Source organism: Hylobates moloch, unplaced genomic scaffold, assembly GCF_009828535.3.
Source record: "Hylobates moloch isolate HMO894 unplaced genomic scaffold, HMol_V3 SCAFFOLD_19, whole genome shotgun sequence".
In the NCBI taxonomy this organism is placed as follows: domain Eukaryota; kingdom Metazoa; phylum Chordata; class Mammalia; order Primates; family Hylobatidae; genus Hylobates; species Hylobates moloch.
In genome coordinates, this window is record NW_026652294.1 from 46,708,922 (window position 1) to 46,842,718 (window position 133,797).

Consider the following 133,797-nt stretch of genomic DNA (forward strand, 5'->3'; position numbering starts at 1 on the left):
GAGTGACATCTTTATTATATCTTTTCAAATCACAAATAATGTTGTCAAATATCAAGTGAATGCATTTCCCTACTTGATGGAAATTTGGGGGTTTTCAGTTCATTTAAATAAGGATCCAAATAAGTTCTACGGTTTAAAGTTAATTGATATGTCACTTAAGTCACTTTCTTCAATCTCCTGGCATTTCTCTTTTATTTCTTTCGATATATTTCTTGGAGAAACTGGATTTTGTCCTGTAGAGTTTCCCAGAATCTGGACTTCACTGATTAATCAGGGTGCTATTTTACATGCTCCTCTGCCCCGTGTGTTTTCTATAAACTGATAGCACAATAAAAATAAATAAATAAAAATAAACTGATAATAGGCTTGATCTGATTCAAGTTTAATTTTTTGGCCAAAATATTTCACAGGAGGTTTGTGTTTTATCAGAAAATACATAATGTCTGGGTTTCTCTTTCTGAGATTAAACAACCATTAAAGATTATTACCTAGGTCCATTAGTTCATTAGGGATTGCAAAATAGCAATATTCTAAACCTATCATTCTTTATTCACTTATAAATTGGATTATTCCTACAAAGAGAAACTTCCTCTCATCAGCTAGTTGTCTACCATGGGTAACAGTTTATATAGGAAAGTAATAAATGCTTGCTTTATTCCTTTATTTAACATCTCTCAAAATAATAATTTGTTCCCTAGGATACGCAAACTGACCAATGAGGTTTTGTTTATTTAGTTGTTTATTGGCTTGCTTCTTAAGTGTTGTTATATAACAAATTCATGTGACATGTGTTTCAAATCCTTGTAGTTATTATTCCTATTGATACTCAAATTGTTCCATCTTTGACCTGTGGAAGCCTTTTTAGGTTGATTCCTGAGGCCTTTAACATAACCCTAGTTGTCAATACTTCTTTGTTTTCTGAAATGATAAGGTATACCAGGTTCAACTGGCACACTTCTTGCCCCATACCTAGATTTAATGATTTCTTCAGGAGGCCCTGGTTCCTTTTGGTGGGAGCTGGTATTTATAAACCACAATCTAGGTGCAAGGGCTACTTATCACTATTGAATAGTGATGTGTGTAGACCTCTCCCAAATAGAGCTACAGTTCAAACCGATACTCCCAATTCAAATTCAAACAACAGGATTTTTACTTAACCTCATCAGTCTTACATCTGTATCTCTATTCTCCAATGTTGGAAACCCAAATTATCAGTTATGCCAATATAATTACTCATTTCCTTTATCAAACAATACACACATTTAAAAAAATTTCAGAACAATTATAATAGTACCACCACCATTATTATGGAAAAGTTTAAGATTTTTAAAAAATTATTTCTGTCCTTAGAGTATACCCTACTAGAGATGTACAGTCAAGTCAATGAATCTTAAAGTAACTTGGAATAATTTTTCTCTGGGTGTTATAACACCAGCTCCACAGTGTAGTAGACCATATGATGGCCCCCAAAGATATCCAGGTCCTAATGCTTAGAACTTGTGAATGTTACTTTATAATGTCAGAATGGATTTTAGGTGTGAATAATTAGGGATCTTGAGATGGGGAGGTTATCCTGTTTTTCCTGGGGAGCTCTGTATGAAATTACAAATGCCTTATAAGAGACAGGTAGAAGAAAATTTAACAGGGGAGAAGATGATGATAATGTGACCACAGAGGCACATATTGGAGTGACGCAGTCATTAACCAAGAAATGCCAGTAATCAGAAACCGGAAGAGGCAAGGAATGGATTTTACCCTAGAGCTTTTGGAGGGAGCTTGGCCCTGACAACGTTTTGATTTTGGCCCAGTGAAACTGATTGCAGATTTCTTACCTCCCAAACTGAGAAAGTGTTCCAAGACACCAAGTTTGTGGTGCTTTGTACAGTGGCCACAAGAAACGAATACACACAAGATCCTTCGTTTCATTGTACTTTCAAGGTTTATGGATTGCTTTTTCTTTAATATATTTTGGTTTTAAAACTAGGTAAAGTTTTTTATGCTATCAAAGTAGAATCCACAAAACAAAGTACATTAGAGAAACCCAACTTCTATTTCTATGCCCTCTATCCAGTTCACTCCCTCTCCTGTAGCTAACCACTTTTAAATTTTATAGTTTATTCTTCCATTTTTTAGCATAAACAAATGTGTACATATACATTTCTATCCCTTCCATTCTCTCTTAAACTGTAGCATACTATTCACGCATCCATCCATCTTGTTTTTCCCACATAAAAATAAATCCTAAGGATCACAGAGATATTTCTCATTCCTTTTTACAGTTGCATATTACTATATTGTTTGGTTGTTCTACAGTGTATCCAAGCAGTCCTTTAATGAAAAACATCTGGAGAATTTCCAAAAGGTGGAAAATAAGGAGAGAGAAAGAAACATAGATAAGGTGAGACAAATAGAAAACAAATAGCAAGAAGGTAGACTTGAACACAAACACATTTGTAATTACATTAAACATAAATGGATAAATAAGTGAAGATCAAAGACTGTCAGACTGAATTTTTTAAAACTTACTTTGTTTATAAAAGTGCACTTTAAATTTCAGGGTACAAAAAGTAGAAAGTGAAAGGATGGAGAAAAGATATACCACACAAACCCTAATCAAAAGAAAGTTAATGTTGCTATATTAATATCATGCAAAAGACATTTTAAGGCAAGAAGCATTACTAGAAATGAAGAATAGTATAATGATACAAGCATTAATCCACTAGATAACCATAACTGTGCATTTAAAATGTACCTAATAACTTAATCTCAAAATATATAAAGCAGAAACTGTCAGAATTGAAAGGAAAAGTAAATCCTGAATCAAATATGATAACATACCTCTGTCAGTAACTGGTAAAATAAGCAGATTTTAAAAATCAGTAAAAGTATACACAGTTTAAAGAATGTGATTAGGGCAGGCATGGTGGCCCACATCTGTAATCCCAGCATTTTAGGAGGCCAAGGTGGGAGGATCCCTTGAGGCCAGGAGTTCATGACCAGCCTGGGTAACATAGCAAGACCCCATATCTACAAAAATAAAAATAAAAATAAAAATTAGCTGAAAATGCAGGCCTACACTTGTAGTCCTAGCTACTTGAAAGGCTGAGGCAGGAGAATCCCTTGAGCCAGGAGTTTGAGGCTACAGTGAGCCATGATCACACCACTGCACTCCAGCCTGGGTCTTGCACAGGGTCTTGCTCTGTTGTCCAGGCTGGAGGGCAGTGGCACGATCTCGGCTCACTGCAACCTCCACCTCCTGGGTTTGAGCAATTCTTCTGCCTCAGCCTCCAGAGTAACTGAGACTACAGGTGCCCACCACCACACACAGCTAATTTTTGTACTTTTAGTAGAGACAGGTTTCACCATATTGGCCAGGCTGGTCTCAATCTCTTGACCTCATGATCTGCCCGCCTTGGCCTCCCAAAGTGCTGGGATTATAGGCATGAGCCACCACTCCTGGCCCAGTCATGGGTTCTTAGTTTCTGTTTCTGGTTGGGCCAGTAAAGCCCCTTCCTCATTCTTTTCCGCTTATCACTAGAGACAGAAACTAAAAACCATGGCTTCAGGCTGCTAAAAGCCTAAAACAAAACAAAACAAAACAGAACAACACAACAACAAAATCAAATGGGTTGGACAAGTTTGCCAGATGTCCTCAGAATGCGGCACTCTTTTTTTTGTTTGTTTTTTGAGATGGAGTCTTGCTCTGTCGCCCAGGCTGGAGTGCAGTGGCGCAATCTCACCTCACTGCAACCTCCACCTCCTGGATTCAAGCGATTCTCCTGCCTCAGCCTCCCCAGTAGCTGGGACTACAGGTGCATGCCACCACGCCCAGCTAATTTTTTGTACTTTTAGTAGAGACGGGGTTTCACCATGTTTCGATCTCCTGACCTCGTGATCTGCCCGCCTCGGCCTCCCAAAGTGCTGTGATTACAGGCGTGAGCCACCGCGCCCGGCTGGAATGCAGCATTCTTTACTTGGAGATAATGCCAATGAATAGGCTTGGGTTGAAGGATTATAACGGTCCTGTAAAATCGATCATGCCTATAGCCCCTACCTTTAGTGAGTACATAGGCATATCCCAAGTTTAGTCATAGCTCCTTGTAGTTTCTTTTTATTTTTGAGACAGAGTCTTGCTCTGGTGCCCAGGCTGGAGTGCAGTGGCACGATCTCAGCTCCACCTCCCAGGTTCAAGCGATTCAACTGCCTCAACCTCCGGAGTAGCTGGGACTACAGGCTCGCGCCACCACACCCGGCTAAATTGTTGTATTTTTAGTAGAGACAGAGTTTTACCATGTTGCCCAGCCTGGTCTCGAACTCCTGACCTCAGTTGATCCACCCGCCTTGGTCTCCCAAAGTGCTGGGATTACAGGCGTGAGCCACTGCGCCTGGCTTCCTTGAAGTTTCTTACAAGTAGAAGCACTAACAAAGGACAATGCATTCCTCCCCCTGCTTTCTGAGGATGCCCTACTCTGTAAAAGAGTAGTTTCCAATAAACTTGCTTCTTTCACCGTGCTCTGTGACTCACTCTGAATTCTTTCCTACGTGAAATCCAAGAACCTGCTCTTGGAGTCTGGATTGGGACCCTCTCTTCTGGCAATAGGAACATGTGCACTCAGGACAGAGCTCTCCCAGGGGTAAAAGGATTCGAACGTTCTGAGTTCTCCAGCAAGTAGCTGACATACTGGTGGTGGTGAGTGGAGATGTCTAGGGTGAATGTTCCAAAGGGAGAGGTGCTGGTGCTGGTGAGGCATGGGGATGCCAGTGTGGGTGTGTGGCTGGCGGGTGGGGGGTGGAGATGAAAGGTTCAAAGAACAGCAGGGCAAGTGGAACTGATCATCCTGTGGACATTGACTTCACGGAGCATGAAGCTAAGGCTTGGGGTTTGTGAACAAAAGTCTCTAGAAAATGGGCGGGAAGCAGAGTGACCGGGTGGGTTTGTGAGGAACAATAACAAGGTGAGCATGAAGCTGTATCCTGGGTGCCATGAGGTTTAAAGGAAAATAAGCCAATCATTTTCATGTTGAACTTGGCTTAAACTTTCTAATAATTTTCTATCCTCTGGGAATTCCTCTTATGAACATCATAGAAATGGCAGCTCAAAGGAGTAATAAAATATTTATGATGTACAATGAATGTAGATATTTGCAGCTTTTCATGTTTCAGATATTTAAACTTGTAAGAGAATTAAGGGAATGTTTAAAATGAAATTTTCGGCCGGGCGCGGTGGCTCACGCCTGTAATCCCAGCATTTTGGGAAGCCAAGGCTGGCGGATCACGAGGTCAGGAGATCAAGACCATCCTGGCTAACACAGTGAAATCCCATCTCTACTAAAAATACAAAAAATTAGCTGAGCGTGGTGGCGGGCGCCTGTAGTCCCAGCTACTCGGGAGGCTGAGGCAGGAGAATGGTGTGAACCCGGGAGGCAGAGCTTGCAGTGAGCCGAGATCATGCCACTCCACTCCAGCCTGGGCAACAGAGCGAGATTCTGTCTCAAAAAAAAAAAAAAATGCAATTTTCATATTTTTGAATGGCTTCATGCTGGAGAATTGAAATAAAATGGAATAGTTCACTGTTTATCCAATCACACTACATCTAAGAGAAAAGCACATCTGTAAGTCTGTAAAAATCTTTTTACCAAGTATAAGGCGTTCTGAGAAAATGTCTTGTTATGTCTAGAAAAAGTAAAAGCAAATAAAAATCAGCAATGTTCAAAAAGAGCAGCTTTGTTGGTCTTTTCCATCAAGTGGGTAAAGATTTGACAGCTCTAATGCTTGCTGCTGATAAATTGTAAAAGAGAATAGGGAGTACAATTAACTTGATTTGGATTTGGAAATTTGAGTCAGTCTCATTTCCAGAGTTTGTGAATATTAACTCCAGTAGAAAAGTCCAGCCCCAGGAACAAAGCACCTTCTAGTTTCTCTAACTTCCCTGGTGGTGATTCCAGCCAGCCCTCAGGGCTGCGGAAATTGCAATGAGACAGTAACGCAGTCACAATGGGCCTGTGTGAGCAAGAATGTTGTAGCTTTGGCCAGGCTGTCAGCCAGATGTAATGAGACAAATTTATACACGGTGTCCCTCTGCGCAGCCCCCCACCTTCCCAGACGCATCTAAACCTGGACCTCTCACATTTGGTTAATTCCAGAAGTCCGCTCTTCTCTCTTCTGTTACAGCTGAAGGTGCCCACGACGAGAAAAAATACAATTTTCACTTTTTTTTTTTTTTTAGAGAGGGTCTCGCTCTTTCGCCCAGGCTGCAGTTCAGTGGCACAATCACAGCTCACTGCAGCCTCAAACTCCCCAGGCTCAAGCGACCCTCCCACCTCAGCCTCCCAAGTAGCTGAGACTACAAGCACACACCACCATGCCTGGCTAAATTTGGTATTTTTTGTAGATACCAGGTCTTGCCATGTTGCCCAAGCTGGTCTCGAACTCCTGGGTTCAAGCGATTCTCCTGCCTTGGTCTCCCAAAGTGCTAGGATTACAGGTGCGAGCCACTGCGCCTGGTCTAATTTTCACTTTTAAACTCAAAATCTTGGCTTTGTTAACAAAATGAAAACATTTTTTGCTAATTTCACTGTATATGGCACGGGGTGAGGTGGTGAAGCACATGTGATGACCTTGGGCTGACTCTAATAAACACCGAAAAAATGGGATTGCAAGTATTTGGATTTCCTGATGGGGCTGGCAGGTAGCCTCCCACCAGCCCTGCTTTACCAGTTTTATGCCTCTAAGAAAGGGAATTTTTTTTTTTTTTTGAGATGGAGTCTCGCTCTGCTGCCCAGGCTGAAGTGCAGTGGTGCACTATCAGCTCACTGCAACCTCCACCTCCCAGGTTCAAGCAATTCTTGTCCCACAGCCTTCCAAGTAGCTGGGATTTACAGGCATGCACCATCATGCCCGGCTGCCCAGCTAATTTTTGCATTTTTAGTAGAGACGGAGTTTTGCCATGTTGGCCAGGCTAGTCTCAAACTCCTGGCCTCAAGTGATCCGCCCGCCTCAGCCTCCCAAAGTGCTGGGATTATAGGCGTGAGTCACAATGCCTGGCCAAGAAAGAGATTTTCATTAGATACCAAAAATAGCAGGCTGGCTTATTTTATGATGTCTAATATCCTTAATAAAATGTAAAATGTTTTTAAAACATGATAGATACAATTAAAATCCCCTGTGAACCTCTCCTGCCTGAATCTCATTCCCTTGTCTTTTTCTGTATGTGTAATCACTTTTTAAATGTCTTTACACTTTTACTACATGTGTATGTATATACAAATAATATGTGAAATTTCACCTGCTAAGTAAAAATGAAAATTAAAAAACTTTAAGTACCAGATTGTGCATTTCTTTCTGCAATTTGTGTTATCTCGTCTTTTTCAGAGTTATCCATGTGGATTCCTATAGCTCTTGTTTATTCACTGTAACTTCTGTAAAGAAGTCTATTGTAGGTGTCGTTTTATATACTTTGCCCATCTTTCTATTGAGTCGTCTTTTTCATATTGAATTTGTTAAGGAAAAAATAATTCAGCCACACTTGTTAAAGCACAGTAAGGAAGACTTTATTCAGGACCATCTGGATGGGCATAGGGACCACCCAACGGGGTCTTGGAGTGGGTGAGAGAGAGAGATTGGGCTCAACTCCGAATACTGCCTGGGCAAGTGGGAGTTTATAACCAAGGAGCAGGGTGGCAGTCAGTGGGTGGAAAATTAATAAAAGGAAACATTACAGGTAAGAAGTATTCAGGCTAAACGCACCTAACGGGACTCTGGCTGAAGATAGGCCAGGGTGACCCAACATTACCTGGGAGATGGTGGAGAGTGAGGAATCTAATCAGATATCCAGGTGATCAGAGCGTAGAGGCTGGTGGCACTGGCTAAACTGACTTGGCCGGGTTCTTTGCTAAAACTAGGTTTACAAGGAAGCGCACAGATGAACCCAGGACGAGGTTCAGTAGCCTGACTAAAGTTTGGTCAAGCAGAGAGTCTTTATCAAATTATAGGAGTTCTTTCTAGTTGTCAACACTAATTCCCTCAGTCCACCAAAATACTGTCTTCCAATCAACACCAACTTCCCAGATGAACCCAGTGACATTGTAGGGTCTTTGCCTCCTCACCTCTTCTCTGACTTTGTTGACATCGCGTGTGTAGGATGTGGTGTGGATTTCCCTTCCCCTGACACTCCTGCCTCCACTCACTTTGGAGACCTGCCCAGCTCAGGTCCCCACCCCCTGTCTGGCATCTTCACATCAGTTCTTCCCTGTTCCCCTTTCCAAGGTTCTCCCGAGGATTTCGTGGTCCACCCTCTGCTCTTTTCTCTCTGTGGTCGCTCCCTTGCAGAGCTTGACGTTTATGGCCACTTCAGTCCTCAATTCTCTGCGGGCAGCTCCCAGTGTTGGTCCCGTGGCCTCTTCTAGGCTCTACTCCTGTCTTTCCCACCTGCCTATGGGATGATGTCACCTGATAGTCCACCTAATGTAGAAAGAACTGTCTCACCTTTGATATATTTTCTCCTCCCCTTTCTCATTTCCCATAGCCCCTCTCCTCCCAGTGTTTTAAGTACAAGAGACTTTCGAGCAAGGAAGGACTAGTTTGAGAAACTTTAAACGGCACATATCAGTTTAACAAAAAAAAAAATTTGCGGGAAGATCTACCTTGTAATCATGGCATTCCTGGATAATCAAGGAGCTGGATTCAGGAAGAATGGTACCTACTGGAACAGGATTTTAGTGTCCAGAATGTGCCTTGGTTTTTAAAATTTTTTTAATTTTAAAATATTTAATTGTCAAATGAAGATTGCATATATTCAAGGTGACAACGTGATGATTGGTATACGTTGTGTCATGATTACCAGAATTCAATTAATGAACACACCCTTCACTGCCCTTGCTGCACCTGAGATCCAGAGCTGGTTCCTTTTGTAACTCAGTTTGCACCCTTTGACCGACATCTCCCCATTTCATCTCCTCTCCATTTTTATTTCTTCCTTTGAATTGGCTTTGCTTACGTTCTCTTTTCTCTCTATTTTCTAATAATTTTTTTACCATTTAATCAGCGGAAGTATCTTTATTGTTTCTGTTTGTACCTGATTGTTGTGGGTTGAATTGTGTCCTCCCAAAAAGATACATGATGTTGGAGTCCTGATCCCTGTACCTGTGAATCAGATCTTACTTGGAAATCAGGTCTTTGAGATGTAATCTAGTTAAGATGAGGTCTTGCTGAATTAGGGTGGGCTCTAATCCAATGGCTAGTGTCCTTGTAAGATGAGGGGAACTTGGACAGAGACACACAGAGATGAGAACACCTTATGAAGACATGCAGGAAGAAGGCCAGGCAAGGATGGAAGCAGAGATCAAAGACCGGGGAGCAAGCCCGGGGCACACCAAGGGTTGCTGGCAGCCCCAGAAGCTGGAAGGGAGGCATGGAGCAGCCTCTCAGAGCCTCCAGAAGAACCAACCCTGCTGATGCCTTAATTTCAGACTTCTAGCTTCTAAACGGTGAGAGAAGAATTTCTATTGTTTTAAGTCACCCAGTTTATGGTACTTTGTTGCTGCGGCCCTAGAAAACCAATGCAAGTGGGAGTTTATAGTCAAGGATGATCATTGAAATTTTTAAAGCAAAACAGTGATAGGCCGGGCGCGGTGGCTCACGCCTGTAATCCCAGCACTTTGGGAAGCTGAGGCAGGCAGATTACCTTAGGTCAGGAGTTCGAGACCAGCCTGGACAGCATGGAGAAACCCCGTCTCTACCAAAAATACAAAAAATTAGCCAGGAGTGGTGGCAGGCACCTGTAATCCCAGCTACTCGGGAGGCTGAGGCAGGAGAATCGCTTGAAACCTGGAGGTGGAGGTTGCAGTGAGCCAAGATCGCACCACTGCACTCTAGCCTGGGTGACAGAGTGAGACTCCATCTCAAAAAAAGAAAAAGAAAGAAAGAAAAAGAAAAAAAAGACAGAGAAAAATCCCTCGGTGATTTCACCATCACAGCTTCTTGTCACCCCCACTTAAGGAAACCTATTTAACAACTTGGAACACAGACTCCCGTCTCCTACCTGTGGATGCTTAGCTTGTCCCCAACTGTTTAGTTTACTATGATAAATAATCCTGCTGTTAGCATCTATTATATGTGTGTGTTTCTGTGTCAGATTAAACTTGTACTTGTAATGTTCGATTTTTTAAATCAAAAACGAATCTGACAAAATGTTAACCTCTGCTACATCTATGTGACAGATATGTGGGTGTCTTATTTTCTATAGGTTTCAGTATGTTTGAAATGTTTTGTAATCAAAACTGCTCAGAAATCAATCAACCAGAATAGGAAAATGTCCCAGTTTCCATCATACTGTGATGTTAATTTCTTCTGATATCATCTATCAGGTGACAACTGCCAAAAAAAAACCTATTATGACTGTTTCTTTGTGTGTGTGTGGGTGTGGGTGTGTGTTTACATACATATAGCATAAAACGCACCACTTTAACTATTTTAATGGTATACCATAAAGTGGTTTTTGGTGTATTCACAATATTGAGTAACCACTGCCACTACTTAGTTCCACAGCATTTTCATTACCCCATAAAGAAGCCTTGTACACACTACAGAGTCACTCCCTACTCTCCCCTCCCCCAGACCTTGGCAACCATTAATCTGCTTTCTGTCGCTATGGATTTACGCATTCTGGGAATCTCATATAAATGGAATCATATAATACGTGGCTTTTTGTGACCAGCTTAATTGTCTTAGCACATTTTTTAGCTTCATCTATGTTGTGACATGTATCAGCACTTCATTCCTTTTTATTGCTGAATAATATTCCATTGTATGAATGCACCATGTTTTACTTATCTGTTCATCAGTTCATGAGCATTTGGGTTTTTCCACCTTTTGGCTATCACAAATAATGTTGCTATGAAAATTCACATTCAAATTTTTGTTCAGGCCGGGCATGGTGGCTCATGTCTGTAATCTCAGTACTCTGGGAGGCTGAGACAGGAGGATTGCTTGAGCCCAGAAGTTTGAGACCAGTCCTAGCAATATAGCAAGATCTTGTATCTACAAAAAGAAAAAAAATTAATTATCCAGGCATGGTACCACCTGCCTGTAGTCCCAAGTACTTGGGGGACTGAGATGGAAGGATAGTCTAAGACTTGGAGATTGCGCCTGTAATCCCAGCACTTTGGGAGGCCAAGGTGGGTGGATCGCCTGAGGTTGGGAGTTGGAGACCAGCCTGACCAACATGGATAAACCTCGTCTCTACTAAAAATACAAAATTAGCCGGGCGTGGTGTTGGTGCACGCCTGTAATCCCAAGATACTTGGGGAGCTGAGGCAGAAGAATCACTTGAACCCGGGAGGCAGAGGCTGTAGCGAGCCGAGATCGCACCATTGCACTCCAGCCTGGGCAACAAGAACGAAACTCTGTCTCAAAAAAAAAAGAAGAAGAAGAAGACTAGGAGGTCGAGGCTGCAGTGAACAGTGATCATGCCACTGTACTCCAGCCTGGTGGACAGAATGAGATTCTATCTCAAAAAAAAAAAAAAAATGAGTTTGGATACCTGTTTTCAATTCTCTTGGGTACATACCTACAAGTAGAATTGCTAGGACATATAACTATGCTTAACTTACTGGGGAAATGCCAAACTAATTTCCACAGTGGCTGCACCATTTTACATTCTCACCAGCAATGCATGAGAGTTCCAATTTCTAACAACCTTGCCAACACTTGTTATTTTGCACTGTTTTAAAATAAATATTATAGCCATCCTCGTGGGCGTGAAGTGGTTTCTCATTGTGGTTTTGATTTGCATTTTCTCTAATGACTAATAACGTTGGGCATCTTTTCATGTGTTTCTTGGCCATTTGTATGCCTTGGAGAGATGTCTATTCAAGTAGTATGACTATTTCTTTCTTTTTCTTTCTTTCTGTTTTTTTGAGACAGAGTCTCGCTCTGTCACCCAGGCTGGAATGCAGTGGCATAATCTCGGCTCACTGCAACCCCACCTCTCGGGTTCAAGCGATTCTCCTGCCTCAGCCTCCCAAGTAGCTGGGACTAGGCACGTGCCACCACACCTGGCTAATTTTTGTATTTTTTAGTAGAGACAGGGTTTCACCATGTTGGCCAGGACGTTCTCAAATTCCCAACCTCAGGTGATCCACTTGCCTTGGCCTCCCAAAATGCTGGGATTACAGGCGTGAGCCACCGTGCCCAGCCATGACTGTTTCTTTATGCAACATATAGTACTCTTTATCCTAAAAATCTTTAAGTTTTAGCTAAAGACATGGCAACCTTTTTTTTCACTTTTTTTTTTTTTAAGACACAGAGTCTCACAAAGTTACCAACACTGGTCTCTAACCCCGGCCTCAAATGATCCTCCTGCCTTGGCCTCCCAAGTAGCTGGGATTACAAGCATGATCCCCTGTGCCTGGGAATGAAATTAGTACTCTAGAAAGAATGGTTTTATAGCAGTGTGCAATGCACAAAAGAATCGGGAAAGCAGCTGAAAGGCAAGATGCTCATTAGGGTTTTGACCCATTAATCAAAGCTTAGAGTGATGAGAGCTTGTTCTCTGGCCTAATTCCATACCTTTTCCTTCTCTGTTATTCTACGTAGTCTGTATTTCCTTATAACACTGTCCCTGTGATCATTACCTTGTTGGTCATTTTTATCATCTAATCTTCCCGTGTAGGTTCCCTGCATTCTTGAGATCGGCTCTCTACAACCAGCCACTTTGGTGCCCTATCATCCCAACATGGTCAAATCTGAAACTGTCATATCTCCTTGCAGTGGCACAATCTCAGCTCATCACAACCTCCACCTCCCGGGTTCAAGCAATTCTTCTGCCTCAGTCTCCCGAGTAGCTGGGACTACAGGCACCCGCCGCCACACCTGGCTAATTTTTGTATTTTTAATGGAGTTGGGGTTTCACCATGTTGGCCAGGCTGGTCTCAAACTCCTGACCACAGGCAATTAATTTGCTCATCTCAGCCTCCCAAAGTGCTGGGATTACAGGTATGAGCCCAGCCCATATAGTGAAATCTTAGCCTACTGAAGAAAGTGCTACAAGAATGAAACTTGAGGACATAATGCTGAGTTCAATAAACCAGCTGCAAAAGGACAAATATTGTATAATTCCACTTACACAAGGTAGATAGAGGAATCAAATTTATAAAAACAGAAATTAAAATATTGTTTACCAGGGGCTGGCAGGAGAGAGGAATGGGGAGTTATTATTTGAGGGGTAGAGCTTCAGATGGAGAATATGAAAATATTCTGAAGGTGGAGGGTGGTGTTGGTTGCCCAACAATGTGAATGCACTTAATGCCACTGAACTGTACGTTTAAAAATGGTTAAAATGATAGATTTTATGATATGTATGTTTTCAACAATTTTTTAAAGTTTTCTCAGAAACAAACAAAAACTGCAGAACTCCCAGCATATAATGGCTCCATCCTAGCTTCTGCGCTAATAGACAACCGAACTCTAGCATGGCATCTAGAAGCATAAGGCCCTGTCTCTAGGATGACCCTAACCCCAGCTAAAGGCCTGCGTATGGCCAGGCATGGTGACTCACACCTCTAATCCGAACACTTTGTGAGGCTGAAGTGGGAGGAGCCATTGAGCCCGGGAGTTCAAGACCAGCCTGGGCAACACAGGGAGAGCCTAGCTCTACCAAAAAAAAAAAAAAAAAAAATTAATTAGATGGATGTGGTGATGCACAGCACAACTCTAGTCTCGGCTACTTGGGAGACTGAGGTGAGAGGATCACTTGAACCCAGGATGTCGAGGCTTCAGTGGGCTATGATCATGCCACTGCACTTCAGGCTGGGTAACAGAGTGAGACCCTGTCTCAAAAAAATTTTTTTTAATTAAAATAAAGGCCTTCCTCAGAAAGCTCAAGGCTGCCAGGAGAATTGACTGTTTGTTCCAGCCAATACCAAGAGATAGGCAGATAGAGCTCTGCACCACCACCCCTCAACTGCCTGCAGAGCCGTCACTTTAGAAAGCTTGCAATTATAAAGCCTTTCTCTGCTCTTTGGGACCCAAAACTGTTTCCTCCAGTACCTGAGATTCTTCTCTTTAAAATGCAAGCCTTCAGGGAGATAATTCTGTCTCTCTTAGTCTCTAGGGGAGGCTGAGGGCCTAACTGTGGGCACCTTGCTCCAACCTGCACCACTGCCCCAGTCACAAAGACATGAGAAGTGTGGGTGTCCTTCAGACAGACAGCAGTCAACAAACCCAGGTGGCCTGACATGGCCTAATCCCATTCACACCTTTAGTGCCTTTCCCTGAGCACACCCCACCCTTAAAAGTCTCCAGCCTTTTGTTTTGGAGAAGTTGAGTTCAATCCACACTGGTTTCTCTTCCTTGCTGCCATAGTATTGCTGAATAAAACCCGTGTTCACCATCTTGACCAGTGTCGGTCGGCATCGTTTATCTTGGATAGTGTCATAACAAAACCTAACCTCTCCTGACTGATAGTTAGCTGTCATTCTTACTGTTTTTATTATTATTGCCGAAGGTGATGATTTCTGGAGGAGCCTGAGCTCTTTCTCTTTCCCCCTCTCCCAGCTTCCCTTCTCCACTACACCTCTGTTATTGCATCAATTTCAGGAATACAGCTCCCAATAAATGGAAACAGTAGGACAATTTCAGTAACCATTTTCAGAATTTCTAGAGTCCTCACTGTAACTATTTTTTAGTTTCAGAGCTACTTGTTTCCCAAAATAAATCAAATCAGAGAGATCACATCTCTAGAATTAATTTTTTTTAAAGACAGGGTCTCTCACTGTCACCCCAGCTGGAGTGCAGTGGCACAATCACTGCTCACTGAAACCTTGAACTCCTGGGCTCAAGCACCCAGGCTTCTAAGTAGCTGGGACTACAGGAACATGCCACCACATCAAGCTAATTTTATTTAATCGTACAGAGGAGGTCTCACTATGTTGCTCAGGCTGGTCTCAAACTCCCGGGCTCACGTTATCCTCCCACTTTGGCTTCCCAGACTGCTAGGATTACAGGTATGAACTATCGTGCCTGGCGTAGAGTGAATCTTTAGAATCCACCTCTACTGTGATGTGTCAACATAAGTTAGCAAGAACCAGTGACTTATGAGTATATGAGTTCCAAACTTCAACATTTCCAAAGTCCCACCTCTGATGGCATTCGTAGGTGACCCCTTAGAGAAAACTTATAGTGTTCTCGCAGGTGCCAAAATTTATGCTACTTTTTGCCCAACAGTTGGTTAGATATCTCAAGCAACTAAGAGCGTACTGCTGTGGATTATGCCTTAAAGTAATGATGGTGCATTTACCAAACCACTCTTCCCTCTCTTATCCTCCAAAAAAATTGCTGTTCTCTCCAGGGCAGCCGCAGCTGGAGGGGACGCTAGCTAATCCTCTTATCCCACCACTAGATGGCAGGACAGTCAAGTCTGGCAAATCTCTCTGCCCTCCTTGAACTTCGATGTCCACATCTTCAGTGAAGTGAGGAGTCTTCCTAACTGAAATGTACTTCCTGGTTAAACATTAGTTTGGACTCAGAGAGCAGACAGGCTCAGATTCAGGCTGAGCCTCCTCCAAAGCAGACAGGTGTTCTCCTGAGGTGCCATTAGGGTTGTACTCACGTGGAGTGAGACGGGGCAAAGTGGAGAGGCAACCAGGGAAGGGAAAGAATTGGTGCTAATCAGATGTCCTGGAGTTTAACTTGCCTGCAGTCTCATGGGTTACCATGGCAAAGTGGGGCCTGGAAGCCTCAACTCCCTATACCCGCATAACCCCTCCACCCCATCCCTCTGCCTCCTGAAGACCCCCGAACAGCAGAGGCCAGTCCCAACAAGGAGGCCAGCACCAGGCTCCCCATCCCATCCTCTCTGCTCCAGCTCTGTGGGTGTTTGACACACCAGAAAGCAAGACTTCTGGCCGGGCGCGGTGGCTCACGCCTGTAATCCCAGCACTTTGGGAGGCTGAGGCGGGCGGATCACGAGGTCAGGAGATCGAGACCATGGTGAAACCCCGTCTCTACTAAAAATACAAAAAATTAGCCGGGCGCGGTGGCAGGCGCCTGTAGTCCCAGCTACTCGGAGAGGCTGAGGCAGGAGAATGGCATGAACCCGGGAGGCGGAGCTTGCAGTGAGCTGAGACTGTGCCACTGCACTCCAGCCTGGGCGACAGAGTGAGACTCCGTCTCAAAAAAAAAAAAAAAAAAAAAAGAAAGCAAGACTTCTACCAGCCAGGACCCTCTGTGAGCCCCCAGCCAGGAGACAAGCTCTGGGTTCTGAGATGGGGGAAGATGCCGGCATGATGTATGCACCAGCCTTGGGACTCCTAGCAGTACTTCCTTTCTGACACACCACTTTTTCAAAACATCTTCCCATCCCTTGACTCAATGCTGTCACTAAGGCCAAGTGCCATGAGGTGACTGTGCCAGAGGCTCCCCAGCTAGTTGGAGCAGCACTGAGATCAGCAGATCCCAGGATCCCAGGATCCTACCTCCCAACCTGTTGTCTTTCCAGCACACTGGTCTGTAGAGAAGACACCTTTGTGATTTGCCACAGGACCCTGCCCCAGCCTCCCTATCAACCTGCACAGTGGTGAGATGCAGTGAGGGCTTCTAGATTATGATCCGGACCAGGATCACATAGGTCTGGTCTGATGACCCCCTCGGACACTTACTAGCTACGTGACATGTAGTTTAACCTGTCTGTGCTTTGATGCCTCATCTGTAAAATGTGAATTCTTATTGTATCTATGTTTCAAGGCTGTTGTAAGGATAAAATGAGATTGTGTGTGTTAAGGGCTTAGTCACACAAGGACAAATACTGCATGATTTCATTTATATGCGGTATCTAAAGCAAAAAAAAAAAAAAAAACCTCCTAGAAGCTGAAAGCTGAATGGTGGTTACCAGGGCTTGGGGAGGAGAGATGGGGAGCTGCTGCTCAATGCATGTGGAGTTTCAGTCACACAAGATGAGAAAGTTCTAAAGTTAACAAGCCTGTACTCTATACTTACAAATTTGTTAAGAGGGTAGATTTCATCTTACATGTTTTTCACCACAATAAAAAAAGGCCGAGGCCAGGTGCGGTGGCTCATGCCTGTAATCCTAGCACTTTGGGAGGCCGAGACGGGCAGATCACCTGAGGTCAGGAGTTTGAGACCAGCCTGACCAACATGGAGAAACCCCATTTCTACTAAAAATACAAAATTAGCCGGGTGTGGTGGTGCATGCCTGTAATCCCAGCTACCCAGGAGGCTGAGGCAGGAGAATCGCTTGAACCCGGGAGGAGGAGGTTGTGGTGAGCTGAAATCATGCCATTTTACTCCAGCCTGGGTGACAGAGCAAGACTCCGTCTCCAAAAAAAAAAAAAAAAAAAAAAAAAAACCAAGACAGAGCTGTCCCCTTGCAAGTCTTAAGGAAGCCACACTCTTCCCATCTAACCCTAACTTCCCTGCCCTGCCATCTGTGGCAACTGCAGCTTCCATTAGGCATCCCTGATAAACAAGAAACTGTTAATTTTTCTTCCTGTCCCCTTCCCCAAAGGAGAGCCAGCCTAGACTGGCCATTCTTACAGGATTCAAGAATGGAGGAAAGTGCTTTTTCCTTCTTTCTAGTTGCCTCTAGTTCATGGTTTACTTTTTCAGTAAGTGTTTGTTGAATGTCTACTATATGCCAAGCACTGTGGTAAACTTTGGAAACACAATATTGGATAGGACCAGAAGGACCCAGCTCTCAGGGAATTTATTTTCTAATAAACAAACAAGGTGGCCGGGTGCAGTGGCTCATGCCTGTAATCCTAGCACTTTGGGAGGAGAGTGGATTTCCTGAGCTCAGGAGTTTGAGACCAGCCCGGGCAACACGGTGAAACCCCGTCTCTACTAAAATACAAGAAAAAAAAAAATTAGCCAGGTGTAGTGGCGTGTGCCTGTAGTCTCAGCTACTTGGGAGGATGAGGAAGGAGAATTGCTTGAACCCGGGAGGCAGAGGTTGCAGTGAGCCGAGATCATGCCATTGCACTCCAACCTGGGCAACAGAGTGAGAATCTGTCTCCAAAAATAAAATAATAAAATAAAATAAAATAAAATAAAATAAACAAACAAGTTAACTTCAGGAGGTGTCGAGTGCTGTGATGTGACTAAACAGAACGATCTGTGAGCATCATGGGCATGTCCTAAAGTTCTCTCTGAAAAGAGGATGACTGCCTTGAGACTTAAAGTGAGAAGAATCAAGCTAGCAGGGATGGCATTCTGGGCAGAGGAAACAGTATATGCAAAGGTCCTGGAGCAGAAAAGGGCATGCTGTGTCTAAAGAACAGAGAGAAGGCCAGTGTGGCCCCAGCACAGTGAGTGGGAGGGAAGCTGGAGATGCAGCCAGAACTGGACTGTGCCGGGCTTCATAAACTGAAGTAGAAGCAAAAGCAAAATGTAAATTAATGTCGCAAGAGATTGTTCTGAGAGATATTGTCAGCTACTAACATGCAAGTCACTCACTGAAGTATAGTATCCAAGGACGTCCTTGGGTTCTCACCCAGGATCTGTAACTTGTTACCTGTGTGACTCTAAGCCAGGGGTTCTCAAACTCAGCTATGCATTTGAATCACCTGGAGGTCCTGTACAATGGGCTCCCGGGCCCCACCCCAGAGTTTCCGATCTGGAAAGGGCCCAGGGTTTGCGTGTCTACCAAGTTCACAGGTGTGGTGACACTGCTGGTCCTCGGACCACACGTTGAGGACCATGCTCTAACGGTCCTCTCCAGCAAGTCAGTGATTCTCTCTGAGCCTTTTTCTTCTGTGAACTGCCCTTCTGACCTGATTGATGTGATCATCAGATGAGATAAAGTACAAAGCATAAAGCCCTTTTTAAAGAACAAAAAAGACAGACACACAGAATGATCACCTTAACGGTGCTCACTAAGCTCCCTTCCTGTGTGTTTCCTTCACAGCTGATACAGAATTTCACATATGACAAGAGCAGCTGACTGCTTGGGAGCAGTGCCTGTTTTATTCCATTCACTCTACGTTTGTCTAATTCTCTAAACACATAGGAGAACCTCCGGTGCTGAAGAATAGAGAGCTGCCCACCCCGCCTGGGAGAAACCTTCAGATGCGCCCCCGTTGTTCCCCCGCCGACAGAGGCTTGATGCTGCTTCAAGTGCCCGCAGTTATTTTTGTCAGCCATCCTCTCCTCCCACTCCTCCCAAAGAAAGCACTCAGTGAGTCATCGGGAGACCCGGAGACATCTGACGGTTGCTCAGCTGGTATCCGGCCATTGAGGGGAAGGAGGAGTGTGTTGATGTCCCCTTGGACTCTCCTTGAAGAAACTGCATAGATTCACAGACTCCTGGAAAATCAGAATCCAGAATGTGAACACGATACACATTTGGTGTATGTGTTTATTTGTATTCACTCATGGATTCAACAAATATTTGTTGAATACCTGCCATCTACCAGACTTGTTTTAGACTCTGAGGACACAGCATGTACAAAACAACAAAGCCCCTGTCATGGGGTTTATGTGCGTAATAGTCACTCGTGGAGCGTGTACTGAAAGTCGTGAGGTGTGTAGTCTGGCAGGGAAGAGAGTCAGCCATCAAATGGATGCGGTGAGTGTTATGGCACTGAGATGGAGAGATATATTGGGTGGCGTACGGAGGAGCACAGAGGAGGAAGAGGCTTCCAAATGGGCACCCTGATAAGTGGACATTAAATGGCGAGTGGCATCTTCCAGGTTCACTCAAGGGAGGCTACTCTTCATTGAGTTAACCCCAAAAATGCATACATGGAAGTACCCTAACACGTGACCCCTTTCTCCTTTCCAGTTTCTTTCTATGCTGGCCCCACCCCTAGGTCTTGGAGGTACATAGCTTGTTGTCCGGTTTCAGTTTCACAGCTGGAGAGAAACTTTGCCTCAGGAAGAAGTATACTTGGAGCCTCACCCATACTGGGTTTAGATGAGATTTAGATGAGATTTTGAACTTAAAAGTTGGTGCTGCAAAGAGTTAAGATTTGGAAACTGTTGGGATGGGGTGAATGTATTTTTCATGTTAGAATGACATTCATTTTTAGCTGGAGGGAGAAGCGTTATGGGCTGAATTATGGTCCCCCCAAAATTATTCATGAAGTCTAATACCTACAACCTCAGAATAGGACCTTATTTGGAGATAGGGCTCTAAAGAAGTAATTAAGTCAAAATGAGGTCATTAGGGTGGACCCTAGTCCAGTAGGATTGGTGTCCTTATGAGGCTATTAGGACACAGACACCCACAGAGACACCCACAAAGGGATGACCATGCGAAGAGGTAGGGAGAAGATGCCATCCACAAGCAAGGAGAGAGGCCTCTGAGGGAACCAACCCTACCAACACCTTGATCTTGAACTTCTAGCCTCTGGAATTGGGAAGAAACAACTTTCTGTTGTTTAAACCGCCTGGGCTGTGGTACTTTGTTATGACAGTTCTAGCCAATGAATACAGAGGTGTTTGTGAAAAGGAAGCAACACAGTGTGGTAGGGTAGGGTAGTGCACACTGGGCACCTCCAAACAGTTCTGCAGACTTGGAGTATAGGGTGCAAGTGATGGAGGGGAGGCTGGTGAGATGGACAGGGGCCCAGCCATGAAGGGCCTCTGGTGACGAGGATTTGGGATTTAATCCAGTGTTCAAGGTATTGAGGTATTGAAGATGAAGTCAGGCTGGGCGTGGTGGCTCGCGCCTGTAATCCCAGCACTTTGGGAGGCCAAGGCAGGCAGATCATGAGGTCAGGAGTTCAAGACCAGCCTGGCCAACATGGCGAAACCTCGTCTCTACTAAAAATACAAAAATCAAAAATTAGCCTGGAGTGGTGACAGGCACCTGTAATCCCAGCCATTTGGGAGGCTGAGAGAGGAGAATCACTTGAACCCAAGAGGCAGAGTTTGCAGTGAGCCGAGATTGTGCCATTGCACTCCAGCCTGGGCAACAAAAGCAAGACTCCATCTCAAAAAAAATAAATAAATAAAAGGAGGAAGTCTGATACAATGCTCTATTGCAGATATAGTACAATGCTGTATTATAGGGAGATCATTTAAAGGAGGCATGGAGTTGCTAAAAGGAGAGAAGAACTGGAGGCAAGAAGATAGGGGTCACACTAACAGGCATAAAACATGGGTCAGACACCGTGGCTCACGCCTGTAATCCCAACACTTTGGGAGGCCGAGGTGGGTGGATCACGAGGTCAGGAGTTCGAGACCAGCCTGGCCAACATGGTGAAACCCTGTCTCTACTAAAAATACAAAAATTAGTCAGGCATGGTGGCACGCGCCTGTAATCCCAGCTACTCAGGAGGCTGGGGCAGGAGAATCACTTGAACCCAGGAGGTGGAAGTTGCAGTGAGCCGAGATCACTCCACTGCACTCCAGCCTGGGTGACAGAGCAAGACTTTGTCTTGGGAAAACAAAACAAAATCAAAAAAAAAAACAACAACATGATTCTGGCTGGGACTAAGGCAAGGGTAGCCATGATAGAGAGGTAGGGTCCCACAGAGATGCTGGGAATGTAGAATCCACAAGAGTTGGCTGCAAGTTGGATGAGGAGCAGTGAAATGGTGAGGGAAATAGAAGCGAGAGGAGCAAAGATGTGGGGAGGAAGCGACCTTCACTCTGCATGTGTTGAGTTTGAGATGTGATTGCTAAAGCACAGGGGTGTGCTCGGACTCCACACGCGCAGTTGAGAACCAGCCCCTGCAGAAGGGAACTGAACCAAAGGCCTTGGAGGAGACTGCCTGGGACGAGAAGCTGGACAAGGGCAGATCAGTGGGCCAATGTGCCATGTGGTATACTGAAGGAAGGGGGGGATTCCCTGAGGAAGAGGAGAGGTGATGTCAAAGAGGAGGAAGGCAGACTAGGAAGGAACAGGGCCTTGACCCTTACTGCATCGAGAAACAAGAGGGTGGAGAAAGCCCCAGACAGGAAAGAGCAGTCGCAATGGCAAATGCGGCAGACAGGTCAACATGAGGACTTGGAACTTGCCCAAGAGAGTGGCTCAAGAGAGTGAACCGAGCCCCTGCCAATAAATAAATATTTGTAGAATGAATGAAAAACCTCTGGAAGGTGAGACTATGAGCACTATCTCCAAAGAGCGATCACTGCCGTATCATTTTATGCCTTTCCAATCTTGTACCAGGAATCCCCATCTTCCAAGTTGTCAATGAAATGACTAAAAGAGTATGAAAGTAGAGGGCGATTACACTAGACATAGAAGAAAACAGCTGCTCAGGCCTCAGAGACCTCAAGGAATTCTGCAAGGCATGGCGGAAATAAGAGTAGATTCAAAGAAGTGCCTGCAGACCTTTAAGTCACCATGTGCAGAGAAAAGTGGAAAACCTCAGCAAAACCCCAGCAACACCCTGAGCATTGGCAAAAGGCATATTCTGTTGCACACATCACAAGCAGGGGTATGCCAACCACTGTGCCAGGTATGGAGACACTGCAAGAACCAAGACAGATGGAACCTGGCCCTCAGGGAGCCTAATTCTGGTAGGAGAGGTGGACGGTAAACAAGTAAACAAATCAAGCAAGGAATCACAGAATATGACAAGTATGATGAATGAAATAAATGGCCGGGCGCAGTGGCTCACACCTGTAATCCCAGCACTTTGGGAGGCCAAGGCGGGCGGATCACCTGAGGTCCGGAGTTTGAGACCAGCCTGACCAACATGGAGAAACCCCTTCTCTACTAAAAATACAAAATTAGCCAGGCGTGGTGGCGCATGCCTGTAATCCCAGCTACTCCGGAGGCAAAGGCAGGAGAATGGCTTGAACCCGGGAGGCGGAGGTTGCTATGAGCCAAGATCATGCCATTGCACTCCAGCCTGGGCAACAAGAGCGAAACTCCATCTCAAAAAAAAAAAAAAAAAAGAAAGAAATAAACTAGGATGGGCCGGGCACAGTGGCTCACGCCTGTAATCCCAACACTTTGGGAGGCTGAGGCGGGTGGATCACCTGAGGTCAGGAGTTCAAGACCAGCCTGGCCAACATGGTGAAATCCTGTCTCTACTAAGAATATACAAAAATTAGCTGGACATGGTGGCACGCACCTGTAATCCCAGCTACTTGGGAGGCTGAGGGAGAAGGACCCCTTGAATCCATGAGGCGGGAGTTGCAGTGAGCTGAGATTGCACCACTGCACTCCAGCCTGGGTGACAGACCGAGACTCCGTCTCAAAAAAATAAAAGAAATAAACTAGCATTAGCCAATAGGAACTGGACAGGGACTAGTTAAGATGTATGGCAGTCAGTTTATCTTGCTGAAATTTTTCCAGCTTGAGTTATGTGACAGATCTCGTGCATCATCATGTTGTAGTATCTATCACATTTTGCACAGTTAGAATTTTCTCCTGTCACGTTTTGGACAGCCACCACTGCCAATGTAGGAGTGGTGGGGGAGGGGTTGTTGGAAAAAAATTCTGTGATTTGCTCCCTGAGGCTACACTTTGATTCCCCGGGTCAAAGTAGCAGGGATGGGAGGCAAAGATGAGCCAGCTAAAGTGGAAGGGGACAGTGACCATATCCCAATGTCAGAGAGTACATGCAAGAAACAATGTGCAGCCATTGTTCATGCCCATTCCTTATTTCTCCTGATAATACAGCCTGCTCCAGGCACCGCAGGGATGCTCAACCCAAGTCCCTCCCAGGATTTTCAAATGGGAGACAGGGAGGACGCTTCCTCTTTGGCCCAGCAGCTGTGAGGATATGAGCTCAGAGATGATGATGCTTTTTCCCTGCTGTGTGAAGAGGCTTAACTGCAGAGAGAATGAAGCCAACACACCCAGAGCAGTGGGGATAAGAGGTGGAGAAAGTGCGCCCTGCTGGTTCGGCTGTCCCTGCGGCCAGCTGCACCCCATCGCTTCCTATGCTTTGGTTCTCTGAGCCTCTTCCCTTTTCTGCCTAAACTGCTTTCAGGTGAGTTTCTGCAATTTGCAACTGTATTAGGGTTCTCCAGAGGAAAAGAACCAACAGGGTGTGTGTGTGTGTGTGTGTGTGTGTGCGCGTGTGTGTAGAGAAAGAGAGAGACAGAGAGAGATTTATTATAAGGAATTGGCCTGCGCAATTATGGAAGCTGAAACTTCCCAAGATCTGCAGTCAGCAAGTTGAAGACCCAGGAGTGTTCATTCCAGTCTGAAAGCCACAGGCTCAAGACCCAAGAAGAGCAGATGTTTCTTTTTGAGACCAAAGACAGAAAAAGACCAATGTCCTGGTCCCCACAGTCAGGCAGGAAGGGATTTCCTATTACTCAGCCTTTGTGTTGTACCCAGGCCTTCAACTGATGGGATGCAGCTCACCCACATTAGAGAGAACAATCGGCCTCACTCAGTCTACAGATTCAAATTCTAACCTCATCCAGAAACACCTTCACAGACACAGCAGAATAATGTTTGACCAGATATCTGGGCATCTAGTGGCCCAGTTGAGCTGACACATAAAATGGACCATCAGAGTAGCCTAAGTGTCTAATCATGATGACGTAGCTGAAATCACACAGAGTGGGGATCATATCTCCACCTACTCCTGAAGTCAAGGCTGTACTAAACAAAGCAAGGGCCCCTCGATGGCAGGCTTGAACTTGCGCTGCTCCTACCATTTAGCAGAGGGGACCCAAGCTAATCTCAGGGGCAAAGATCCCTGCCATGTTTGCCTCATTCAGAGCTCTCTCTGTTTCCTAAGGCTCCTAGCATCAAAATAGGCTTTTGGGGATTGGCTGTTTACTGGCTAGGGTGAGCTAAGCTGCTGTGACAAGTAGACCTAAAGATGTAAATTGGCTCAAACACAGGAGTTTATTTCTCACTCACATAAGAGACTGCAGCATGTGTTTTCAGCTGATGGGCAGCTCTCTGCCATAGGGTGATGCAGGGATCCAGGCTCCCATCATGGCTCTCCCATACAGCCTAGTTGTCATCTACATCTTGCCAGCAGAAGGGGATAGGGAACTCTCAGAAGCCTTGGCCAGAGTGGCACACATCACTTTAGGTCTCGTTCCATTGGTGGGAGCTAGTGAAACAGCCACACTAAGCTACAAAGAAGGCTGGCAAATGTAATCTGGTCTTGCATCTTGTTATAACTTCCACCACTACAAAAGGAGAATATGATTGGGGTGGGCAGAAAAGTCTGCTTTCTGAGAGAACTAAATGGCCGGCACTGGGGCATTTGGATTCTAGCTCTAGACCAGGATTTCCTAATCTTGACACCATTGGTATTTTAGTCTGGAAAATTCTTTGTTGCAGAGAGGAGGCCATCCAGGCATTGTAGGATGTTTAGCAACATCCCTGGCCTCTACCCACCTGATGCCAGTAGCTCCCTCAACCCCAGTCATGACAATGGAAAATGTCTCTAAACATTGCCACATGTCCTTTGGACACAAAATCACCCTCCGTTGTTCTAGACAACAAGAGGAATGGTCAGAATCTTCTGTTAACCGGAGAAGAAATGTAATGAAGTGGCATACTCACACTTCCTCTCTGTCGCTTGGAAAGTGTGGCTCCTAGTTTTTGCTCACAACATTGACGGAATAGCTGAGATGCTGACTTGAGGTTTCAGAGGGAACTGAGCGACAATGACTTCGAGCCCTCAGGCTCTTTAGTGAGAGAGTAATGCCAGAGAATAATGCCCAGGGATTCTGCAAGTGCTCATCACAGCCAGGACAGCACGAAAGGAAATGCCCTATTAAGTTTTTTCACTTCACGCCACACAAAAGTCAGAACAGGCCAGGTGCAATGGCTTATACCTGTAATCCCAACACTTGGGGAAGCCAAGACAGGAGGATGGCTTGAGCACAGGAGTTCGAGACCAGCCTGGGCAACGTGGTGAGACCCTGTTTCTACAAAAAATTTTAAAAATTAGCTGGGTATTCGCTGGATGTGGTGGCTCACACCTGTAATCCCAGCACTTTGGGAGGCTGAGGCGAGTGGACCACCTGAGGTCAGGAGTTCGAGACCAGCCTGGCCAACATGATGAAACCCCATTTCACTAAAAATACAAAAATTAGCTGGGCATGGTGGCGCGTGCCTGTAGTCCCAGCTGCTCAGGAGGCTGAGGCAGGAGAATTGCTTGAAACCAGGAGGCGGAGGTTGCAGTGAGCTGAGATCGCACCACTGCACTCCAGCCTGGGTGACAGAGTGAGACTCTGTCTCAAAAAAAAAAAAAAAAAAAAAATCTGGGTCTCACTACTCAGAGGCTGAGGAGGAAGAATTGACCCAGATTTGATGACCATGATCATCCACTGCACTCACTTTGTCTCAAAAAAAAAAAAAAAAAAAAAAAAAAGGCAAACTCATACTGGCTTTTCTGCAATGAACAGACTTTCTGAGTTATTTGTGTGGATTCTCTGAAACTTCTGTGAGAGACAAGATTTTTTGATACTTGCCTAACACAAGACGATGTTTGTAAACACTTGTAAAGTTCTTGTTATTTCTGAACATTGTGAGCTAGAGACAGACCCCTAGGAAAGACATTTCTTTGCAGGAAATGGACTGCCCTATTATAACAAGTGAAAATTCTTTGTAGCCTGGTGAAAACCAGAAATAATACCATCCAGCAAAGCTTCAGGATGCTTTACCTCCTGGAAACCCAGCTGTATTGTTCTAACTTCATAGGAAACTGATTTTCTGGCTGTAGCTGATGGGGATTTCTTCGTGTTCCATGGGGATCTTTGGGACAAGCTGTAGTCTCAGACAATGAACTCTAGGTTTCTGTGTCACTGCCAGCATAAAATATCAGTCTCCTGATTCACGGAGAATATGCTAGACTCTTGAACATTAAGTAAAGACAGTTACATAAGTATTTTTTATTAGAAAGCTACTTGTGAGGGATAAACTACAAGGTCATAATCAAGAAGGCTCAATTTGAAACACTGCTAAGAAAAGAGAATAGAGACTTTTTTTTTTTGCTGCTGGAGTTGCAGACTTATGTCAGACTGAGATTTGTGTGCAAATATCTAAGTATTCATACTCCTCTGGCTGAGTGCAGTGGCTCATGCCTATAATCCTAACACATTGGGAGGCCAAGGTGGGAGGATCCTTTGGGGACAGGAGTTCAAGACCAGCCTGGGCAAAATAGCGAGACTCTCTCTCTACTAAAAAATACAAAATTAGCCAAGTGTGGTGGCATACACTGTAGTCCCAGCTGCTCAGTAGGCCGAGTTGGGAGGATCCCTTGACTCCAGGAGTTCAAGGCTGCAGTGAGCTATGATCATGCCACTGCACTCCAGCCTAGGCAACAGAGTAAGACCCTATCTCTAAAAACAAAAACAAAAACAAAACAAAAAAGAAAGTACTCCTTCTGATTACGAGCAATTTGGGTCAGAACAAGCTTTTAGTACTTCACAAACCCATGCCCATCATTCTCTCCAAACAGGCCTGAAAACACTAGACTTTTAGGCTTTTTGCCAGTTTCTACATAGTCTGGAAGCAAGAATGAATAAATCGGATAAGTAATCTTGCATTGCCGAGTGATGTTTCTAACTTCAAGGTGATCCCGTCACCCTCCTGCTCAGCATCTGTCCTACAGGCCATTCCCATGGCCTACAGGGAGTGTCCAGCACCTCACCCAGTCAGAGACTCTCTGTAGTCTGGCCTCTGCTTCCTTCTCTACCCTATCCACTGCTGGCCCAGGCTTCCTCTGTCACCTCGAGCCCCAAAGAACCAAGTGCAGAGCCATGAACACACCACGACATGTCAGGCCCCTGCATTGCTCAAATTTCTCCCTCCCCAACCCCCAAAGCTTGGTGACTACTTGTTCAGGCTTCAGAAATCAGGTCACATGTTACATTTTCCAGAAAGCCTTCCTGACTCGCACTGTAGCCTGCCAGAAAAACCAGCCACTCCGTCCCCTATATTCCTCAGGTCACCTGTAGGCTTTTATCACCCAGAATATTCTAGAGCACTCTGTTGCATACATTGCTTAACTGTGTGTCTTGTCCCTCTGAAACCATGAGCTCTGAGGACAGGGACAGTGTCTTATTCTTCTTGGGAGCCCCAGTGCCTGACACAGGGTCTGGAGAATGTTTATTCACTAATAAGAGTTTATTGAGGCCAGGCATGGTAGCTCATGCCTGTAATCCCAGCACTTTGGGAGACTGAGGTGGGAGGATTGCTTCAGCCCCAGAGTTTGAGACCACCCTGGGCAACATAGTGAGTCTCTGTCTCTGTGAAAAATTTGCTGGGCATGGTGGCATGCCTGTAGTCCTAGCTACTTGAGAGGTTGAGGCGGGAGAATCACTTGAGTCCAGGAGTTTGAGACTACCGTGAGCTATGATCGTGCCACTGCACTGCAGCCTGGGCAACAAAGCAAGACCCCATCTCTTAAAAAATAATAATAAATAAATAATTGTTTTTAAAAAAGAGTTTATTGAACCAAAAAATGAATAATACTGCACATGCAAATGCTGATATGTCACTCTTCATCTTTTAATTGTGGTAAAAAATATACATAACATAAAATTTACTATCTCAACCACTTTTGAGTGTACAATTCAGTAGTGTTAAGTACATTCACTTTTTTTTTTTTTTTTTTTGAGACAGAGTCTCACTCAGTCGCCCAGGCTGGAGTGCAGTGGTGCGATCGCAGCTCACTGCAACCTCCATCTCCTGGGTTCAAGCAATTCTCTGCCTCAGCCTCCCGAGTAGCTGAGATTACAGATGTGTGACACCATGCCTGGCTAATTTTTGTATTTTTAGTAGAGATGAGGTTTCACCACGTTGATCTCAAACTCCTAACTTCAGGCGATCCACCTGCCTCAGCCTCCCAAAGTGCTGGGATTACAGGCGTGAGCCACCATGCCCGGCCACATTCACATTATTATGCAACCATCACTGCCATCTGCCTACAGAACTTTCCCCATTTTAGAAAACCCAGACTCTCCATCTATCTACAGAACTCCACCTCCTTCTTAGGAAACAAAAACTCTACCCATTAAACAGTAACTCCCTATTCTCTTATCCTAGCCTCTGGCAACCACCATTCTACTTCTTTTTTTCAATTTAATTTAATTTTTTATAGAGAGAGGTTCTCACTATGCTGCCCAGGCTGGCCTCAAACTCTCAGCCTCAAGCAATCCTCCTGCCTTGGCCTCTCAAAGTGCTGAGATTATAGGCATGAGCCTCTGCACTAGGCCCGCCGTTCTACTTTCTGTCTCTATGAAATTAACTACTCTAGGTATCTCATATAAGTAGAATCTTACAATAGCCCTTCTTTTGTGTCTGGCTTATTTCATTTAGCATAATGTCCTCAAGGTTAGCCATGTTGTAGCATCTGTCCAGATTTCCTTCTTTTCAAGGCTGGATAACATTCCACTGTCTGTATATTCCACATTTGTTTATCCATCATCTATTGATAGACACTTGGGTTGCTTCCTCCTTTTGGCTTTTGTGAAGAATGCTGCTGTGAACATGGGGTTACAAGTATCTGACTGAGTCCCTGCTTTCATCTCTTTTGGGTATATACCCAGAGGTGGAATTGCTGGATCATATGGAAATTCTATCTTTAATTTTTTGAGGCACCACCATATTGTTTTCCATAGCTGCCGCGCCATTTCACATTCCCACCAGCAGGGCACAAGGGTTCTAATTTCTCCACATCCTGGCTAACACTTTTTCTTTTCTGTTAGGAGGCTCCTCTTATACTGAGCCATGAAAAAAGGCAAGAGCACAACTGTGGTAGGCAGAAAAATGCCCCTCTCCCCAAGGAGACTCACAACCATATCCCCCAAACCGCTGAATATGTTACCCTACATGGCAAGACGGACATTGCAGATATGATTGTATTAAGGATCTTGAGATGGGAACATTATATGAGAATACCTGTGAGGGCCTACTGTAATCACAAAGGTCCTTATAAGATGGGGGCAGGAGGATCAGGGAGAGAAAGATAAAAACAGGCCAGACTGATGTGATTGCTGGAAGGGGTCATGAGCCATGGAATTCAGGCAACTCCTAGAAGCTGGGACAGGTGAGGAAATGAATTCTCCTGAGAGCCTCTGGAAGGCGGGCAGTTCTGCACACCTTGACTTTAGCCTTGCGAGACCCACTTCAGACTTCTGACCTCCAGAACTGTGAGATAATAGAACTGTGTTGTTTTAAGCTGCCAAGTTTGTGGTAATTGGTTACAGCAGCTCTTGGTACCTAATAGAACCACCTAATCGAAAAACAGACAAAAGATGTGATCAGGCATTTAACTGAAAAGGAAAGAGATGGGCTAGTAAACAAATGAAGAGATGGTCAACAGCACAAGCTGTCTTAGTCAGCTCTGGCTGCCATAACAAAATACCATAGGCTGTGGGGCTTATACTGCAGTCATTTATTTTCTCACAGTCCTGGAGGCTGGAAGTTGCAGGGAACCAAGTCAGGTTCCTGCAAGGGCACTGTTCTCGGCTTGTACCAGCCGTCTTCACGCTGTGTTCTCACATGGCCTTTTTGGTGGATTGGGTGGCACAAACTCTCCATGGTCTTCTTACAAGGGCATTAATCACATACTCAGGACTTCAACTAAATCTAATTACCTCCCAAAGTTCCCATCTCCAAATATCTTCACCCTGGGGATTAAGACTTCAATATACAAATTTTGGGGATAATTCAGTCCATAGCATTTCACCCCAGTGCCTCCCCCAGAATTCGTGTCTTTAAAGCATACAAAATACATTTATTCCATCCCAACATAACCAAAAGTCTTAACTCATTCCAGCATCAACCCTAAAGTCTGAAGTCCAAAGTCTGATCTGAATGTTATCTAAATCAGATATGGGTGAGACTCAAGATACGATTTATCCCGAGAAAACATTCCTCTCCAGCTATGAACCTGTGAAGCCAGACAAGTAAGCACTGTATTATGTGCTTACAAAATACATTGGTGGGACAGGCATAGGATAAACATTCCCATTTCAAAAAGGAGAAATAAAAAAGAAGGAAGGAGTGACAAGTTCCAAGTAAGCAAAAACTCAGCCTATGGTATTTACGTAAATGAAGGCCCAAATTGGATTCCATTTTAGTGGGCCAGGTAATCAGAAAAAATTAATAAGCTTATCAGTAAAAGCATTGGAGAGGAGCAGAGGATATGGGTGAGGGGAATCCAGTGCTAAAGGTGAGGGGCAGTAATTTGCTGTAGCCACTTTGGAAAACAATCCAGCATTAATCTTAAAGTTAAATAATTCTACTCCTAGTACTATACCAGGTGTAGGAGGAGAATGTGTAAGAATATGTATAGGCCAGGCGTGGTGGCTCACGCCTGTAATCCTAGCACTTTGGGAGGCCAAGGCAAGCAGAGCACGAGGTCAAGAGATTGAGACCATCCTGGCCAACATGGTGAAACCCCGTCTCTACTAAAAATACAAAAATTAGCCAAGTGTGGTGGCGCGTGCCTGTAGTCCCAGCTACTCCAGAGGCTGAGGCAGGAGAATCGCTTGAACCCAGGAGGTGAAGGTTGCCGTTAGCCAAGATTGCTCCACTGCACTCCAGCCTGGGTGACAGAGCGAGACTCCATCTCAAAAAAAAGAATATTTATAGCAGCGCCCTTCACAATCCCAAAACCTACAACTTGAATGGCCATCTAGAGGAGAGTGGAGAAATAAATCAAGATACAAAGGACACAGAATGAATGAACTTCAGTGACAGGCAGCAATGAGGATGATTCTTACCAATACAATAGTACATGGGGAAAAAAGTCTCTTCAAAAAAAAATAAATACTGCAGGATGTATTTTTATCAAGTTAGAAACAACCAAAATAGAAATAGACACCCTTTAGGGACACATATAAATAAAATACAACGGCTTAAAAATGTGGAAACAGAGGAAATGTGGGGTGGGGGTAGGATACAGCAAGGCTGGGTATGATTTGAAGTTAAAATGTGGACAACAGGGCCGGGCGCGGTGGCTCACGCTTGTAATCACACTTTGGGAGGCCGAGGCGGGCGGATCACGAGGTCAGGAGATCGAGACCACGGTGAAACCCCGTCTCTACTAAAAATACAAAAAATTAGCCGGGCGTGGTGGCGGGCGCCTGTAGTCCCAGCTACTCGGAGAGGCTGAGGCAGGAGAATGGCGTGAACCCGGGAGGCGGAGCTTGCAGTGAGCCAAGATTGCGCCACTGCACTCCAGCCTGGGTGACAGAGAGAGACTCCGTCTCAAAAAAAAAAAAAAAAAGAAAAAAAAAAAAAGAAAAAAATGTGGACAACAGGTACATGTAGGTTCAATAGACTGGTCTCTAATTTTGTGTATTTTTGAAATTTTCCCTTATAAAAAAGAAAGTTTAAAATAATATGAAGAGAAAAGGAAGGAATGATGAACATCGGATTCAGGATGCAGGAATTGACATTGGGGGAGGCAGAGCAATGGGATGGCAGAGAACCCTATGAGTCAGTCACTTCTTGTCAAGGATCTGGCTTGGTTCTGTTTTGTTTTGCATGGTGAGTTCATGGACACCTCTTATGTAACAGATTAAATAACCAAATTAAAGCAAGCCATGCATGGAGCAATGAAGAAATAATTAGAGAATAGAGGGGAAAAGTACGAAGGCAGCTCGCCCACAGTTCTCAATGGCACTCAGTGGATGGGTCCCAAGATGCGTCCTTCTGGTGTTCAGTTTGCAAGGAGAGAGCTTACACCTCATGGAGACCTGGATGCCAGTTCTCCTGCCCTCCACTGGCTCTCTCTCCTGCAAAGGACATTTCTCTCGTCAGAGTTTCTGAACATCTGACAGTATGCTGTCTGCCAAAGGACTGGGCCAGGTATCCTAGAGCTTCTAGTTTCCTGATTAAAAGTTGGGCTGGATGTTTGGAATGTCACACAGGCATTTTCTTGTACTGTCCAGTTTTTGGACGAAAATGCAGGGGTTTGCCTTCATCCCTGGCATACATCATTATTTAGGAACCCTGAAACATTCTACCTGGTGACCAAAAGAAGTCACCAGGGTTGGGGCCAGGCGCAATGGCTCATACCTGTAATCCCAGCACTTGGAGAGGCCAAGGCAGGTGGATCACCTAAGGTCATGAGTTCGAGACCAGCCATGGCCAACATGGCAAAACCCCATCTCTACTAAAAATACAAAAATTAGCCAGGTGTGGTGGCAAACGCCTGTAATCCCAGCTAATCAGGAGGTTAAGGCATGAGAATCAGTTGAACCTGGGAAACGGAGGTTGCAGGGAGCTGAGATCACGCCACTGTACTCCAGCCTGGGTGACAGAGGGAGACTCTGTTTCAAAAAAAAGAAAGAAAGAAAGAAAAAGAAATAAAAGAAGTCACCAGGTTTGGAAGAGCTGCCAAAAGAGAAGTGGGCTAACCCAGGCACCCTAGAAAAGGGGTGGGGTGTGTCTTCTTTGAGAAGAAAATAAACTTATAAAAAAAAAGTTATGGCCGGGTGCAGTGGCTCACGCCTATAATCCCAGCACTTTGGGAGGCCAAGGCAGGCAGATCACGAGGTCAGGAGATCGAGACCATCCTGGCTAACACCGTGACACCCCGTCTCTACTAAAAAAAAAATACAAAAAATTAGCTGGGCGTGGTGGCGGGCGCCTGTAGTCCCAGCTACTCGGGAGGCTGAGGCAGGAGAATGGCATGAACCCGGGAGGCGGAGCTTGCAGTGAGCTGAGATCTCACCACTGCACTCCAGCCTGGGCGACAGAGTGAGACTCCGTCTCAAAAAAAAAAAAAAAGTTATTCAATTATACATAGTGCTATAGTTTAGATGTTTGTTCCCAAAAACCTCATGCCAAAATGTATCCCCAATTTGGGGGGTGGGGCCTAAGGGGAGGTGTTTGGGTCATGGGGATGGACAGATGCCTCATGAATAGAATAATTCTCTGGGGTGGTTGGGGGTGAATGAGCTCTCGCTCCATTAGTCGCTGCCAGAACTGGTTGTTGAAAAGAGCCCCCCTCTCTCTATTACCTCCTCTCTTGCCATGTGATCTGCACACACCAGGTCCCTCTCACCATCTGCCATGAGTGGAAGCACCCTGAGGCCCTCACCAGACGCCTAGTCTTGAACTTTTCCAGACATCAGACTCATGAGCCAAATAAACCTTTTTTCTTTATAAGTTACCCAGTCTCAGCTGTTCCTTAAAGCAACACAAAACAGACTAAGACACTTGGTAAATCATGGTAAGGAATACTTTATTCAGGACCATTGCAATAGGCGTAGGGACCACTGCAACAGGGTCTTGCAGTAGGGTGAGAGATTGGGCTCAACTCTGAATACAGCTGGTGCAAGTGGGAGTTTATAGCCAAGGAGCAGGGTGGGGGTCAGTGGATGGGAAATTACTAAGAGGAAACATCAGAGGTAAGGGGGATTCTGGCTAAACTCACCTAACAGGATTCTTGCTGAAGACAGGCCAGGGTAAACCAGATGTCACCTGCGGGATGGTGGAGGCTGAGGAACCTGATCCGATATTAAGGGTGAGGGGATTCTTGCTAAACTGGCTTAGCAGGGTTCTTTGCTAAACTGGATTTTACATGGAAGTGCACAGATGGGCCTAGGAAAAGGCTCAGGAGCCTGACTAAAGTTTGGTCAAGCAGAGAACCTTTGTCAACTAACGGACAGGGATCTCTTTGTTGTGTGAGTGTGTGTGAGTGTGTATGTGTGTGAGAGAGAGTGACTGTGTGTGTGAGAGTGTGTGTGTGTGTATTTGGTGTCCCCTCACAGTCAGTACTTGCACTGACACCCTAAATTCCTCTGAGTCTAAAAATGGTTCTGTCCTCTTGGAAATCTTAATGAGACCTCAGGAGAGAAAAACTCTCATTTACCTCCTCCCCACATCCCAGCTTTTCTGGCTCTTCTCAAAGCCTGGTCCCCAACCTGACCAGCAGCATCCGCATCCCTGGAAACTCCTTGGAAATGCACATGCCCTGCCCTGCTGAATCAGACACTCTGGGAGTGGTGCTCAGCAGTCTGTGCCTTAACAAGCCCTCCAGGGGATTCCGATGCATACTCAAGTTTGAGCACCACCTAAACCACTGGTGCATTGTATCCCGTCCCTGGATTCCTTCTTGCTTCATCACCTTTCCGGACAATATTTCACAGGTCATGCTGTCCAGGACCTACTATCACCCATCTTGCCCCATCCCTCCATCACAAATGAATGCCCTAGGAAACCTCAGCAGGGGATCAACCTCATCCCCCATTTCTTGAGATGTCAGGAGCAGCCAGAGCAAACCTCATAGCCACAGGATGCCACTCTGAGCTCCTGTCTCCTGCCCTGCAGAAGCTTCCCAGCTGTGGTCCCTTGGCCAGCTCTCTCCACACGCCCATGCCCTGCTTTTCTCCCCTGCATTTTAGCAGGTAGCTTTGGATGTCATTGAAAAAAAGAAAGTAAGACCGTAAGGCCAAAACTCCTCCAATTTCTCTTCCATCTGCAAACTTGTTTGCATCTCTCCTCTCCTTTTCTTTCTTTCTTTTTTTTTTTTTTTGAGACGGAGTCTCACTCTGTCGCCCAGGCTGGAGTGCAGTGGCATGATCTCAGCTCACTGCAAGCTCCACCTCCCAGGTTCACGCCGTTCTCCTGCCTCAGCCTCTTCAGTAGCTGGGACTACAGGCGCCCGTCACCATGCCCGGCTAATTTTGTGTGTGTGTGTGTGTGTGTGTGTGTGTGTGTGTGTGTGTTTTTAGTAGAGACGGGGTTTTACCGTGTTAGCCAGGATGGTCTCGATCTCCTGACCTCGTGATCTGCCCGCCTCTGCCTCCCAAAGTGCTGGGATTAAAGGCGTTAGCCACCACGCCCAGCCTCTTCCTCCTTTTCTGAATCAGTGCGAGTCTACCTGGCGCACATCAGTGGCTCATCCCTCCAGCTGTACCAGGTCATCTCCCCACAGGGGCCCACGGGACTCAGGCCTCACCTGTGCTTCCTCCCTTCCCAGGTTCTCTTCTTATGTTTAAAAACAAACAGCAACTATGTGACAACGTTTTCAAACACACTATTTTTAGAGACAGGGTCTCACTCTGTCACCCAGGCTGGAGTGAAATGGCGGGATCATAGTTCACTGCAACCTTGAATTCCTAGGCTCATGAAATCCTCCAGCTTTAGCCTCCCAAGTAGGTGAGACTACAAGTGCATGCCACCACACCTAGGAAATTTGTCTTTTTATTTTCTGTAAAGACAGGATCTTGCTATGTTGCCCAGGCTGGTCTTGAACTCCTGGGCTCAAGTGATCCTCCTGCCTTGGCCTCCCAAAGTGCTGGGATTACAGGCATGAGCCACTATGCCTGGTCCAAATTTTTTAAAAATATAAACTGAGAATCTATATTCTCTAACATAGTGCAGACATAGTTTTGAATTCCGGCTCTCCAATGACTATCAAGGAGGCATTGGTCAAATTATTTACTTTTTCTATATTCCAGCTTCTTCTGCTATAAAAAGAGGTATCATAACACCTTTTGTATGATTATTAAGAAGAGGGTTAAATATTACAAGTGTAAATTTTGTGTGTGTGTGCTTTTTGTTTGTTGGTTTTTGAGACAGACTCTCACTCTGTTGCCCAGGCTGGAGTGTAGTGGCGCCATTTCAGCTCACTGCAACCTCCACCTCTCGGGATCAAGCGATTCTCCTGCCTCAGCCTCCTGAGTAGCCGGGACTACAGGTGCGCGCTACCACGCCCAGCTAATTTTTGTATTTTTAGTAGAGATGAGGTTTCACCATGTTAGCCAGGATGGTCTCAATCTCTGACCTTGTGATCCACCCACCTTGGCCTCCCAAAGTGCTGGGATTACAGACGTGAGCCACCACGCCTGGCCCAAATACAAATTTTGGGGGGGGGCAGGGGACGGAATTTCGCTCTCGTTGCCCAGGCTAGAATGCAATGGGGCAATCTCAGCTCACTGCAACCTCCACCTTCCGGTTTCAAGCGATTCTCCTGCCTCAGCCTCCCGAGTAGCTGGGATTACAGGCACGCGCTACCATGCCCAGCTAATTTTTGTAATTTTAGAAAAGACGGGGTTTCACCATGTTGGCCATGCAGGTCTCGGTCTCTTGACCTCGTGATCAGCCTGCCTGGGCCTCCCAAAGTGCTGGGATTACAGGCGTGAGCCACCGCACCTGGCCCTAATACGAAATTTTTTATCAAAGTGATAAGAGCTTGACATGTCGAATAAAAATATTTACAACTTGATCCATATGTTAGATTTTTTTATTTAAACATTTATATAATATGAATGATCTTTAAATTTCATTAGGCATCTTATGGTTCAAATCCTTACAACACGATCAGAAACTGAAGTGGATGTTCCAAGTAGAGTCATGATGAGAATTTTTTATTTATTTATTTATTTATTTTTTATTTTTTTTTTTTTGAGACGGAGTCTTGCTCTCTCGCCCAGGCTGGAGTGCAGTGGCGCAGTCTCGGCTCACTGCAAGCTCCGCCTCCCGGGTTCACGCCATTCTCCTGCCTCAGCCTCTCCGAGTAGCTGGGACTACAGGCGCCCGCCACCACGCCCGGCTAATTTTTTTTGTATTTTTAGTAGAGACGGGGTTTCACCGTGGTCTCGATCTGCTGACCTCGTGATCCGCCCGCCTCGGCCTCCCAAAGTGCTGGGATTACAAGCGTGAGCCACCGCGCCCGGCCTGAGAATTTTTTAATTCCAGATTTGATGGTGAGAAAAGTCCAATGTTTCTATATTACAGAAATTACTTGCTTATAAGAGAATGATTCTTGAGAGGATAAATTCCATGATTATCTCTTGAATAAGGTGATGTCCCTTGTTAAAAACCTAAAAACAACAGCAACATCAACAGCCTTCTCTGCCCTGTGCCCCTCTGGTTATCGTCCTATTCCCAATTGAGTTTCTTCACAGAACAAGCTACAGTCACGCTCTCAACTTCTTTACCTGCCTTCTGGTTGCTCTCTCATTCCCTGGAAACTGATTTCCTGAAGATCATCAATCAGTAGCTTCCATGTCAACAAATCCAATGGACATTTTAGCTCTCTGTTTCATTCCATCCCTTTCATTGAGCACCTGCCCTATACTGAGTTCCTGGCATGAAGCTAAGCCATTGGAGGTGGCCATGGAGTTGCTTCATTCAGCAAGTATTTATGGGGCTCTTCCAGCGTGCCTGGTGCTGTGCTGTGTCAGCACTGATGGACAACGGCTCCCATTAACAACAATCTGGCCTTGAGAAACTTATAGCCATTACTGTAGAGTCTGGTGCAGACAATGAGACTCAAAGAACACAGGAAAGGGACTCCTGACTTTAGCCGGTGAGAGCCAAGGGAATCCTGGAAGCCATCCCTGAGGAGGAAACACGAATTTAGTCTAAAGGTCAAGGAGGGATTAACCAATGAGGGGATGAAGAAGGATGCCCCAGGCAGAAGCACAGCAAACAAACAGGAGAAGTACAGTACAGGATGTGCTTTCCTATTCACAGAGCCTTATAGTCACATAAGGGGACGTGGGGGCATTGGGGGAGGCTTCCTAAGGGAGGTGATATCTACACCGAGCCTTAAGGGATGGCTCTATTAAGGAGGTGAAGGACGCCCCAGGAAGATAATGCCGCATGTACAAAGGCACAAAATGTGGTGTCTTGGGAGAGTGGTAGGGAATGTGGAATGATGACTGACGTGAAGGACAGGGTAGCACCTCGGGATATCAATGCCATGGTATGCAGTTTGGACTGAAAGGGACAGAAATCACTGAAGGGGAGAGAGAGAGAGAGATTCCCTTCTACAATGATCACCCCAACTGTTTTGTGGAAGGTGCATCAGAGGAGGCAAGGCTGGAGGTGGGGAGACAAGTTAGAAAGAAGGTTAGGGTGAAAATGACAGATCCTCAACCAAGGCAGTGGCTGTAGGAAGGGGAAGTATTTTAAACATAGGACCAGCAGGGCATGGTGGCTCACGCCTGTAAGCCCAGCACTTTGGGAGGCCGAGGGGGGTGGATCATGAGGTCAAGAGACCAAGACCATCCTGGCCAACATGGTGAAACCCCGTCTCTACCTAAAAACACAAAAATTAGCTGGGCGTGGTAGCATGTGCCTGTAGTCCCAGCTGCTCGGGAGGCTGAGGCAGGAGAGTCGCTTGATCTCGGGAGGTGGAGGTTGCAGTGAGCCAAAATGGCACCACTGCACTCCAGCCTGGGTAACAGAGCAAGATTCCATCTCAAAAATAAATAAATAAATAAATAAATAAATAAATAAATAAATAAATAAATAATAAATAAATAAATAAATAAATAAATAAATAAATAAATAAATAAATGGGAGGATCAAGGCTAGGGACGGTGGCTTATGCCTATAATTCCAACACTTTGGGAGGCTGAGGCTGGTGAACCTCGTGAGCTTAGGAGCTCGAGACCAGCCTGGGCAACATAGTGGAACCCCATCTATACAAAAAATGCAAAAATTAGCCGGTAATGGTGGTGCATGCCTACAGTCCCAGCAGCTACGGAGGCTGAGGTCGGAAGATCACCTGAGCCTGGGAGGTCAAAGCTATAGTGAGCCATGATCACGTCACTGCATTCCAGCCTGAGTGATGGGAGTGAGACCTTGTCTAAAAGAAAAAAATGTAGGATCTTAACAATGCTAGCAGACATAAGCGTGAATCTCAACACTGCCCATTACTACCTGTGTGACCTTGGGCAAGTCATTTAACTTCTCTAAGATTCCATTTCCTCACCTGGGAAATCAGGACAATAACAAAGCCTACCTCGCAGCTGCAGAAAGGATGAATTGCCTGATATATGCAAAGAACACAGCCCAAGACCGAGCACACAGGAAATGCGCAGCAAATGAGAGCTCCCATCCTTGGCATCATTAACTATCCTTGGTTAACCAGATGCAGGTTAAACAAAGAGTGCACAATGACTCCCGGGTTTCTGGCCTGCTGTCACTGAAAGCGGAGACAGGAGTGGGTAGATTGGGAGAGAGGCCTGGAAGAGGATGCGCTCATTTGTGGAGCATGAAGTGCTCACTATTGGAAGAGATGATCTTCCATGGGTCCCTTGCACTCTTACACATCTTGCTGTGTATGCCAAGATTGCAAGACCCTGACCATTTTTAACCTGGGCCACTTCTCAGTGCTGTGTTTATAGCGAGCCGCCTTGAGGGATGAGGTACCGTCTCCCTAGAGGAGGAAGAGCAGGCTTGCTTACTCCTCCCTGCATAAGCAGTTCCAGGCTCGGTGTTCCTCAGCTATGACGCTAACCAGCTGCCTGTGGAACATCCATCTGGACCCCCCATGTTGCCCCTGTGAGACTTGGAGGCAAATATGCTGATGCACATGCTTCTTGCTGTGCTCTGAGTAACAAAGTCCTATGTTTCTGACCCCAGAGTGTCATGTCTTCTGTCAGCATCCATGAATCAATGACAGGTTAATTTATTAACTTAAAGTTGGAAAGAGTCATCAGTGTGTACATGGCAAGTAAAGCCATGATTACAAATAATATTTCCCAGCAGAGCACGTTGGTAATGTGCCTGTAGTGCCAGAAACACAGGTGGCTGAAACAGGAGTGTCCTTGAGCCCAGGAGTTCAAGGCTGCAGTGAGCTATGATTGCACCACTGCACTCCAGCCTGGGTAACCTTGTCTCAAATAAATAAATAAATAAATAAATAAATAAATAGCATTGCCTAAGAAGAGATATGGGGTAGTACCCTGAGTAATGGCAACAATTAAAGAATGAGGGTAAGAAAAGGAGCTCCCAGGAGAACTCAAAAAGGAAACCTAGAGGAGAGTAGTTCCTTGCAAGCCATGGGAGTAGAGTTTCAATCAAAAGAGTAGGCAACAGGATCAGATGCTGCTTAAAAGTCAAGTAAGATGAAGACTGAATGTGGCCACTGAGTTTAGCAACTAGGTCACTTCTTTAGCCGTTGCTAAAGGCTAAAGGCAAGAGGCATTTTAGTGACACGCTGTGGCCAGAAGCCAAACTGAAGTGGGTGAGGAACGAATGGAGGTAAAGAAAGAATGGCAATAGGCTGGGCGTGGTGACTCATACCTGTAATTCCAGCACTTTGGGGGGCCAAGGCCTGAGGATCACTTGAGGCCAGGAGTTCAAGACCAGCCTGGGAAACATGGCAAAACCCTCTCTACAAAAAAAATTACAAAAATTAGCTAGGCATGGTGGCGTGCACCTGTGATCCTGGCTACTTGGGAGGCTGAAGTGGGAGGCTAGCTTGAGTCCAGGAGGTCAAGGTTGCAGTGAACCATGATGGTGCCACTGCACTCCAGCCTGCGCGTCAGGGTGAGACTCTGTCTCAAAAAAAAGAAAGAAGGGAGGGAGGAAGACAGAGAGAGAAAAGGAAAGAAGGGAGGAAGGAAAGAAGGAGGGAAGGAAGGGAGGGAGGGAGGGACAGAGGGAGGAAGGGAGGGAAACTAAAAATCTTAGCTGAAAAGAAAGGATAAAGTTGGGGCACTGGTGACTGAAGCAGACAGATGCAAACCAAATTTTTCAAATAGATGGAAGAGACCTGAGTGAGCATATCTTGAGGAGAACAAGCCAGAAAACAGGAAAAGTCAGGGTAAAAAAAATTAAGAGCAAGGGGAGGAGGATAGAATCAGGTCTCTGAAAAAGAGGAGAGGGCTAACATTCAGATCCCAAGTGAGGGGCTGGTCTGGCCCCTCTCCCACTGAAATGGCATTTGCCCCAACCACACACCCTCAAGCAGGCCAACAGGCTATCTGGGTTGTGTGGTCTGTCTCCAGGTGGGTACAGCTCACTGTCTGTAGGGAGGGGCCTGGTCAATAGGTTTTCTTGGTGGCCACTTTGTCTGGTGATCCTGCAGCCCAGAGACGAGAGACACATCAGTATTTTTCAAGCTGGGTTCTCTGGAGATGCCAGCAGGTGTGTTCTCCTATGCAAAGGGTTCAGGTAAGTTTAGAAAGTGCTGTCCAAGCCCTGCAAAGCCAGCTTGTAGGAAGGCTGAGTGTTCTCTGCTGGCAGAGATGGACATTTGGGAGTGGGGTGGCCAAAGGGAAGAGGAGTGGGGTGGCCAAAGGGAAGAGAATGCCTGCAGGAGAGATGCCAGGACTCATACTCAAGGTACTCAAGGATAATGGAGAAGACACCTATGGAAAACCCTGTGATCACAGAGCAGGAAGAGGAACTCTCATTTGCAGAACACCTCTACTCTGCTTGAAGTTTATATATTGACAAAGATTCTTTGCTTGGCCAAACTTTAGTTAGGCTCCCAAACCTTCTCCTAGACCCTCTGTGCACTTCCACGTAAAATCCAGTTTTAGCAAAGAACCCTGTTAAGCCAATTTAGCAAGAACCCTCCATCTTGTATATCTGATCATCTTTAATATCTGATTAGGTTCATCATCCCCCACCCTCCCCCAGGTGACGTCTGATCACCTGGCCTGTCTAAAGCAAGAATTCTGTTAGGTTGGGGTTGTGAGTGCCACAAGGTCAGAAATAATCAGGTTCATGCACATGTGTGTCTTCCTACAACGTCAGGCTTTTATTGATGCTATTTCAGTCATAAAAGCCACAAGCTACATGGAGTTCTCAAGGAGGCAAATTCTCCTTAGTTTTCCCCATTCACTTGGTAATAAGAGCTGCGGGCACACAGGCTCAAGTCACTCCACAAGTCAATCAATACTGCAAACCATACGTGGTAGTATACTTAATCAATATATAAATGTTATAGATTACACATTCCACGTCAAACAAAGTAACATTTAACGTCAAGAGAAAAGGGGATAGGGAAGGAGGGATTAATAATATAGTCCAAGGAGAGTGACTTGGACAAGGAGAGTCTCCTGGCCTGATCCAAACAGTCCTCAGTGTCTTGCAAGGAAGAGTCTTTGATGTGGGCAGAGTGTGGGCAAGATGGGGTCTATCCAGAGGGTCGTCTCCAGTTGCTGAAGTCCTGCTCTTTTTATGGCTACAGAGTCCTCTGGTGAGGACTGATAGTAAAAGAGTGTGCCTGTTTATGTCCTTATCTGGTGGGGTGTAGTCTTTATTGATTAGGCGAACATCTGGTTCCTGTTGGCATGAGGCTTTTTCAAATGTAAAACGGACCCTTTTTCTAAGATGGAGTTACTTATGTCAAGGGTGCTCTATACAACCTGTTTAGCCAGAATCCCCCTCAGCCCTGATGTTTCCCTTAGTAAGTTTCCATCCACTGACCCCCACCCTGCTCCTTGGCAATGAATTCCCACTTGCCCATGCTGTAATTGGAGTTGAGCTCGATCTGTCTCTCCCTGCAACTGCAAAATCTCATTGCAGAGGTCCCTGCTCCTATGGTAATGGTCCTGAATAAAGTCTTCCTTACGATGCTTTAACTCACGTCATTAAATAATTTTTTCCTTTAGCAGTGTCCACCGAGTTTACTCTCCCAATTCTTGGCAGTGTTATTATCCCAGCCTGACAGGAAGAATCAGGACTCAAGAAGCTGAAGACTCGCCTGATACTCAGTGCTCACTAAGTAGTGGGGCTCAGCTCCCTGTGATTTGGGATCCAGCCTCCTGCCCCTACAGCCCACCTGCCTCAAGCAACACCCAGAGCTGGGGTCAGAGGCGAGCTTGCACAATTGCTTCTGCCCTGCGCTGGGACCAGGGCGGCTTGTGGTCTGCAACAGAGAAGCTCCCCCACGTGCCTTTGCCTTCACTCTGGCAGGCCCTGGCAACACCATGAGATCCCAGGGCTCTAGTCCCTTACAGACTGCGCCTGGCAGAGGCACGGGGAGGAAGGTGGGCCAGCAGGGTGTCCCGCTGGGCCTACTCGCAGACGTGCGTTTGCTTTGTTGTACCAGGACTACCCCAGGGACCCTTCTCCAGGGCTGTGAGAGTGAGAACAAGAGAACACAGGAGTTCACACCTCTCCGGTCCAGATGCTTTGAGAGCATGATGGAAGCAACAGGCCCTCTCCATAAAAGGGCACGCACACAAGACATAAGCTTGCAGTTTCCAGGTTCACGCACCAGCCACACCACTACAGCGCCCTGCAAGCAGGCCGGGTCTCAAAGGAGCGTGCATGGGAATCATCCAACATGCTGGCTAAAAAGGCGGATCCCAGGCCCCACCGAGGAAATTATCATTCAGTAGGTCTCGGTGGAGGCCTTGGAGACTGCATTTTTAACCAGCGCCTCCGACGATTTGGGCGCTGAGGCTCAGCGGAACCCACCTTGAGAAACCCGACTCTGGGCCTAAGAGAGCCCCCCAACACACACACACCCATGCTCCAAACTTTCCCCATCTCGCCCGACGCACCGGGCGCGCGGTGGGACGCGTCGGGGAGCCCGCTGGGGACCGAGAGCGACGGCCCATGGGGCCTGCCCGTTCCCCTCGGCCCCGCGCCACGGCCCCGAGAAGCGCAGCGCTGCAGCCGGCAGGAGGCGCGACTGCCGAGAGGACGCAGGCAGGGGGCGCCTGGTGGTGGTCCCCAGCCCGGAGCCGCGGGGCGGGAAAGAGCGGGAGCGCCGGAGGAGGGAGGCGCGCAACGCCGCGGAGCTCCAGCGCGGAGGTGGGGGGCGGGGCGGGGGCGGGGCGGGGGCGGGGCGGGCCGAGCTGGGCCGGGGCGGGGCCGGCGGGCGGGCCGGCGGCGAGCGCCCGGGGAGCGCGCCCGGGTAGCCAAGAGGGAGGAGGGCGGGGAGCGCCGACAGCCGCCCGCCCGCCCCCGCGCCGCCCGCGCGCAACAGTTCCCCCAAAGTTGCAGCCCGGGAGGCGAGCGCGCACGGGCGGCCGAGGGGCGGGCGGTTGGCGGGGACGCGGCCTCGCGGCCCAGCGCGGAGAGTCCCGGCGGGCGGCGGCGGCGGCATGGGCACCCGGCAGACCAAGGGCAGCCTGGCGGAGAGAGCCAGCCCCGGCGCCGCGCCGGGCCCCCGACGCGAACGGCCGGACTTCTGGGCGTCGCTGCTGCTGCGCGCCGGGGACAAGGCGGGGCGCGCGGGCGCGGGGATGCCCCCCTACCACCGGCGAGTCGGCATGGTCCAGGAGCTGCTGCGGATGGTGCGCCAGGGCCGGCGGGAGGAGGCGGGGACGCTGCTGCAGTACCTGCGCCAGGTGAGCGCGGGGAGGGGGCGCGGGGGGCGCGCCGGGCCAGAAGGCGTGCTGGGCCGGGGGGCGCCCCACCCCTAACCGAGGAAGCCGGGGGCACCGAGGGGCACCGCCCTGGGCCCCCTTCCGCGGGGATGGAGCCCTGTCTGGCAGCAGGTGCCTCGGCGCTCCCGCTGAATTTGGGGCCTCAGGGCAGGGTGGAGGAAGGCTGGCCGGGTGAGGCCCGCCGAAGGGGACCTGTTGGCATATTGTCCCCACTGCTCTCCTCCGCAGGCAGAGAAGGAGGCTGGTCTCCGGGGACGGTCGGTGGGCGGGGAAGCAGGGATGCCTGCCTGATCTGGGCCAGGGCTCTTTTCTTCCTGTCTGCCCACTGGCATTCACTCCCGGCCGAGGGTCCTCAAGGAATGCGGTTATCAGTTGGACCTGGCTTGGCTTCCCGAGAGCGAGTCCAGGGGCACAGCCCTGGGGCCAATGAGATTCCAGTCCCTAGGTCCTTCACTCGCCTGGGAGGCATCCTGGATTGTAGTTCAAGGAGGAGACTGTTTCCTCTCCCCTCACTAACTTTGGCAAATCCTCAACCATGAGCCCCCGCGGAAGGCGGTAGAGACAGGGGAGCTGGATTTGGTGCCCTTTGTGACCAGCTGGCCAGCAGGAACTTCAGGAGGTTGCCAGGACTCTGTCCTTAGCCTGTGCCTGTCCCACTGGCTAGGGACAGATGTTGCGGAATTGGCCAGTTCCCTCTGCTTTGGGGCTGCCCTGGGGCTAATGCTGTCACTCACCTCTCTGTGGCTTGTTTTCCTTCCTCAGTTTCTTTGGTGGGGAGAGGAGCATGGCCCATGCCATGGATTTTGTTGAGTATCAGACAGGCAGGGGAGTGCAAAGCTGCTCTCCTGCATCACCAAGCAGGTTGTCTTGGCCTGGCTTTGGTGGGTAGACAATCCAGGCCCCATATTCTTGCTAGACTGACCCCATTAGAGGTGGAGTCTACCGTGGATGGCAGAGGGAAAATCTCAGGTGACCTTTCTGGGGTTTTCCAGTCGCTGCTGAAAGAGGCTGTAGGAGCACCTTCCTGGGAGGAGCTTCCAAAATCTAATCAGACCCACATCCCTCTTGGGTTCTGCAGCACTCTTCCCCACCTTTGTATCTGCTGCGCTCTTACCCTAAAGTGTGTGTCCCCAAGCTGTGCACTGCACAGGGAGAGGCAAGCAGAGACGAGGGGACTTGGGAAGATGTGGGACTTCTGCTCCTGCCTCTGTTTTTCCCAACAACCTCCAGAATGATGCCCGCGACGCTGCTGGATCCCCATGTTTCTTCTCTGAGTTCAGTCATCAAAGAAAGATGACATTATGCACCACTTAACTTTAGCAGTGTGTATTTCTTTGTCTTTTGAAAATTGGAAGCTGACATATGGCCTTTATAGTAACTCTTTCGCTTTTAAACAGAATAATGGGTTTTCCAGACCATGGTATCCCATTTACACACCATACTGTAAGGTTTTCCTGATCACATGCTGTTTCCCCCACCCTGCAGTGGGTGCTTTCGGGGATACAGAAGAGCAGAGGGAGCTGGCAAGCACTTCTTGGAGGGTGCAAGACCAGAGCGAAGCTTGCATGATGGAGGGCCGCTTGGAGGCCCACGGGAGGAGACTGGACGCAAAGTGGGCAGATACTTCAGGCTCCCCAGTCCCTGTAGGGCTGAGTATGATTCCACATTCTGGGGACACTGCGCTTCTCCCTGCCTTGCAGGAGAGTAGATAAGCCCCTGCAGCCCCACTGTGGGATCCTTGAAACAAGAAGCATTTCCTCAGACATCTGCACATGGGTCTTATTGGTGTCTTGGTACCCACCTCAGCTGCAGGACTAGGAGGGCTGATGAGGGGGTGTGAGTGGGCTTATCAGACTTCCTCCTTTTCTGTGAAAGCAGCAGGTCCTTAGGCTCTGGGCTCCTGTTGGGCTCCCTTAACCCCTGGCTGGGGATGCAAGGGCCGTGGGCCTGGAGCTGCCCTGTGTGGCCTGGAACGGATGGAGCAGGACCCTTCCAGGAAGTAGTCATGGGCCTTGAGCAGTGTAGGAGTGAAGCACAGGAGTGTTCACTTGCCAGTGACAGAGAGGTGGCTTTCTAGGACCCTGAGGCTATTTGGAGGAATGTCCAGCTGGATTTGTGCTGTGCACTGAAGTGGCTTTCTCCAAAATTGCATTTTCCTTTCCATTCCAGTTTCCTTCTCTAGTCTGGAGGTGGTGATGTTCAGAAAGGGAATGAGCAGCTAGTGAGAGCCATGAGAACACACAGGCCTCACTGGGGTCAGACCAACAAGAACCTCTTCCTCAGCAAGACAGCCAGTAAAGACAGGGTTCTGCAAAGCATGGGGCACCCTGTTCTGCAGGAATGTCATGCAGGCCCCTGGGGTGGGTGTCAAGGAGCAGGCACAGAACCAGGGAGGGGCAGTAGCGAGGATAGTAGCCCTCACCTCCATTCACACAACATGTTCTCCTGCATTTGATAACGTGGGTTTGGCTGCTGGATTTGTGTATGCCCAGAGCCATATGGCTGGTGGGGACTCGGGAGCCTTTGTTCCTGTGCTTCTTAGCCTCTTTGAGTCCTTGATCTTTTTGAGGCTCTGAAAGAGCTACACACAATCTTCCCAGACAAATGCACTGACTCACGCAATCTCTTTTTTTTTTTTTTTTTTTTTTTGAGACAGAGTCTCACTCTGTCGCCCAGGCTGGAGTGCAGTGGCGCAGTCTCGGCTCACTGCAAGCTCTGCCTCCCGGGGTCACGCCATTCTCCTGCCTCAGCCTCTCCGAGTAGCTGGGACTACAGGCGCCCGCCACCATGCCCGGCTAATTTTTTGTATTTTTAGTAGAGATGGGGTTTCACCGTGGTCTCGATCTCCTGACCTCGTGATCCGCCCGCCTCGGCCTCCCAAAGTGCTGGGATTACAAGCGTGAGCCACCGCGCCCGGCCTGACTCACGCAATCTCACAGGCAATTTCGGAGGGTTCACAAAGCCCCTGAAACCCAGCTACAGACTCCAAGTTCAGAATCTCTGCTCCAGTCCAATACCACCCTTCTCCCTGCTGTGACTTGCTCCAGGCCGGGGATCTGGAAACAGGGACCTGGCCCAGGTGCATGTGTGGCAGTTCACGGTGGGCTGAAGGATTGTGGCTGCTGGTGCCACTTCTTCTGAATGCCCCTCTTCAGCATCTAAGATTTGGAGGGCGTTTCTCCAGCTTGTCACTTGCTGGAGAGGTATCAGGAGGCCTCATTCAGCACAAATGACCCTGAGCTGTGGCCAGGGGTGCAGGCAGGATGCCAGACAGCTCCCTTGAAGGAACAAAAAATAATCCCCTTCCCTTTAAGATAAGTGTAATCTGAGAAGAGTCCAGGGCCAAGGATCAAGTAGGCAGCTCGCCTTCCGGTCCTCAGTCAGCTGTGACCTTGGGCCCAGCACATAACCTCTCTGAGTTGTGTTTCTTTGTTTCCCAAAGAGGGATCTGGGGTACTGAGCAGAGCAAATGCTACAAAGTGTATGAAATGGTGTTGGTGCTGCCATTCAAGACCCATTCTCTTGGTGACTGTGAAACAGGAGAATCTGCCTTACTTACTTTGGGTCTGGCCCCACTAGGGGCAGGGTTGTGGCATCCTTTCTCAGGCGTGGCCCAAGAATTTTTTGGATTCTATCTACCTGGCCAGGGTTCAGTCTGGATCAAAAACTCACTGCACATTTAGAAGCATCTGGAGTGAGTGCTTGTGGAGATAAAGCAAGCCAGCTTTGGATGGGAGAGGCCGTTCCTCTGCCCTTTCCTGGCCGCCATCCTTCCAGGCCTTCCCCTTCCCCAGATGTCCTTCCCCTTGGGCTCAGGCCTGCTGTCTTTAAGGAGCCCTGGAGAAGAAATAACCTTCCGTCATTGGGAGAGGACAAGTGCTAGGCCACCTTGAAGGTGAGCCGTCATCTCTTCAGCCCGGCAGTTTCCCTGAGTCCTCAAAATTTTAGACTGAGCTGTCGGCCTGCGTCATGGAGCAGCAGAAAAAGTGTCTGTTTCCCTGGGATACACCCAGCTGATTGGTAGCCCCTGTCTTCATGTTCACCAGCACCCCAGCTTTCCCATGAGAAGAGGCTGATGGAGTTGGTTTACTCGAAGTATGGCGCACACCCCTTAAGCAGGGCTGTTCCTATGTTAACTTGTTTGGGCCTCCCAGTGGTATGGCTAGGGCCTGGAATCCTGGTTCCCTCTGCTCCCTCTCTTGTCTGGGGTGGTGAGGTTGGCTTCATTCTGCACCTGGGAACAGGAGCTACATCAGCTAATGCCGACAAGAACCACTGAGGCCAGGCGCAATGGCTCACACCTATAATCCCAGCACTTTAGGAGGCTGAGGCAGGCAGATGACTTGAGCTCACGAGTTCAAGACCAGCCTGAGCAACATGGCTGTCTCTACAAATGCAGATACAAAAATTAGCCAAGTGTCGTGGTGTGCACCTGTAGTCCCAGCTACTTGGGAGACTGAGGCAGGAGGATGGCTTGAGCTTGGGAAGCAGAGGTTGTAGTGAGTCGAGATCAAGCCACTGCACTCCAGCCTGGGCCACAGAGGCAGGGCCTAAGAGTTTAACTCATCCCTCAAGAGGAGCTGAATAATGGACAGACACCTGGAGACTCCCTGGAGATGTGGAGACTGGACAGGTCATTACTACTTAGAAGCAGAAAGATGAGCATAATGACCTCTGAAGGTCACCTTTTTCCTTCCACCCCCACCTAAGAACACTTCTTTAGGCGAGCAGGTTGGAAGGCTACCAGACACCAGGCAGGGGGGCCCTACGCTGGGCCTGCTTTTCTTCCTCCACCTGGAATGCTTTTCTTATTTCCACTGAATGCACCTTACCTTTCCAGGGCCACCTTCCTGGGCATGTCAGCCGAAGCTTAGAGATCCATGTGCCTCTTAGTTCCTACCACACTGGGAGGCATTCAATCCATGCAGTTTTTCCCTGATGTTCCTTTTGTTTGTCAGATAAGGTCCAGTGCTTCCTGAGGGCGGAGACCCACCACCACCACTGTTATCCACTGTATGGTATTGAAAACCTGTAGGCTCGTGGCATACCTCAGTGAGTCTGTGTGCCGTGAAGATGTGCGTACGCTTGTGTGTCTGCTGCTGTCGTCAGTGTGTCCTCAGAAAGCACTTGGATTCCCCAGCTACGGCTGTGCAACTGTGGGCTGATTTACCAGGCTTGTTAGTACTGTCATGAGACACAGCACGTTTGCTTTCCGTGTGGTTGGATTTCTGGGAGTGATGTCCACAGGGCTTGGCTGTTCCTGGCAGCCTGCCAGGCGGTGGTGTTCTTGGAGAGAGGAGTGGCATGGTGCCCAGGCTCCGTGGCACCACGGGATCCCATCCGGCAGGTGCAGTCTGGGGCCTCTGCCGAGGTGGCGGGAGGGGAGCGGAGCCTGATGGGAGAGTCTGGCCTCCACATTCCTGATCGGCTCTTGTGCTGAATCATGTTCATTTCCTCCACAAAGAGAAACCTTCCTTTTTAAAATCCGCCGCTCTCAGCCTAGGCTGGATCGAGGCTTTTCCAGTGATAAAGATGCAGAGGGATTCCTGTGTCAGAGCCTGCTTCATTGGTTTCCAAGGCTGCCAGGGACACTGGCTGGGGAAATAGCAGCCTCTGTAGTGGCTAAGCACGACTGCAGGGGCTGTAGCTGGGCTGGTTATTCTGACTTTAGGGTCTGGTGAGGCTATGGGATGGGGTTGGGGTGTCCTTTTTTCTGGAACAAATGCCACCTCCTCAGAGATTACCAGAAACTGCTTTGCTGTCTTCAGAGGTCCTAAAGTACCCTGGCCTCCATCCATGGACCATAAGGGTGGGTGCACCATCCCCTCCCCCAGTGTCATTTCATTGCCATGCATGCTTTTCTGGGGCAGAGGCCATAAAAACTGGCACACAGTCTGTTTTCAGGAAATTCTTATAGAATGGATTGAAACTTCCCATCAGGCACACACTTCCTCCAGCCTCTGTCCCTGGCGTTCTCTCTCAGGAGACAGCAGGGTTTGGCTTAGACTTCTGAAGTGTTTCTACTGTGACCATGGGCCAGGGTATTCCCCCACCCCCCTGTAAACTGTAGGGTGGAAGCCATGACTCCTCCCTGCATCCCCACTCCTTGTCTGCAGGGGAGAGGCTCCTTGAAGAAGGGTTATCCAGTGACCGGGATCTTCTCCAACTCCTCCATCAGGATGCAGAGGGGGTGAGGTCAGCATTGGAGATGGAGATTCTCCCCGCAGCATGGGGATCCTCAGCCAGCCATCTGGCTCCCCTTCCCCACCAAGAGCAGTGCTGCCGGTGCCCTGCGAGAAAACCACGCGCGCGAGCACACACACACACACACACACACACACACACACACACACACACACTGCTTGTCCTGGCTCCTCCTGGCTGTTCTTGCCGACTGCCTTAGTCCTTTCCAGCTGCTATAACAAAATATAAACTAGGTGGCTTATAAACAGCAGATATTTATTTCTTACAGTCTGGAGTCTGGAAAGTCCAAGATGAAGGTGCTGGCAGATTCACTGTCTGGTGAGGCTGCTTTCTGGTGATGGTACCCTCTCGCTGCATTCTTGCATGGTGGAAGGAATGAAGGGTCTCTCTGGGGTCTCTTTTATATGGGCACTAATCCCATTCATGAGGGCTTCAGCCTTATGACCGAATCACCTCCCGTAGGCCCCACCTCCTGATACCATCACCTTGGGGGTTAGGATTTCAACATCTACATTTGGGAGTGGAGAGGAGGGGACGCAAACTTTGAGCACTGACTATCATATCCTCTCCCATTAAGAGAAACTGGAATGAAGATAGGAGAGGGCCCAGGCATCTAAAACAGCAGATTCGGTTCCTGCATCTTGGACTCACCATTACTAGAAGGGCTGGGTGTTCTAAATGAGAACAGAGACCTTGGCGCGCCAAGCAGGGGCGGGGACCCCCCTCCTATGGTGCCTGCTCTCCTCCCTACCCCCACCCAGGCCTGAGCAGTGCCCACGTGGCTCTCCAGGAGCATTTCCCAGCTTTTTTTTTATTTTGATTTTTTTTAACTTTTATTAGCTCAGACTCCTGACTGCTGCAGCCATATGGAGCTCTGCCGACGGCTGCTGCTCAAAGAGATGTGGCATTTTGATGTTTCTAACTTTATCTTAACCAGGAGAGACACGGGAGCGCAGCTGAGAGTGGGGAGTGCCCTTGTTTGTGAGTGTGTGCTGGGGCCACCTTCAGAGCTGCCCCTCGCTCCTGCTTGGCTCTCAGTGTCCGCGTGTCTTTCTGCCTCTCTGCCTCCCACTCCCTGCGGCTTTTCTTTGTGTCTCTGTTTCTTTCATTGTGTCTTCCCTGCTGTGTGTTTTTCCCTTCCCTGGGTGAGAAGCAGACTCTTGTTCCTCTGCCGGATCTTGGTCAGCTCTCCTCTCTGTCTCCCATCCTCTGCCAGCGGGAAGGTGGGGGAGTGGGGCCATGAGAACTAGAAGTGGTTGGTGGCGGTCAAGAAGGGCACCCGGCTCGATTTGATTGTCTGAGTGTCAGCCGTGCCTTGGGCAGGAGAGCAGGCATTAGGGACACCTCCCCAATCTGCATATGGCTTTCTAGTCCATAAAGCCTTTTCTCATGTTTATTTTGCTGCTTAGGGCATGGGGTTTTTTTTTTGTTTTTTGTTTGTTTGTTTTTGAGATGGAGTCTCGTCCTGTTGCCAGGCTGGAGTGCAGTGGTGCCATCTCAGCTTACTACAACCTCCGCCTCCCAGGTTCAAGCGATTCTCCTGCCTCAGCCTCCTGAGTAGCTGGGATTACATGCACACACCCCCATGCCTGGCTAATTTTTGTATTTTTAGTAGAGACAGAGTTTCACCATGTTGGCCAGGATGGTCTCGATCTCTTGACCTCATGATCCACCCGCCTCAGCCTCCCAAAGTGCTGGGATTACAAGCGTGAGCCACTGCGCCCAGCCTTATTAGGTGGTTTTGTGAAGTTGACAGAATGTTGCTTAAAGTAAAAATGGTGGTTTTTAAAATATTATAAAAACAATATACAATTATAGAAAAATGAGAAAATTAGATGAGCAGAAAATAAAAAAAGTAGTATGCATTAAATAATTTATTCAACAATCGAGTTCCTGTTCCTCCAGGTACCAGTCTAGGCACTGGGGATGCAACAGGCAACCCACCAGGAGAAAACCATGGCAGCAGCTGTTTCCCTTCCTCCGGGAGGGATGGCAAGGACCCCAGAAGCCAACACCAGTACAGGTGCACAGCCTGGCACAGAAGGGAGGCTAGCTTCACTGGGAGCCAGGAGCCCTCAGTTCTGGCCCCAGTGGAAACCCTAACTTGCCCAGCCCTTTCCCTTCTCTGGCCTCAGTTTCCCCAGCTCCAGAGTGAAGGAGTGGTGGGCGAAATGACCCCCGAGTTTCCCTACCGCCGCTGAGATTCCACCAGGTACCTGTGGTTTTGGAAAGACCCATTCATTCTCGTGTGTGGTCAGTTATTTCTTCCAGGCCCTGAGCCACATTCACATTCGAGCCCTAAGGTCACCCACCTTGGCCTCAGCTGATGCAAGAGCTGGGATGCAGCGGTCCCAGGACAGAGAGGGGACAGATACCTCCCCACCAGGTACTGGGGTTGACCCCCATGTGGCCGAGGCCAACCTGTCTGTGCTGACTGCAGTCCTAGCTGATGCAGGGTGAAAGGCCACATCACATGGTGCCAGGGGCAGAGGCCAGAACCGGGGAACCTGCAGACTTTCACACATGAGCAAAGCCCAGCCCTCACAGAGACCCGAGCTGCCCTGTGCGCCACAAACCATCCATCTCAGAGCACTGGGGAGGGTAATGAGGCTGGGGCAGGCCCTGCTGGGACCCGCTGTCCACATGACTCAGTGCCTGGCTCCCTTGCCACCTTTCTGCCTACTGTGGGGGCTTCTCTGGCCCCTCGCACATCTGGTCTCTCTCCCCTCCCTCTACTTCCCACTCTGCCTTCCTTCTCTGAGGGGCTGCTCTCCATGCTCATCTGGATGGAGCCTGTCCCCACTCCACCTCTGTCCTGTCCACAGAGAGCCAGACCTGCCAGCCCCAGCCGAGCTTCAGGGCCTTTGCCTTCAGAGGGCAAGAACCCTGCCTGCATTAGTACTTGGTTCTTTCACTCAGCAGACATCCCTGGGCACCTAAGTGGAGCTGGCACCAACTGGGACAAGTAGGGAAAGCAGGGCCGGCCAAGGTGCTCATTTCTAGAAGGGCTCAGGGCAGCCGCTGATGCCGTAGAGGACTGGCAAGTGACTGCAGGGCTGGCCGTGGTCAGATTCCAGCTCTGCCCTTGTCTCTGGACATGGGGGCCTACACAGGTGCAGGGCGCGGCACACACTGGCTGCTGGGCAAACCCCTTTCCTCAGTGGGGCTCACGAGTAGACACAGGCGCTAGGCCCAGGAGCTGTGGGAAGCCCCGTCTCCCCCACTTCCTAGGTGGGCTTGCCTGACCTGCTCTGCTGGTGCCTCCCAGCGTTCCTGGTCCTCAAGCCTGTCCCTCTCCTGCCCACTTGGCCTTCCCACGGCCCTCAGCCCAGGTCTCTCCCAGAGCATGCCAGAGACCTGTGGGAAGTGCCCCCAGCTATCTCGGAACCCCCTGCAGTGCCCCCTCCAGGCACATTCCCGCCCCACAGCCACTGTCCCCATGGAGCCTCCACCCACAGATACAGGTGCCAAGGAGGCTTGCAGGACACCGTTGTCCACTGAGGGACACCCAGCACCACAGGGAGCCAGCACTTGTGGCCTGGGAAGTCGGCAGCCTGTGATGCCCCCCATCCCACCCCACTGCCCTTAGTTTCTGTCTATGCAGTCATGGCCTCCTGGGGAGGTTCAGGCCCTGCTCGAGAGAAAGGGGCAGGAGTGGGGCCGGTTTCTCTCCTTTGGCACCGGGGGCAGGTAAGGGCCCAGGAGAGCCTGCCCCACACCAAGCGTAACAGTCAGAATTCCTGCCCTGGACCTGGACCACCCAGCACACACCGCGCACCTGGCAGCCCCCCCAACACCCCTTTCCCCATGGGGACCTGGGGAGTCCTCTGTGGATGCAGACTATGGAAAGGGCTGTGTTGTAGATGGTGGGGGAGTCAGGGGAACAGGAGCTGCAGGTGCTCCTGGGGAGGCAGGGCTCTGTGGTGGGCTGGGCAGCTGGAAACAAAACCTCTGTTTCTGATTTCCTCATGGTAAATGGTCAGCCTGGAGCTGCCTGCCCCACTCTCTGGAGGGCCTGTAGCTCAGATGCAGGATGAGGACAAGCACAGACAGGGCTCGGGGAGGAGACATGTATCCCCTCCTGTGCTGAATGCCAGGGCCATCTCGCCCACCCACAGACACCTGCTCCTGCCAGGCCATCATGAGGGAGGCAGGGGGTAGCCAGCGAATCCTCCTGCAGTGCACCTGCCGAGGCCCAGGTGTGGAAGATTGAAGCTCTGCATTCCTATGGAAGGGCCTACAGTGGACTCAGCATGACAGAGAGATGCTCCTGAAATTGGTTCATAATTTCCTACTTAAGGTTCTTAATGTCTTCCCGTGGGGATGTTACTTCCTGTATTAGGGTTCTCCAGAGAAACAGACTCAAAAGGAGATTTACATGTATAAACACATACAATTGACTATCACACTTCCTGTGAGTGGGCAGGAGAGAGCAAGGGCCACAGAGAGGGAAGCATGGAGGGGCTCTCATCTCACCTAGCACCAGGTAGGTGCTGGTACCTGGTATAGTCCTGTGGCCTTGTAATAGGCTACCTCGCCACCTTGCACATTGTAGTCTCACCGGCTCTCTCCTGGCAATGGTCCTGGCTCGCTGCCATCAGAGGACAGGCAATGCTGAGGCTCTAATGTCCTTAGAGGGCCAAGGGGTCTGGATCTGCCTCTGCCCCTCTCCCTCACTGGAGAAAATGGCAGCAGGAGGGGTTCCACGGCTCCTTTGGTGTGAAGGCCTGCTGCAGTCAGAGCTGAGATGTTTGACAGAGGCGCACACAGCCCAGAGACAAGGAGTGGCCTGTGCAGGGTCATACAGGACTGGGACCAGGTCCCTGATTCCCAAGACCCTGCCCTGCCCAATGGTCCCTGGAGAAGTACTGGAAGTGACGCCTGGGTCTGTCCCAGTAAAAAACTTGGTGTTTTCTGAGCTTCCTCAGGTTCGGACAGGTGGCCTGAGTTCCCTCGTCACAGGCAGGGTGGAAGAGGGGCTCTGGGGCACAGAGGACCTGTGCTGCCCCTTCCCTGTGGCAGGAGAAGGAGATGGGGAGCATAGTTACCTTGAGTGTATTCCCTGTCAGCGGTCTCCAATCTTTTTTTTTTTTTTTTTTTTTGAGACGAAGTCTCGCTCTTGTTGCCGAGGCTAGAGTGCAGTGGTGCGATCTCGGTTCACTGCAACCTCCACCTCCCGGGTTCAAGTGATTCTCCTGTCTCAGCCTCCTGAGTAGCTGGGATTACAGGCGCATGCCACCATGCCCGGCTAATTTTTGTATTTTAGTAGAGACGGGGTTTCACTGTGTTGCTCAGGCTAGTCTCGAACTCCTGAGCTCAGGCAATCCGCCCACCTCGGCCTCCCAAAGTGCTAGGATTACAGGCGTGAGCCACCGCGCCCGGCCAGCGGTCTCCAATCTTTTTGGCACCAGGCACCAGTTTCCTGGAAGACAGTTTTTCCATGGCCAGGGGTGGGGGATGGTTTTGAGATGATTTAAACACATTACACTTATTGTGTACTTTATTTCTATTATTACCACATTGTAATATAATGAAATAATTATACAACTCACCATAATGTGGAATCAGTGAGGGCACTGAGCTTCTTTTCCTGCAACTAGATGGTCCCATCTGGGGTGATGGGAGACAGTGAGAAATCATCAGGCATTAGATTCTCGTAAGTGTGCAACCTAGATCCCTCACGTGTGCAGTTTACAATAGGGTTTGTGCTCCTATGAGAGCCTAATGCTGCCACTGATCTGACAGGAGGCGGAGCTCAGGCGGGAACACTGGCCCACTGTTCACCTCCTGCTGTGCAGCCTGCTTCCTAACAGGTCACAGACTGGTACTGGTCTGTGGCTTGGGGGTTTGGGACCCCTGCTCCAAATGACACTTTTTCAACAGTTTATTTCTTAAAGTAAGATGTTGAGATGGTGGTGGCCATGACAATGATGACCTAGTGTTGGGGGAAGCAGAGAGCAGGACCATGACCTGAAGAGGTGTTCCCAGCGAGGGGCAAGCTTCATGAGCTCGCTGCCTCCATGTTAGATTTTCGCTACAGCTCTGCTGCTGGCAGCCCAGGAAAACCAAGAACTTGGGGGTGTAGAAGCCATTCAATGACTGAGTCAGGTCACTCAAGGATGCCTATCCCCTTGGTTTCCTTCACTGAGGTGGAATGTGGCTTCCAGCCCATAGAGTGCCTTTATGAGAAGTGCAAGAAGGTGCCTGTCTGGTTGGGCACAGCCAGAGTCAAGGCTTGGTGAGTTCAGCCCCGCTCAGACACCCTTGTGCAGTACATGCCCTGCACAGCTGTACTTGGCAGCCTTGGTGAGACCACACAGAAGTTTAGAGTATCAGCTGAGGCCTTTAAGGAGCCTTAGCCCTTCTCCCATGCATCTCCTCGGGCACAGCCTTCTCAAATCACCTGAGGCAATGAACTGTGGAACACTGCCTGTCAGCCGGGTACTTGCCCTCTTTCTCTTGAATCGAGGAGCTGAAGCAATTGGGAATCTTCTAGAAAGTTCCAGCTACCAGTCCTGTGTGACCCTGCACAGGCCACTCCTTGTCTCTGGCTCTCAAAGAGGATCAGACAGAATCTAAGACAACCTGAGTGGATCTGGACTCACCCAGCCAGGGGCACCGAGGGCACCAGCAGAGGCATCAGGGTTTCCTTGTTGGGCTTCCATGAGCCCCGGACCCTGCAGTATTGCAGGGGTCCAGGGATTCTGCTCAAGCTTCTCAGACTGTTCATATCCTCGCCTCTAGCAGTTCTGGGGGAATGAGGTCTGAGTGCTCCCACCTCGGTAAGTAACTTCTACTTCTTCAGGCTTAGTCACTCCAGTCGATCTAGTTTTTCCTAGGACGTGCCAGTCCTCTGAACTTTTTATGATTCTCAGCTGCAGACTTAAGTTTTCCACAGCCTTCTGGAATTGTGGCTTCTCGGAGTAAAAACAGTCTTGGGCAGGATTCTCACTGGTGGGGTTTCCAGACAGCTGTCGGCCCAAGACAGACCAGCAGGAACTCAGAGGGGTTGGTTTGGGACATGGAAACTCAGACACGAAAGAGAATAAGTTACCTGTTCCAAGAATTCCCATCTCTCCAGAAAAGGTCCAGCAGGACGAGGCGAATAGAAATGGCTTTGGTGTCACATGTCTTAGGGAGACGCCGGTCCATGAGCCAGGACCAGAAGAGGGCTCTCTGAGGGTAATGGGCACACGGAGCGAGGAGGGACTTTGGGCTGGAATTAGACTCTTTCAGAAAATGGGAGGCCAGGCGCGGCGGCTCACTCCTGTAGTCCCAGCACTTTGGGAGGCTGAGGCAGGCAAATCACCTGCAGTCAGGAGTTCAAGATCAGCCTGGCCAACATGGTGAAATCCCATCTCTACTAAAAACAGAAAAATTAGCTGAGCGTGGTAGTGTGTGTCTAATCCCAACTACTTGGGAGGCTGAGGCAGGAGAATTGCTTAAACTTGGGAGGCAGAGGTTGCAGTGAGCTGAGATGATGCCACTGCACTCCAACCTGGGTGACAAAGCGAGACTCCATCTCAAAAAAAAAAAAAAAAAGAAAATGGGCAAGAGGTGGAGTGTGGGCAGCTGGTTGGGGACCTGAGAGCAGGTATGCAGCAAAATGCTCCAAGTCTCTACCTGGGCCATGCTCTGAGGGAGGGAGTCCACCGAGAGAGACCCTCAGGGCGAGATCAGGGACGCTGGATGGAGAGAGAGGCCTGAGATGCTGCGGGAAGCTCAGGGCCTTTGCCTGGCTTATAGCATTGGCTGTCTTGCCTCACCCACCTCCACTCCTACCCACAGCTCCTACCTCCTCCCTCCCAGTGTCTCGAAGCTGTAGACAAACTCAGTGACCACTGAGAAACCAGGCATAGGCCCCTCCCAGCCCTGAGGACGCCACCCCCACCCCGTGCCCTCTTCTGCAGCCCGGAAGCCTTGCTGATTTTCCACCTTGCAGGGAGAATCAGGCCCTGAGAAGCAGGGCCCTAAGATGGGAACTATTCTGCCTGGCTGTGGGGTCTGGCAGCCCCTTGGTGTTCCTCCTGGCTCCTGCTGGGAAGGCCCCTGGAAGGGCATCTGTGGCTCCCTTCCTGGGCCGGCTTCTGCCCTCCCCACTGCCCAGAGCGCATTTTTGAAAGGTCTTGGGGAAAGTGGCCAAGCGTGGAGAGGTGGAAGAGCACAGGCAGGGCCTCACCCCTGGCCACAGTTGTGGATCCTGCGGCCCTCCTCCTCTATCCCGCCCAGTCTCCCCTTCCTGCCTGAAGTTGAAAGCTAGCTGGATTGGAGCTGGATTCCTCATCCAGCATGACTCATCTCTGCTCACCCAGAGGGAGGGCAGCAAGAGGTCTGAATCCAGATTCTTGGAGGTCTGTCCTTGGCCTTGGCCTTGCCTCTGACCTAGAGATTTAAAGTGGTAAAGACCCTTAGCTTGTGATGGTTAACTTTATGTGTCAGCCTAGCTAGGTTGTGGTGCCCAATTTTGGGTCAAATACTAGTCTAGATGCTGCTGTGAAGGTATTTTTCAGATGTGATTAACATCTGAGGCTAGGCATGGTGGCTCACGCCTGTAATCCCAGCACTTCGGGAAGCCCAGGCGGGTAGATCACTTGAGCTCAGGAGTTTGAGACCAGCCTGGCCAACATGGTGAAACCCCGTCTGTACTAAAACTACAAAAATCAGCCAGGCATGGCCGGGCACAGTGGCTCACACCTGTAATCCCAGCACTTTGGGAGGCCGAGGCGGGCGGATCACAAGGTCAGGAGAACGAGACCATCCTGGCTAACACGGTGAAACCCCGTCTCTACTAAAAATACAAAAAATTAGCCGGGCGTGGTGGTGGGCACCTGTGGTCCCAGCTACTCGGGAGGCTGAGGCAGGAGAATGGCGTGAACCTGGGAGGCAGAGCTTGCAGTGAGCCAAGATTGTGCTACTGCACTCCAGCCTGGGCGATAGAGCAAGACTCTGTCTCAAAAAAAAAAAAAAAATCAGCCAGGCATGGTGACGGGCACCTGTAATCTCAGCTACTCGAAAGACTGAGGTAGGAGAATCGCTTGAACTTGGGGAGGCAGAGGTTGCAGTGAGCCGAGGTCACGCCACTGCACTCCAGCCTGGGTGACAGAGTGAAATTCAGCCTCAAAAAAAAAAAAAAAAAAAAAGAAATCTGAAGTACCTACATGTGAAATCAGTAGACTTTGAGTAAAAACAAAAGCCAAATAAAGCCAGGTGCAGTGGCTCACTCCTGTAATCTCAGCTCTTTGGGAGGCCACACTGGGAGGATCGCTTGATGCCAGGAGTTCAAGACCAGCCTAGGCAAACAAAGCAAGACTCCATTTCTACAAAAAAAAAAAAAAAAAATTTCGAGACAGAGTCTCACTCCATCACCCAGGCTGGAGTGCAGTGGTGCAATCTCAGCTCACTGCAACCTCCACCTCTGGGGTTCAAGTGATTCTTCTGCCTCAGCCTCCCAAGTAGCTGGGATTACAGGCATGTGCCACCGCACCCAGCTAATTATTATTATTATTATTATTATTATTATTTTGAGACGGAGTCTTGCTCTGTTGCCCAGGCTAGAGTGCAGTGGCGCAGTCTCAGCTCACTGCAATCTCCACCCCCCGGATTCATGCCATTCTCTTGCCTCAGCCTCCCGAGTAGCTGGGACTATAGGCGCCTGCCACCACACCCAGCTAATTTTTATTTTATTTTATTTTTTAGTAGAGACAGGGTTTCACCGTGTTAGCCAGGATGGTCTCAATCTCCTGACCTCATGATCAGCCACCTCGGCCTCCCAAAGTGATGGGATTACAGGCGTGAGCCACCACAGCCGGCCAACACCCAGCTAATATTTATATTGTTTAGTAGAGAGAGAGTTTCACCATGTTGACCAGGCCAGTCTCAAACTCTGGACCTCAGGTGATCTGCCCACCTCATCCTCCCAAAGTGCTGGGATTACAGTCGTGAACCACCGTGCTCAGCCTGTTTCTACAAAAATTTTTTTAAAATTAGCTGGGTGTGGTGGCAGGTACCTGTAGCCTCAGCTATTCACGGGGCTGAGACAGGAGGATCAGCCTCCCAAATAGCGGGACTACAGCAGTACAGAAGTTCCAGGCTGCAGTGAGCTAGGATCACACCACCACACTCCAGCCTGGGTGACAGAGAGACTCTATCTCAAAAGCATAAATGGATAAAAGTTGATTACTTTCCATAATATGGGTGAGCCTCATTGAATCAGTTGAAGGCTCCAAGAGAAAAGAGAGGTCCCTGAGGAAGAAGGAATTCTGCCTCCAGACTCCAGACAGCACTGCCAACTCCTTCCTGGGTCCCCAGCTTCCCAGCCTGCCCTGCAGATTTCAGACTCGCCAGCCCCCACAATCACGTGAGCCAATTCCTTAAAATAAATCAATTCCTTCCTCTCTCTCCACACACACACACATCTTATCGGTTCTGTTTCTCGGGAGAACCCTGGCTAATACTTAACTTCCAAGGGCTCATAGAGGCAGAGTCAGAAATTTCTAGGGGCTCTGGAGCCCCCGGTCCCTGCCACTGGCTCACTGTATGAGACAACCTTCCAGCCCCCAGCTTTTCACTCTGAGAAATGGGCTGTTCCCAGGAAGACGCTCCTGCTTGGAACTCAGGTTGTTAGGGAGCCAGAAGGATCCTCTAAGTCATTCCTCTACCTCTTTGCCATTTTACCTGCAAATCCTTTGAGGATGAACCAGATGTTTCTTTCTTTTTTTTTTTTTTTTTTTGAGATGGAGTCTTGCACCATCGCCCAGGCTGGAGTGCAGTGGCACAATCTTGGTTCACTGCAAGCTCCGCCTCCCGGGTTCACGCCACTCTCCTGCCTCAGCCTCCCAAGTAGCTGAGACTACAGGCGCCCGCCACGACGCCCGGCTAATTTTTTGTATTTTTAGTAGAGACGGGGTTTCACCATGTTAGCCAGGATGTCTCGATCTTCTGACCTCGTGATCCGCCCACCTCAGCCTCCCAAAGTGCCAGGATTACAGGTGTGAGCCACCGCGCCCGGCCTCAGGATGAACCAAATGTTTCATTTCACTTGGGCAGAATGTACTGCAGAGAGGGACAAATGGACTTAAATGCATTTGCCGGAAGGTATAAACAACCGATTCAGATAATTTCCCAAGCAGAGAGATTAGGAGGGCACTGGGATGGATGACAAAGTGCTGAGAATTTGTGGAATGTAGGGGCCTGCGGACCTCAGAGACCATCTGGCCCCAGGCATACTGCAGAATCCGAGTCCCACAAGAGGTCCCGGGGAAGCAGGGGAGGGGCTTGGGAAATAAATCTGGGAAATACTGCAAATGCCACCACCCTTTCGGAGTCATAAAACAGTAGCTGAAACATCCAGCAGGAAAAGGAAAATGGTTATTTGTTGAATTCTTTGTGTTCCAAACTTATTTGGTCTAAGTCCCTCTTCTGCTGCCCTCTCCAACTCTTTGGAAGAATGAGCTGATGCAACCTTCTCATTTGTAGGTGTGGAAGCTGTGGTGTAAGAGGGTGGCTTGCCCAGGGCCACACAGTGACTTAGGGTCTAACCCAGGTCTTTGTTCCCCACCCTCAGCCACGTGTGGGCAGAGCCATGACCGTGGAGGAGCAGACAAAACCCTCCATATGGCTTGATGTGCCTCCCAACTTCCTTTAGATTTTTCTGAAGAGAAAGCATCCTTTTGATGTTTATTTGTTGCTAAAGCCATTTCTTGGATTTTAATTAAGTTACACTTGGCAACGGCTGGGCATCTGTTTCCAGAGGCCTGTTTCACACAGAGGGTGTCATTTTTTCAGACTTCAAAGTTAAAACACAAACAACACACAGTCATGAAGCCCCTCACTGAGCAAAGCTGCCAAACATTGCTGCCCAGCCCGCTGACTCCTGCTGGGCAAGAAGAACCTGGTGGCAACACTCGTCACCGTTAAGGAGGGCCAGCCTGCCGGGGTGCCTGGCTTCAAAAACCTGCAGGGGCCACGTGGCCCTGGACGGGTGGGAGAGTCATGAGCTGCCCCTGGGTCCTCAGGTGGGACCAGAGAACCCCAGTCTTTAGCTCTCATCCCTCAGACAGGCTAGGCAAGTCTGGTGGAGCGTGGAGTGGGTGCCAGTGACCCCCCACCAGCAGTTTCTTGGCTCAGACCTCTGCAGAGCAGCCCTCCCTGGCAGCATCTGGCTGACTTCAGTCAGCTGGGTGCTAATGGACACCTCCTTGGGTACCAAACTCACAGGCCTGTGGGGGTGGCGGGCACCAAGCCAGGGTGCCCTCGAGAGGCAACCCCCAAGACTGGGACCAGGAGCCGGGCAATGCCCACCTTAGACATCAGCAGGAGTGTGAGGAGGGCTCATCTTCAAACAGGGTTCCCACGCTGTCCAGTGGTTTTGTTAGGGGGAGGGGATGTAGCAGTTGCTTTTATTACTTTTGCTAGTCTGCTTTGCTTTGGTGTCTTCCAAGCCTGAGCAGTGTGTCTCGGGCTCTTAACTGCATAGTCCTCTCTGTCTAGCTGTGCTTTTGCTCCCTGCCCCATACTCTGCAGGGTGCCCACCTCATCTGCATTATCTGTCATTAGTTATTCTTGGGGTGCGCGCACACACAGACACACACACACACACACACAGACTACTTACAACGACTTGAGTTTTCTCAATTAATATTCAATATATATTGAAGTGGAAATTTTTAAACCTAGTGTTTCCTGAAGCATTTAACATACCAATTTCATTATTCCCCTCACGAATCTAGTTCATTTAAATGAACTAGATTAAATCGATGTTCAAGGGTAGGGGGTTTATAACTTAAGTAATTAAATTTCTTTAAATATCTTGATGTGACTTTATAAATTTAACATAACCAGTGTTCTTAAGTTTATAAATACTCATCCTAAAAAGCAGGACTTTCCCGGGTTCCTAAACAGTTGTTAAAATTTAATAAGCTGATAAATATGATGACTATTAGTTCTCTGAAACATTTCAAAACTTACAAACTTGGCTGAATCCACTTCCGGTGTTCTGCTTAAAATCATAAGCTTAAAATCAGCTACTCAATTACCCATTTTAAATGGGGATTGGAAGGCCAATCTGTTAGATACTCTGATACGCCTAATTCTCTTGAACATGACAAATGTGTGAAATAACCAGATTTCCATATGCCCCAGCGCATTAGCACTCACTTTGCTCCAGGGCCACCCTGTGTAACTGTGGCACTTTTGGGGCTAAAGATGCCTTGTTGCTGCACTGAGGAGCGATGCCACTCTCTGGAGCAGTCAAGCCCACTGGTGCCACTTCTGCTTTTGCACCCCACGTACCCCTCCAGCGGGGGGGTCTCAGTCCCGGTCTTCAGACTCCATCACCAAACTCCTGCTCGCCTTCCGCCATCCATGCAGCTTCGCCACTGGCTTTTTGTTGCTTTTTTTTCTGAGTTCTTTCATGGTTCCTCTTACCAGGCCCCACGTCTTGTAGCTACTTAGTGGCACCTCCTTGGATGCCAGGATCCTGCATCCTGGGCCATGCTGATGAGAAGAGTCACAGGGGGCCAGAGGGCAACGCTTAGTGGCCACCTTCCTTGTGGTCCAGAAATCCTGCCTCAGCAGTGCCGGCTGATGAGTGTCTCTCCTCTGCTTGCATCCTTCCAGTGATAGTGAGCTCACCACTATTTTTTTATTATGATAAAATATACAAATATAAAATACTGTTTTAACCATTTTAGGTGCACAGTTCAGTGGCATTAAGCACATTCATATTGCTGTGCAACCATCACCACCTTCCATCTCCAGAACTCTTTCATCTCCCCAAACTGAAACCCTGTCCCCACCTAACACGAATTCCCCCTTCCCCAGTCCCAGCAACCACCATTCTACTCTCTGTCTCTGTGAATTTGAGTACTTTGAATGATTAGATACTCTTGGTCCCTCACGTAAGTGGCCTCGTGCAGTATTTATCCTTTCGTGCCTAGCTTATTTCTTTTAGTGGAGTCTTCAAGCCTCATCCTTGTCTTGGGCGGTGTCAGCATTTCCTTCATCACCTGTTTTTAAAGGTTCTTTCCCATGTTGAGCTGAGAACCACCTTGGGGGTCCTATAGGAAGCATTTCTGACTAGTACAGCCCTGCCCCTGGGAGCAGACAGCAAAGGAGAGTGTACCCACAGAGGCTCCAGGGCTGGTGGAGACAGCAAGTTGATTTCTGGCAATAACGTCCTTGGTTGCCCACAGCTGTGCTCTTGGCTGAGGTCTGCAGCAGTGGAAGAAGGGAGGTGTCCTGGCCACTTCCCTTGATCTCTTCTCCCTTTTGCCTGGTGTGCCCCTGGGAAAAATGCCACCTCTGTCCTGATCCAATCTGGTGCATTCATTTCCTGGGGCTGCCGTAACCAATGACCACTGGCTGAGTGACTTGGAACAACTGAAACATATTATCTCACGATTTGGAGGCCAGAAGTCTGAGATGAGAGTGTCAGCAGGGCCGTGTCCATCCAGAGATTCCAGGGGAGATTTCACTCTTTCCCCCTTCCAGCTTCTGGTGGTTGTGGCCACATCACTCCCTTCTCTGCCTCCACCTTCACGTTGCTGCCTTCTCTGTGTCTCTTGTAAGAACACTTGTTTTGGATTCAGGGCCCACCTGGATAAACCAGGACCATCTCATCTCAGGGTCCTGAAGGTAATCTGTGCGTGAAGACCCTTTTTCCAAATGAGGTCACATTCACAGTTTCTGGGCACAAGCGCATGGGCATGTCTTTTGGGGGCCACCATTAATCCCACTGCATCCTGTATCTGTTTCTCTCATTCGGTGCATAGGTCTGTGCCTGGCGTCCCTCCCTTCCCTGTCGCACATGGGGAAAGAATGAAGTCTCCCCCTAGAATCTCTAGAGGGAGTGCAGCTCTGCTGACACCCTGATTTCAGATTTCTGGTCTCCAAAACTAAGAGAATACATTTCTGTTGTTTATGACTCCGTCCTTCTTCTTATGAGATCATTGTCTTCCTAGAGAAGCAAGTCTTCTCTGTGCCCAGCTCCTTAACTCTGCGATGTCCCAGCTTCTCTCCCTGGGGGCTTCCACAGGCTGTGTTTCCCTAACAGCACTTGACATTTCCCTTCCCTCCCCTGGGTGTCCCCCAAAGGCAAGCAGGAAAGTCACAGGGAAAAGGACAGGAGCCCTGGCACCCAGCTGAGGCCTGGCATCCCCCAGGCTTGTCCCTCCCTTAGCAGTGGCTGCCAGTGATGTTCTAGAGCCAGGAGGGGGAGCAGCCTGGTTCTGCTTCCTGCTTGCCCTCTGGACTCTAATTAATTTCCTTCTGGTAGACTGTGTTTGATTCCACCCTCATTAAGTAGGTTTGCACATGCGGGTCCTGGTGGTTTCGATATTGAAGCATCTACCTTTGCTGGTTAATATTCAGCGCTTGCTGCGTCCTCCTTTCCCCGGCTCTGTTGTTGCAGAAACTGTGGAGTCATGCCTGGAGGAGAGAGACAAATGAAAGCTAATTCCCCGTGGGACCTTCCTTCTGCGAGTGGGGTTAAAAATGAGTTTAAGAGGGAAGGGGGGAGTTGAGGTTTAAAATAGAGTATGGCTGGCGGCCTCCTCTGTGGCTTCCCCTAGCTTTCTCCTAAGACACCTAAGACGACGCACCAAAAAAAGACAAACACTCAGCACACTGGAAACAAAGACAGGTGGGCAGTCTGAGAGGAGCCTCCTCACTGCTAGACACATGGAGCAGGGCCAAGAAAGACACCATCCAGCCTTCCTCCCAGGAATCTGAGACCTCCGGAAGGAAGGGAGGAAGCCACTTTCTCCCTTAGTCTGTGGACTGTGCCAGTCAGAAAGCCAGGCAACTGGTCCTGTACCATGCAGGTGACAATTTGGAGGTAAAAGGAGGGCTCTTCCACTCCCTTCTCTCTTCATCCTCTCCCATGCCTCTGTCTGCATCCGTTCAGAGACAGCAACTCCCAAGGCGGGAAGAGAGGGCATCTGAGAAGTCCAGTGCAGCCAGTGGGCTTACCCAAGGACAGGAAGTGTCCTGAACATACGGACATTGTTACAGATTTCCGTGGACTTCACTGTTGTGAGTGTTGGAGATTCAGGCCATGAAGTGGGTGGAGATGTCCCTTCTCAAGGTCAGAGTCACATAAGCACAGTGCCTGAGACTCATCCTGGGGCTGGACTCTTCTGTAAGCCAGAGCCCTGAGAGGTGGACTCAGTCCTAACCCAAGGAGGCCATCATGGGGACAAGGATGCACTGATAGACGTGGGTGTCACTAGATCTCGGCCTCTTCGAGAGTGCACAAGCTGGGGGGGGAAGCCTGAGCACAGGATAGATACCCTGGAACCTGAACCCGACCTCTGAAAATTATCTACAGCAGGATCCAGAAGAAATGAACTTTGTGGGAAAAGAACAAAAGGCCACCCAAAGAGGCCAACCAACAGGATGAGATGAAAGAGAAGATTAACAAGCAAAATAAGAATGGCAAGGAAATGAAATGCTAGCCAACTTGCAATCCTTCTTGGGGGCAGTGAGAGCAGTGACGCTGGATGTGAAATCAGTGACATGGAAGGCAAACTGGAAACCCTGGATGAAAGTGTATCATGCACAGAATACCAAAAAAGATAAATCCAGAAGACACAGAGCCAGCGTTGATTTTCCTGAGGAGACAGCTTGAAAAAAGGTCTATGTTTGCAGACCAACACCTGAAAGTAAATCCAAAGAAAACAGATCCACCACTAGACGCATAGTGGCAAAAATGTTTAATAACCAAGTGTCAGGGGCAGAAAAAGAATGGCCAGATAGAATGTGCACCCTCCCCTGCTCCCTCCTATCCCAAGAAAGTGTCTATGTTTGCCTGCCTGGGGGTCTGGCTCTGTCACTCAGGTTGGAGTACAATGGCACCGTCATAGCTCACTTCAGCCTCAACCTCCCTGGCTCAAGCTGTCCTCCTGCTTCAGCCTCCCAAAGTGTCAGGATTACAGGCATGAGCCACCGGGCCTGGCCCTTTTTAAAATGTGTGGTAAAATACACATAACATAAAGTTTACTATCTCAACCATTTTTAAGCATACAGCTCAGTGGTGTTAAGTACTGTTTGTTGTGCAGCTGATCTCCAGAACTCTCATCTTGCAAAACAGACACTGTGTCCTCATTAAACAGTAACTCCTCCTTCCCCTCCCCCCAGCCCCTGGTACCCACCATTCTACTTTCTGTCTGTATGAATTAACTAGTCTATATACCTCATATAAGTGAAACCAGACAGTATTTGTCCTTTTGTGTCTGGCTTATTTCACTTCTTTGTCCCTGCGTCCTCGAGGCTCACTATGCTGTAGCATGTGTTGGAATCCCCTTCCTTTTTAAGGCTGAATGATATTTCATTGCACGGCTAGACCACGCTCCATGTACCCATTCATCTGTTGACGGCCACCTGGATTGTTTTCACCTTTTGGCTACTGTGAATGATGCTGCTGGAAGCATAGCTGCTGTTTGAGTGCCTGCTTTCAGTTCTTTGGGGTATATATTCCCAAGAGTGGAATTGCTGGATCATATGGCAATTCTGTGTTTCATTTGTTTAAGGAACTGCCACACCATTTTCCACGGTGGCTGCACCATTTTGTATTCCTGTCAGCAGCACACAAAGGTTCCAGTTTCTTCACATTCTTGCCAACCCTTGTTATTTTCTGGGATTTTACGGGGCTTTTTGGATCTGAGAACTGGATTGGCCAGAGAAGTTAAGTTTATTTGTATTAGAAAGATTTGGGCTGGGTTTTCAGGGTGGAAATGAGAAAGTGAGGGATGGTTAGAGTAGCAAGAAAGATACAGGGAAGGGATTTTAGGAGTTTGGGCGATGTCATGAATGAGATGTCCCTTTGGTGACTTGGAGAAGTTGCTGTAGAGATATCAGTTGCTTCAGAGGCCTCCTGTATGCTGAACTAATATTCCCAGGAAGAGGACAGTGTGCTAGGGCTGCCCAGTAGGCACAGTGGGGTTTTGTGGCAAGGACAGCCCTACAGGTGCCAGGGCCGAACAAGCAGCTAAAGAAACAAAAATCAGATAGCCTCATTCTCATCTGCAGGACTGAAAGTCAGAGGGTAGCCAAGTCTGTCTGCGATATTTTGCAGAGAGTTTCTGTTGAGCCAGGTTGTCTTCAGGTGTGTCATCAACATGAAGGAATTCTCAGGGAGGCCAGAGCTCAGAAGAGAAAGCATCTGTGTATTCCTCCTGGGGGGAAACATGTACTAGGTGACTTCCCTACTGCACAGGAATAGAGCGAAGGTGCGAGTCCAACTGTGGGGAGGCATCAACGAGTGAGTGGCAGTGATCATGTACACTCCATGCCATTGCCTTGCACACATGTGTGCAAACGTGAATGCAAAATGCCAGCTGTTACATTCATAGGGTTGTTTTCACATCTAAAAAAAATAACAGCAGCTCCTTACAGTGCCTCATGCTTGTAGTCCCAGCTACTCTGGAGGCTGAGGCAGGAGGATCGCTTGAGCCCAGGAGTTCAAGGTTGCAGCAAGTTATGATTGCACCGCTGCAATCCAGCGGGTGACAGAGCAAGACCATGTCTCAAAATAAAAAATAATAAGTTCACAAGTGAAGAAATAAATTTTTTGAAAATAACTATATTTTCCAAAGGAAAAGAAAAACCAAGTGAGAGTGGTGTTGCTCCCCATTTTTGTGACTCGCTTTAGTCTCACTTCCTAGAAGACAGCTACCAGACTTGCGCTTTTGCACTGGGTCTTGCGACAGGTTGTTTTAATTGACATCTATGAAGAAAATCTGGCATCACATAGATATGTCATTGGAAAAGAGGTCCCCACAGCACCCCTAAAATGGTCTTAAGTGTGCTTCCCCAAAGTCTACAGACCACACTTTGAGAAATGCCATTCTGACTGCCCTCTGTAAATCTCTACTCACTTTTTGGAAACATGCACCCCTATTCCCAAGCCCATCATCTCTTCCCATTGCAATGAGTCCCCAGACCTGTTTATCCAAGCTCCAGTTATGTAGGGCCCCCTTCTTTGAGATGCCATGTGCTGCTGTGTGCTGGGTCTGGCAGCTCGGAAAGGGAGCCGAGAGTGACTCGGTGTCAGGCCAGCCACACTCTCCGAGTGTCACTCCCCACCAGCAGTGACTCAGGCACACCTGCTGGTGTTCCCAGACATCCTGATGAGGAACTGTCCACAGGCACAGTTCCTAGAGGTGGTACTGTTTAGACCTGTCATGAGGAAAGGGGATTGTCCTCAATGCCTCGTGCTTGTTAAGACAAACCAGCCCCTCCAACAGTGCACAGGAGGGGCTGCAGGGACCACACCTGGACCTGATTCTTCCACTTCCCTTGCACATGCAGCAGGCCTTGTGTGCCTACCCCCATTCTGTGTCTTCCTGAGAAAGAGGGCAGGCCATGGGTGCAGAGTCGGAAAGGAGCCCGTTCCCAGGGCTGTGGCCCAGGCTGCAGCCTCCTGAGACACCTGAGAATCTGGTGACCTCTCCTCCCTCACACCCAGCCCCGTGGGTAGTCCCAGCAGCTGGTGACACCATCATCTCCAATAGCCTGGCTTAGGGGAGGGGGGATGGAGAGGACATCAAGGAGGCAGGAAGTAGCCCAAGGTCCTCAGGACTATGAAGTGCCCTCAATTAGCACAAGCATCCTGTGGACCTAGGTGGGGTTGAAATAAAGCAATAAAGCAATAATGTGTGCCATGGCCTTTGGCCAGCCTCTATCTGGCTTTGCCTGTTGTAGCCCTGGGACCTTGGGGAGCCCCACCCCAGCTGGAATTCACAGGGCGGGCCGGGGTTGGCCGTGACTCACAGTGACCCTGAGCTGCCTTTCTAGGAGACCCTCCTCCTTCCCTCCCATCCTGCCTCTACACTCCTTTTCCCCTCCCAAGCAACAACCACGGGAACCCAGACAGTGCTCTAGAGAGGCGGAGCCACAGTCAGCAGCTGGGCAACCGGGGGAATGGTGCGGGGAGATGGCAGGGGAGTGGGCTCCGGAAAGGACATTTGGCATCTTCACAGACCTGCCCAGCCTCCTGGGTTGGCAACTGGGATTTTCTTGGTCCTTCCAGTGATGGCCTAGACTAGCTTGGAGATGTAGGGGGTCCAGCAAGATGGGACAAAGCTGGTAGGAACACAAGAAACCCAGGCAGTCATCTGGTCCAGGGCTTTCAAGCTTTTCTTTGGAACAGAACTGCATTCATTTGTTTGTAACCAGGAGCTGCTTTGTAAGAGCCGCAGCCCACAGCCCTGCTGGTTCCTCTCACCTCCCTCTTGTCTACCGTCAGCCTCAATATCTTGGAACACAGTTTAATAACCACTAGTGCGGTTCATCTGCCCATTTCACAGATGGGGAAATGGATCCCAAGAGGGAAGTCTCTTGCCACAGACTTACAGGGAGTTGGGCCTGGCCAGGGCCTAAAACCCAGTGCTATTTCCCAGGGTCATTCAGGGACAGACTGCAGGGACAGTTGTAAGGGGGAGACCACTAGGTGCCAGGGGTGCTCACAGAGGAGAGGGGTGCCCAGGGGCGAAGCAGAAGAGGGATAGAGGCTGGCATTAAGTCACCAACCACAGAGGAGCAGCCCAGCCTGCTCGACAGACTGTAAAAGAAAAATAGCTCCATGCCCCTGGCCTCCTCCCCGTGGCCACCAGTGCAGCCTCTGACCATGGGAATAACCACCCCTCTGTTTCCACCTCATCTGCCCTCCTTCCCCAGCTCCCTGTCCCCAGGAAGGGGAGCCTCAAGCTGTAGGCAGGGTCTGGCTGGCAAGCCGGGCACTGGGCCACAGCCCGTTTGACCACGCAGGTCCTCTGAGACTGTAGAACACAAGTCCTTTGACTTTCGGCCTTCCTGTGTCCCCAGCCTCCTCCCGCCCCAGGGAGGGCAGAGCTGTGATTTTGCACATTAATGGGTGATAGTTTGTGTCCTGGGGTCCCTCGTGTCCACACAGCTCCGACACACCCTCCTGACCATGAGGCCAGTGTGGACTCTGTGTGCCCAGGTCCCCGCCCAGCCCTGACTCCTGCATTTTTCTAGGGAGAGAGCTCATGGCTTTTGACACATTCTCAAATAGGTCTGTGGTCCAGGAGATCAAGAACCCCTGCAGAAGGGGAAGACGGGTCTTCCAGGGAGGAGGGGGCAGAAATGTAGTAGAAAGGGCACTGTTGCTTTCTCTGTTCCCTGCCAGAGGCTTTACATGTAGCACTTGGTCTTGTTCCCCTTACCTCCTTGCGATGCTGGGATCACTGTCCCCATTTTACAAATGAGGAAACTGAGGCTCAGCAGTGTCAGGTTGCTTGCTTCAGGACGCAGCCCTGGCTGAGGGATTGAAAAAGCCGGGGCAGGGCCAGAGGTCAAAGGTGGGTATTGCACCTGCTTCTACAAGGGGGTGCAGCTCTAGAACCTGTACCAGCCAGTGCTTCAGAAGCCTCCCCTGACTGCATCCATGCCAGACCTTGAGCCCCCAGGTCCTGGTTCCCAGCAAATTTTTTCAGCAGCCAGAGAGCCTGGCATAGGGCCTGGCAGTTCGCCTCCAAGGTTCATTCCTGCCATGTGGAAAACAGCCCTCACAACTGGCCTCTTGTGTCCTCACTGAGGCTTGAATGAAGCTTTAATGAGGGTGGGGGCAGAGTGCACCCTAACCACGGCAGGTAGGACCTGGCTGGCAGGTGGGCTCCAAGGGGCTCTCCCCATAAGGCTCCTCCCACCCCCAGGCATGACACCCAGGCCCTCCAGAGCCCCCAGCAAAGACTGTTTATTTGCTTGTAGCAATGTCAGCTGCCAGACCACAGAGCCCGTCCCTGCCCTCCATCTGTCCAGCTCAGCCACCCTCTCACCACCCCCTGGCAGATAAGAGCAATGCGATCTGCAGAACAGGCCCAGGGCTGAGGCTGTGCCCCGCCCCCATCCTTCCTGAAATTCCAACAGCACAGAAGGCGTGGGCCTTGGTGTCTCCATCTGTAGAGAGTATATGATGATGTCCAGCCTGCTTGCCTTCCAGGGATTTCTAAGAATCATGTGGGGAAGGTATTTTAAAAGTACGGAATACAAACAAAATGACAAGGAGCAAACTCAGCTGGTCACCCACACATTCCCTGCCCAGACGTCCCGTCCCCAGGGTACTGGACCCCAGCCACCCAGGCTGGGAGCCTTTCTCCTCCGGGCTGTGCTGGGGCAGCTGTGGGAGCCCCCAGAACGAGGACAGCCCACAGTGGGTGAACCTGCTTTGCCTCCCTACCCAGGGATGCCTCATGTTCCCCAGGATGGTGTGAGGACAGTTTCCAGATGGGAATGTCAGCATTGCCTGGTCTGTGCAGGGCACCAAGCTAGGGTCAGGGACTGCAGTGTAGCTCATACCCAAGGATGGCAGAAATAGGGAGTGGGGGGGGCTTGAGGAAAGGGAGCAGATGTACCTCCCCCTTTCACATGGAGGGGCACGAAGTTTAGTCCCCACCCCAGGGCAGGAACGTCATGTTTCCTTACTTCTCCAAAGCCCATCACTCCGTTTTAAGCTCAGGGGTCTCATGACCTACTTTAGAGGAAGGTCACAGGATTCTTCCGGGCCTGCTTCGGGGGAGAACAGCAGTCAGAGAGACCTTCCTGCGTCGGCTGCCTCCTCAGATGCCAGGGTGCCATATTCTGGGGTGGTGTGTCCTGAACCCCCAAACCCAACTCCTCCCTCAGACCCAGGGAAGCTCTGCTCCAGCGGTTTCTGCCGCAGCCCCCCACACTTAGTAGCACTCGCCTCCAAGCTGCTCCCCTCCCATCGGGAAGATTCCACTCAGTACCTTTCTGAGGGAGTCCTGATGAGGTTTCATTCTGGGTGCCTGGCAGGCTCTCCTTACAACCCCACCACTCAGAAACCCCCAAGGCAAAGGAACACTGAGGCTGCATCAGCTACAGAAGGAGCAGTAAAAACAACAGGAAGAAAACACAAATAAATATCAATAAACCATCCTGTCACAAGGCAGTTAATTCCAAATTTTGCCACGATGGAGAAGCAGCTGCTTGCACCGAGGTGGGCCACCCTTGGCTTCCTCCTCTGGAAAACCAGAGAGACAAAGGTCAGGGGCTGTCCTACGAGAGGGCCACAAGCCAGGACCTGCACAAACTGCAGAGCCTGCAGAGGCCAGTCCCTGCTCTTCCTCAACTTGGAGGTAAAGACAAACAGGAGGGGCCTGCCCCAGCCCCTGAGGGAAGTTCTGCAGATGCTCCCCACCTGGGCTCTGGGAGGCAGAGTCGCCTCCAGGAGCCTGTGCCTACTTCTCCTGGGGATGGTGGGCGAGCTGGGTGGGCAGCCAGCCCTGACCTCTGGGCATCCTTTGCTCTTGCAGGACCTGGGCATGGAGTCGACCTCGCTGGACGACGTTCTGTATCGCTACGCCAGCTTCCGGAACCTGGTGGACCCCATCACACACGACCTCATCATCAGCCTGGCACGCTACATCCACTGTCCCAAGCCGGTAGGGTGGCTGTGGTCCCAGCCAGCCAGGTCCCGGGGTGTGCGGTGGGTGCCTTTCTGGGCAGAGCAGCTCTATGCCCAAGGAGGACTGGCAGACACTGCCCAGGCCCAAGGAGGACAAGCCCGTCCTCCAGGCACCAAGAGCTTGAGGTGCTCTCCCTTAGTGCCACTAGCACAGATTGGTTTTGTTTGGCCCAGGGGGTGAATTCATTGCCAACATTTAAAAACCAGAATTTTTCACATGATCCCTATATTCAGCTGCCCTTGAAAAACTGGAAGCTCCAGCAACATGAAGCCCTCATTTGTGCAGGGCTGGAGCTAAGTAGCCATCCCTGTTATATGGGGCCAAGGCCACCACATACAGTTGTACAGGTTGTACCTTGCACAAAAGCATGCGTACAGAAGGGTGGCGGGGTAGGGGGAGGCAGGGGAAAGTTCAAATCCAGCCCTCTCTCTACCCACCAAGCCATGAGCCCTGGTGCAAGCCTGTGCCCCCTGGAGGTGAACTTTTTCTTATTTGCACAAAGGTGTCATAGAAGGCTGTCCGGGGCCCTGCATGGGGCTGTCTACTTTGCCTCAGTCCCCACCACTCCCAGATTTCTTCACCTCTGAGGCTGAATGTCCTTTGACACCCACCCCTTCACTCATGTCTTCTTCCTACTGGCCCTGGGAGCTCGGAAGGGAAAGCTCCACGGCTCCCCAGGCTCCAGATCTGCAGCTCAGCCCTGCCTGGATGGGAGGTTCTGCCCTGTTCCTGCAGCTCCAGGTCTAGGCTTCCCCAGGGCTATGCAGCCCGACCTGGTGGGAAGGGGAGGGCTGGCTGGGGACATTTCCACACTTGAGCGCTTCTCTGTTGCTTTGGTTTTTTTCTGTCTCATCCCTTAATTTCCAGTGGCTTCCAAAAGAAGTGCTTCCCCACTGGCAGTCAGGAAACCAGAGCAGGACGAAGGGGTGTGGGAGGGAAGTTTTTCCTTTTGGTGTAGGATCTAGGCCAGGAGTGAGATGGTTCCCAAGCCCACCCTTCGCTCGGCCTGGATACAGACTTGACTGTGGTCCTGCAGTGAGCTGGAGCCTTGCTCTGGAATGGTGTTTCCTGGGGCTGAGCTCCATCTGCGGCTTTGTCGGGGACCTTCTCTCTGACTCTGGGGCTACCTGATGCAAAGGCTCTGAGGTGGGGGCCCAGCTGTGGAGGGCTGGGAGCCCGGCCAGGGTCAGGAGCACAGTGTTGCAGAAGGCAGGGATGCAGGGCCCAGTGGGAGGGGAAGGAAAGCTGGTGTTGAGGAAGCCTCGAGGCCTGATTGGCGCCAGGAGCCACAGGGAGCTGGCTGGGGCTGGTGCCTCTGTCGCTTCTCATGCAGTTCCACCTGGTTCTGCCTGGGGAGGTGGGAAGGGACAGGAGTCAGGCCTGTGAGGAGGCCTTGCCGGGTGCCAGACCCTGCCTTTCCTAGAGCAGGAATGGAGCTGCTCACAGATGAGAGGGTGAAAGGCGATGGGGCTCTCAAAAAAGCAAAAAAGAAATAGGAGGGCTAAGTATATGCCCATCTTTGAGTTAAGGAAAACAAAATTCAGGTAATCCAGTGATCTGAGCAAAGTTACACCTCCGAGGAGAACCACAGGTGTGATTTGGGCCTATGCAGTGACCCAGAGCTGGGTGGGACACAGGCCGGTGGTCCCTGGGTGGTCGGTGCCCATGGGGGCAGGAGGAGGGGCCTGGTAGGAGCAGCCGAGCTCCCCGAGCTCCCCAGCCTGTCCCTCACAGGTTGCCTCACGGACGGCCTGTGTGGGGAGAAGGACCCACCCTCTCAGAGAGAGAGGCAGGCCAGGGAGTGGGTCAGGGCCACTGTGAGACCCTGTGAGACAGGGCCAGGCAAGACCAGGAGGAGGGGCGGGAACTCCTGCCTTCTGATCTTCCCTTTCCATCTGGATAGGGGCGGGGCCGGGGGGTGCATACCTGGGTTGTTGTGGTCCATTCAGGTGGCTGTAACAAATTATCGTGGACTGGGTGGCTTACAAACAGTAGAAATTTATCTCTCACACTTCTGAAGGCTGGAAGTCTGAGATCTGGGTGCCAGCCTGGTTGGTGACTGGCAAGGACCTTTTTCTGGGTTACAGACAGTCACTTTCTTGTGTCCTTACATGGCAGGAAATGGGCAAAGGAGCACGAATCCCATTGTGAGAGCTCCACCCCCCTGGCCTAATCACCTCCCAAAGGCCCCACCTCTAACTACCATCACCCTGGGGATTAGGTTTCAACACGTGAATTCTGGGGAGATACCAACATTCAGTCCATTGCGTGATGTAACCTTCCTCAAACCACTTCAACACCTGGACTTTGTTTTCCTCAAAACAAAATGAGTCAGCCAGAGTGAGTGAGCCCTGCTGAAACCCAGAGACCTGGAGGGCCCCTTTTGTGCCCATGTGGCAAGCGAGGCTCTCTGGATGAGGCAGGGGTGGGAGGTCCCCAGGCTGGTGGTAGGAGCAGCCCCTCCATCCACCCCAGACCAGGATGTCCTGGTCAGAGCAATTTGCATCTGAGAAGTTCATGTCAGCCCACGTTATGGGTCTAGAGATTGTGGACAGAGGTGTCAAGACCAGAGAGCTCATTCCAAAGGTAAATTGGATACTACCCGGACCTCGCTGAAAATCCTTCAGTGAGGGGCTGTGCTGTAGTTTAAACAAAACCCAAACTCCTCATCTGGCTTTGCCTTAGTCTCTGAGCTTCCTTCTCCCACTTGCCGCCCTGCGAGCTCTGCTCTAGCACGTGGGCCTCCCTCCTCTGCTCCTGACACCTTCACACCCTCTCCTACCTTAGGGACGTCGCTGCTGGACGTCGCTGCTTCCTCTGACTGTTCCAGCCTCCTCTGTCTGAGCTTCCTTCTCCTGAGTTCAGACTGAGCCTACAGCCTCTGAGAGGCCTTCGTTGACAAGCCTGCCTAGCGTAGGCTCCTTATCAGCCTGTCTCGAGCCCCATTTATTTTTCCTTTCGTTTCTCCGTTTTACTTACTGGCCTCTGAAATTACCTTGCTTATTTATTTGTTGGCTAATTTATTGTCTGTTTTCCCCACTAGAATATAAACTCTGAAGGGAAGGGTGTCTGTCTTGTTCACAATTCCCACCTGCACCAGGCAGGAAGCAGGCAACATATTCCATTGTGAAGTTTGAAGAGAGTTTAGCAAAGGGTTGAGGACAGATAAAGGAAGTCAACGGGGGATATTGAGACATCCAAAGACAGCAGTGGTAGGAGGTTGTCTCACAGCAGGACAAGCTGTATTGCCAGAGGCAGGGTGAGAACACCTGGTCCAGAGCCATGCTGCATTATCCATTGCCATATAGCAAACTACCCCAAAACTTAGTGGCTTAAAACAACAGACATTTATTGTTATAGTCTCTGTGGGTCAGGATTGCAGGGGCAGCTTAAGTAGGTAGTTTAGCTTTGGGTCTCTCAAGACATTGGTCAGGGCTGCAGGTGTCAGAAGGCTTAACAGAAGTTGGCAGGTCTGCCAGGCTCGGTGGCTCACGCCTGTAATCCCAGCACTTTGGGAAGCCGAGGCGGGTGGATCACCTGAGGTCGGAAGTTCAAGACCAGCCTGACCAATGTGGAGAAACCCCGTCTCTACTAAAAATACAAAATTAGCCAGGCATGGTGGCGCATGCCTGTAATCCCAGCTACTCGGGAGGCTGAGGCAGGTGGAGGTTGCCGTGAGCCGAAATCGCACCATTGCACTCCGGCCTGGGCAACAAGAGCGAAACTCCGTCTCAAACAAAAAAGAAGTTGGCAGGTCCACTTCCAAGGCGGCACACTCGCCCTGTAGCCTCTCCATGGGACTGCTTGAGTGTCCTCACATCATGGCAGCTGGCTTATCCCACAACAGGCGATAATATAGAAGCCATAATGCCTTCCTTTCCTTCCTTTCTTTCTTTCTTTCGACAGAGTCTCTCTGTATCACCTAGGCTGGAGTGTAATGGCGCAATCTCGATTCACTGCAACCTCTGCCTCCCGGGTTTAAGCAGTTCTCCTGCCTTAGCCTCCCAAGTAGCTTGGGATTACAGGCACCTGCCACCACACCTGGCTAATGTTTAGTATTTTTAGTAGAGACGGGGTTTCACCACGTTGGCCAGCCTGGTCTCAAACTCCTGACCTCAGGTGATCCACCCGCCTCGGCCTTCCAAAGTGCTAGGATTACAGGAGTGAGCCACTATGCCTGGCCTTGCTTTTGTTGTTGTTGTTGTTGTTGTTTGTATTTTTTTGTTTGTTTGTTTTGAGACAGGGTCCCACTCTGATGCCCAGGCTGGAGTGCAGAGGTGTGATCATAACTTACTGCAGCCTGGAGCTACTAGGCTCAAGTGATCCTCCCACCTCCCCCTCCCGAGTAGCTGGGACTACAGGCAGGCACCACCATGCCTAGCTAATTTTTTGTTTTTTTTTCTTGTAGAGACGGGGCACTCACTATGTTGCCAAGGCTGGTCTCAAACTTCTGGCCTCAAGCAATCCCTCTGCCTTGGCCTCCCAAAGCACTAGGATTGCAGGTGTGAGCCCAACCCCCACAATACCTTTTAAGACCCAGTCTCAGAAGTCACAAACCATCATTTCCACCATTCTATTGATTCTAATGATTCTGCTGCTCACCTAGACCAGCCCTGCTACAATGTGAAAGGACACTACACAGGGGCACAGATGCCAGGAGCTGAGAGCAGCAAGGCTGTCTTGGAGGCCAGCCGCTGCACATGCCAAAGTGGGGGAATCAGAATAAACTCCCCCATCTGTCTCTCCTCCTGCCCTCTGGTCTTGCTACCATTGCTCCCATTAGCTGAACCCAAGTGGAAGCCAGGGGGAAGAGAGCCCAGTGATGCAGTCTCTAGAGCCCAGCCTTCTGAGCAGAGAAGGGCAGAGTGGACTGTGGGGCGAGAGGAAACGGAAAAGCTGGCACACAGTCTGCATCTGGAATGGTGTCCAGCATAATGGGCGGGACAGTCAACATTTGATGAATGTATGAATGAATTTATGAATGAGGGAGGAATACCCTTGAATGGAGGGCAGTGGAGGGCCATGCATGTCGGGGTCCTGGAACAGTTACAGAGGTGCCTGGGGAGTGAAGATGGCAGATGGTATTACTGCCTGATGGCTCAGAGCCAGAGCAGTGTCGGGTGCTGGTACCCCTCCCAGGTCAGCCTGCAGGTCGGCACGTCATCTTTCCTGACAGATTAATGAGAGGCCCCTCAAACACGTTCTGCCCCAGGACCTGGGCAGCCTCACTGGGAAGGTCTGGAGAGGCTGCTGCCCTGACCTGCACTCATAGTCACCTTGACTGTGCCACATCCCACTCCTGCCATCTTCAGGGATCGGGGGAGGGCTGCAAAGCGTTGATTCTGCACACAGCCATTGAGCCTCCTGGGCGGGTTAGGATTCTGCTGCACATAACAGAAGCCCAGGCGGGCTGGCTCCAGCAAGGAAGAAAATGTGTTCTACAGATACCGAGGTGTCTTGTGGCGCCCACAGGCAGCCAAGTTAGACCAGGGTGCTAGAACTATAGATAAGCGCGGTGCAGAGGTCCCTGCTTCTCTCCTCGCTGCTCTACCCTGCCTCCCTCTGCATTCCCTCTGCACAGACTGCTCTTCCCCCTGCCGTATGGTAGGGAATGTGGCTGGCTATGGCTCCTAGGTTACTTCTCAGGGTTCCAGCCACTGGAGGAGTTAGGGTATATGTGTGTCAGTGTCAAGTCCAGCTTCCTCCTCCTCTTCCTCTTCCTCCTCCTCTTCCTCTTCTTTCTCCTTCTTCTCTTCCTCCTCCTCTTCCTTCTCCTCCTTTTCCTCTTCCTCTTCCTCCTCTTCCTCCTTGTCTTCCTCCTCCTCCTCTTCCTCCTCCTCTCCCTCCTCTCTCTCCTCCTCTTTCCTCCTCCTCTTCTCCTTCCTCCTCCTCCTCCTCTTCCTCCTTCTCCTCTTCTCCCTCCCCCCGTTCCCCACCTTCTTACTGCTCCACTTCTGGGCCAGTGCTGCCTAGTCCTGTTCTCTGCAGGAGGGAGCCCTGGAGGGGTTCTTGAAAAGTGGAAGAGTTGGGGAAAAAATGAGACAGTCTCGCTGAAGGCTTTTCTGGTTGTAAATGATAGAAACACTTTGAACTGACCTACGCCAAAGACAGGATTTCTCACAAGGAGGGCAGCAGATGGCGGTTAGGAGCATCAGCCTCAGAGCTGGCTGACTTTAGATCCTGACTCTGTCTTACAAGCTGGGCGGCCTTGCCCATCTATTTAAGTTCTTTTTGCCTCAGTTCCCTCATTTGTAAAGCAGGGATATTAGTAATACCTGTCTCATAGGGTTGTAATGAGGTATGGGACTATAAAGAGTTTGTAGGGCACTTTGGGAGGTCGAGGCAGGTGGACCACTTGAGGTCAGGAGTTCGAGACCAGCCTGACCAACATGGTGAAACCTCGTCTCTAATAGAAATACAATAAAAATTAGCGGGGCATGGATGGCGGGTGCCTGTAGTCCCAGCTACTCAGGAGGCTGAAGCAAGAGAACCGCTTGAATCCGGGAGGTGGAGGTTGCATTGAGCTGAGATTGCGCCACTGCACTCCAGCCGGGCGACAGAGCAAGACTGTCTAAAAAAAAACTTTCTAGGACAGAACTGTGTGGTACTTTTCCTCACTCATTATAAGGGTCATGGCTGACACTCCTATAACCAGACACAGGGTAACAAAAAAGCAGAACAAATTTGTTTAATCAAAGTTTTACACAACATGGGAGCTTTCAGAAATTAAGACACTCAGGTGAGGCACAGTGGCTCACGCCTGTAATCCCAGCACTTTGGGAGGCCGAGGCAGGCCGATCATCTGAGGTCAGGAGTTCAAGACCAACCTGGCCAACATGGTGAAACCCTGTCTCTACTAAAAATACAAAAATTAGCTGGGCGTGGTGGCACGCACCTGTAATCCCAACTACTCAGGAGGCTAAGCCAGGAGAATCACTTGAACCTGGGAGGTGGAGGTTGCAGTGAGCTGAGATGGTGCCACTGTACTCCAGCCTTGGGGGGACAGAGCAAGACTCCGTCACTAAAAAAAAAAAAAAGAAAGAAAAGAAAAGAAATGAAGACCCTTAGCCCCAGCTACCTGGGAGGCTGATGCAGGAGGATTACATGAGGCCAGGAATTCAATACCAGCAAGGGCAATATAGTGAAACCCCCATCTCTTTAAAAAAGAGAAAGAAATGAAGACCCCAAACCCCAGGGAAAGAGGTTTTTTATTTTTTTGTTTTTTTTTGTTTGTTAGAATTTATTTTATTTTATTTATTTATTTATTTAGAGACGGAATTTTGCTCTCGTTGCCCAGGCTGGAGTGCAATGGCGTGATCTCGGCCCACCTCAACCTCTGCCTCCTGGGTTCACGGCGATTCTCCTGCCTCAGCCTCTCGAGCAGCTGGGATTACAGACATGCACCATCATGCCCGGCTAATTTTGTATTTTCAGTAAAGATTGGGTTTCTCCATGTTGGTCAGGCTGGTCTCGAACTCCCAACCTCAGGTGATCCACCCCCCCGCCCCCCGCCTCCCAAAGTGCTGGGATTACAGGCATGAGCCACCATGCCTGGCCTGTTTGTTTGTTTTTTGACAGAGTCTCACTCTGTCGCCCAGGCTGGAGTGCAATGGCGTGATCTCGGCTCACTGGACCCTCCACCTCCTGGGTTCAAGCAATTCTCCTGCCTCAGCCTACCAAGTAGCTGGGATTACAGGCACCCGCCACCACGCCTAGCTAATTTTTTGCATTTTTAGTAGAGATGGGGTTTCGCCATGTTGGCCAGGCTAGTCTCGAGCTCCTGACCTCAGGTGATCCACCCACCTCGGCGTCCCAAAGTGCTGGGATTACAGGCGTGAGCCACCACACTCAGCCAGCTATCTGTTTTTATACTCAGGTTTGGTAAAGAGTGCACCAGCTTGTAGAAATGCGATCGGACAAAGGGTGTGATCTAATGGTGATAGGCTGAGGGGAGCCAGGAAGGCTGTCTGCTCAGATTCTTCTTGGCCTCTCTGTGCAGTGTTCCTTCCTACCCCTCTGGAATGGTCTTCAAGACAGAAGGGAGAGAGTGACCTGCCTAGTTTTATGGCTTGCTTTGAGGGAGAGGGGGTTCTAGTTTCTGTGACCTGCCTTGGGGAAGAAGAATTCTGGTTTCTCTGACTCACTCTGCGGGAGAAGAAGGGCCAGAGACAGGAGGGGAGAAGAAGGGCCAGAGACAGGAGGGCAGCAGAAGGGCAGAAAAACTTTGCTTCTGAGGCCTTCCAATTTCCGTTAGTTCAAAGCTCTCTGCTGGCCCTGGCGCCATGCTTTGGAATTGTGTTCTGAGCCCCAAAATGTTCAGGCAGACAGTGCTCAGAGGAGATGCCCAATGCATCGCAGCTGCTCAATACATGTTAGCTGTTGTCAGTTTAGTTCAGACAAGCAGAAGGGAACTCTCACTCCTGAGAGAACATCAGCTCACTTGTGCTCTCAAGGCAACTCTATGAGGTGTCCATACCTATTGTTCCTGTCTAGCCAATGAGGAGACCCAGGCTCCTCAGTTCTCCCTGGTAGCGGCAGATCCACGTCCCTCCTGAGCCTGGCCCTGTGCGTGGCTGCCCCCTTGTGGCAATGGCAGTGCAGTGATGCCCCCTTGTCCTCTGTTCTCTCTCTCTCTGTGTGTGTGTGTGTGTGTGTGTGTGTGTGTGTGTGTGTGTGTGTGTGTGTGTGTGTGTGTGTGTGTGTGTGTGTGACGGAGTCCCACACCAGTCCCACTCTGGCGCCCACGCCAGGGTCCAATGGCGTGATCTCGGCTCACTGCAACCACCTCCCGGGTTCAAGCAATTCTCCTGCCGCAGCTTCCCGAGTAGCTGGGACTACAGGCACCTGTGACTACGCCTGGCTAATTTTTGTTATTTTTAGTAGAGACGGGGTTTCACCATATTGGCCAGACTGGTGTCGAACTCCTGACCTTGTGATCCACCCGCCTCGGCCTCCCAAAGTGCTGGGATTACAGGCGTGAACTACCGCGCCCGGCCTCTGTTCTCTTCTTTTAAGGCTCAGCTGCCCAGGCTGAGAGGGTGGACAGGGATTTTGGCCCCAGATTTTGGAAACCCTGGGAAGTGATTGAAGGAGGAGCTGCAGCTGAGGGGCTCAGTTCTAAGCCTTGGAGACTGGCTACATTCTGTCCTGGGGTGGTTCCAGGAGCGATGCTGGGCAGACCACCTGATCCCACCCATGGTCTTTGAACTAGTGCTTCTCCACCTCGGCTGCACTAGGGAATCACCTGGGGACCTTTTAAAAATCCCTGTGTGGCCAGGCGGGGTGGCTCACACCTGTAATCCCAGCACTTTAGGAGGCCGAGGCGGGCAGATCACGAGGTCAGAAGTTCGAGACCAGCCTGGCCAACATGGTGAAACCCCGTCTCTATTAAAATACAAAAAATTAGCGGGGTGTGGTGGCAGGCATCTGTAATCCCAGCTACTTGGGAGGCTGAGGCAGGAGAATCGTTTGAACCTGGGAGATGGAGGTTGCAGTGAGCTGAGACCATGCCGCTGCACTCCAGCCTGGGCAACAGAGTGAGACTCCATTTCAAAAAAAAAAAAAGAAAAAAAAATCCCCGTGCCTGAGCCACCCTCCCATCATTGGGGTGGCCCAGGCATCAGTGTTATTTTGTTGTTGTTTGGTTTGGTTTTTTGAGACTAGGTCTCACCCTGTCTGGAGTGCAGAGGTGTGATCACGGCTCACTGCAGCCTTCACTTTCGGGGCTCAAGAGCCTCTTACCTCAGCCTCCTGGGTAGCTGGGACCGCAGACACATGCCACCATGCTGGGCTTTTTTTTTTTTTTTTTTTCAGAGAGCAGGTCTCACTATATTGCCCAGGGTAGTCTTGAACTCCTGGGCTCAAGTGATCCTCCTACCTCAGCCTCCCAAAGTGTTGGGATTACAAGAGTCACAGCACCTGGCCCATCAGTGGACTTTAAAGCTCCCCTGAGATTCCAGGCCAGGCGTGGTGGCTAACGCCTGTAATCTCAGCACTTTGGGGGGCCGAGGCGGGCGGATCACGAGGTCAGGAGATCGAGACCATCCTGGCTAACACAGCGAGACCCCGTCTCTACTAAAAATACAAAAAAATTAGCCGGGTGTGTTGGCGGGCGCCTGTAGTCCCAGCTACTGGGGAGGCTGAGGCAGGAGAATGGCATGAACCCAGGAGGCAGAGCTTGCAGTGAGCCGAGATCACACCACTACACTTCATCCTGGGTGACAGAGCGAGACTCCGTCTCAAAAAAAAAAAGCTCCCCTGAGATTCCAGTATGAAAGATTCCAAGGCAAAGAAGCACAGCTCTAGATGGGCCATCTCCAATGTCACCTCCTATTCTCCCTTTGTTTTATTTATTATTATTATTTTGCTTTTTGAGATGGAGTCTCACTCTGTCACCCAGGCTAGAGTGCAGTGGTGTGATCCCGGCTCACTGCAAACTCCGCCTCCTGGGTTCAAACAATTCTTCTGCCTCAGCCTCCGGAGTAGCTGGGATCACAGGCGCCCACTGCCACGCCCAGCTAATTTTTGTATTTTTAGTAGAGACGGGGTTTTGCCATGTTGGCCAGGCTGATCTCGAACTCCTGACTTCAGGTGATGCATCCACCTTGGCCTCCCAATGTGCTGGGATTACAGGCATGAGCCACCGTTCCTGGCCCCTATTCTCCCTTTGAGCTCCAAGGTCGGCTTCCACCATGGCCCCTCTCCCTGAACCTGTGCTGGCCAGGGCCTCCTTGTTGAAGATCCAGTGCACTGCCTCTGGGTGGGGGTCTAACCCCATTAGTCACTCTTCTCCTTGGTGTCCAGACTCCGCTCCTCCTGCTGCTCTGACAGAGTCTTCTCTGACTGCTGTGTGTCTGGTGTTCTCTCTCCCTCCTGCTCAGCTCATTCTCTGGCCAGGCGTTTAATCTTACTGATGAATGTGTCCAGCCTGGACCTGTCTTGAGCCCCAGCCCCGTAAGTCCAGTGGCATCCGCAGCTGGAGGTCTTGTGAGCCCCTCAACTTACCATGGCCCCACGTGAGCAGGTCACCCCCCTCCTGCCTTCTCACCCACTTCTTGTCTTGAGCCCCTTGCCTTCTACTCATGTCCCAAGCCCAGAGCCCAAAGCCTAGACCCTCCTCACCCTCCCTGCCCACACCTTCTCCATCCAGCATATCGGTCAGCTGCGTGGCCTCTGTCCCCTCAGCACCTTCCAATAGCCTGGCCCTGAGTCACCCTCTCCACCTCCTGTCCACCCCTCTCTCCATCTCCCAGTCCGAGGAACAGCCCCCTTCAGGGACTCCCCTGCAGCCCCCATGACCAGCTCCTCCTGCTTCACCCTCCTTGCTTCCCTCCACACAGTCGTGTGGCCAGGCTCAGCAAAAAGCTAAGTCTAGGAACCAAAAGGTGTCAGCTCCAGGGGTGGGGAATGAAGCTGTAAAGGCAGATGCTCACCTGCCCCCACATCTGCAACACACAAGAGTGACACACAGGAGTGACAGGTGTAACACACAGGGATGATACAGGCGCAAGTGGCAGGTGATACAAGCTTATTCATCAGACAGCCAGGCACCAGGAAGCTGGGGGCAGGGGTGAGGATGGGCTGTGAACTGGAGCCCAGGGGGCTTCTCCAAATCCGCTGTTCAGTCTTGGGCCCTCCTTTGCCTCCTGGGTCCCTCCACAGATGCCTCTCTCCTTTGGACATTCAACTCCCATCTTCCCAACTCCTCTCTCTTGTGCCCCTTCCTCAGAGTCCCCTTCTCTTGCCTTCCCATCAGCCCCAGGCCCATCCCCAGCCCTCTGGGCCTCAGTTTCCCCCACTGCATAATGGGAATAACAAAAGTATCTACTGCCCTAGGGTGCTGTGGGAATTCCATAAACTTCTTGCGTGATGTCTGGTGTGCAGGGCTGACAGTGGCTTGTACCATGGAGGGACCAGATGTGATCAGGCCCCAGGCCTTCACCTGCCCTCATGTCAGTAACACACCCCACGGCCGCCACATCACCAAGCCCTGCCACAGACTGTTTCCTTCTCACTCAAGGATGCCTCACGTTTTCTTTCTCCATCCGAAGTCACTAACCCATCTGTTCTTAAAAGCTGAGCTCAGCCTGTGCGCAGTGGCTCACGCCTGTAATTCCAGCCCTTTGGGAGGCCGACGCGGGTGGATCACTTGAGGTCAGGAGTTCAAGACAGCCTGACCAACATGGTGAAACCCCATCTCTACTAAAAATACAAAAATTAGCTGGGTGTGTTGGCGGGTGCCTGTAATCCCAACTACTCAGGAGGCTGAGGCAGGAGAATCACTCAAACCCAGGAGGTGGAGGTTGCAGTGAGCCGAGATTGCGCCATTGCACTCCAGCCTGGGCGACAGAGCAAGACTCTCTCAAAAAATAAATTAAATTAAATTAATTAAATTAAAATAAAGCTGAGCTCAAATCTGAGCCTGGGCAGAAGTAATCTTCCCTCCTTGCCCTGCCAGAATTCTCTGTGCTGGTGCTGCTGTCACAGTATTCACTTAGAGAGCGTGCCTGGAGAGCTCACTGTGGGTTGGGCTCTATTCAAAGCACTGCACTAGTAGTGACTCATTTAATCCTCACAGAAACTCTTGTGAGGTCTATACTGTAATCCTTTCACAGATGTGATTTGGAGGCACAGAGAAGTCAAGCAATTGTCCAAGGCCACACAGAACGGGACAAAGCCAGGACTTGAATCCCCAGTTTGGCCCCAGGTCTTTGCTCTTCACTACTTGTTCAATACGCTGCTTGTCCACTAGCAGAGGGGTGTGGGAATCGTAATGACAAAGCAGCCTATTGAGCACCCACTCCAGGCGCCATGCTGAGCACTGCGCGTGGTTAACGTGCCGGACCTCCCCACACCGAGTCGTTGGCCGCATGCGGGTTTGCATCTGAGTCCAGCGCTTGCATCCAAGCCTCAGCACTGGCCCACTGGCAGGAGCACGCTTTTGGCCCTCACTCCCCGGAGGGACTCATGCCCTCACCCTATCCAGCACGAGTTTGGCTCCGGGGACTGTTGGATTGACTTTCCTGGGGATGTAGTTGCAGTCTGTAGCATCTTTCAGCCGCATCATTTAACCCAGTGTCTGCCATAACAAAAAATCACAGACCGGTGGTCTGAACAGCAGACAGTTCGTTTCTCACAGCTCTGAAGGCCAGAAGTCCAAGGCTGGCTGGTGGGTTTCCTTCTGAGGCTCTCTCTTAGGTCTGTCGGTCCCTCCTCCTCCTGTGTCCTCAAGTGGTCATTCCTCTGCATGTCTGTGTCCTCATTTCTTCTTCTTAGGACACCAGTCATACAGGATTAGGGCCTACTCCTCTGACCTCATTTTACCTTAGTCACCTCTTTAAAGGCCTTGTCTCCAAATACAGCTGCATTCCAAGGTACTAGGGGTTAGGACATCAACATGTGATTGTCAGCAGGATACAATTCAGCCCATGACACCCAGGGTTTCAAACTCAAATGCCAACGGACCCGACAGGAACGCATGTGAATGAACTGGGCTGGGAAAGACTTGGCCTCCTCATTCATTTGTTCTCACTTTTGAGGGAGACACAGGTAAAAATATCTCACTTTCCTCTTTACTGTGTGAAATACAAGGACACGAACATTTGTTCGTGGCCATATTCTAGCTTCCTAGAACAAGTGCCTGGCTCCAAGTAAGTGCTTAATAAATCTGCTGAGCAAGAGAATGCACAGAGCGGCCTTGGACATTGGGGTGTGGCGGGGATCATGGTGAGTCTTGGCCAGGGGGTCAGCAGGCACTTGGCTCCAGCCAACTGTTGTCCAATCTCCTGGAATCCAGACTCATATAAATCTGTTTTTCAATGCTAGCAACTAATTCACAAAAACTAAAACCATCCTGCAGACCTGTTTGCAGCCACTGCAACTGCCTAGGGCGCCCACCCTAGGCCAGCAGAGCAGGGCCTCCCCCAGCTCAGCCTGGGGGAGCTGGGCTCTTACCCGGGAGACAGGAAGCCTGGGGGCTGAGACTGGTGCACCCAGCCACTCAGGGCCCTACCACCCATGGTTGCCTCTGCAGGAAGGTGATGCTCTGGGTGCCATGGAGAAGCTGTGCCGGCAGCTGACATACCACCTCAGCCCCCACTCCCAGTGGAGGCGGCACCGGGGGCTGGTGAAAAGGAAGCCACAGGCCTGGTGAGTTACAGTCCCCCGGGCAGGTCTATGCTAGGCTGAGTATGTGATACAGGGCGCCCCTCCCAGGGATGTAGGGAAGGGAAGGGCGGGAGTCATGGGGGGTGGTCATAGAAGCTGCGTGAAGGAGGTAAGATGGAAGGAGGATTCCAGAGTGGGGAAACAGCTAGAGGGGGACCCTGGTCTGGTGGGTGGGAGCTGGGGGGTATGGGCCCACTGAGATGGCATGGGTGGAAGATGTGAGAAATTTCTAATTCCTGGTGTGATAAAGTGGGCACTCCCAGACAAGCACAGTGTTTGGCTCGTGCCTGTAATCCCAGCACTTTGGGAGGCTGAGGCAGGTGGATCACTTGAGGTCAGGAGTTCGAGACCAGCCTGACCAACATGGCGGAACTCTGTAAAAATACAAAAATTAGCCAGGCGTGGTGGCGCACACCTGTAATCCTAGTTTCTTAGGAGGCTGAGGCAGGAGAATCACTTGAACCAGGGAGGTGGAGGTTGCAGTGAGCAGAGACGGCACCACTGCACTCCAGCCTGGGCAACAGAGCACTCCCTACTAAACTCCTCAGTTATCTCAGATGTCCCCAAGGGGACCCAGACCCCAGCCCTGTCCCTGGTCCATACAGCAACAAGGAGGTTCAGAGTCATTGGTAGGGGTTGAGGGGCATGTAGGACACAGAATCTGTGGGCTGTGATAACACCGTAGGAAGCAAGTAGAGGGGAGCCTGGAAGGAAGGCTTCCTGGAGAAGGAAGCACACCTGTCTTTTTGCAAATGCTAGCTGAGTGGTGTGCCCTCACAAAGACGCTGGCGAGGCCTTGGTGCTGCTGCTAGCTCATCCCTGCAGGTCCCTGCAGGCTGGGGAAGGAAGGGCTGTCCCCCTCCCTCTTAGAGAAGATCTCTGGTACCTCCTTCTATTCTGGACCCGCCCCCCACCCCCACCCACAACCAGGAGATGGATCCTGGAGAGGCGCATTCCCAGGTGGATGAACAGTGTAAGGCTGTCATGGTGCTGGCTACGGGAGGGGCTCCACCTGGGTAAAGGGGACATATATGGGCATACAGCAAGACAGGGGGCCCTTCGAACCTGGAATGCCATGAGACTGAGCTGGTTCTTTAGCAATGGAAAGCTGGTAGTTTGAGCTCTGCTGGAACCTAAGGGCCTCTCCTGGTTCCCCACACACACGCATGCTCAGTCCATTCTTCATTCGGAAGCCATGTCATGAGGTCTCATTCCCCTCGGGTGGAATCTCATGGCACCTGAATGAAATCCAAGCATGGGCCTCTGATTTGCTCTCCTCACACCCTGGTCTCACCTCTCCTGCTCTCCTGCCCCAGCCACACTGGCCTTCCTGCTGGTTCACAGACACACCAGGCCCTTTCCAGCCTCGGGACCTTTGTGCCCTCTGCTGGAACTTTCACCAAACTTTTTTGATGGCCCATGCTTGCTTTTTCATGTGTCAGTTCACACACTACCTTCTCCTGAGTAGCCAGAGCCCCACGCTACTGTACCGCCCCACACTCACAGGGTTTTGTGTGTGGTCTGTCTGCCCCTAGTAGAGGAAGAACAGGGATTTTGTCCATCCTCTTCACCACTGTGACCCTAGTGTCTAGCATACTGCCTGGCACACAGGTGAGTTTAACAAATGTTTGTTAAAAGAACAAATGGGCCGGGCACGGTGGCTCACGCCTGTAATCCCAGCACTTTGGGAGGCCGAGATGGGCGGATCACCTGAAGTAGGAAGTTCAAGACCAGCCTGGCCAACATAGTGAAACCCTTTCTCTACTAAAAATAAAAAAATTAGCTGGGCATAATGTTGCACGCCTATAATCCCAGCTACTCAGGAGGCTGAGGCAGGAGAATCACTTGAACCTGGGAGGCAGAAGTTGCAGTGAGCCAAGATCACGCCACTGCACTCCAGCCTGGGCAACAGAGTGAGACTCCGTCTCCAAGAAACAAAAAGGAACAAATTAGGGAGGAGATATCACTGTTGTCAATTGACTGGTTAGGATCGCCCAACTGGTAAGTGGTGGGGCTGAATTCAAATCCAGCTTAGGCTGTTCACCACCACACTGCTTCCCTAGTGGAATGGATCTTTATTAATGACATTGACAATAGCACCAAAAGTTAAATCAAGCTGCACAGATGGCTGGCAGCATTCCAAGCATTTAAATGTCGCACCTTGAGAGTTTTACTTTCCAACTCCCTGGGGCTGGACCCCAGTCAGAGTCAAAATGAACAAACTGGACAGCCTCCCAGCTTAGATCTGAAGGACAAATGTACCCTGTGTTGCCAGGAAGTACAAGCCATGACCCTTGAGCTGCTGACAGTAGCATATGCTCTTGGAGCAGGCTGGGAGCCCCCTCCACCTCCCTGCCCTTCCCAGCACACTTAGAAATGCAGAAAATGGGGCCAGGCGCGGTGGCTCACGCCTGTAATCCCAGCACTTTGGGAGGCCGAGGTGGGCTGATCATGAAGTCAGGAGATCGAGACCATCCTGGCTAACACAGTGAAACCCTGTCTCTACTAAAAATACAAAAAATTAGCTGGGCGTGGGGGCACGCGCCTGTAGTCCCAGCTACTCGGGAGGCTGAGGCAAGAGAATCACTTGAACCTGGGAGGCGGAGATTGCAGTGAGCCGAAATGGCACCACTGCACTCCAGCCTGGGTGACAGAGCAAGACTCTGTCTCAAAAAAAAAAAAAAAAAAAGGCAGAAAATGGCCAGGCGTGTTGGCTCACGCCTGTAATCCCAACACTTTGGGAGGCCGAGATGGGTGGATTACCTGAGGTCAGGAGTTCCAGACCAGTCTGGCCAACATGGTGAAACCCCGTCTCTACTAAAAATACAAAAATTAGCCAGGCGTAGTGGCAGACACCTATAATCCCAGCTACTCAGGAAGCTGAGGCAGGAGAATCGCTTGAGCCCGGGAGGCAGAGGGTGCAGTGAACCAAGATTGTGCCATAGCCGGGCGTGGTGGCTCAGGCCTGTAATCCCAGCACTTTGGGAGGCCGAGGCGGGCGGATCACGAGGTCAGGAGATCGAGACCATCCTGGCTAACACAGTGAAACCCCATCTCTACTAAAAATACAAAAAAATTAGCTAGGCCGGGTGGCAGGCACCTGTAGTCTCGGCTACTCGGGAGGCTGCGGCAGGAGAATGTCATGAACCCGGGAGGCGGAGCTTGCAGTGAGCCGAGATCACGCCACTGCACTCCAGCCTGGGTGACAGAGCGAGACTCCGTCTCAAAAAAAAAAAAAAAAGATCGTGCCATTGTACTCCAGCCTGGGAGACAGAGCGAGACTGTCTCCAAAAAAGAAAAAAATGCGGAAAATGAACATCTCACGACTGCACCTGGGCTTTGGAGCCAGCAAACAGACGGCGGGGGTGGGGTAGGTGTGCAGGGAAGGGCACACTCACCATGAGCTTCAACTGCCCGGGCTCTGTCCCAAGAGCAAGCAGGAGAAGCAAGGAGCAAGGCACTCAGCCTCCAGGAGTCAGCAGCTGCTACCAGGCTGAGAGCCCCTGAGCCCTGCCCTGCCTGCTATCTTACAGGCTTCCCCTAGGGAATCCTTCTCTGGTGGGGAAGATGGTCTTGAAAGAGGGGACTCAGAGATCCTTTGTGCCATTCAGGGGGGCTGAGCTGCCACCCAAGGGCAGTAGAAGTGGGAAGCTGAGTCCAAGTGATTAATACACCAGCAAATGTTTATTCATCACTTACCTACTATACAAGGCACTATTTTGCACTTATGAACTTCTTTCATATAACAGCCCAATGGTACTCTTAACTCAATTTTTCTGGTAAATAACGGCAGCCACATACCTCAGGCTATGGCCAGCCAGGCCCTGACAGCTGAGACGTGCGCAGTGTCAGGGGACTGAGGTCCCTGGTTGCGCCCACCTCTGCACTTGTGGTGTCCAACCTCCAAGTGTTTCGTAAAAGCGGTCCCTAGTGTCGGAGAGCCGAGCAGAGGCTGGCACTGCAGCTTCTGGGGGAAAGGCCTGCCCCATGTGCCTGAGCCTTGCTTGTCCCTTTTCCCTTCAGCCTCAAGGCTGTCCTGGCCGGGAGCCCCCCAGACAACACAGTGGACCTGTCGGGCATCCCACTGACCTCCCGAGACCTGGAGCGGGTGACCAGCTACCTACAGCGCTGTGGGGAGCAGGTAGACAGCGTGGAGCTGGGCTTCACAGGCCTCACGGATGACATGGTCCTGCAGCTGCTGCCGGCACTCAGCACCCTGCCCCGCCTCACCACACTGGCACTCAATGGCAACCGGCTGACCCGGGCCGTGCTGCGCGACCTCACTGACATCCTTAAGGATCCCAGGAAGTTCCCCAATGTCACGTGGATTGACCTGGGCAACAACGTGGACATCTTCTCCTTGCCCCAGCCCTTCCTGCTCAGCCTGCGCAAGCGCTCCCCAAAGCAGGGCCACCTACCCACCATCCTGGAGCTGGGTGAGGGCCCGGGCAGTGGGGAGGAGGTCCGGGAAGGGACAGTAGGCCAGGACCCTGTGGCACCTGCCGAAGACCATCATGAGGGCAAGGAGACTGTAGCTGCAGCTCAGACGTGACATGGAAGTGAAGGGCCTCACTTCCTTATGGGGTAGAATGGGCAAAGCAGGCAGGGGAGGGCGCTTCTCCTATCAGGTGGGTTAAGGATATTGCCAAAAGTAGGCCTGGGCCACCCACCTACAGAAAGGCAAACCATAGCATCTGGGGAAGGGGATTTGTGTTAAAACTTCCCGCTGGTTCTCTCCATCTGCCCCCTATCCCATTATCTGCCATTTGGCTCGTCATCCCAGGACCCAGAGAACCCTCTCAGCTCAGCCCATGGCCTTCCCCAAAGATTTGTGGAAATGGGCACATGGCTGGAGGTACTGGAAGCCTGAGCCATTGTGAACACCAAGAGCTTTCCCCCAGAAAAAGAATACAGTAGGGCCCCTACATGCATTGCATTACATTTTTCATTTAGGGAAACAAGCTCCAACCAGATGAATGTGTCCCCACTCAAGGGAGGTGGGAATCTTAGCAAAACTCCTGCAACTCAAGAACCTGGGGGAAGGGGTTGGTTGCCAGAGGCCCCAGTTCCATCTATGCTAGGGGTAGACTGAACGTGGTCTACCTCCTTATGGAGATCCAGCCCTATTTCTGAGGCCCACCTTGTGATTCTAGGCATCTACCCATAGGAGCAGCTATCACTATGCCCTTTGACATTTACAGCAGCCTACGATGCCATGTGGCAGTGCTCAGGACATGGTGCCCATACAGGCATAAAGTCCCATTCAGAAATCCCGTATCCACCTTCCCTACCCACTGCTGGCTGAAAAACTACCAGACTTCTGTGTGGGCTCTGATGTCCTTAGCATGAAGGCCAAGTGACAGAACTGGCTTCCTTCTTGTCACTTGCCAGTATGACTTCACTGACCTAGACAGGCCGTTAAGAACTCTTTCCCCATAACTCTTAATCCACCAACACATTCCAGAAAACCGACTGCAGAAGGTGGCCTTTAAAACCTTAAAAACCTAGGACCACGAAGGAGTCCAATCCCTTGGCAGATCCAACAAGATGGCTGGGGAGAGGGAGAAACTAGGGGCTCCCAAAGGAGCCTAACTTAGCAAAGGTTCTCATCTTACACCCTCCCCTTACCCAAATGCTCTCCTAGTGAAAGGGCCCTACCAGTTAAGGAATCTCTTCTAAATAACAGGCAACCCCTAGATCCAAGTAGTTCAGTCCAGGGAGACGGGGAGCCAATCACTCTTGAACCTTGTGGGCAAACAGTATGGGGGAGGACCCTCTGACAGGCCTTGGTAGGCAAGATTCCAACACAGGAAGACAGCAAGATGGGGCCTAGAGTATGGGGTCCTGCATGCTGTTAAGGTTGTGGTTAGGAATGGTGCAATGCTGCAGGAGCTGGGACAAAGCTACACCAAGGAACAGAGCACAGAGCAGCAGGGGCCGATTGAGGAGGCCTTAAATGCTTTGAATTTTTGCCTTCAGTCTAAAGCTGTAGAATAGGGGGTTAAGAGTTTAGGCTGACCACAGGGAAGTTTACAAGCTAGAGCGAATATCTGGAACTGCTAGTATCTGACAATAGTAGGCGAAGTTTACTTTTTCTTCAAATACACATTTTCAAGAATTGACACCCAAGACCATCCTTTATTGTAGTATTAGTTCATGGTAACTGCATGAAAAAACATTTCAGGAGGAATTTACAATTTCCAGCTTAAAGAACTTGCCCACCAACATAACCAATTTATGAAAGTCAATTCATTAAAAGGTACAGAACCTCCTGTTGGGCAGGATGGCAAGGGACAAAGCTACAACTTGGCCTGTGCCTTTGGAAGCTGAGGCAGGAGGACCATCTGAGCCCAGGGGCTTGAGACCAGCCTGGGCAACATAGTGAATCCGTCTCAACAACAAAAAATTTTAGCCAGGTGTGCTGTGAGCTGTAGTCCCAGCTACAAGGCGGGAGGATTGCTTAGGCCTGGGTGATTGAGGCTGCAATGAGCTGTGATTGTGCCACCACACTCCAGCCTGGGGAACACAGCAAGACTGTCTCAAAAAAAAAAAAAAAACAAAAAACAAAAAAAAACCCCAAAAAAACTCAAGAATGTAATGAATGATACCCAATGTGCCTTTTCTAGAAAAAGTTGCCAAATATATCTCTTGGATCTGCTGAGCATGTCCTCTGATACACAAGGCAAGCATGTTTCTACACCCAATGTTGACGCTGATTAGTTTTCAGAATCCAAACTGATGGCAGCTACTTGTCCTTGGGACTGACATCCTATGGGAATATAACCTGCAAAGAAACTACATTTCAATCTCACTTTCTGCACCAACTGACAGTCAATCACAGGGTAAGAGATATCTTCAGAAAACTGTAGGTTCACCACTACACAATCTGCCGGTAATTCCAGCTATTTTGGGTGATTTCATCATTTGATATCTTTTTTTTCAAGCGAGTTTTAACAAGATCAGCTGTTTATTCATTCCACTATGGGGTTGGATCACTGGCCAGCTCAAGGCTTACCTTCTCTTGGGCTGAGATGCTGCTGCCAGCTCTAAAACGGCACTCTGTTCTCAAAACCTGGGGGAATGGAGAAAAGCATACATCTTAGAGACTGCAGATGCAGAGCAGGAGAGGCATTTCTGATGACAGCGTCAATCAATGACTTTACAAATTTAAGTCCATCCTGACAAAAGCCCCTTAAGACCTTATTAGAGGTAATTTTTCTAAGTTTTGGTAAATTATTGAGGACTACAAATCTTAATTAGCTTCTCAGGGGGTTGTAATTTTTTTTTTTTGGAGATGGAGTCTCGCTGTTGCCCAGGCAGGAGTACAGTGGCACGATCTCAACTCACTACAACCTCCGCCTTCCGGGTTCAAGCGATTCTCCTGGCTCAGCCCCCCAAGTAGCTGAGATTACAAGTACACGCCACCACACCCAGCTAATTTTTATATTTTTGGTAGAGATGGGGTTTCACCATGTTGGCCAGCCAGGCCGGTCTTGAACTCCTGACCTCAGGTGATCCACCCACCTCAGCCTCCCAAAGTGCTGGGATTACAGGCCACCGTGCCCAGCCTCAGGGGAGTTGTAATCTCCATTTCAGTCACATCAATTTAAACTTCATACTTTTCCTCTTCACATCTGAGGAAAACTACATCTCAGCAGACAGGTAATTTGCCCAAGACTAAACAGCCAAGAGGTAAATAGAGTAGCCCCTCTTTCTAGCTAATCCACCCTGGCTCCACTGCCACCGGAAACTAAAATCAGTATCTCTGGGATAGGCTACACTGTTACAAGGTATTAGGTTAACTAAATCCAATTGCCAATATTCGACCTGACAGCTAGGCGTGGTAAGCCACTAGCCTCCCCATAGAGCAGGGCTTACCTCATGGCAGGCTCCTGGCTCCAATACTCAGCTGCCAAACATGCTGCGGATTCTTCACGAATTTGCAACCTAGGTGAATATAGCAATTAGGTCACCGTTCAGACAATTTTACTCCTGGGAACCAGCAAGTGGTGAAGACTTGACTGCAATCAGACAGGAGTAGTCTTCGTCAGTTATCGCTTCTGACGGCACTTCCTATTAGTGATTTCATCACAGCAGTCCAGCACCTCACAACTCTCCAGTACTGCTCCAACTGCAGATCTAGACCCTACCTGAAACTGAAGCTAACCCTGCTACTAGAGACATTTCTTAACGAAGGAGTTTGTTTCTGCGTATCAGTTTGCTTTAAATGCAGTTCTAGGTTAGGACTGGGGCTGAAGCAGCCATCTCCAGTTTCTATTTAAGTTCCACCCTATGCAATGACTTGATACGTTACCCTAAAGTGTATAAAACACCTAAACGTAGAAAACTATCAAAACGCCAATTTCCGTGCATTCAAGATGACAAAACTACGTTCCATGTTAAACCCTACCCCAGAGAGCCTCTTACCTCGTGGCTACCCCATCTTCAGCACTCTGCAGTGGGTACGCAATCTGAAAGAAGTAAGGACAGGAATTCAGGGCAGGGCTCTGGCAGTTACGGTCAACTAAGTTGTAGAGGTTTCAGCGACTACGGTCAGATAGACGTCAGACGTCGTCAGTTATCGCTTCTGACGGCACTTCCTATTACAAGTATCATCAGGACAGTCGAATAAGTCTTCAGTAATACTGTTACAATCTTACCGACGTACATCGCCCTCGGGGTACCCCAAACTGCAAGTAGACCCCAACTTACCCAGTTCTCTCGGGTTTGCAAACTCCCCACGGCGGGCCGGGGAACCGGGTCCCGGCCTTCGCAGACTCCAGGCTCTGGCAGATTTGGCCCTACCACAAAAGAGTGATCCATGAGCCTCAGCCACGGCAGCCGGATTCGGCCCCGCGCTGCCCTGCCAGTCTATCCCACACAGGGCCGCAGCGCCCGCCGCGAAAGCCACGCGGGCCCAGGAGCCGGGGAGCCACGCCATCTCAACAGCTGCCCTCCGCCCTCTAGCCAGGCTTCCCGGGAACATCTCCCCAGAGACCACAGAAGCTCGAGCTCTTTATTTGCTCTTGCCCCCAGCTACTACTCCCAGATTCCTAGAGCCTACCTCCATAACAACGGGAATGAAAAGGTCACGCCTTCTGAGCTCCAGGCTCTTAAGGAGTCGGAATATCCCATTCCTCACAAAAGGAGGGGGACGCTGGCAAAGACTCATGGGAACTTTCCGCCAAGTAACGATGTAGACCGGCGCGCTACCCGGGACTCCACCTCCTGTTGAGTCTATGGTCTCTTCCACAGCCCCGGGAATTCTGGGTCACAACACGCGCGGCGAGTTCTAGGGCGCCTGCGCGAGGGCCGGAACGCGCGTTTGGGGCCCACCTCCGCCACTCCTTAGCTGGGTGGTCTTGGGCCAATTACTCATTCTCTGTGAGCTTCCGATTGGTCATCTAGAAAACCGAGACTCCAGCGCCCGAGATGACACACGTGAAACCCTGTAGAGCCGTGGCACACGGCAACCATTCATCCTAGTAGCTCCTCCTGAATCTGTTGAGCGTCGCCAAATACTCTCCCCACAACTATTTCACCACATCCACGGGGCTTCTCAAACCCCTGCGCACTGGCCATCCTCATTACTCCTTTAGCACGACCTTTAGGGAACGAGCTGACGTCTTATCTGGATCCATGTCCATCCTCTGCTCGCCTCTGGGGTAAAGCTCTGGGGTAAACCTCCTTCCTCTCCTCATTCCTTGGGGCCTCCTCCACCTATGCGCCTGCCTCACCTTCCACGGAAAACTCTCTCTGTACTGTGGCTTTCCTTTCAGCCTATGAACATGCTCAGCTCTCTCCTTGAAAAATAATCCATGCAACCACGTTTTGCACACACACGTTATACCAAGGGAAAGAAATTCAATTTTGACTGCAAAAAACTGGGAAGACAATCATAAGACCTTTTGAGCTGGCCTCAGAAATAAGTGTAGGGTTTTTGTTGTTGTTGTTGTTGTTGTTGTTGTTGTTCGTTTTCGTGTTTTTTTGAGACGGAATTTCGCTCCTGTTGCCCAGGCTGGAGTGCAATGGCGCGAGCTCCGCTCACTGCAACCTCTGCCTCCCGGGTTCAAGCGATTCTTCTGCCTCAGCCTCCCGAGTAGCTGGGATTACAGGCATGTGCCACCATGCCCGGCTAATTTTGTATTTTTAGTAGAGACGGAGTTTCTCCATGTTGGTCAGGCTGGTCTCGAACTCCTGAACTCAGGTGATCCACCCGCCTGGGCCTCCCAGAGTGCTGGGATTACAGGTGCCCGGCAAGTGTAGGGTTTTATTTTATTATTATTTTTTATTACTATACTTTAAGTTCTAGGGTACATGTGCACAACGTGCAGGTTTGTTACATATGTATACATGTGCCATGTTGGTATGCTGCACCCAATAACTCATCATTTACATTAGGTATATCTCCTAATGCTATCCCTCCCCCCACCCCCAAGTGTAGGGTTTTAATGGAGGAGGGGGGCTTCCAGCAAGAGCCAGGTCAAGGGATCAAGCTCGAGGTTTCTCGGCCTGCATGAATTTGGGGAGAGTGCTAAGGAGGGAGGGTCAACAGAGGTGGAGGGGAGGAGGTGTCTGGAACTGCTTGGGCAAAACCGCGGGGGTCTCAGGATGCCAGCTAGGGCATTCTGTGGGTACTGGGGAGCCTCTCAGGCCTTCAGAGCACAAAGAGGACATGTTTGTCTTATGTCTTAGGAAGGCCCTCTGGCTGCCCTGCAGAGAATGGCTTGGGAGGGGTGAGAATTGCGCAAGAAGCCCAGTAGGAAGAGAAAGCAAGAGAGGTGGCTTTAACGGGTTTTCCCAGGTGCCTGCCCAAAAGCAGGGTGGGTGTGGAAAACAAAGGGTGTCATGGTGGAGAGAGAGGAGAGGTGGCTGTTTGCCCATGTCCGTCACCATATATCTGCCACAACAATGAGCATAGCACCTCAGCCAGCTGCCTGTACCCAGGAAGAGGACAGTCCCCAGACTTGGGGATGTGGGGGTGAGGGTGGGGACACAGCATCTGAGAGTCTCTGTGCCCAGGCAAGGGCAGGAGCAACCTAGTCCCATACACAGACCTGTGCACACAGAGACATGCAGACATTACCAGCTCTAAGGGTCCCAGCAACTCTGCTCAAATAATGTTTCCAGAAGAGTTAGTTAATGAAAATATATATTTGCCACCAGAATTCACTGGGACCCCAGAGCCAGCAGATGTGGATGGAAAGATCCCCTGCTCTGTCCTCTGGCCTCCTGCTGCATCTGGGCCATCAGTTGGACTGGAGGAGCTTGGAGGGGCACATCATTTTCCTCAGAGGCACCATCCTCATCCTCCTTGGGTGGGGAAGCCAGGACAGGGTTCTTGAGAGTTCCTGTAAACAGATGGCAAGTGCTGTGGCTTAACCCTTGAGTGTGTCCCCAGGAAGCAGGCACCAGGGAAATAAGGGGCCACAGTCATGAAAACACGTCATGCCGTGGGGACAGCCTCAGCGATCTGGAGGCCAGCAATCCCTCTCCCTGCTTCCCTCACTCCACAAGCATTTCCCAATCCCCTGCCATATCAAGGGCTTCCCCCTGCCCCTGCCACCCCCAGGAGCTTAAAGTGCCTGGAGGTGACAGACTTGTGTGTCAGAGATCAGAACACCTGAGACATGCTGGGGTAGCTCAGAGGAGAGAGGGGACCTGTCCTGCCGGGGCGGTGGCAGATTTGGACACCCAGAGGGGAGGAAGAGCGCTTCCGACAGAGACGAATCCAGAGATGAACCAAGGAAAGCAAAGAACAAGGCGTACTGCAGATGCGTGGATGGAGGTGTGGGGAGTGGGTTACACGACAGCTTTGGGCCCTGACCTGCATTCTGAGGAGTGCAGCCTTCCAGGCAGTGGGAGGCATTGTGTAGTGTGGGCTGCATGTAGTTTTTGTCCACATTAGCAGGACTGGAATAGGATAAGAGTGCAGGCTGGGCCGCCCTGCAGTGGTACAGAAGCAGAAGTGAGAGGCAGGGCAGGGCAGGGCAGGGCAGAGGGATGAGTGGCCGCCTGAGAGGTCAAGGACACTCAGCTCCAGGTGGGAAAGCTGGTATAGCAGGGGGAAATAAGCTGAGGCTCTCAAGGCCTTCCACCTGGGTGAGGAGGGGGTGGGGTGACATACATGTGACCTGCTGGGGCAGCCCCAAGGCTGTTCCTGTTGGGAATGTCACATCGGAGGCCTCAGCATGCAGTGGGGTGTGGAGTGCTTGGGGCAAGATGAGGGAGGGACAAGGTGACTTTCAGAGGTGACTTTCCTGGCATTGTAATGAAGGGAGGGAGATGCAAAGAGAGGGTGAAGAGAAACCTATCTGTATGTGAGGACATGGTCACGGCCCAGGAGCCTGGGAAACCAGGAGGCTGTGGGGCAGAAGAGGCCAGAGGAGCCTCCCTACAACAGGGGCTGTGGGCGACTCAGGAGGCTGTTATGGGGGGCAACAGGCACAAGCAAGTGAAATTTGTCAGGAAAGAGATGGAGAAAGGAGAGGAGGTGAACCAGTGGAAGGTGGGAGCTATTGAAGGTTCTAGAAAGAAAGGGTATGCAGTAGAGACAGCTAATCCTCAGAAGAGGCCTCTGAGGGTGGGAGGAAGGAACCAGTCTTGGTGGAGGCAGCTGGGTGGCGACAGGAGAGGCCATCACTACACTAGAACGGAGAGGACGCAGGCCATGGACATGGGGGAAGCATGGGAAGTGGTTTCTCAGAGGTGGGGGAGTTGGGGTGTGAAGGGACTAAGGGCCTATGCAGAGCAGTTCCTCTGAGGGTCCAGGGAGATGCTGCCTCTGTTGTAGGCTGCGCTGTGACACAGCCCTTCCTAACTTATTCCCCTGCTGACTCCCCAGGCTCAGCCCAGGCCTGGCTAGGGACAGACCCTCGATAACCAATTGAATGGGCAAAGGGTGTGACTGACTGGCATCGGAGAGAGGGCAGCCGGAGGCTGGGCTGGTGGAAGCACTAACAGCCTCAGAGGTTTCCCCTGGTTCCTGCCTGAAAGCAAGGTGTGGGTGGGAAGGAAAGGAGGGAGCCACTGTTTTAGGGAGGCAATCCCTGTAGAGGACCTGGCATGCGGGGATCTGCAAAGGGACTACGAGGTCTCTGGGTCCCGCCCCAGACTCTCCAAGGCTTTGTGGCCAAGCAGCAGACACACACCCCAGGCCAGAGGCTGCAGTCACCAGGCTACTCACGAGGGACAACTGCCCCTGACGGGTCCTCACACAGCGTAGGCAGCGTCTGCTCCCACGAAGCCCAGTTCACCTCCTCCACCCTGAGGGCAACAGAGCAGCTCTGAGGTTTGCCTGCTTTGACCACCCCCTCTCCCACCCCAGAGAGGGGCGTGGCCCCCCAAATTGGGAGACTATGCAGAGATGCTCTGGTGGACACAGAGGCCCTGAGGAGGACAGGCTTTCTCTCTGCAGGGTTCTGGGCCACCCACTTGGAGCCCTGTCCTGTGAAGCAGGTGCTCACTTGCAGGAATCAGCATCCATCGCTTCTGGCTGTTCACAGCAGCCTAGGTTGCCCAGAGCAACCAGAGAAGAGGAATTCAGATCAGGTGTATCTGTGCTCCCAGGTTCTGGGGACTTTCACCGCTGCTCCTCATGCCTAAGACTCCGTCTCTCTGCTCATCTGCTGCCTCACGACAGTGTCTGGGTTTTTTTTGTTGTTGTTTTATTTTTCTTTTCTTTTTTTTTTTTTTTTTTTTTTTTGAGATGGACTCTCACTCTGTCGCCCAGGCTGGAGTGCAGTGGCGCCATCTCGGCTCACTGCAAGCTCCGCCTCCCAGGTTCACGCCATTCTCCTGCCTCAGCCTCTCTAGTAGCTGGGACTACAGGCACCCGCCACCACGCCCGGCTACTTTTTTGTATTTTTAGTAGAGATTGGGTTTCACCGTGTTAGCCAGGATGGTCTCAATCTCCTGACCTCGTGATTCGCCAGCCTTGGCCTCCCAAAGTGCTGGGATTACAGGCGTGAGCCACCACGCCGGGCCGACAGTGTCTGTTTCTAGCTGTGTGTTTGTCACTAGGTTCCCTCTCCCAGTGTCCCAGCCTTTCCTAGACACAGAAGGGCATGTTCTCCATGGAAGGGGTTGTAGCTCAGAGATCAGGCTGGCAGAATTGGGGGTGGGGGGATACAGAGCAGCCAGGGCAATGCTAGAGTGCTAGGAACCCAAGGGTCCCTCTGACTTCTTGGCCTCCTTACTGTACCACATTTCAGGCTACAAGGAAGAGTCTGAGATCACCAGGAGGGGACCTTCAGTTTAAGCCACTGGGACAGGCAGATGGCCAGTCATGGGGCAGCCATGGCTTGTGAGATCCAGACCCCTGACCTCACCTGCTCAGGCTCAGTCCCTGGTGCTCTTTGGGCCTGCCCTTCCCACCAGACCTGGCTCCTGGCAGCTGTGCCCTGCACTGCAGGGGGCCCCAGGGATTGCTGGACAGCAAGGCCCCCAGGAGACCCTCCTGCCACTCACTCACCTGAAGCACCAGCGCTCATCGGGGCTGCCATCTGGCTTAGTGCCGACGGTCAGCATCACGCCTGCCCGCTGCTTCTTCCTGCACCACCAATAGCCATTCTCCATCTCCAGGACAGAGATGGCTTTCTGGGGACAAAGGATGCATCAGACAGAATGTCCTGGGACCCTGCCTGGGGGCAAAGGCACACAAGGCAAGCGGAGCAAGGAAGTGCCCCGCAGCACTTCACAGTATAACACAAAGTCAACTAAACACGCGGATTCGAATCTGGCTCCAACATCCGATTACCTATGTGGGGTTGGGCCCTCAGCCTCTCTGCATCTCAGTTTCCCCATTTGTAGACTGAGGACAAAGTGCCTCAGACAGCTGATGGGAAGTCTGTGCATTATGAGTATTGGACAGCTACTTGCTCTTACATCGTTCCAGGCTCCAGATTGCCACACCACCAGCAACAGAACTTCATTTGCTCACCCCACACATGTGCCTGCCCAGAGGCACACCAGTGAGTCAGGTGGGGCACAGAACCTTGCAGAGGAGGGCACCAAGGCTCAGAGGAGATAAGGGGCTTCCCCAAGATCAACAATGAATTGGCAGCAGGGTGGGGCACGGTGGCTCATGCCTGTAATGCCAGAACTTTGGGAGGCCAAGGCAGGTGGATCACCTGAGGTCAGGAGTTCGAGACCAGCTTGACCAACATGGTGAAACCTTGTCTCTACTAAATACAAAAAAATTAGCTGGGCATGGTGGCACATGCCTGTAATCCTAGCTACTTGGGAGGCTGAAGCAGGAGAATTGCTTGAACCCAGGAGACAAAGGTTGCAGTGAGCCAAGATTGCGCCATTGCACTCCAGCCTGGGCAACAAGCAAAACTCTTGACTCCAAAAAAAAAAAAAAAAGAAACACTGGACAGCAATGATGATAATAGTAGCTGGTGGCACATTGAGCACCTACTTGGTGCTGGGCACTGTCCTAAGTACATCTATGAGCTTAAAGGAGGAGGGAGTAATCCCAGCACTGTGGGAGGCAAAGGTGGGAGGATCACCTGAGGCCAGGGCAACATAGTGAGACCTTCTTCTCTACAAAAAATAAAAATATTAGCCGAGTGTGGTGGCAGGTGCCTGTAACCCCAGCTACTCAGGAGGCTGAGGAAGGAGGATCACTTGAGCTCAGGAGGCCAAGGCTGCATTGAGCTGTGATCGTGCCACTTCACTCCAGCCTGGGTGACGGAGCAAGACCTTGTCTCCAGAAAAAAAAAAAAAAAAAAAAAAGGAAGAGGAGGACTGACGAAGTACAGCTGCCCAACCCGGCATCTCCTGGCTAGGGAAGGCCCAGCTCCGCAGGGTCCCGAACACTCCCCACCGCCTGAGTGTGGGGTGGGGTGGGGGCAGGGAGCATCTCTGGTGGCACCTGCAGCTTCCAGATGCTCCAGCTGTCAGTGGCAACACTGTTGACGGTCTCGCTCATGAGGGCGATGAGCATGTTGAGCAGCAGGATGTAGGTGAGCAGCACGTAGGCCAGCAGCAGCAGCAGCACCATGCCGCGGAAGTGCAGCTGCTCCTGGAAGGCCAGCTCGCCCATGCCGATGGTGAATTTGAAGAGCTCCAAGCAGGCTTCCAGGATACCCCTGTACTGGACCCCGTTGCCCTCGTCCTCCTGTCCCTCCGCGGGCTGCACCGACTCTGTGGCATTGGGGCCTGTAGGAGCTTCGGGGCGCCAAGCCTCCTGGCTCAGGCTCACCAGGGCTATGGGATGAAGGGAGAGGGGTCCTTAGCCCAGGATACCGGCAGGCAGCCTTGGGAGTATACAGCGTGGACAAGGAACGTGGGGAAGGGGGAGGGGGCCGGAGGGAGCCTTTACCTACAGCGAAGCCGAAAAGGAAGACTAAGTAGATCAGAAGGAAGCGCAGCAGGTCCCGCAGGATGACCTGGAACACATGTGCCCAGGGGCCAGGGTGGGTAGCTGGGCCACCAGTCATGACCCCAGAACGCTGCCTCACCCACAGCAGCATGGTTCCCGTGTACACTGCACATACGCACACATACATATGCATGTGTGGGCCTGTGGAGCCACACCGAGCAGAGGAGTCTTTTAAAAATATATCTCAGATCTGGCTGGGTGCAGTGGCTCATGCCTATAATCCTAGCACTTTGGGAGGCTGAGGCGGGCAGATTACCTGAGGTTGGGAGTTCAAGACCAGCCTGGCCAACATGGTGAAACTGCGTTTCTACTAAAAATACAAAAAATTAGCCGGGTGCAGTGGTGCATCTGTGCCTGTAATCCCAGCTACTCAGGAGGCTGAGGCAGGAGAATCACCTGAACCCAGGAGGCAGAGGTTGTGGTGAACCAAGATCACACCACTGCACTCCAGCCTGGGCTACAGAGTGAGACTTCGTCTCAAAAAAATACATAGATACAAAAAATACATATGTATCAAAAAAATACATATATACACACACACACATATGTCTCAGATCACATTGTTTTCCTGCTTAAAACTTTCCAGTAGCTGGGCATGGTGGCACAAGCCTACAGTGCCAGCTACTCAGGAGGCTGAGACAGGAGGATTGCTTGAGCCTAGAATGTCAAGGTGGCATTGAGCTATGATCGTGTCACTGCACTCCAGCCTGGGTGACTGAATGAGTCCCATCTCAAAAAAAAAAAAAAAAACCTTCCAGGGTCACAAAATTAAATATAGAACTACTGTATGACCCAGCAATTCCACTTCTGGGTATGTATATGCCCAAAAGAATTGAAAGCAGGGACTCTAACAGATACTTTTACACCCCTGTTCATAGCAGCATTATTCACAGTGGTCAAAAGGTGGAAGCAACAGGTGACTGGATCAACAGATGAATGGACGCACAAAATGTGGTGTATCTACACAATGGGATATTATTCAGCCTTAAAAAGGAAGGAATTGGCTGGGTGCGGTGGCTCAGCCTGTAATCCCAGCACTTTGGGAAGCCAAGGTGGGTGGATCACCTGAGGTCAGGAGTTCAAGACCATCCTGGCCAACGTGGCAAAACTCCGTCTCTACTAAAAATACAAAAAATTTGCCAGATGTGGTGACACATGCCTGTAGTCCCAGTTACTCGGGAGGCTGAGGCAGGAGAATCGCTTGAACCTGGGTGGCGGAGGTTGCAGTGAGCCAAGATTGCACCATTGCACTCCAGCCTGGGCAACAGAGCAAGACTCCATCTCAAAAAAAGAAAAAAAAAAAAGGAAGGCATTTCTGACACATGCTACAACATGGCTGATCCTTGAGGACATTATACTGAGTAAAATAAGCCAGACATTAAAGGACAAATACTGTATGATTCCACTTATACGACGTAGCCATGGTCGTCAAATTCATAGAAACAGAAATTAGAATGGTGGCTTCCAGGGACTGGGGGAAGGAGAGAATGGGGAGTTGTTTAATGGGTGTTGAGTTTCAGTTTGGGATGACAAGAAAGTTCTGGAGTTGGATGGTAGTGATGGTTACACAACAGTGTGAATGTACTTAATGACACTTAGCTGTATACTTTAAAAAAAAAAAGGTTAAAATGGGCCAGGTGCAGTGGCTCACGCCTGTAATCCCAGCACTTTGGGAGGCCAAGGCAGGCGGATCACCTGAGGTCAGGAGTCGAGACCAGCCTGGCCAACGTGGTGAAAACCTGTCTCTACTAAAAATACAAAAATTAGCTGGGCATTCTGGTGGGTGCCTGCAACCCCAGCTATACGGGAGGCTGAGGCAGGAGAATCGCTTGAACCCAGGAGTAGGGGTTTGCAGTGAGCCGAGATGGTGCCATCGCACTCTAGCCTAGGCAACAAGAGTGAGACTCCATCTCAAAGAAAAAAAAAAAGTTAAGTTCTATGTTAGGTGTATTTTACTACAATTAAAAAAAAAAAAGCCTCTGGAGACCTCCAAATCCCTCCCCGTGGAAGGGGCCCCTGGCCCTTCCCTACCTCTCAACCTCCTCACCTCCACCCTCCTGCCATCTCCCCAGCCACCCAGCCTCCTCACCCTGTCCCAAGCACCCCAAGCTGCTTCTGGCTCACGGCAGCCACTGCTGTGCCCTCTGCTGAGAATATCTCCTCTTCACCCTGCTGTGGCTGAATCATTCTTTCAGGTCTCAACTTAAACATCCCCTCTTCAGAGAGGCTTCCCAGACCATCCCATCTAAAGGGTACTTGGTCCCAGCCATTCTCCATCAGATTGTCCTGTGCTTTTTTTTCCTTCACAGAATTTAGCAGTGTGGAATGTTCTCAGTTGTTTTCTTAAGGTTTTCATTTCCTCCCACCAGAACATCAGCTTCAGGGGAGCAAGGACTTGTTTTGTTCTCTGCTATATTCCCAACACCTAGAACGGGGCCCGGCCCACAGTAGGCACTCCCTAAACATGCGCTGAATACATAAATGAACGCAGTTACATGCCCGCACTCACACATCCCAGGACACAGACATGCAGATGAGCTTATGCACATATTCTTTGCTCATTGCTTGTGGAAGGATGCACATGCTCCCGTGTGGACACCTGCAAACACACATATGTGCGTTTGTTTGCATGTGCATGCAGAGCCCTGGGAGAGGTATGTGCACGCCTGTACTTAAGCTTCCATCCAGCAAGTATCTGGGTGCTGGCGCACAGGCAGATGTACACATGCCCTCCTCTGCCTAGGATAGCTGTGGAGGAAGGCTCTTCTTGCCTGATGAGGCCAAAAGAGTCCCGGTGGGCCACCCCCTTCTCTCACCTTCTGGATCATGACACTGTAGATGCCTGTGTGCTGGAAGCCACGTGTATAGTAAAGCAGGTTCAGCCAGCCCAGCACCAGCGCAGACACAAGCAGGGGCAGGTACCACTCGATGGCCAGGAAAAACAGCACCTGGGACACCACTGTGAGCAGGGCCTGGAACAGGCTGTGTGGGAGGGAGCAGGATCCAGGTGGGCTTGCTGGCCACTTGGCTCCCTGAGCCCCCACTGCCCTATGCTAACCAAGGTCCTGACCTCCATCTTAGGCAAGACATTTAACCTCTGTGGGCCTCAGTTCCCTCCCACTGTAAACTGGGCATAATAATAATGATGCCTGACTCATAGAGTGTTTTCAAGGACTAAGTGAAACAGGTGTGTGCCGAGGCCTAGTAAATGTCACTATCACTATCTACAGTGATGGGAGCACAAGGGGCCCCAGGCTGGACGGCAGCCCAGACTCCTGGGACTGGCCTGTACCCAGGTCCCGACTTCCTGGGCCCCATGTCTTCGCGTCTAAAGCCAACCTGGTGCCTTCTGCCACAACCTTCTGCCCTTCCAGACCTCAGAGACAGTTGAGGGAAGGAGGAGTGAGAACCCACGTACAAGAGGATTTCAAAGTAGCTGTCTATGAACGAGATCCAGATGAACAGGTGGCGCCGCCAGAAGTACCACAGCTGCGGAGGAAGGGAGGACAGAGGGCTGTGAAACCTGCTCTCCCGCATGCCCCCTGCTGGCCTGGCTGAGCGGGAGCCTGCCACCCGGGCTAGGGCTAAGTCAGCAGCTTTGGTTTTGGGGGAACTCATGAATACTTCTGATAGCTGAGATCGCTTGGGACTTTCTTTCCAGAAAAGCAGCCACCTAGGCAAGGCCAGGGGGTGTAGATGAAGAAGAGCCTGTGCACTGCATGCAGGAAGGGGAAGAGTGCCTCTCCCTTCCCTTCTCCCTGGCCTCACCGGGAGCACCCATACCCCAGCCAATCTGGGTTTGGTGCCCAAGTTCTGCCCACTCTGCGGAGGTCCCAATGTCTTGGTGTCCAGCCTGTGTCCTGCAGGCTTACAGCATTTCCCACTGAAGAGGCCCTACTGGGGGAAATAGCCTGAACCCCACCTACCTCTGGTCTCTGTGCTCCCCAAGACGGGAAATTCCCAGCCGAGGGGCCTGGCTGGGGGCAGGGGCTTCCAGCTCCATTCCTGAGGGAGCAGAGCCTGTACTGCCAAGGAATCAGAGAAGCTATCTGCTACCCCAAGGAACCCCAAAAGCACAGCAGAGGGGTTCCAGGGGACTCAGAAGGCAAGGCCAGAACCTCTGGCCCTCAGCTTCGGTGAGGCTGGTTGCTCTGGGTGGGACTGGGTATTGTCAGTGAGGGGATGCAGCTAACTTTCTCTAAGCCCCCTGAAGCAGAATTCTAGGTTTGCTTCTTGGTAGGAGAAGGGGAGGGGCACTCACCTGGCCCACGAGGAGGTAGATCCCCCCTAGCAGGATAAAGATGTGGCCCGCCAGCAGCATGGAGTTTCCAACCTCCGCTTTCAGGTGAGGGGTGTCCTGCTGAAGACACACTCAGATGAGACCTAGGGCCTTGGGTCCTCTCTCGAACAGCTCACCCTTGAGAGCTGAAGCTGAGGGCCTACTCTGAGCCTGAGCTGTGGAGAGGATCCTCAGAATGGCAGGGTTACATGGGCTCCAGGGAAAGACCCCTGAATCCTGAGAGGCACATTGTGTAGCATTTCAGTGTAGGGTCTGAAGGCAGACTGCCTGGATTCAGATTCCCTGTCCACACCACTTCCAGCCTGTGTGACCCTGGACAAGTTACTTAACCTCTCTGCGCCTCCCTTCCCTCTACTATGAACTGGGGGTGATTATAATTCACCATCTCAAGGGTTTTGGGGGACATTAGTTAGTCAACACATGTCCATCACCTAGAATCCTTTTACACATACAGTGAGCACTCAGCAAATCTTCACTGTATCACCATTAGTACTGCGGTGCTGGCTCCCATAAGCTTGGGTATGTCACTCCAGCAGCCCATGCCTCAGCACTATTACTGCCCCATCTTCCCCCAGGGTTGTTTCAAGCAGGCCTCCCCCAAGATGTGCCCCCCAAAACCTCCCGCCCTTGCCTTCTTCGGGGTAGGCTGATTGTAGGCAACCGCGGTGAAGATGAACATGTAGATCAGATTACACAGGAAGTTTAAGAAGAACCTGGGGATGAGCAGATCCCATTTCGCCTGCAGCAATTTGTTCAGGGGCTCCAAAACGACCATTCGGTGTCGGTGCTGGGGTGGGGAGGGGAGAGCCATGGGTACACTCAACAAGTGCAAACAGGTTGCCCACTCCATGTCCGGATCAAAGCAAGGGCCCAGGAAATGAGGAGAGAGGACAGGGAGCAGGCTTCCACACCCCAGGAGACCCAAAGGACCTCACCCCAGCCCTCCCACTACAGTGTGACCAAGGGGCTTGCCCTCCAAATGAGATGCTGCTTAACAGAGAGGACCTGGATGGTTGCCACGAGGCCCTTGGCATGACCCCCGTCTTGGATGGGACTAGAGTATGGATTGAGTATGGGCCCGGTGGCCATGGTCAGGGTCGTGCCTGCTGGGACATGCAGCCACACCCCCACTGGCACAGGAATGGGGCAGATATGGTCCAGCAGGCAGCCCCAATTTGTGGACCTTGCTGGGAACTCTGCTGGGTCTTCTGCATGCACCCATGCTCCTGTGGGCTCACCGGGCTCTTGCAATGAAAGGCGATGATCTCCAGCACCGAGTTCTCCTCACAGCTGTCCACAGAAGCCAGGTCATACAGCGACACCCGGACAGGCCCATAGCACCACTCGGTGAACTTTCGGGAAAGGTGACTCAGTCCCGAAAACTCCCGCTGCAGGATGTGCCTGAAAATCTGCAGGGTGGCCATATGAGCTTGCATTCACGATCCCTTCCCGGCACTGATCCTGGGCCAGGGCTGGGAAACACCCAGGATTCTGCAGCTGCCCATGGTCTGCAGAGCTGCAGCTGACACGTGCACGTACCACCATACACGCAGGTCCTTGTGTGTCTAAACTCTTAAACACACACACGCACCCAGCCACATCTGCCCCAGCCTGCCAGCCAGCCTGGCTCTTCCTTCCCCTCCCCTGCCCTGTGGCCTTCCTTGAACTCCTCAAATGGCAGAGAGATCCCTAGCCCTGGGGTCCTTGAGGCCCCTGAGATCAGAGTCTACTAGCTATATCTGTGTGTGCAGTTTTGCGGTCAGAATCTAAAATTTTCAACAGACTAGAAAGTGGTCCCTAGAAAGCAGTCTGGTTTCACATGTGAGGAATGGGAAAGGAGGAACAGATCAGGGCACTGCTTTCATAGGCCACACAGCAGTGCCTCTAGACAAGAAAGTGAGGTTCACACACCCCAGGGAGCACTCCAAGAAACTTGGGAGGGCAGCGAAAAAGGGTTAAAAATTATGTTTATCGTTTCCTTAATCTTTCAAAAATCTCCGCTGTGAGCTTATGAGGCCAGCCCTGGTGAGCTATTGGCAAAAGCTATTTGGAATAGGCCATTGGTAAGCTATCTGGAACAAAGTGGGGGCTGCCTCATGTTTATTCTTCCTACCAGAATAACTTCCAGCTAGTCAAAGCCCTAGGCATTAAAAATGCAGCTGCAGGCTGGGCATTTTGGCTAATGCCTATAATCTCAGCACTTTGGGAGGCCAAGGCAGGTGGATCACCTGAGGTCGGGAGTTTGAGACCAGCCTGACCAACATGGAGAAACCCATCTCTACTAAAAATACAAAATTAGCCGGGCGTGGTGGCACATGCCTGTAATCCCAGCTACTCGGGCAGCTGAGGCAGGAGAATCGCTTGAACCCGGGAGGCGGAGGTTGCAGTGAGCCGAGATCGTGCCATTGTACTCCAGCCTGGGTGACAAGAGCAAAACTCCATCTCAAAAAAAAAAAAAAAAAATGCAGCTGCAAAAGTTTGGAAGAAAATATGGGTATGAAGATTATATATATACTATATACAATTATAATATATAATATGTATAATAGTTATAACATATATTATGTACATATAATATATATAATATATATAATCTTGTAGTTGGAATTAGACAACAGCAAAACCAAGGAACCTTAAAGGAAAAGATAGTCACACTTGCAGATTATAAAAAATTTTAAATCCTGTATAGCAGAAAAAAATCAAATTCAGAAAACAAGTGATGAACTAGGAGAAATTTTACAAGTGCTATAGTAGACAAAATACTAAATTCATTATAAAGTTATCAATAAATATGCAGAAACAGAATAGCAAAATAGACAAAAGATACAAAAAGGCTATCTCTTAATAAAGAAACCCAAACGACTTTTAAAAATTCCCAATGTTTGGCCAGGTGCCATGGCTCACATCTGTAATCCCAGCACTTTGGGAGGCCGAGGTGGGCAGATCACCTGAGGTCAGGAGTTCAAGACCAGCCTGGCCAACATGGTGAAACCCGTCTCTACTAAAAATACAAAAAAAAAAAATTAAAAATTGGCTGGGTGTGGTAGCTGATGCCTGTAATCCCAGCACTTTGGGAGGCCAAAGCGGGTGGATCACGAGGTGAGGAGTTCAAGACCAGCCTGACCAACATGGTGAAACCCCTCTTTACTGAAAATACAAAAAAAATTAGCCAGGCATGGTGGTGGGTGCCTGTAATCCCAGCTACTCAGGGGGCTGGGGCAGGAGAATTGCTTGAACCTGGGAGGTAGAGGTTGCAGTGAGCCGAGATCTGTCACTGCACTCCAGCCTGGGCTACAGAATGAGAGTCCATCTCAAAAAAAAAAAAAAAAAACGGCACATGCCTGTAATCCCAGCTACTTGGGAGGCTGAGGCAGGAGAATCGCTTGAACCTGGGAAGCGGAGGTTGCGGTGAGCCGAGGTTGCACCATTGCACTCCAGCCTGGGCAACAAGAGCGAAACACCATCTCAAAAAAAAAAAAAAATCCCAATGTTTTATAATGTAATATATTCAGTAGTTCATATACAATTTATAAATAAACACACATATATTAGAGGTATATACTGAAAATTTTCTTACTAACAGGAGTGTTCCATTGAAAAGCAGAGAAGCCACTGCTCTTCACCACCCCCTGGGTTCTTTCTGCAGAAATTTTGGGGTGAGACCTACTGCTTCCTGGAGAGGGGAAGTGGGAAGGGGACAGCCACTCACCTCGATCTTGCCCTCCTTGGCGGCCAGCTTCAGAGGCGTGAGATCCTGCAGGTTGCGGATGTCCTCAAGCTGCACGGTAGGGCAGAGGCGGGCCCCAGCTTGGAGGAGCGCATCATACATGCTGGTCACCAGTGCGACGTTCTCAGCTGAGTTGTCCGAGATCATCACTAGGGCATGCAGGACTGTGTTGCCCTGGGAGTCAGTGGCCTGCAGGCTGGCGGGCTGGTGTGGGTTCTCCAGGAGGTAGCTTACCACATCCCACTGCTTGGTGCAAGCGGCCAAAGAGAGGGGTAGCTCACCTGCAGGCCAAGAGAGCAGCTTGGGCCCCAGGCCTCCTGCTTTCCATCTGCCTACTCCTCGTGCTCCTTGGACAAAAGGCCAGCCCTCCTTGAAACAGGTCAGGCTTCTTTACCACTGAAGGGAGCAGAACAGGGGCCAGCCAACCTGCTGCCTTTTGCTGTCTCCTTTGCCAGAGCCCAGGCACGCTGCCTCTTTATTCAGGCTCTGCCTGGTCAAGTCACGTGCCAGCGCTAGCAGCCCCTACTCCTTTCCCTGGGTCTGGGTCTGGGTGCATGCCCATCTTCTGGCCAGATGAGGATGAAACATCTCTTATGACAAATTAGTGCTGGATGTGGTGGCACACACTTTTAGCACCAGCTTGAGAAGCTGAGGCAGGAAGATTGTTAGAGCCCAGGAGTTTGAGGCTGGCCTGGACAAAAGACAAACTGCTTTTGCAGGCAGCCTAGTGGTTAGAAGCAGGACGTCAGGGTCAGAAAAACCTAGGTTTAATTGCCAGCTCTGTCATACACTAACCAGGTGACCTTGAACAAGGCCTTACCCTCTCTTTGCCTCAGTTTATCCAAGAAAGGCTCACTCACCGAAATAAAAGCAAGTCCCTTGGCTCTTCTGGAAGAAGCGGCCGCAGGCCCGGGCATGCACATTGGCCCCATTCTCCACCAGGAGCTTCACACACTGCAGACTCCTCTTCTCAATGGCGATGTGCAGAGCGCTGTGGCCTCGGTAATAGTCATCTGTACACTGGGCATTTACCAGGGGCTGAGGATTGCCAGAGTCCCGGTCGATCTGCAGCAGTGGCAGAATGCAGGCGTTGACCCCATCCTTAAGATTCAGCACAGCCTTCATCAGGCACGTCTTACCTGTGGAGCCCTCTGTGGGAAGAAGGGAGGGGAAGGGGCACAGTGGTGCTGAGACCTGGAGCGGCTGGGCTGCCCGATAGCTCTTACAGCAAGCCCAGCTCAAAGTACCCCTTGGGAGGATTAAAAGAGATGCTACACACAACTGGTAGGAGCACAACCATGTTATAGGGTATTAAGGCTCCAAGTAACAGATAAGAAATACCAACAGGCATGACTACAATTTCTGCCCTAGAAACTAAATTTCTTTTTTTTCTTTTTCTTTTCTTTTCTTTTTTTTTTTTTTTTTTTTTTTTTTTTTTGAGACAGAGTCTTGCTCTGTCACCCAGGCTGGAGTTCAGTGGCGCAATCTTGGCTCACTGCAAGCTCCGCCTCCCAGGTTCACGCCATTCTCCTGCCTCAGCCTCCCCAGCAGCTGGGACCACAGGTGCACACTGCCACACCCGGCTAATTTTTTTTGTTGTTTTGTTTTTTGTTTTTGGCAGAGATGGGTTTTACCGTATTAGCCAGAATGGCCTCGATCTCCTCACCTCGTGATCTGCCCACCTCGGCCTCCCAAAGTGCTGGGATTACAGGCGTGAGCCACTGCGCCCGGCTTAGAAACTAAATTTCTAAGACATAAGTCATCATTCATGAAATGCTGTCTACGCGAGAATATTCAGAGCAGTATTTGTACATGACTCCACCACTTAATGTCACTGTCTCCTCTGGCAAGTCACGTGGCCTCTCTTAATCTCAGTTTTCGTTACTGTAAAATGGGAATGTTCCAGGGTTATTGTAAGGTTCAAAAGGAACAATATAAGGCCAGGCGTGGTGGCTCACACCTGTAATCCCAACACTTTGGGAGGCCGAGGCAGGCAGATCACGAGGTGGAGTTCTAGACCAGCCTGACCAACATGGTGAAATCCCATCTCTTCTAAAAATACAAAAATTAGCCAGGCGCAGTGGTGGGCGCCTGTAATCCCAGCTACTCGGGAGGCTGAGGCAGAGGAATTCCTTGAACCCGGGAGGCAGAGGTTGCAGTAGCTGAGATCACGCCACGGTACTCCAACCTGGGTGACAGAGCAAGACTCTGTCTCGGAAAAAAAAAAAAAGGCCAGGTGCGGTGGCTCACGCCTGTAATCCCAGCACTTTGGGAAGGCCAAGCCTGGCAGATTACGAAGTCAGGAGATTGAGACCATCCTGGCTAACACGGTGAAACCCTGTCTCTACTAAAAAAATACAAAAAATTAGCCGAGCTTGGTGGCTGGCGCCTATAATCCCAGCTGCTCGGGAGGCTGAGGCTGAGGCAGGAGAATGGCGTGAGCCCGGGAGGTGGAGTTTTGCAGTGAGCTGAGATCGCGCCACTGTACTCCAGGCTGGGCAACAGAGCAAGACTCCATCTCCAAAAATAAGGGAATAATATTAAAAAAGTGGATAGCACACAGAGGGCCTGGCACACAGCTAGTTGAAGCCAAAAACTACGAACAACCTAAATGGCCATCGATAAGTAAGGAATTGGTTAACTAAATGATGATAAAGGACACAATGGAAAACTCACTCTGCAGTTGTCAAAGTAACTAAGTTAGACAAGTACTGAAATGGAAAGTGCTACAAGATGTATTAAGTGGAGGAAAAGCACATTACAAATTAGTATATATGTCAAGACCCCATTGGCCGGGCGCAGTGGCTCACGCCTGTAATCCCAGCACTTTGGGAGGCCGAGGCAGGCGGATCACGAGGTCAGGAGATCGAGACCATCCCGGATAACACGGTGAAACCCCGTCTCTACTAAAAATACAAAAAAATAGCCGGGCGTGGTGGCAGGCGCCTGTAGTCCCAGCTACTCGGGAGGCTGAGGCAGGAGAATGGCGTGAACCCGGGAGGCGGAGCTTGCAGTGAGCCAAGATCGTGCCACTGCACTCCAGCCTGGGTGACAGAGCGAGACTCCGTCTCAAAAAAAAAAAAAAGACCCCATTTATATAAATATATACTGATGTATTAAGAAAGTCTGGATAGGCCCCGTGCGGTGGTTAACACCTGTAATCCCAGCACTTTGGGGGGCCAAGGTGGAAGGATCGCTGGAGCCCAGGAGTTTGAGGCCAGCCTGGACAACACGGCAAAACCCCATCTCTCCAAAAATAAAAAAGAAGAAAGAAAGTCTGAACAGATGCATTCTCAAACCATTAATAGGGGCCCAGGATGAGAGACTGTGTTTACCTTTGGCTCTATATGTTTCCTTACTGTTTGAATCTTCTAGAGTACTCATGTTATTTTTCTGATCAGCCCAAACAATACAGATATTTAGATTTTGGGCAAACAGCGCTTTGAGATGGATTAAGTATATGGTATGTGCATTATATATCTCAACAACACCGTTATTTAATAAAAAAAAAAAAAAAAAAGATTGCTTTGGGTTTCCATTCAGCCACTGCAATGGGCTAGGGGTGACAGAGGTAGCCAGGAGGCCTGAGGGGTGGGTGGAAGTGGGAGGCACAGCCAAGACCGACAGGAGGCCATCCTTGATTAGCTCTGTCCACAGGGCCCCCCCAGCAATCATTCCAGTGGGAGGGCTGCTGAGAACACTCACTTCTCAGCTCCTGACCAGGGATCAAGCCCACCCAGCACATCTAACTATCAGCTCACAGGATGCCTAGCCTTGGATCCACAGGGCAGGGTCTACCTGTGTATTCCGAGTCGGTGAGGTACTTGCTGGTCTTGCTCAGGTACTCTGGAAGTCCAGCCAGATCCTCAGGGACACCCCGGGAGACCGCATTGAAGAGCCGATCTCGGTCAAATCGGTTTGGATCCGGCTGACTGTGGAGGATGTGGTTTGTGACTCATGCTGGAGAAGAACCACAGGCCCCCCCAAGAAGCCCTCCATCCCAGGGAGCCCTTTCAGGGAGTCCTGTACACACTGCACACCCCTCAGGCCCAGGAGCCCAGTGAGAGCCCTTCTGAGGGCCTCTATCCTCCTAGAGCCATCCTAGGGGACCCCTGGAGGAGGAAAAGGGGCCTGTCCAGGCACTAAGCTGCTTCATTCCCATGACGCCAGTCATCACAGACACTTTTCAGCATCAGGTGCTTGTCATGTGCCAGGTGCCTTGATGTACCATCTCTCAACAGCCTCGATATCCCACTGGGTCCCCTTCAGCACACACAACTTGTGGTGGCTCTTGAGCTTGGGCCTGGGTCTGGATAGGACTGTGGGAGGTCCCCGCAGACTCACAGTGGCTGCATGCATCATTGCCCTCAAAGAAAGTATGTAGAAAAGCGCCCTTCTCCTCTCAGAAACCATCTATTAACTACAAAATATTCTGTGCCTTTCATCTTCACTTCAGCCCTGCTGGTCGGAAACCACTCATTTCTCCATTAGATAAACAAGGAGGTCATTTAACTTGCCAAAGTCACACAGCGCCAAACTGGGAATCTCAGCAGGGCTGTTTAACTTTAGGCCCTGACTCTGAATCCCCAGAGAGATTCTAGGCTCGGCAGCAAGAAATTTCCCAGAAACAGAGCATTACCTGGGCCCAACGCTGGGCCCAATGTTGAAACATATCAGACACCACTGAGAAGGCACACTTAATGAGAAATCTCTCCCACAGACCCCAGAAGGGATCTGGTAGCTTATCAGAATCTAGAATCTAGCAGCATCTGGTGACTGGAAGTGGGAAGGGCATGAGTCATTCCCTCCTGGGCTGTGTTACTAATCACAGGGGCCAACTTGCCTCTGGGGCTTCTGGTACCACCATCAGCAGATATTCGAAGACAAAGAACAAGGGGTGCTATTTGATGCTTTGTAGACCCTCAGGTCCCAGCTTAACGTCTCTTGTGGAATGGGTCGACCAAGTAAAGGTTGGTGACAAGGTGATTGTTGGGATCGGTCACTTTTTTTTTTTTTTTTTTTTGGAGACAGTCACACTGACACCCAGGCTGGATATGGTGGCATAATCTCTGCTCACTGCAACCTCTGCCTCCTTGACTCAGGTGGGGATTTCAAGGATTGACTTTTTAAGCCAACGGCTATGACTGTAATTATAGCCAGCCCTCCTTCGTCAGCACCAGGAAGCCACACATGACCATGAGGGCTCTATCTGCTGCTGACAGGAGCCCTGTGGACAGTCCAGCTGGCAGAAGTGGCCATATGGACAAAGAACTTTCTGTCACCAGGGTGGCATCATGGTCCTGGGGTAAGGAAGCCCAGTGAGGGCACAGATTAAGGCACTGAAGGCATCAAGGGCCTGTCCTGCCTGTGTCGGGAAGGCTCCACAGCTCCCAGAATCTCCCCACGCATCCTCCCCTACCCTGGTGCTGAATCTGACCACTATCCTCCAGCACAAACAGGAAGGGGCTCTAGCCTGGGAGGCCAAAGCTGGTGGCTGTACCTCAAGCACGAGAAGGGAAGAAGGGGCTTCTGTGGCAGAGTCTAGCCTGGCCCATGAGGATTCTCCAGCCTCACTGGGCAGGCCCCCACCCTGGGCAGGGAGGTAGGGGGTGCCAGATGCAGCAGGACTGGAAGCGGGACTCTCAGGAAGGTGGGGCTCACACAGTCTGAATTGGTGGAAAGACCACAGGAAAATCAAAGTGCAGATGACTCCAAGCAGAAGTCTATCATCCTCAATCCCACAGTTCATGTCCCCTGAGTGACAGGCTCAGCCTTGCAGAACTGAGGAAAGCCTGGGACATTTCCAGATGTCCTTGATTCTCACTGGATGGAGTGTGGATCCTGCTGCTTTCCCCAACAGGGACCATGACAGGGGTGGGAGTTGGCATGAACAGGGGGATTTGAGGGTCATTTGAGGACTTAGAGCTCAAGAATGTATCTCACGGAGAACATGACCTCAGAAGGCAGAAGGCCAAGAATGGGGGAGCCTCTGGAAAGAGCAATGCCAGATGGCAGAGCAGAGGTCAGCCTGTCGGGCCCAGGAGCCACCAGAGCCAGACTGAGGACGCCACAGGCTGTGGGAAGGGGCACTGGTGCTGGGCTGGTCAATGAGTCTCATTCCGGGTGCTCTGCTGGAGCTGGGCAGGGGGCCCCCTTTGCCCTGCCCCCACTTGCTGTCTCACCTGGCACCTGTTCCCTTTTGGTAGTTGAGGTTGACTTTTATCTGAGGGGCGAATTTCCTGTCCTCGCCCTGGAACAGTGACTCCATGGGAGGCGGCCCGCTCCCAAAATCCAGCTTTCTGCTGTCCACCTCAGAGCCATCTTCTTGGCCTCCATCTAATGTCTCCAACCTGAAAACTGAAGAGCTGGAGGGTGAGGTCATCCTAGGAGGAGGAGGTTGCTCGATCCAGCCAGGACCTCTGTGGAGATGGAGATGTCAAGGGTCCCGTCTTCCTCCCAGCTGCGGGTCGGTGTTGGCCTGACTGGAGCCTGCAAAAGGAGGTATTAGGTTGGTGCAAAAGGCTGGGCGTGGTGGCTGGGTGTAATCCCAGCACTTTGGGAGGCTGAGGCAGGCTGGTCAGCTGTTCGAGACCAGCCTGACCAACATGGTGAAACCCCATCTCCACTAAAAAAAATACAAAAATTAGCTGGGCATGGTGGCTTGTGCCTGTAATCTCAGCTACTCGGGAGGCTGAGGCAGGAGAATTGCTTAAACTTGGGAGCTAAGATGGCACCACTGCACTCCAGCCTGGGCAACAGAGCAAGACTCCGTCTCAAAAAAAAAAAAAGTAATTGCGGTTTTTGCCATTACTTCTCATTGCTTCTAATGGCAAAAAAGCCAGGGGCAAGTAGGTCCACCCACTGTGTGGGAGCCCAGCCCCAATGCAGGGGAAGTGGGCCAGGAGGGATGAGCAGCAGGGGTGAGGAGAGGGAGGGAGGCCTGTGGGGTGAGGAACAGGGAACCAATAGGGCCACCCTTTTGATGTTGTCCCGCAGGAAGAGCCATGACTGTCCCCGACTTTTCCTCTGGGACTTCCTGGTATCTGAGGGGTCACAACCCCTGTTACCATTTGCATTAACAGCACAACCCTTTCTTTACACAACATCTTGCCTGGTGGCCAATATTCCAACAGATAAAAGTGCGATGGCTGGGATGAGGCCAGTCACTCAACCCCTCGCCAAAGAAGGGGAGCTCTAAGGAGAAATAACTGGGAAAACCACTAGACTATCAAACCCTTCATTTTGCTGCCAAGACTACTAAGGCTTAGAAAGGGGGAGTGGCTTTCCCAAGGTCGCCAGTTGTTGGCAGAGCCGGATCTGACACCGTGCGTCTACCATGACGTTCCTCTTCCGTTTGCAAAGCCTTTCAGGGTCTGTCTATATTTTCAGTCTGATTCAGCTCTGAAGGCATCGAATGCCACCTCTGTGTGCCTCAGGGCCTCTGGGGGCTTCACGAGGGGAGGGAGGCCCCTAGCCTGTGGCCCAGGCTCTCTCCACCACCCTGCCTCAGGCCCTAGGCTGGCCTAGCAAGCCCAGCAAACAGCACAGTCTCACCCTCACAGGAAAACTGAAACCACAGCCCCCATCACTTGGCAAGGGTGGGGCCTCGGTCAGGGTTGGGGAACCCTCATGGCCCCAGTGAGCAGGATGAGAAAGAAGAACGAGTCAAAGAGTGGTAAGGAGACAGAAGGGTGGAGAAGGGGGCAGCAGGCAGAGAGCACAGAGGAGCAGCACCAGCAGAGGGAAGTGGAGAGGGTAGGCTGGGACCAGGCCCTGGGGACCCGGGTGGGGTATTTTCCCATGGAAACATGGGAGGTGGGGAGCTGCCTGGCTGCCTCAGTTTGCAGATGTGACCCACTACCCTTTCTACGCACACTGGGGCAGAAGGGCGCTCTTTCCATTTCATACCATTTAGCCCATCTGTGTCCCCAACCAAACTCTGGCCTATTCCTCCAGCCCAGGACTCCCAAGCCCCAGCAGCAACAGTTGTCTGTCCAGCCCCTACCCCACCTCCTGGGACCCTCACCCACCCTGGCAGCAGAGGAAGGGGTGTGGAGGTCCAGGGAGAAGGTGCCAGAGCCCCACACAGACCCTGGCTCCAGGCTGTAGAAGCCAGGAGCCCACTAGGCCTTCCCTGCCCCATCATTCACTGTCAGGCTTGGGGACCCGGCCCCCTCCAACGTCCCCAGCATTGCCCACCGACTTACCCTGCAGGCTGAGGCCAGGGCGTGGCGGCTGCTGGGATCCCGGAGCTTCTCAGTAGCAGGGGCTGCGGGAGGAAGTGAAGCCGGGAGGGGCTGCGGGCGCTGACAGCGGAGGAGCCGCGGAACCTCCCTCCCCAGCTCTGAGCACTAAGCTCCAGCAAGCAGGTTCTGGTCTCTCGGTCACCCTCAGCCCACCTGGCCAGCCGGCACGGTGGAGCGTGGGAGCTTAACTCTCCACTGTCAGGACAGGCTAGCCACCAGAGACTGACCATCTGGACACACCCTGCTGCGAATCAGGCCCCGCCCCCACCCCTCCCCCTTCTAGCCACTTAAGGTCTCAGGTGGGGGTGGGTGACAATCAGAGGCAGCCCTTGGATGCTGGGGACTTGCCTCCCATGGAAGCTGCCATGGATGGGGGATTCTTCCCCAAATACACTGACAGCTATCCCCTCCCCTTTTCCAGTACCACATGCCTTCCAGCAGCTGTGTGGCCCATAAATGGGCCTGAGTTGACCCATGGCAGGGGAGAAAGCTGATGTGGACAGCCCCCAGGGAGAGGCTCAGCCCAGCAGATGCGCGCCTTTTGTGCGCGCGCTCTCTTTCCAGTACCTATCCCGAGAGCGTCCCCAGCCTCCCGCCATTGGCAGCAGGTGCTGAGATCGCGCCATCGCCCTCCAGCCCGGGGACAAGAGCGAAACTCCATGTCAAAAAAAAAAAAAAAAAAAAAAAAAGGATAAAAATTTTGGGGAAATATGGAAGAAACCAAATGGATTTCTAGCTCAACTAAATCGTAATTATTCAGTGTCTCTTTTTGGCAAGAAACCATCTATTTCATGTCCACAATCAGGGCCACAGTCCCAGCTCTCAAGTGTGGGTGTTTCCTAAGCAAATTGAAGAACACAGGCATAAAAGTGCAGTAAATTAATAAACCGTTTTCTCTCTGTCTCTCTCTCTCTTTTTCGTTTTTTTATTTATTCTTTTTTTAAATTTTTTGAGACGGAGGTTGGCACTGTCACCCAGGCTGGAGTGCAGTGGCGAGATCTCAGGTCACTGCAAGCTCCGCCTCCCGAGGTCACGCCATTCTCCTGCTTCAGCCTCCAGAGTAGCTGGGACTACAGGCGCCCGCCACCACACCCATCTAATATTTTGTATTTTTAGTAGAGACGGGGTTTCACCGTGTTAGCCAGGATGGTCTCGATCTCCTGACCTGGTGATCAGCCTGCCTCGGCCTACCAAAGTGCTGGGATTAAAGGCGTGAGCCACCACGCCCGGCCGAGACTGTCTTCAGAAAAAAGGCCGGGCGCGGTGGCACTTTGGGAGGCTGAGGCGGGCGGATCACTAGGTCAGGAGTTGGAGACCAGCCTGGCCAACATAGCGAAACCCCGTCTCTACTAAAACTACAAAAAATTAGCCGGACGTGGTGGCGGGCGCCTGTAGTCCCAGCTACTCCGGAGGCCGAGGCAGGAGAATGGCGTGAACTCGGGAGGCAGAGCTTGCAGTGACCTGAGATCTCGCCACTGCACTCCAGCCTGAGTGACAGTGCGAACCTCCGTCTCAAAAAAAAAAAAAAAAAAAAAAGAATAAATAAAAAAATAAAAAAGAGAGAGAGACAGAGAGAAAAAGGTTTATTAATGTAATGCACTTTTATGCCTGTGTTCTTCAGTTTGCTTAGGACACACCCACACTTGAGAGCTGGGACTGTGGCCCTGATTGTGGACATGAAATATATGGTTTCTTGCAAAAAACAGACACTGAATAATTACGATTTAGTTGAGCTAGAAATCCATTTGGTTTCTTCCACATTTTTCCAAAATTTTCATCCTTTTTTTTTTTTAGATGGAGTTTCGCTCTTGTCCCCCAGGCCGGAGTGCAATGGCGCGATCTCAGCACCTGCTGGCAATGGCGGGAGGCTGGGGGACGCTCGCGGGGTAGGTACTGGAAGGAGAGGCGCGCGCACAAAAGGCATGGGAAGACCTGGTGCGCACAATGGCTGCAGATCCGCCAGTGGATCAGTGAAGATTCCTGCTCTCCTGCTGAGGCAGGGATTGCAGTGAGCTGAGATCACACCATTGCACTCCAACCTCGGCAACAAGAGCGAAACTTAGTCACACACACACACACACACACACACAAATCCAAAAGAGAAAAGGCTGAGGATTGAACTTTGTGGCTTTTAAGAAAACGGTACTTAAGCAGTACATAGGCTGGATATGATGGCTCACACCTGTAATCCCTGCATTTTGGAAGGCAAAGGCAGGAGGATCACTTCAGGCCAGGAATTGGATACCAGCCTGGGGGCAACATCGCAAGACATCTTTACAGAAAAATACAAAATTAGACAGGCATGGTGGTGTGTGCATCCCAGCTACCTTGAGAGGATGAGATGGAAGGATAGCTTGAGCCTAGGAAGTTGAGGCTGTAGGGAGCCAAGATCATGCCTCTGCACTCCAGCCTGGGTGACAGAATGAGACCGTGTCTCAAAAAAAAAAAAAAAAAAAAAACCATAAAGAAGAGGAATCCACCAAAAAGACTAATAAGAAGCAGGAGAACATAGTGTCATGGAGTAAAAGCTGCAAAAGAGGAGCAGGTGTCAAAGGAGGGCTGCAATGAATTAATGAATTTTGCTGTTAATATGGGGAGGCCTGGGTTGTGTTATGACCTAGGAGGTAGCCCATGGCATGCAGAGGCAAGAGATGAACAGGAAGGGGGCCATCTTCTCCCTCTAGATGGCAAGCTCCACCTAGCACATCAGGCCAGGCTTGTCTTTTCACTCCTTTACTTCTAGATCTAGAATAGGGCTATCCATAGTCTCAGAAATGTTGTTGAATGACTGAATGAATGATTTAATCAACTAATGCTTAAAAATGTGAGGCCCTAGAGAAGAGGGGGGGAAATAAAATCCAGAGCAAAGACGGTGACCTCAGCGCTGGACAAGAGGAGGTTCACCTCTTCCTTTGAAACTAGAGTCACCAACACCAAGCATTCTGCTCAGAATAGAGGAGACACTCATGTTTGTGAACCAAATCAATGAATTCTGTTCAGAGCATTATAACTCATCTATGTTCCTTAGTTTCACAGTTAGAAGGTTTTATTGAAAAAATTAAGTCCAGTAAACTAAGTTGGACTTTGGTCACCAACAATGATTCAATGATTTTTAGTAGACATGCTAAAATGGCCTTCTCTTGATTTTTAATTATGAATGGCATAAGCCCTTTGCTATTAATAGTTTAATATTACATTTGACAAAGGAAACTGGTTATCGAGCATTGTGGAAATTAGGTTATTTTCAAATCTGATGAAGATTCTCATGCTACTATAATATAGGATTTATCCATGAATATTCATGGATAAATAAAATATGAGATGCATACAAATAAGAATGAAGTGTAGAAATTTGCTTTTCTAACTTGGTACTAATCCAACGGATGAGCGAAGAGACCATAGGAGAAAAAGAGGTAAAATGTTAAGAAACTCTTTTAAGAAGATAATCAGACAAGCCTGGAATCTCCTAGGCTATGTCGAAAGAAATGTAAATGTGTGGAGAATTGAGAAATGGCTCAGGAGGGTTTATCTTTTCCATCTGTGTTCTCCAAATGCCATCCGAGGCAGCACTGTGACCCTGGCTCCCAGATAAGAGCAGAGCCTGTGCCGGAGTTGGTGACCTCTGTCACAGAAATGCCGACTGTCTCAGTTCCCTCTGCATTTGCATTTTCTTCCCTGGCTTGGAAAGTCTGCATTTCCACATGCAGGCTTCCATACTCCAGTTGAAAGATCACGTGGCTGCCTGTCTAGCCCTCCACTGACAGGAATACAAAGCCAGCCATTTTCAAATGATGTGACTGCCCATATGGGTTATGGAACACTGGAGAATCATGGCAGCTTCTCCCATTGTTCAGTGGGTAAACTTGTGTAGCTCTTGTCCTAGATTCCTTAGGGGACACCAATTTTCTCCAAACTCCTCCCAACCCCAGTGTTTTCCTCAAGGAATGATGTTTGGATAATAAAACATGATAAAGTAATTTCCTTTCCTCCCCATTCCCATTGTTGCCACATGGACAACTGGGATTGAATGACCGAAACAACTTGGAAAACTGCTACAATCGCCACATTGCTGTCTCCCATATGTGATCCATGCTGAGCCACGCTGGCAGATACATCTTCTGAGCACATAAGTGATTTTCCATTTTGAAGCTATGTTCAAGAACATGCAATGGCTCCTGTTGCCTTCCAGGTCAAGTCTCCCTTCAGGCAGCTTTGAAGACCTTCAGAATTTGGCTCCATTCCTACTTGTTCACACTCCTGCCCTCCAAGTCACCCTCCTCCTGGATAGAGCCACCTCCTTTCTGCACAGGGCCATTCTCATCTCTGCCCCACTGCCTACCCTGGCCTGTCTCCATTCCTCCACCAGTGGGAGTGCCTCCGCACACCACCCCTTTCCCAACTCCTTTCCTGTCTCTCCAGGGCCAGGTTAAGCCCTGCTCTCTGGGGAGTTCCCTGCTGGTGACACTGGCAGAAAGAGAGGAATCTTTCTGCCTGAGGCAGACAGTCCAAACAAGGATATACTTAATTGTATTTTGTTTGTGGGGGCTCACTTGGAAATATATCTTAGACTTATTTCTACATTCCCTCTGTCACTAGGGAAAGGCAAAGCCAATAGTAGGCATACATACTTACTGGGCCCTTGATTGTAGAGCCCCTAGCTGTCTTCTTGCCATGAGGCCACAGGGATTTATCTCTAGTTGAATGTCTGCAGCTGGGGAGCCAGGTATTAACATTCTTACTACAAACCCAATTCTCACATTACCTCTTTAGCAAATGCAAATCTTTTACTGGTTGAGTCAGAGAGAAGCTTCTATAAATTCATTCAGTGTTAACCAAATTTTAATGTTAGCCTCTGGCGGGTTTTCGCTGCTTTCTCAGATATGCGCAGTCGGTTTCAAATCTGTGTCATATTTGAAATGTGATAAGAAGCTAAAGAGAGTAATTGATGGGGGAGCTTATGGCTATGGAAACGAAGCTTTCTTTGGTCATCCTCAGCTCCTTTATGTCATCTGCTAGCCTGGACCAAGATCACATATTCACATTGCTTGAAAACCTTTTTATGATTTCAAATGGCACCATTTCAGGGCTACTTACATTTAGTGTCTGTTGCAATACTTTTGACTCATTGAGGAGCGACATGGTGGCTGATGTACACAGAAACGGAACTGGGAATTCTTGGTTTAACTGTTAAAACCCTGTTCCTCAGATGCTTACAGAAGATCCAGGCCTTTCTTAGACCCTCAAAAGTCCCTTTAGTCAATTGTTTCAAATATTAGAATTAGCTTCCCTTGAGATTTTTACTCTAAATGTTAATTATACATTAACAGAAGAACTAGAAATAAATAGCATTTATATTTTTGGTTTTCTGTGATTGTTTATGTCTCTGCCTTCAGAATGAAATCATTTCCTTCCTGCCTAATCAGGCTGAATTTAGGTAACAGAATATAGCTGTGGACCTAAGCTAGATTTCAAGAAAGAAAAATAATTTCACAGCTGACTATGCATGTATCTATTGCCATTACTAGTTCATCTTAATCGAATGCTGTCTGTGCACTTCCTGGCAAACCACATATTCATCCTTCAAGACCCAGTTCAAACGTCACTCTGTGAAGCCTTCCCCATATCCCCTGGCAGCGTTTAGCATCCCTTCTTTATATTCCAGCAGTTTGTGTTTAATTATTTGTGAGTTCAAGGAATCAAACACTTTATTGAGCATCCACTTTCCATGACTCAGTGCCCTTGCCATAATATACTTTATGGACTTTATTAATGGACCTGTCTGTCTTCCTTTCCACTCAAATTGCTCATGGTGAGTGCTACATCTTACTCATGTTTGTATATTCTGCACAATGCCTAGCACACAGCAGAGGCTCAGTGGGATGATTTGTATCAAAGGCCAGAGGAGGCTGCTGCTTCCTGAGCAGCCGCTTGAGTAATATCACCAAAGATAGGCAGATTGATTCATGTAGGCTGAGCTTTTGAAGTGGAAGTGTTTGTCTGGGATTCTAACCACGGGAAACGGAGAGAATGGAATGGATGAGGAAATGGGTTGCTGGCCAGAGAGTTTGAGCCATCAACAGGAACCACCTAAATAGCTCCTGAATGTGCTTCTATTACCTCTCTATTACCACTGCCCCCAACTTTTTCAGGTATTCCTTGTTTCTTGCCTGAATTTACTAACAACCTCAAATTGGCCTCTCTAGGCTCCTTATAGTATTCTTTTCCACCGTAGTCTCCTCTTATCCATCTTCGACATGACCTCCAGCCTAAACTTTCTAAAAACAAATCCAGTATTTGTTGCTTAAAATCCTTTCAGTGCTTAAAATCCTTTCAGTGATCACACACACGCTTGCACACACACACACACACACACACACCCAAATGCACATACACATTGCCTTCACTCTGAAATCCAGAGTCCTTGTTGTAATGTTCAAGGTCCATGCATGACTCAGCCCTTCCTTTTCATCACTGTTATCCCTCCACACACACCCTGCTCTCCAGTTATGTTAAACTACTGGAAGCTCCCTGAATGGTCCAAACCATGAGACCTTTGTGCCTTGGTATATGATGCTCCTTGCTGTTACAAAACCCTTCGTATCTTTTATCTTACTCAATTTGCTTACCTCTGCCTCAACTTCAGGTTCTTGCTAAAGTGCCACCTCAATCTGAGATGGTTTCCTGAACCACTCTCCACTCCCTACGGGTGAGGTACCCAGTGCACACTCTCCCATACTGTCCTATGCATTCCCTGTCTTGGAAACTCTCATGTGGTGCGCACTGTCTGACTCCTCCAGGATACTGAGTTTCTTGAGAGTAGGCATTTCTTATTTGCATTGGTCAATGTCTAAGTGAGTGCTTCCCTGACCATCCCACTTAAAATAACACACAAGTGTGTGAACACACACACACACACCCCATGTTTCCTATTCTTATTCTCTACTTTATAGTTCTCTCCATAGCACTCATCACTTTCTAATAAACTATATAATTTACTTGTTTTGTTTTTCTTCTGTCTCTTCATTTCATGTAAACTGCATGAGGGCAAAAATTTGAAAGCCTGTATTTTTTTTTTTGAATTGTCTTGAATTTCCCTGGTCTGATACTGATTTTTCTATTCTACTCAGCCCTAAGTTAAGATTGAGTTGCTAAGAAATAACCACATGTACCTTTCTCAGAGAAACTGCAGGAGTCCTTTTGTTATTGTTCATGCCCACCAATTTCACCATGATCCTGTTTTTCCAGAACTTGACTACTAGAATGCTCAAAAGTTTGCTCTGGTTTCTGTTGTCAGAATTTCTGCTACCTGCTCTCAGACTGACTTCTTCTCCTAACCCTATAAAATACTCCCATGGTTTAGTCATTTCAAAGTAGCTGCTTTAGAGACTGTCTTTCCTGATGCCCACCAGGTTGGTTAATGGAAACTTTTGTTCCTCCTTGCTATAGTTTGAATGTGTCCTCCAAATTTCATGTGTTGGAAACTCGAATGCTCTTGTAACAGTATTAAGAGATGATTACAGACTGAGTGTGGTGGCTCACGCCTGTAATCCCAGCACTTTGGGAGGCTGAGGTGGGCGGATCATCAGGTCAGGAATTCGAGACCAGCTTGGCCAACATGGTGGAACACTGTCTCTACTAAAAATACAAAAATTAGCGGGGTGTGGTGGCACACGCCTGTAGTCCCAGCTACTTGGGGAGACTGAGGCGGGAGAATTGCTTGAACCCAGGAGACAGAGGTTGCAGTGAGCCCAGACCGTGCCATTGCACTCCAGCCTGGGTGAGAGTGAGACTCTCTCTCAAAAAAAAGAAATGATTAGGCCATCATGGCTCCACCCTCACCAAAGGATTATTAATGCTGTTATTAGGAGAGTGGGTTAGTTATCTCAGGAGCTGGCTCCTAATAAAAGGCTGAGTTCAGCCCCCATTTTTTCTCTGTTCCTGGAATACATTTTCTCACCATGTGATGCCTTTTGCCATGGGAGAACCCTCACCAGATGTCAGCACCATGCTCTTGGGCTGGTTAGCCTCCAGAACCACAAGCCAAATAAACTTGTATTGTTTGTAAATTACCCAGTCTGCAGTATTGTGTTACTGCAGCAGACAATACAGACACTCCCTTTTTTGCTTGTTTTAATGGTTTTGCCTGTTTTATCCACTGTTATTTTCCCAGAGTCTAGAACAGTGCATGACATGAAGCAGGTGCCCGTTAGATGTTTGCTGTGGCATTTGTCTCCTCAGTATTTAGTATGATACCTGGCACAGAATAGATCCTCAGTACATGTTAACTGGACAAATTAATAAAAGATTGAAAGAAATGGGGGTGCAGAATTGCATCAAGGAATAAAGTGGGTGAAAATGCCATTCTAGATTCTTCCTTCTTTCTCACATCCCATGTCTAATCAATCTTCAAGTTGTTGGTTCATTTCTTTAAAGCTTTCCTAATATTTTCTTTTCTACTACTTAGTTCAGGTCCCTATCATCTCTAACCTTGACTATTACAATATTCTTCTAGTTTTCATGCCTTTAGTCTTGCTCTCATTCAATCAATTCTCTTCTTAGTGATGTTTCCAAAATGTGTCCGGGAAACTCCCCTGACTGGTGAATCCCATCATCTGAGGGATAATATTTAGATTCCTTTGTGAGAACAACAATGTCCTTCATGACTTGGACCCTTTCCATCCTCACCTTCTACTCCACTTCTACCAGTCCCGCATGTGCTCTGCACTCTTGCCATTCCAAATTATTGCGTTTCTTCAAGCATTTCTCTTTCGTGCTTCTGTGCCTCTGTTCTCTTTGCTTGGAATAGTGCTCATCAATTTTGTACACATGATTAACTTTTATGCATCCTCCAAAATTTAGCTTCACTGTCATGTCCTCCTTAGAGTCCCCTTTAATTCCCAACTAGAATTTGTCATTCCTTCTTACACCTCCCAAAGCACCCTTCACCTTATATATTGTCACCATTTGCTTATGTGTCTGTCTTTTTCCAGGAAATGTGAGTTCATTGAAGGCAGAGACTATGTCTTATGCACCTTTGTGTACCCAGAGCTTAGCCCCATATTTGCCATTCAGTGGGGACATGAAAAATGTTTTTTTGCTATGAAGACTTGCACATTAACCTTAACATATGAAAATCCTACTTTTTGGAAATTATTTAATTTTTCAGCCTTCATAAAGCACAGCTAGTATATTTCACATTCTAATGATGATTATGGATTCTTAGTTGAATCTTCCTCTGTGGGTTTCATGGCAAGGACCAGTACTTTATAAGGATTTTCTTAGGTTCAACCTTACGTTTCTATATTGAGAAGCCCTTTTTTAGGCAGACCTTTCTACCCAGATTTTCCTTCTTCTGTATTATGCAGAGTTTATACAAATTACAAAAATCCAGGTTGCTTCCTAGGTTCAACACCACACATTAATGTTCCTCATTTAGTGCCTGACTCATTCTACACAGTAATATCAATGCCCCAGCAATTCTCCTGAGTTGTCACTGGGACAGAGCTCACCATTATCCTGAAGGAAAAGACGATAATTTGAGTATGGGCATTTTCTAAGTTACAGTAGAGTAGGCTGGGGGTGGTGGCTCATGCCTGTAATCCCAGCACTTTGGGAGGCCAACATGGGTGAATCACCTGAGGTCAGGAGTTCGAGACCAGCCTGGCCAACATGGCAAAATGGCATCTCTACTGAAAATACAAAAACTAGCTGGGCATGGCGGCTTGCACCTGTAATCCCAGCTACACAGGAGCCTGAGGCACGAGAATTGATTGAACCTGGGAGGCAGAGGTTGCAGTGAGCCGAGATCGTGCCACCGCACTCCAGCCTGGGCAAGAATGAGTGAGACTCCATCTAAAAAAAAAAAAATTACATGAGAGTAGGTTTAGGGAATTTTTTAAGCCTCTCAATCTTTCCTCATAAGCTTATATTAGAATGAAGAGTATCTCTTTCCATTAATTCTAAAGTTTATGACATCAATTATACTTTTAGCTACCCCTGCAACTATTACCACTTCTTCCTGCTTAAAAAGTAAAATGGAAAATAAAGTAATGAAATATACAATTAGCTTAAAGATAATTTACTATAAGGGAATTGATAACATGCGGCAAATGAGGTAGAATTAGATTGAGTGTTATCCCAAGAGCTATATTGAATGCAGAGGCAAGAAGAAAGACAAAATTATATTCAGGAAGGAAACAGCTCAAATGCAGAAGATCCAGGATGGGGCATTAGGGCGAAAGGGCAAGATGAGGGCACTGATGGGCAGTGAGGATGGTGACTTGAAGCATCAAGCAAACAAAGCACAGAGTGGAGCAGGTGAAACTGGGCAGTTCAGGATATTAAGTCAAGAATACGCCTTGTTCCAGGTTGCCAGCTATACACATTTCTTAAAGGCACCGCACTCCATTTATCACCATCTACATACTTAGAGTAACATTCTAGTCAGAGCAAGGTCAAGGTTTCCTTAGGTTTCCTTGGCAGAACTTTGTGAACTTTTGTGGGTGTGCTAGAGATGGGCCACACGCTTTTCTGCCACAGACCTCCACGCCACAGCTGAGGTACGGGCAGATCTCTGTAAACCTGGACATTCATGCTGCAGCTGGGCTACCACAGCTCCGCTTCCTGGGCCGTTGCTCGAGTCCCATGGTCCAGGGAGGGTTTCAGCTGTTCCAGGCCTAGCAAGGCAAAATCAAGTACCAAATGGATAGATTTTCAGAGTGGAAAAACAAGAAATGGCATCCCTGGGATAAGCCCAGGAGCCAATGCTCCAGGTTTCAGCAGGGCCCGATGGCATAAATGAGAGAGTGGAAATCCCCTCAGGCTCTGTACCAGACCTTATGCATCAAGAGTTATCTTGCAAGTATCCTGCAAGTATCATCTGGTCTATGGTAAGCGAGAGTGTGACTCATTAAAAGCACTACAGCAGATTTAATATACATGAAGTCAAAGCTGTCGAATCCTCTGTGCACCTGAAATGTTAGGGCTGAGGCCCATTACAGAGAGAACTTAAGAACAGCTTTACTGGTGGGAGACCTCATGCTTGAGGTATGCAATGGAGTGTCCTCAAGTAGAGTGTCAAAGACTGAAGTCCTTGACATCTAATTCTTCATCTAGGCTCACCCTGGCCCTCCACAAAATTAATATCTTTGAGTAAACATATTCTAATCAGGCTTTAAATAACTTCAGTTAGTTACAAGTGTGCAAGCTCATCATGCCAAATCTTTGTTAGAATTTTCCCTTCCTGAGTCCCCTACCTTTCCACTTCTAACTCCTTTAGTTTGGTTCTTATGAGATTATTTCTTCTTGGGTTCCTGAGATGAAAAGCAATAGAAGAGGGCAGGTTTATCTAGAAACAGAATAGGTTAGCACTGATAAAAGTGGCTGAGGTCAATGAATATTTAAAAGAAGCCAAAAAGTAATTGATGAGGACTCTTGCTTTTGAAACCTCATTTTCCAATCCAAAGCACAAAACCTACAAACTGAGGTGAAAATTCCCTTTGCCCCATCTTCTTTGACATTGCCAGTCATTGAGAAAGGACTGTGGAGGATAGTTAGGCTAAGGGTAAGGCTAAGTATGTGTTGGTTCTTCGTCTTCCCAGAAGAAATTGCCTCAGGGTTCCCTGGCCTTGGGAATCCTCTCTGCAGAAGCAGATTGAAGCTAAAGCCAATTCAAATTATCAAGGCGAACTTCCTAGTCACATTCTGATCACAGATGAGTGGATTCATGAATAGGACTGTTCCAAAGGCAAAATGTGCATCTGGAGAAGTTTGGGCTCCCTTTTCCGTATCTTAATCCCTACCAAACTCTCCCTGGGCCGAAGTCTCATGCCACCCTGGCCCTGAAGTCCTGTTCTTCTGCCCCCTCTCATGGATCTTCCCTGTCCTGCAGGTACATTCTTGGCCTGCACGCCCTGGGTTTTCCAAGGGGAGGAGCTAGCTAACTCACCAAATTATCTTCACCTGCACTAATAAATAGAGGAAGCTAATGGAACTCCCGTAAGATCATGACTCTTTGGAGATTATTTTGCTTTCTAACAGTGACCTTCCAGAAGCAATGCCTTAGAAAAGAAGTAATTCTGATGGAGAAGTATTCCCAGTGATGTAAAAGGGATAGCAGAACCCTAATAAATGTGAAGGGATAGATACCTTTAGGTAGGGAAGTCCTTGCAGGATTTCTCAGAGGTAAGTATCCGATGTCCTGCTTACATATGGAAAACCTGTAGCAGTGAAGAATTCTGCATCATTTGTTTAATTTTTCACAGAGTCATTTAAGGAACATTAATGAGAGGCCTATGATGTGAGGCCCTGTGCTAGGTGCTAGAAATATAAAGTAAATAACAGGCTGGGCACAGTGGCTCATGCCTATT

At 49.9% G+C, this 133,797-nt stretch overlaps 3 protein-coding genes and 3 non-coding genes across 8 annotated transcripts; 1 reads left to right on the forward strand and 5 right to left on the reverse strand.

Annotated features, from left to right (window-relative positions):
• Positions 1 to 44,456: 44,456 nt before the first annotated feature.
• Positions 44,457 to 94,480, forward strand: LRRC75A (leucine rich repeat containing 75A). The gene is made up of 4 exons (XM_032139293.2): positions 44,457 to 44,913; positions 74,451 to 74,579; positions 88,636 to 88,751; positions 92,793 to 94,480. Exons 1-4 carry the CDS (start codon positions 44,668 to 44,670, stop codon positions 93,319 to 93,321), a joined length of 1,020 nt encoding a protein of 339 aa, XP_031995184.1. The 5' UTR covers positions 44,457 to 44,667; the 3' UTR covers positions 93,322 to 94,480.
• Positions 94,481 to 95,304: 824 nt separating this feature from the next.
• On the reverse strand, positions 95,305 to 97,924 carry LOC116459025 (putative uncharacterized protein LRRC75A-AS1, mitochondrial). Of its 3 annotated transcripts, XM_032139295.2 has the most exons (5): positions 97,482 to 97,908; positions 97,197 to 97,240; positions 96,648 to 96,716; positions 95,785 to 95,841; positions 95,305 to 95,553 (listed from the first exon to the last, which is right to left on the reverse strand). In XM_032139295.2, exons 1-4 carry the CDS (start codon positions 97,590 to 97,592, stop codon positions 95,835 to 95,837), a joined length of 231 nt encoding a protein of 76 aa, XP_031995186.1. In that variant the 5' UTR covers positions 97,593 to 97,908; the 3' UTR covers positions 95,305 to 95,553; positions 95,785 to 95,834. The 3 variants fall into 3 exon arrangements, with proteins under 3 accessions (XP_031995186.1, XP_058287329.1, XP_058287328.1); XM_058431346.1 differs by lacking the exons at positions 95,305 to 95,553; positions 96,648 to 96,716; positions 97,197 to 97,240 and having other exon boundaries at positions 95,711 to 95,841; positions 97,482 to 97,924; XM_058431345.1 differs by lacking the exons at positions 95,305 to 95,553; positions 95,785 to 95,841; positions 96,648 to 96,716 and having other exon boundaries at positions 97,230 to 97,369; positions 97,482 to 97,918.
• On the reverse strand, positions 95,623 to 95,695 carry LOC116459519 (small nucleolar RNA SNORD65). Its single transcript, XR_004245573.1, has one exon. It is a non-coding gene; the product is annotated as a small nucleolar RNA SNORD65 (small nucleolar RNA).
• On the reverse strand, positions 96,795 to 96,865 carry LOC116459510 (small nucleolar RNA SNORD49). Its single transcript, XR_004245564.1, has one exon. It is a non-coding gene; the product is annotated as a small nucleolar RNA SNORD49 (small nucleolar RNA).
• On the reverse strand, positions 97,321 to 97,392 carry LOC116459511 (small nucleolar RNA SNORD49). Its single transcript, XR_004245565.1, has one exon. It is a non-coding gene; the product is annotated as a small nucleolar RNA SNORD49 (small nucleolar RNA).
• Positions 97,925 to 98,770: 846 nt separating the features above from the next.
• TRPV2 (transient receptor potential cation channel subfamily V member 2) lies at positions 98,771 to 121,588 on the reverse strand. The gene is made up of 15 exons (XM_032139298.2): positions 121,391 to 121,588; positions 119,366 to 119,672; positions 116,982 to 117,115; positions 114,044 to 114,334; positions 113,166 to 113,464; positions 110,695 to 110,865; positions 110,088 to 110,243; positions 109,418 to 109,516; positions 108,575 to 108,645; positions 107,973 to 108,138; positions 105,097 to 105,163; positions 104,647 to 104,981; positions 103,243 to 103,367; positions 101,956 to 102,035; positions 98,771 to 100,120 (listed from the first exon to the last, which is right to left on the reverse strand). Exons 2-15 carry the CDS (start codon positions 119,563 to 119,565, stop codon positions 99,939 to 99,941), a joined length of 2,376 nt encoding a protein of 791 aa, XP_031995189.1. The 5' UTR covers positions 119,566 to 119,672; positions 121,391 to 121,588; the 3' UTR covers positions 98,771 to 99,938.
• Between the last annotated feature and the right edge of the window lie 12,209 nt (positions 121,589 to 133,797).

Bases quoted from the DNA above. Each gene is read 5' to 3' on its own strand.
- LRRC75A (XM_032139293.2), top strand. From the start codon at position 44,668: ATGGGCACCCGGCAGACCAAGGGCAGCCTGGCGGAGAGAGCCAGCCCC. The intron at 44,914-74,450 runs GTGAGCGCGGGG...TTGCTCTTGCAG, and splicing joins TGCTGCAGTACCTGCGCCAG to GACCTGGGCATGGAGTCGAC. The intron at 88,752-92,792 runs GTGAGTTACAGT...TTTTCCCTTCAG, and splicing joins AAAAGGAAGCCACAGGCCTG to CCTCAAGGCTGTCCTGGCCG.
- LOC116459025 (XM_058431346.1), bottom strand. From the start codon at position 97,755: ATGTTCCCGGGAAGCCTGGCTAGAGGGCGGAGGGCAGCTGTTGAGATG. The intron at 95,842-97,481 runs GTAAGTTGGGGT...CCATTCCCCCAG, and splicing joins TGCAAACCCGAGAGAACTGG to GTTTTGAGAACAGAGTGCCG.
- TRPV2 (XM_032139298.2), bottom strand. From the start codon at position 119,565: ATGACCTCACCCTCCAGCTCTTCAGTTTTCAGGTTGGAGACATTAGAT. The intron at 110,244-110,694 runs GTGAGCCCACAG...TCCCCACCCCAG, and splicing joins CCTTTCATTGCAAGAGCCCG to CACCGACACCGAATGGTCGT. The intron at 105,164-107,972 runs GTGAGAGAAGGG...CATGTGTTCCAG, and splicing joins ACAGTGTCATGATCCAGAAG to GTCATCCTGCGGGACCTGCT.